This window comes from Pseudopipra pipra, chromosome 25, assembly GCF_036250125.1.
Source record: "Pseudopipra pipra isolate bDixPip1 chromosome 25, bDixPip1.hap1, whole genome shotgun sequence".
Lineage (NCBI taxonomy): Eukaryota > Metazoa > Chordata > Aves > Passeriformes > Pipridae > Pseudopipra > Pseudopipra pipra.
In genome coordinates, this window is record NC_087573.1 from 6,072,159 (window position 1) to 6,210,814 (window position 138,656).

General features: G+C 56.9%; 4 protein-coding genes across 13 annotated transcripts; all 4 read right to left on the reverse strand.

Moving 5' to 3' along the window:
• Positions 1-7,660: 7,660 nt before the first annotated feature.
• RBM15 (RNA binding motif protein 15) lies at positions 7,661-15,215 on the reverse strand. 3 transcript variants are annotated; one of them, XR_010425139.1, is made up of 2 exons: positions 12,233-15,215; positions 7,661-11,900 (listed from the first exon to the last, which is right to left on the reverse strand). XR_010425139.1 is itself a non-coding variant. In XM_064635698.1 (1 exon), exon 1 carries the CDS (start codon positions 15,117-15,119, stop codon positions 12,297-12,299), a length of 2,823 nt encoding a protein of 940 aa, XP_064491768.1. In that variant the 5' UTR covers positions 15,120-15,215; the 3' UTR covers positions 7,661-12,296. The 3 variants fall into 3 exon arrangements, 1 of the variants encoding a protein (XP_064491768.1); XR_010425140.1 differs by having other exon boundaries at positions 7,661-8,050; positions 11,686-15,215; XM_064635698.1 differs by having other exon boundaries at positions 7,661-15,215.
• A 24,909-nt stretch (positions 15,216-40,124) lies between these two features.
• Positions 40,125-62,763, reverse strand: KCNC4 (potassium voltage-gated channel subfamily C member 4). 5 transcript variants are annotated; one of them, XM_064635706.1, is made up of 5 exons: positions 62,437-62,759; positions 59,883-60,629; positions 54,207-55,143; positions 52,541-52,726; positions 40,125-40,456 (listed from the first exon to the last, which is right to left on the reverse strand). In XM_064635706.1, exons 1-5 carry the CDS (start codon positions 62,602-62,604, stop codon positions 40,395-40,397), a joined length of 2,100 nt encoding a protein of 699 aa, XP_064491776.1. In that variant the 5' UTR covers positions 62,605-62,759; the 3' UTR covers positions 40,125-40,394. The 5 variants fall into 5 exon arrangements, with proteins under 5 accessions (XP_064491776.1, XP_064491775.1, XP_064491774.1 ...); XM_064635705.1 differs by lacking the exon at positions 40,125-40,456 and adding an exon at positions 46,354-47,028 and having other exon boundaries at positions 62,437-62,761; XM_064635704.1 differs by lacking the exon at positions 40,125-40,456 and adding an exon at positions 47,532-47,892 and having other exon boundaries at positions 62,437-62,763.
• A 2,727-nt stretch (positions 62,764-65,490) lies between these two features.
• On the reverse strand, positions 65,491-86,472 carry SLC6A17 (solute carrier family 6 member 17). The gene is made up of 12 exons (XM_064635710.1): positions 86,018-86,472; positions 78,058-78,461; positions 75,476-75,633; positions 75,053-75,179; positions 74,225-74,406; positions 73,563-73,673; positions 72,264-72,505; positions 71,785-71,977; positions 71,262-71,454; positions 70,852-71,011; positions 70,177-70,339; positions 65,491-69,800 (listed from the first exon to the last, which is right to left on the reverse strand). The coding sequence occupies exons 2-12, from the start codon at positions 78,341-78,343 to the stop codon at positions 69,432-69,434; spliced, it is 2,184 nt and encodes a 727-aa protein (XP_064491780.1). The 5' UTR covers positions 78,344-78,461; positions 86,018-86,472; the 3' UTR covers positions 65,491-69,431.
• A 34,414-nt stretch (positions 86,473-120,886) lies between these two features.
• Positions 120,887-138,503, reverse strand: STRIP1 (striatin interacting protein 1). Of its 4 annotated transcripts, none has more exons than XM_064635702.1 (21): positions 138,364-138,503; positions 136,328-136,397; positions 136,006-136,080; positions 134,577-134,711; positions 131,764-131,884; positions 130,804-130,872; positions 130,121-130,227; positions 129,638-129,765; positions 128,500-128,682; positions 127,102-127,319; positions 126,802-126,867; positions 126,331-126,394; positions 125,744-125,815; positions 125,532-125,606; positions 125,308-125,405; positions 124,840-124,966; positions 124,645-124,745; positions 124,360-124,426; positions 123,642-123,746; positions 122,606-122,810; positions 120,887-121,642 (listed from the first exon to the last, which is right to left on the reverse strand). In XM_064635702.1, the coding sequence occupies exons 1-21, from the start codon at positions 138,412-138,414 to the stop codon at positions 121,395-121,397; spliced, it is 2,385 nt and encodes a 794-aa protein (XP_064491772.1). In that variant the 5' UTR covers positions 138,415-138,503; the 3' UTR covers positions 120,887-121,394. The 4 variants fall into 4 exon arrangements, with proteins under 4 accessions (XP_064491772.1, XP_064491769.1, XP_064491773.1 ...); XM_064635699.1 differs by lacking the exon at positions 138,364-138,503 and adding an exon at positions 138,195-138,355; XM_064635703.1 differs by lacking the exon at positions 138,364-138,503 and adding an exon at positions 136,575-136,680.
• Positions 138,504-138,656: the final 153 nt, after the last annotated feature.

Sequence of the window (138,656 nt, forward strand, 5' to 3'; positions counted from 1 at the left end):
TACCCTGAGTTAGCAAAAAGGACCTCCCAAGTGCTTGTTCCCTCAGGAAAGCTCAGGAGATCCCATTCCCACACATCCAACCTCCCAGATGGGCACCACCAGCCTTTCTTTGCCCCCAAATCCCCGTGCACAGGCACAGTGCCTTTCTCCAGCCACAATTACCTCTCATCTATCCAAAAACTGTGGAGGAAACCAGTGTCCATAATGAGGAAATAACAGTGCCCTGGGAGTCCTTCCATCTGGATGGGAGGTGGGAAAAGAGTCTTCAGACCTTTGTCTTTCAGCTGATCAAGCTCAGGGTAACCTCTGGTGGTCAAACACACTTCTCTGCTCACGCCTTTGGCTGGGAAGGGAAGCACAGAGCAGATGTTTTAGTTTTCTCTGCAGCTCTAAAAATCAAAGGCATTTATTTACTTGCAAAACAGAACCTGTGCATTAGAGAAACAAACAGTGGAGGGTGGGAAGACCTGCCCAGAGGGAGATTTCTCCATCCCTGTGAAATCATCTTGCAAATGACTTCCTAAAGCTGGTTTTGCATAGGTAAGAGCTGGGACAAATGCAAGGGCAGGGGTTGCTGGGGCACAAATGAAGTTAAAAGCTGTGATCTCTGAGGCTGAGTGGAAAAGTCCTTTTGCCTCCACTCCCTTCACAGAATCACAGGATCATTAAGGTTGGAAAAGACCTCCAAGGTCATCAAGTCCAACCTGTGACCAAACACCCCCTTCTCAACCACAGCAGAGCACTGAGGGCCCCATCCTTAAACACCTGCAGGGTGTTCCTCCAACACCTGCAGGGCTGTGATTCCACCACCAACCTGGGAAGCTCATTCCAATGCTTAACAACCCGCTCCAGGAAGAAATTATTCCTGAAAATCCTTCCCTTACTCAAGGGAAACTCTTCCCTTTCTCAAATGCAGAACACAGGGTAGAAAAAAAATGAGCAGCAATGGCTAAAAATGATCTTCAGCACAAATAAAATGCTGTTTAAATGTGGTGCCCTCCCAGCCATCCCTCCTGGTCCTGGGAAGGTGCTGGACCAGGAGCAGAGGGGGTTGGATTCCCTCCTGCTTCCAACCCACGTGGACCTCACAAGCAGCATCTCCACACTTCCTGTGGCAAAGAAATCACCAACAACCTCCTGGGTCTTTCCAAGGAAATAATTTAACTTGGAATAAATCAAAAACCCTGTAAAAGCACTCGAGTCTGGAGTCCCTCAGTGGAACATTTTCCTGCCCCAAACTCATCTTCTGCCCATGGGGTAACACACCATGGCTGGATCCTGATGGGAAATCCCATTTGGAAGCATTTTAACCAAGATCCATTGATTTAAAAATCTTCTCAAATTCACAGTGCAAAGAAACAAAACACTAAAGGTGCCTCCAAAAGCCCCTGTGACCTCCAGGGTCCCAGAGCTTGAGTAACCAAAGGGTTTTCTGAGGAGCCCAAGGAAACAGCCAGCCCCCAGTTTTCACTGTATTCCAACAAAAACCTGGCACAACACCTGAGCTCATTTGGAAAAAAAAAAAAAAAAACAACAAAACTTCATTTAGATAATAATTAGTTCTCTCAGTACCAACAGACAGGGGACTGGTCCCCTGAATCCTGATTAATTTTAACACCACAGGATTAAGAAAGCAAGGAAAAAACATGGAACTGGCTCCTCCAAGAAGACACTGCAGCACACACTGCTGCAGTCAAGGAGCAGTTAATCCTGGGTTTGTGCCATCCAAAGAGCTCCCAACCTCCCTGGAGGTTTGAGGAGGAGGAAATGCTTTTCCATTTTCAGTCAGTGATTCCCAGGTGTAATCCTGGAGGAGGAGCCTGGGCAACCTCTGGATCTGATCCCAGCCTGTGCCAGGACTGATTCATGGGAGGGGTACCTGCTGGCTCCTAAACTTTCTTCAAGTGCTTTTACACATGCCAGGATTAAAAGCTGCTAAGCCTCAGCTCGGGCCTATCCCAGCTCTGGAAGTCACTGCAATCAGGGATCACAAAAGGAAGCTGCATCCCTGACTCACACTTGAATTATTTTATATTAATATTTTATATTCATTAAAGTCATTGAACATCACTGAGGGTCCTGGTTATCAGCTGCAGGTGCCCCTTCCTCCTTCTGTATTCCTAGAAACCTGCTCTGGGTCAGGGAAAGTCAGGGAAGAGCTTTTGAAATGTGGATTTAGCCCTTCCTAAGTTCACAAAGTAAACGTCTCCATGGTCAGGCTCTGCCCTTGATAAAAAAATAAATCTCTAATAACCAAAGCTGTGACTTCCCCAGCACTCCTCAGATGCTGCCATCAGATAAACCCAGGCACTGGATCCAGAGGAAGTTGATCCTGATGTTTATTGTATAATAAGGAACAACCTTTATCGTGCAATAAAATCCCCTCCAAGGGCTGGGCTGGAATTATTGCAGCTGGTTTTGGCACATGTATGGGAATGGGTTTGCTTGGAAAACTGGCTGGGAATCACAGAGACACTCAGGGGGCTGGGACCAGGGTGAGGGGCAGGAATTTTTGGGTTTAACCCATGACCTGGGATCTCACATTGACCCTTTCTTGGCACCTCGAGCACTTCAAACACAAACCCACTGTGAGAAACACCAGGTTCCAGCACACTCAGGGGGACAAAAATCTATGTAATTCTGATTTTAAAGGAGAGCAAGAGGCTTTTTCACAGCTGTGTCCGGCCTGGGTTTGGGGTGGTGGCCACGACACACCCCAGAGATGCTCCAGCTCCCAACACTCCTGAGGTTTCTGCTTTTCCCTCAGGCCACATGACAAAAGCACAAAGCAATTTCAAATAGCTGGGTGAGGATCCACAGCAGGGCCTTCCAGCAACAGGAAACAGGCTGCTCCTCCTTTGCCAGAGACCATGTGTGGTTCCTGCTGTTTACTCGCCCTCAAACCCACTGACAACAGGAACATTTGGCTTTTTTGGGAGCTGGTTCCAGCCCTGCAGCCATGTTTACAGTGCAGAACATCATCAGGCTGAAATTCAGCAGAGTTTGGATTAAAAAGTTTCACTTCCAGGGAGATAAAAGCCTCCCCAGGAGGTGGGAGGTGTTTAGAAAATAACAATAAAAAGCTTTAAAGGTACCACAGTGGTTTCAATGAAGTCCATGGGAATTTAGCTGCAACTGTAATGAACAAAAATCAAATCAAGTGTTTGGAAAATCAGAAGTTTCAGCTTTAGCTGAGAGATCCTCATGGAAGAACTTCCCAGCCTGCGGTAACGACAAGGAGATGGGAGCTCTTGCTCACGGCCACGGGCAATTCCAGAAGTAATTCATGGGTCAAAGTCCCATTGCCAAAGCAGACTTTGCCTCCAAAGCCACCACCAAGCTTTGCAAAACTTTCCCCTACAGATATTCCTCACGTGGGCCCAATGGAGCAGGGATTGTACCCTGGAATGAAAGAGGCAAAGAGTGTCTTTACAGCACCCCAGTGATGAATAAAACATCAGTACATCAAATAAACTGAGCTCCAGCCTTTGGTCAGGCAGGGAAAGGGAGTCACAGCCCCCCTGGCTGAGACAAGGGTGGTCACAGGGATGGGATATCTGGGATTGGGCTCTCCCAGACTCCAACTGCTGCTGGGATGCAGCTCTGAGTGCCTGGAGGAAGAGCAAAGGCACTTAAGATATCTGAGAGCCAGGAATGAATCTGTGCCACAGGAGAAAGCTGAGATGGCAGATGGGAAAAAGTAGGTCTTAGAATCCTGGAATGGTTTGGGTGGGAAGGGACCTTAAAATTAATCCAATTCTACCCCCTGCCATGGGCAGGGACACCTTTCACTAGCCTAGGTTGCTCCAAGTCCTGTCCAGCCTGGTCTTGGACACTCCCAGGGATGGGGCAACCACAGTCTTCCATATCTCTAAGCTAAATTTCCCCTTTTTCAGCTTGAACTTATTCCTCCTTGTGCTGTCACTGCAGTTCCTGCTGGAGAGTCCTGTATTCTTGGACACAGCCTTGTGTTCATCCACCCAAGGAGCAGCACGAGAAACACCAACATCCCCTTTCTCACCACATCCCCCCCACAAGCCTCAGCTCAACAGGGGGTTCAAGACCTCACCCTGCCCCAAACCTCTGCCCAGCCCAGGTCAGAGCTGGAGCACCCCAGGCTGGCCTGGCAACAGCCAAAGGGGGCTGCAAACCCCACCATGGTCCAGAGAGCACCAGGGTCCTCTCCAGGGGCAACCAGAGCTTAACAGCCCCCCTGTGAGACCCCACTGGTTTCCCTTCACTCAAACCCTCCTGCACCCCACGTGTGTCCTCAGGCACCCCTCAAATGTCTAATTTTACAGGCTGGGAATGCAGAACGTGCACATGAAAGCAGATACAGGCTGCAGGATCACTGGGGAATGCCAGGGAAATCTGCCAGTTTGGGGCTGGGTTGAACTGTGAGCATTGCTAAAAGTCAGGCTGACCTATCACCGGATCTGGGGACAGGAAATACTGCAGAGAACTGAAAATCTCCAGATCCAATTGCAGAACTGGGTGTGAAGGTCAAGGCAGGGAGATAAGGAGATAAAACTGCCGTGACCCACAATTAATCTCCAGCTCATCCGCTGCTCTGAGCCGGCCACGGGCACACACATCCCATCCCCACCCAGGACAACACACAGGGCTTGGGAAGAGGAGCAGGGCTGGGAGGTGGCAACTCATTAACCTGCAGCAACAGCAGCACCTTTGCCAGCATCCACACCTCTGGGTTCCAACCACGGCTAATCAGCACATTCCCGGAGCAGGACTGACAAAGAGGAGACCTTTGGGCCACTGCCTTCATGTTCTCTGCTCCTACCAGAGACACCTCAACTCCACCAGCACACAGACAAATAGGAGGCTCTTCTTAAACCCATCACTCCGTGTGGAGCTGATCCAGTCCCTCAAAACTTACTCTGCCTTAGGAGTTCACTCCTCACCCGGCTCCCACGCCAGGTCTAATTACACTCAGCACACAGCTCTGAGCCAATAACTGCAGGAGAGCCCATGGGAATCACAAATCCATCACCTCAAGAACCTTTTTACTCCTCTCCCTGCTCTTTCTGCAGACCCCTTGGTTTCCACCAAAACCTTTCTTGTCCCAGCCCCCGTGACACGTGGCGGGAGTGAATCCTCCAGGAGCATTTGCCATCTTGCAGTAAAACCAGCAGGATAAGGCCAACATAAGCTTGTTATTGGCCAAGAGCAGAATCTGGGCCATCTGATGTTTGAGACTTATTAATTCAGCTGCAGCTGGTAAAAGCACAGTCCTAAAAAAAGTGTGAATTCCAATAACTGGCTCCTGACTAATCCGCTTGCGCTGCTTTCTGCTGCAGCGCAGTTAAATTAAATGGTGCTCGTTAGAAATCCACCTTCCCCAGAAGTCTCATTAGCCAAATTAATATGGTGCATATTAACCCTTCCAAGGGACTGATTTTAACACCAGCCTGGGCTCTGGAACATCCCTCTAACCCTCTCAAAGGGCAGACCCAGCACCCGAAAAACAAGTTGCTGGCACAGAAGTGTCCACAGCAGAATCATCCCACACCACATCCCACGACAACTCCGAGTCCCCGGAATAAATACATAATGTAAAGGAGACAGGGAACAATCTCCCAGTTAAATACACAGTGAAATCTGAGGCAGAGAGGCAGAAATCTTCTGGAACAGCCACCTACAAGTCAAAGCTTAACCAAAAAGTGGGAAGGTGCCCAAGACTTGACACGCACACCTGGATATTGGAGCAGGTGCCAAAAACGTCCCCTTTTTTGGGTTCCACTGACAGATCACTCATGTGATCATCTTCCCCCAGCCTCAGTAAAGAGGCTGAAACACAGCTGCCATTATTGCCACCAACCCCAAACCTTCTGTACAAGACTTCAAATGAGACTCAGAGGTTGGATCTCAACAGCACATGGAACACACTGCAAAAAATACAGATTTTAACTACAAACACCAACTTCTAGAAGAAACAGCATCTCCCGAGTCTCCCCTCCTCAATTCCTTCCCCTCATTACCAGACACAGCTACAGTTGCTCCCATTTACAACAAACAGCTTAATTTACATTATTACACCACCAGCATCCCACCAGCAGATCATTTGCCAAATCACTGGCTTGGCTTTTCCTTATCAACACACAGAGATCACAAACACTCTTCTGGGTTAAAGCAGCGTTAATTCAAGCAGTTCATGAATTCCAAATAACAGCTCCAGCTTGCCAAGCTGAGGACCCTTAGTCTGGTCTACATGGCCCTGTTTGTTACCGGGACACCCCAAACAAACACAGAAGCACATCCAAGAACCGGATCCATTGCTGCCATTCCCAACGCAGGTGGAGCAGCACGTCGATGGAATAAAACACGTTAGTAAGAGTTAGTCAACTGGAGAATCAAGATTAAAAAAAGAACAACAAACTTCTTTCACATTACAATTCAGTCCAACCTCTTCCACCCCCTTACCTGTTTCAGGGATTTACACAGCGCTTTGCCCCGGGAACAGGCACCTTGCAGAGCATCCGTAGGGTGGAAGGCACTGCATCCTAGCACAGATCCTGCACTATGACAGCACTAGGTTCGTTATCCACGGGAGTTAAAGTATGTCAAGGCAATCAGGGCAAAGTGCCACTCGAAGCGTCTTCATCGCACGTCACATTAACTGAACCCAAGCAACGCCACGAGAGGGTCTGAAGCCAACGATGCAACAGGGGCAGCTTCCTCTTGATGACGGTCCTCCAACACGCCCTGAAGTCTCCTGCAGCAAACGTGGAGTCGTGCTCCTGCTCGGGAACAGCTTCCACGGCCCAGGAGCCCCCGGCACAGGAGAACGTGGCACGGGATTTTCGGGATGCCTCCGATTTTTGCTGACCCCGGGAGGCGGCTGCAAGGGGACCCTGGGGCGTGAGCAGGGTACATGCACATCCGAGGCGTGCTGGCTTCAAAACCGGTCAAAATAAGGCACTGAGACACCAACTCAAAGGTTTAAATTACCGCCTCCAGCTCTCAGGAACTCTTCATCCATTCAGCACTAAACCCACAACTGCTGAAAAGCCCCTGGAGACAGAGGAGCGCCTCGTTTTATTAACAGCACTTAAACACTCTTAAGGACTCATTTCTCTTTTCTTTTGGCAATTTTGGTGCAAAGGTGGCTTTTTTTTTACGTGCAACATTCAAAGCAATCTCGAACCTTTTTTTTTTTTCTTCCAAATTAAAAAAAAAAAAAACAACAAAAAACCAAAACCAACAACCAAGAATCAAAACTAAAGGCAAAACGCGTTGGGTGAACAAAGCAAATCGAGAAACTTAAAAATTCAGGAACTCCGGCTCTTCCAACCAGCGAAGCCCCAAGACTTGGCCACAGTTGTGAGACGCAGGGTGGTGCTTCCCTGCTCCTTGTGTGCCAGCAGCAGGACCGGTTCCCTGTCCCGGTGAGGAGTGAGGCAGCGAGTGACCCCCTTTTTCACCACAGACCGGGGGGGTCACAGCAAGGCAGTGAACTAGAATTCCTCCGCTTTGGCACAACAGGTCGGTCAACGCGAAAAGGTGTCGGTTTCTCTCCCCTGTTCTTGCTCAAAGCCCCACAACTATCAGCTCAGACATGGGGCAGCAGCAGCAGGGACCCCTCCGCTGCCGACACCGGGGCCAAACGTTTGTCGTCAATTCAACTCCCAGGCAGAAAAACCACTTTTCCTCAAAAGAAACAATTTATTTAGAATGAAACAAAATCAGCTCAACTGTGAGCGCATGTTTGAGTGACAGCTACTTTCAAGCTGTGTGAGCCATAAAAAGGGTATTCCTTTACTTTTTTTCCAGCAATCTTGTGTACACAGCACAAAGCAAAGAGGTCATTTTTTTTTTTCCACTTAAAACACGGGCATTGGCATCACAATAGCAGATACACAACTTTTTTTTTTTTTTTTTAAAGCTGCCATTTTTAGTAAAATGCACAAATACTAAACAGATAAGCTTTCTTCCATCAGGAGGCCCATGGAAATTCCACATAAGCCACAGCTTCTCTTCCCAAAGGTCCATTTAGAGCTTGGTATCCCATGTCTTCTGCAGTCCACCAGATTTGCTTGCAGGAGGAAAGAAAACGTTATTTCAATACAAATGTTTACACCAGATTTGTTTTTTTTTTTCCCCCTCCCTACATTATACAGATGAACATAAACAGCTACGAGGCCTTTCTGAATATTCTACTTGGATTTCAAAAAGCACCAATTCCACCCGCGGGCACAAAACCTCGGAATGAAGTCGCCTTCCAGGGAGAGATGCAAAACAAGTAGTGCAGGGCTTCGTTTTGGACCAAGGTTAAACTAGGCTTACAGTACTGAGGATTACCCAACTTGCAGTAACAGCTGATGGGACACACTGAAACCATTAACCACGAGAAAAACCAACCCAATTACGGCTAATTGGGTTGACTTTCCTCCCAGGGTTATTTCCTGAAGGCAACTTATCACCAAAACCATGAAATGTAGTGTTGTTACACAGCTCTTCTGCCCTCGTTTGGCTGCGCCAACAGTAAAGGAAAGGTCAAATCAAAGACACACCCCATGGAACTGAAAATTGTTACTATTCAAGTCATATTTCTCAGCCATCGTTCGCACACAATCAGAACTGCAAGAAGTTGAATATTCAACGAACCATTCTCTGAACCAGCCGGGCTGTTTTAAGCCTGATGCAAAAATCACCTCGTCGTTCAGTCTATGAATCATTGGAATATCTGTCCTTCAATGCTACAAAGCGGGGGACAAAGGGGAAAGAACCCCAAAAGCTCTAGAGCCACACGGCATCACTTCTTCCCCTCCGGGCACACAGACTCCCCAGGAGTCCCTCAACACTGTTTCACTTAGAGCCAGGAATTACCATTTTCCAAGCCATTTTTCCCTGAGTCCTCAGAGTTTTTGAACCTGTCTTCACAATTTTGATTCACTCCTCCTCTCCCATTAACACTTGAGGCCTTTCACCTCAGTTGCCATCAACCAGAGGGTTCCCAAACCCGTGGAAGAAATTTCAGCTCATTCTCTGCTCTCCACAGGGGCCGAGAAAGTTGTCACCGAAATATTCCATCTTTAACATCCTCGTGGGAAAACAAAAGAGAGAAGGCAAGATTTGTCTGCCTGGCCCTTCTCTCTGCAATGCTGACAAGGATGTGCTGGTATTTCTGACCCTAAAACCTCTGGACTGAGAGTAACCTTGGTGTTCCCACCACAGCAGCTCAACAGGAGCAAACAAAGCAACTGGATGGAGGCCAAGGAAGTTGCGCAATGTTTCTAATTAAAAGAAGAAAAAAAAAACCCAACGAACTAAAATCTCCAACAAAACTATGAGTCATTTGAGGTTCTTTCCCTAAAGCGTAAAGCACAAGGGTGAAATGATTCAGGAAAAGGACATCCTTTTTCCAGGCTAATTCAACACACCAGTGAAATACAGGAACATCAGCTGCACACAATGCGGAGGAAAACCGAGCTCTCGCCAGAGCGACGGAATGCCAGACACAAGGAGAGAGCAACAACTGCTACATCTACTTTGTTCTGCACACAGTGGTATCACCCACGGGCTTCTGAATGCTCAGCCCTGGCCAAGACAACTTCAGTGGACAGTTACTCCAATGGGGAATCCCTCAGACCAAGGAGGAAAGCACAGCCCATGCGGGATGGCAGCACTGGAATCCACTGCTGGCAAAGTGCTGCCAGTCAGTGTTTTGCCATAAGAACCCTCAAAGGGTGTTAAAATCCTTGCTTGCAAAACAGAGCAGCCACCACAAATAAACCAGATTTAAAGGAGATACTCCATGAAATAAGGAGCCAGAAAACCTGGAGTCAAACACATCCTCACCTGCTCCTTTTCACCCTCCACCGTAGCACAGTTTGGCTCATAACAACCAGTGCTAGTTAGAACCATCAGGATTTTCCAAGAAAAGTGGAAGAGCACCCAGGATGCTCTTCCCACACTGAGTTTGCCTTGACCAGCCACGCTGACCCCAAGTTTTATGGGCTTTTAAGCAGGTGCCTGCTATGCCTCAGCGGAACAAACGCTGCTCTCAGCGACTTCCAGTGTCCAACACAAACACTAGTGCTTTTTTTTTCCTGGTTTGGGGCAGATTTGAATTCCCAGAGGTTCAAGTTTCTTTCCTAGAAAACTCTGCAAATGATTCGTGTCGGATGCAATGAGAAAACCCCCTCTGAACACAAGTAGCACTTGAACAGAGTTGATCCCCTGCTGACACACAACAGACACCTGCTCCAACCAAAACATTCTTTGCATTAAGTGGTAAACACTCTGGATCTTCCAAAACACAGTGATTTGCATTTAAGGTGTCATTCCCCAAAATTCTCGTTGTTAATAGGAAGCTGAACAGCTGAATTCTGCCATCTCTTACATTCACCCTGAAGGACAACCCAGAACTCCTGAGTTTTACCCCTCAAATTTAAGAGCATTAAATGAGGCTTTTATCTTCTCATTTAGAAAGAAAAGTAGCTGTAAAACCAGAATCTCCTGCCACATTGGAATTCTTAGTTCTTGGGACACGGTGTCCACTCGTTCCAGGCAGATAAAGGAATCAAAGTGGCTCAGTAACAAAAATTTCTATTTTTGTGGCAGAAACTCAAGCAAGTTCAGTTACACCCACACAATACATTCAAGACATTTCCTCCTTCATCTCCTGTTCACAACCTATTCCCCATTTTGAATGTGATCAAGTTGTAGCACAAATCAACCCATCCCTGTATCCATCACCCAAGGAATCTATTGGAGCAGCGTTGCTTTTCCGTGGCCCAAATCCCTGAAAACATGGCTAAGTGCAAGATTACATTCTGGGTTTAAGTGCAAGATCACAATTTTGGGGCTTGTAAAGGGATACAGTCAGATTTACACTTCAGTTTAGAAGTTGCTGCAACATCCTTTTGGTTGTTAAACAGAGCACTGGGGATTTAGATCCCCTCGGGGATTTAAATCCCTTCTTCCCTCCTAAATGCCTGGATTACCAAAGTGGCTGAGACAGCTGAAGAAAAGTGCCCAATTATTGGGGGAAAATAAGAGAAAATTAACTATGTTCTTTGAAAAGAAAAAATAAAAAAAAGTAGAACTGTTTCATCCTTGAATCACAGGAACAAGAGCTCAAACCTTGGCATCTCGGAGTATTTTTAATAATTCTCCAAGATGCTAAAACCATTTTCCTCCAGGTGCCTAGAAAATGATAAACCTCATGTAATGCCCACTGCACTGTACCTGAAGAGTCCCTAGCAGACAGCAGTTCCTTGCTATTAACAAAGAGGTAAAATGTTAATGAGAACTTTTATGTAATTAAATTATCCCAGAATTAAAAGCATCTCTGGAGAGAAGCACTTACTTACTCAGAGTTTGGAACCCACTGTACCTGCAATTCTTGGAAAACACAAAAAAGGCAGTAAAACCAAAAACCCACAACAGAACTCAAGTTCTCCTTAAAGCACCTCCTTGTTTCCTGCACACAGGAGTGAGCACAACATTCCTGGTTTGTAACAAAGTTCCCAGCTTGTCACCAAACCTCCTCACTGCTACAAACCCAAAACACGTGGGATACACCGGGAAATGGGGGGATACACCTGGGAAAAAGCCCAGTTTCAGTGCATGCACCTGGGGGTGGGGGAGGGCTGGATGAGAAAGGAATTCCTTTCCCAAAAGGAACTGTGTTCTGCTGTGTCACCGAGAGCAGGTGCTGCTCACCTGTAAAACATCAACCTCGATCCACTCGACCCAAAGGGGAAACCATTCCAGCTCCCAAGGGAAGGGATCCCCAAGGCCCACACGGAATTTCAAAGGCTCAAAAAAGGAGCTGACACCAGTCTGTCACTAAACGTGTGGTTTTCCATTTCCAACGAGTGCTTTAAACCTGGTCTGTTGGGTTTGGAGCTCTGTCGGAGGACAAGCTCTTGGACTTGCTTTAAAAAACATGAAATGAAAAAAGGACACGAATCAAAATCAAGAAGACGGGAGTTTTTTCTTTTTCCCCCTCCCTCCCCCTCCCCAGTTCTCGTTTTTCTTATTTTTTTTTTTATTTTTTATGTAAATCAAAGCAGGCCTAGCCTCCCTGCTGTCCCCACTGATAGGGAATTCTCAAAATATCCTATTCACACTACGCCTAAACCAACCTCTCTGGCTTCTACCTTTATAGAAAAACGTAGTAACAGAAAATCAGGCCGGGAAAGTCACCTACAAACAAAGGTCTAATTAAAATAACAACAGGGCTGGCTAAGGCTGTATCCCATAGCACCTGGCACACGCTGGAGGGGCTGGGTGGAGGAGTAGGCAGGGTTGGGAACAGAACACGAGGGCCCTTAGGACGCCCCCCGGACAATGATCATGACCAGATAGTCGTCCTCGGATTTGGCCAACGCCTTGGCCGTAGAGTCCAGGAACTGCTGGGAGAAGTCGCAGGGTGGGAAGGCGTGCAGCACCCCGCTGTTCTCCTTGTCTTTGTTCCCCCCCACGGGGAGGCTGATCACCCCTGCAGCCTGCTTTTGCTTTAGGTAGGACACCAGATTCCTGAGCGGCCTCTGCGTGGAGGTGGTGGCAGGCTCGGCGGCTCCGGCGGCCGCGCGGTTTTCCGCCGCGCCGGGCACGGCCAAGAGGATGGCGTAGCCATTGGGCCCCGCCACCTTGATGCGCCGGTTCACCTCGTCCAGCTTGGGCTGGTCCAGCCGGAGCCGCTGGGTGATCTTGAGCTGGGCCACCTTCCCCCCCGTGGCCCCCTCCACGAGGAGGCTGCTGGCGACACCGAGGTCCCCCTGGAGCAGGTGCATGTTGGACGGGAAGTTGCTGTTCTTCAGCAGGAGCATCCCCTGCCAGGCCAAGCACAGCTTGGGCGCCGCCCCGGCCTGCGCCGCCCCGTCCTGCTGCTGTTTTTGGGGAGGGGGTTTGAGGCGGGAGCCTCCCCCGCCTCCCTCGGCCGCCCGCTCATCCTTTTTGGCCGGGCTCTTGCCCTCCTGGGCGGCGGCACCGCCGCGGTGCTTCCGCTCGCGCTCCGCCGAGTTCTTGCGGTCGCGCTTCTCGTTCTGCCCCCGCTCCAGGCTGCCCCGGCGGGATTCCCGCACCGGGGACGGTCGCTCCAAGAGGAGCAGGCGGGACGAGCGCTCGGGGTCGCTGCTGTAGCGCTCCCGGCCCCCCAGGAGCTCGGGGCTGCGGTCCGGCGGGGAGCTGGTGGCCAGGCAGTGGCGCTTTCGGGAGGACGAGGAGCGCTCGCTGTCGGGGGAGCGGTCCAAGTGCCGGCCTCCGTCCTCCGCCAGCCTCCGCTTCCTGGGCTGGTCCCGACTGCTACTGCCCAGCTCCCTCTCCCCGCGGTCCCGCTCCAAGGACCACCCGTCCCGGCGGCGCTCCAGGCTCTCCAGTGGGTCGTAGGCAGCCGCCCGGTTACTCCTGTCCCGCACAGGGGGCGGCGGGGGCACCCACTCTGTCTCGGGGTAAAGGTCTCTGTCACGGTCTCTATAAAGCAACGGTGGCGTCCTGTCCCGGGCCCCCCGCAGAGGGTCGGGGGGAGCTCCCCGGTGAGCCCCAAAAGCAGCCGCCTCTGCCACGAGCTCGTAGTGAGCCGGGGGCGGCAGGGGCAGGGGCTGCAGGTAGGGCTGCTGGTACCGGTGCTCGGTGTCGGCAAAGTCCACGCGGAGCCGGCGGTCCGGGCCCCCCAGAGGGAAGCCCCTCATGTGTGTGCAGGCCGCCTGCGCCGCGTCCAGGCTTTCGTACTGGATGTAGGCCCAGGAATCCCCTTTGCGGTAGTCGATGGTGCGGATGGTACCGAAGCGGTCGAACTCCCGGGCCAGGGCGGCCAAGGGCACCCAGGGCCCCAGGCCGCCCACCCAGAGCCGGGTGGTGGGGGTGGCTTTGCCGTACCCGATCTTGATGGGGTTGCGCAGCAGCACCTTCCCCGACATGGCCAGCTTGGCCCGGTGCGCCATGTCCAGGTTCTCGAACTTCAGGAACCCGTAGGTGCTGGTCTGCCCGCGGCCCGGCCTCTTGATGTCCACCTCGGTGATGACCCCAAAACGGTCGAACGCCCGCCTCAGGTCCGACTCGCTCACGGTGATGTCCAGGTTGCCCAGGAACAAGGTGCGGTTGGCTCTCTGGTCATCCTCGGGGCTGATCTCCTCCTCGCCGGCCGCTCCGGCACCGCCTCCTCCTCCCGCTCCTCCTCCTCCGCGGAAGCCCCCGGCCGCCGCCACGCCGGCCACCCTCTCCAGCCCGTAGGCGGGCCGCACCCGCGCCTCGTAGAACCCGCCGTAGTCCCGCTCCCTCTCCAGCTCCCGCGGCAGCGGCGGCGGCGGCGGCGGCAGCCGGCCCAGGGCGAGCTGCTGCAGCCGGTAGTCCCGGTATCCCAGCGCTCCGCCGCTGCCCGCGGGTGACAGCGCCCGCTGCGCGGCCCCGGCCGGCGGGTGCCGCACGGCCGCCGCCACAGCCCCGACCGCCGCCGCCGCCCCGTACGGAGACTCCTTGTCCAGCAGCGCCGGGGAGCGGCTGCTGCGCCGGCGGCCGCTGCCGCCGCCGACATAGACGGCCTCGATCTTCAGCGGGCGGTCGTAGAGCACCAGGCGGCCGCGCGCGTGTTTGGCCGCCCGCGCGTCCTCGGGCCGGCGGAAGTTCACGAAGGCCACGCGCTCGTCGGTGCCGGAGCCGGAGCCGGGCGGGAGGCGGCTGATCTTCACGCTCACGTCGCCGAACCGCTTGAACTCGTGGAACAGCCCGTCCTCCACCGCCTCGTCGCTGAGCGCCGAGCCCAGCTCGCTGATCTTCAGCGTCTTGTACTCGCCTGGCTCCGAGGAGGAGGAGGCGGCGGCCGCCCGCGATTCTCCGCTGCCGCGGCTGCTGCTGCTCCGCGACGCCTCCGCGGCTTTCCCGCTGTAGCCGTGCCGGCCCCCTCCGCTCGCGGCCGCGCCGCTCTCGTACTCGCGGCTGCCGGCGCGGCCCTTGTCCGTGTGGGCGCCGCGCCGGCCGCTCCCGCTGTTGCTCTCGCCGGACGCCGCCGCTTTCCCGCCGTTGGAGCCGCCGCCGCCGCTGCCGGAGGAGCCGCTGGGCTTTTTGGAGCCGCGGGAGGAGGAGGAGGAGGATGCCGAGTCCTCGCCGCCCCGGGAGCGCTTGGCCTTGGCGGGCGAGCGCTCCTTGCCCTTCATGGCGGCGGCGGCCGCGCTCCCGCCGGGCCCTCCCGCCCGCCCCGCTCACGCACCCGCCGCCATCTTGGGAGCCGCGCCGGCAGCGCGCGCCGCCGCCACCCCACCCCCCGGCTCCCATTGGCTGCCCGGGGCGGTGCCCGCGCCCATTGGCCGCCTGCGCGGGGAGATACCGCCCACCGCCCGGCGCTCCGCGTTCCCATTGGCTTGTCATGCTGTCAGTCTGCCCGCCTGCCCCCAGGGAGGGGCGGGGAGAGCCGCAGCCAGCTCATTGATCAGTTAGAAAGGGCGCGGCGTTCTGATTGGGCGGCCCGGCTTGTCAATCGTGGCGGTTCAACCACGGGAGGATTTTCGCTGCTCGTCGGCCACTGGGAGGAACTTATGTCCGCCTTCTGATTGGCTGCCTTACCTGCCAGCTATTATGGCCCCGCCCCGCCCTCCTCCATTGGCCCCCTCGCTCAGACGCGGGTTCCCAGCGTCCCTCCGGAATTCTCGCGAGCCTCTCTTTCCCCGCCCCCTCTCCTCATTGGTCACTACTCGCCGTCACTGTGCCTCTCTGATTGGCTGAGCCTTACGCCGCTCAGGGAGAAGCGCGCGCTTCCGCGCGACTCCACCCTCAGGTCCCCATTGGACGAGAAAATCTCCTCAGCCATCTGATTGGGTGCAGGGGCGATCAGTCACGTTTGCGCCGGCTCTCATTGGTGGCGGCGGGGAGGGGGGTGGTTCCCCGGCGGGGCTCGCGGCGCGGCCGCCGCTGAGGGCTCAGAGCGCGCCGGGCGGCGGCGCGAGGCGGGGCGGGGCACTGTGGTGCCCGTGAGTCCCTTCAGACCTCACCAACAAACCCGCTGAGGTGGGAAGGGGGGAGCTCGGCTACATTCGGTGCTTTTTCCGCCCTCTCACTGTTTCCTTGTACACATCCGCCCCAGAGAATACAGGGAAGCGCTCCCGGCGCGGCTGTGGGAGCCCCGCAGGGCTCTGGGACTTCCCTGCCCTGCCCTGCTCTGCCCGCTGAGGGACCTTGAGGAGCTGCAGGGCCCTGTTCTGCCTCGAAGTCTCCGAACCACTGCCAATATTGCCTACTTAAAGCTTCAGAAAAACAGTGTTATTTCATCTTTCCTCAGAGAGCTGGAGCTCGGCTCAGTGGCCTGGGGAGGGGAAGAGCTTTGGGTTGGGCCTGAGGGGAAGATTCAGAGCCACTTCAGCCTCTGGGTCAGGGAAAACACATTCCCGTGGGGCAGGAATGGCTCTAATCCCTGTGTGTTCTGAGGATCCCAATCCCGCTCTAATCCCTGTGTTTTGTGAGGATCCCAATCCCGCTCTAATCCCTATATTTTGTGAGGTTCCCACTGCCATATGGTGCCCTGGGCTCTTCCTCCTCTTTCCCCCTCTCTGCTCTGCCTGTGGGAGTTGTAGAAGGGTTCAAAGGGTGACAGAGCTCTGGCAGGGCTGGATTTCCCCATCCCTGCTGGAAGTGCTGCCCCTGCATCCTACAATCCCAAAAACATTCCCCTAAACCCTAATTCCTCCTCAACCCCCCCCTAATTTCAACACCCAAACTCCAATCCCACCCCTCCACCCCTAATTTTACCCATCCAAACCCCAATTTCATCCCCCAAACCCTAATTTCACACACACCCCCGGCTCCCCCCTCCTGTCAGGGGGTTGCAGAGCCAGAAGGTCCCCCCCGAGCCTCCTTTTCTCCAGGCTAAGCCCCCCCAGCTCCCTCAGCTGCTCCTGATGCTCCAGACCCTTCCCAGCTCCCTCAGCCATTCCTGGTGCTCCAGACCCTTCCCCAGCTCCCTCAGCTGCTCCTGGTGCTCCAGACCCTTCCCCAGCTCCCTCAGCTGCTCCTGGTGCTCCAGACCCTTCCCAGCTCCCTCAGCTGCTCCTGGTGCTCCAGCCCCTTCCCCAGCTCCGTTCCCTTCCCAGGACACATTCCAGCCCCTCAATGTCTTTCTTGGCAGCAGGGGCCCCAAACTGACCCCAGGATTTGAGGTGTGACCCCCCCAGTGCCCAGCACAGGGAACAGACACTGCCCTGCTCCTGCTGGACACACCATGGCTGGGACAATCCAGGTGCCACTGGCCCCTTGCCCACCTGAGCACACCTGTGCTCACAGTCAGCCGCTGTCACCAGCACCCTTCAGGTCCTTTCCCAGCATTCCAGCCCCTCTCCCCCCACCTGGAGCATTCCATGGGGTTGTGGTGACGCAAGGGCCTTGTTGTCCCTCATGCTGTTGACCTTGGCCATGGATCCAGCCTGTCCAGATCCCTCTGCAGAGCTTCCTGTCCTCCAGCAGATCCACATCCCACCCAATATGAACTGCCCGAGGGTGCCCTCGATCCCCTCATCCAGATCATCAGTAAGGATGTTAAACAGGACCAGCCCTAAAACCAAGCCCTGAGGAACCCCAGCAGTGACTGTGTAGAACCACACAATTCCAAGCTGGTTGGAAGGGACCTTGAAGCTCATCCAACCCCAATGGCTGCCACGGGCAGGGACACCTCCCACTGTCCCAGGTTGCTCCAAGCCCCGTCCAGCCTGGACCTGGACACTTCCAGGGATGGGGCAGCCACAGCTTCTCTGGGAATTCCATCCCAGCCCCTCATTGCCCTAACAGGGAGGAATTCCTTCCCAATATCCCATCTAACTCTCCCTCTGGCAGTGGGAAGCCATTCCCTCTTGTCCTTTCCCTTCAGGCCCTCGGCCAAAGTTCTTCTCTCTGGAGCCCTTTAGGCACTGGAAGGGGCTCCAGGTTCTCCCTGGAGCCTTCTCTTCTCCAGGTGAAGATTCCCAGCTCTCCCAGCCTGGCTCCAGAGCAGAGGGGCTCAGGTCCCATCATCACCTTTGTGGCCTCCCCAGGACTTGCTCGAGCCACTTCCCAGGGAGACACAGCTGAAGGATAAAGCTCCCCCTGGAAAAGTTGTTACTCTGTCAAGATGGGACCATTTTCCAGCAGTACCTCACTTCAAGAGCTGCTGGAAAGGTTTCTGGAGGGCGGGTTGGAGTTGATGGAGGAATGAAACCTAGCACACAGAGGGTTTTAGAGAGCAAATGTCCCAGTTTACAATAAAAAGGCATCACTTCAGTCTGGATCAGATGCCCCCACATCCCATGCAGAGACCTCTCCCCTCTCTGCCAGCTCCTCTCCTTCATGTCCCAGTGTGTCTATAGGATCATGGAATGATTTGTGTTGGAAGGACCTTAAATCTCATCTCATTCCACCCCCTGCCATGGGCAGGTACACCTTCCACTATCCCAGGTTGCCCAGAGGAGCTGAGGAATTAATCCTCAAACAGGTGAGGGGAAACTGGGGGAAAACCTATTTTGCCATATTTCGGCTTCATCCTTGAGGTTCCACATGGTAAAACCTGGCACAGCTCCACTGGCTGGAGAAGAAATCCATCACCAAGGTCCTCTCTTCAGGTGCCTGGGCTTGGGAGAGAAAGACAGGGATTAAAATTCCTCAACTGATGAGTCACGGAGTGAAAGACACCTTGGAGGAGCACTGGGCCACATCACCCTCCTGACAGACATTTAATCTGATTTCAGGCCTCCTGGTCCTCTCCTTCCAAGGGGAGGCTCTTCTCCTCCGGGATTTTTCCACCTCTGCATCAGCTGCTGCTGATTTGGATCTCTGTGCATCTCTGGTGTGTTTTGGAGGAGGTTTGGCACTGGGAAAAGGCATCACAGTGTTGGGAAGGAGCTCTGGAAAGGATCAGGCTCTGTCAGGCCATGAAAAACCATCCGGCTCAGGCAGGAATGTCCCCCTGGGCCCAGGCTGGATAAGGAGCTGTGCTCTGCTCTGCCTGTGCTTAGATATAAGTGTATGAATAATTCAGGTGCCAGATGGCCCTGGAGCCCCTGGCCTAGATCTAAACATCTAATTACATCTGGTGTCCATGGGATTGGGCAGCCACGTCCCTCTGTGGAGCCAGGCTCATCCTGAGGATACCGGGGTGTTGCAGAACCACAGAAATTTGCTGTTTGCCTGCGAAACCCCACATTTTCTTGGAGTTTAACTGTGCATTTTACTTTGCAAACCTGGCTGGAGTGGATGGTGGAGGAGCAGGTCAGTCTGATGGAGGAGCAAAGGGCTCCTGGCAGGATACAGAGCTCCCGCTCTGATCCTGCTGATCCAGGCGGACTCGTGAGCACCTCGGCTGGGGAGGCATCTGCTTGTTTGCAGTTTTGCATTCAGAAGAGCTGCCTTTCTTCCAGGAGATGTGCTCAGATCCCAGCTGGCTGCTGGAGACGTGGAAATCCATTAGCTCCACTTAGGCGAGGCCACAAGGGCCCTCCCGGGAGCGGAGCTGCCGCGTCCTCCGACCCGGAGAGGAGGCGAAGCTTCCCCCCGGCGCGGCGGCTGCGATCCCCGGTGATCCCTGCAGGTCAGACCTCGCCCGGGCCAGCAGCAAATAAGCTGGAGAACATGCCCCCTGCGGGATGCCGGGGAGGTTTGGCAGCAAACAGCTCCCAGCACCTCGAGGAAAGCCGGGAGAGAGCGGATTTCTCCGTGCAGCCGGGAAAGCAGCGTCCAGCTGCACGGGATGGGACTCCAATATCCCCCCCCCTTCCCTGTGCCCCTGCTGGAACTAACCTCTCCTGAAACCAGGCTTATGTTATCCATGTGCAGCGCTGCTCAGCGTCGTCCCCGAGGGCACTGGGGACACTGGGGACAGCGTTGGGCCCTCGGACAGGGTGGTCACATCCTGGCGGAGCATCCTCCCCACCGGCGGCCCAGACACCCCGGGCTGCCCAGCCTCATGTCCCTGGGGACCCCGGGGCTCTGCCAGCGGGCAGGGAAGAGCAGGACAAGGAAGAGCAGCCCCTCTCCGTCCCGTTGCCGGCAGAGGGCAACGGCAGCCCGTGAATTACCGGGTCTGCTCCGGCCCCGCTGCCGCAGCCCAGCCCGAGCCCCTCTGACCCGGCTCCTCACCCCCCTCCGCTCCCACTTCTTCTCCGTTTCATCCCTTTCCCTCCGGTGCGTGGGGAGCGCTCGAGTTTAATAAGTAATGAAGGAATTTATGGAGCCATTAGTGTGGTAATTGTTTGCTTTCCACCTAATATTCAGAGATTAATGGAGAAGGAAGAAGAAACCCCCAAAGTACAGAAAGAATTAAGGCAGGATCAGGGATCCGGGATCACATTGCAGGGCCACATCCTTCCCAAAGCACTGTGTCCTGAGGAGAGCTGGTGCATGGACATGGATCTATAATTACAGAGATCTGGGCACCCAGGGACCCCCCAGCCCTTGGCTCCCCGGGACTCACTGGGGATGGTCCCACTCAGGACAGTGATGCCTGTACAGGGTGGAGCCACCTGATTTTGGGTGCCCACTTCTGGTTCCTCCTGGCAGGAGGCTCCTCCAGGGATGCAGCCCAAGGAATCCAAGTGGAGCTCTGGGAAGCTCTAGACATCCACGAGCTTCAGGTGGTTTGGCTCTGTTCTGTCTCCGGTCCATCTGCCCCCTGCAAGCTGCTGCCTTTGCCTTCCAAACTCTACCCAAATTCACAACCTGCTCCCTCAGAGACCCCTCCACCGGAATCTGGTCCATCCCCACTCCCTGCCTCGGTTCCTCTCCCTGCTGAGGAGGAGCAGAGGGACCCAGGAGGACTCAGCCCGTCTGTGCTCCTGCCATGATCCCGATCCCGATCCTGACAGGCGCCTTTAAACGCTGGAGCCATTTCCATGTCACCACAGGACGGTGACAGAGCCGGGAATGACGGACGAGCTGGGATTTGCTGGGCAGACACCAAACAGGTGGCAGCTCCAGAAGGGGGACATCACATAACCACAGGTCCCAGAAATGCCCCGAACACCCAAACTTCATCCCAGCCAGGGCTCTTGGCTGCCTTTGGCGAAGGATTCTCCTTGGATAGGGAGAGGGAGGGAATATGGGGGAGACGCCCCCAGCCCTGCTCTGGGCTGTAACGTCAGCACCGACTGTGACGTGTTTGCAGCACGGGTGGCACTTGCTGCGGGAGGGAGAGGCTGTGCCGGGGCTGCTCTGGGGAGCAGACGGTGACAGCGGCACCGGCTCCCGGCACCGGGACCCGCGCCCTTCCCGGCGTCCCAGCGGGAAGCAAAGCAAGGACACAGCCTGTGGCAAAAGACGTTTTTCCAGACGGTTGGGAGGGAGAAGCTGGACAGCAGCCTGTGGAGCGTCCAGTGCTTACACAGGGGGACAAAGGAGATGCCCCCAGGAGATTCTCCGTGTGCCACCGGGCTCCCTGGAATCTCCTGCCTCTCTTCCACACCTCCAAGGATTGTCCCCTGTAGTGTTCAGGGTGGTGTGTGTCTCGTCCCAGCTCTTCCCTGTGACAGACTCCAGCTATGGTGTCATGTAGAACAGCACATCCTCCCCTGTCCCTGTCCCTGTCCCTGTCCCTGTCCCTGTCCCTGTCCCTGTCCCTGTCCCTGCAGCCTCAGAGAACACATGGAATCTTCCTGACATCTTCCCTCCTCTCCAACAGCTTCCCAAGTGACAAAGGTGTTGTGCTGAAATGCATCACCCCATGGGGCTGCTGAGGAGCCCAGACAGAGCCTGGAATTCCTCAGCTCATCCTGACCACAGAACTCTGGGATTTCCCCACCCCATGCACAGGCAGCCCTGAAACAGTTTCTCTTCCCTTTCACCCCTGAACAATTTCCCAGCTCCTCCTGAGCAGCTCTAGTGCCTCAGTGTCCCCATGCTGTGGGTTTTCAGAGAGGGATTTTTCCACACATTCAGATGGATGATGCCCCCACCAAGCCCCAGCACATCCCACCTCGGGTGCTCCAGCACGGATTCATCATGTCTTTATGTCACCAGTGGGAGGGAAAAAATGGCAATTAAAATAAATCAGAGGCTGGCAGCTCCATCTGTCATCTGGAGGGGAACAGTTCCCGCCTGGATGGGGTGGGAACTTGGGCAGGAGACAATCAATAAAGCCCTCAGGTCTGTTAGGAGACACCCACCAACCTTCAGCCGGGGCCCCAAAGTCAAAATCTTGCCTGACTTTGCCTCAGAGCAACTGCTGGACCTGGGGAAGGAATGTGTGAGTTGAATTCCCTCAACATCTTGGGTTTCCAACCTCTGGGCAAGGCTGTGCTGCTCAAGGAGAGCCTTCTCCAAGTGTAATGGGATCCTCCAGGAGTCACGAATAATTCCTGGGGCTGGCTGGTGGTGCAGCTCCTGGGGCAGACCTGGGCAGTGAGGGCTGCTCTCCACCTGGGGTTTTCAGCCCAGGATGCTCCAAAGAACAAGGAAATCATCTCATTTCTAATGGACTGGGAGCTGGGAAACACTTTGGGATCTCAGTGCCAACACAGCAGCTGGTGCAAGGGGCAGAGTGTGAGTCCTGGTGCTTCACACCCACCAAGCTTCGTCCCCATGGTGGCTTCATACTCTTCCTCCCAGGGGACCATACCTGGCACTCATGTCTCCTCATGGACATGGTGTTATGGATTTAATTCCATGCCTTTCCATCCCTCTAGCTGGTCCATCAGCAGGTCACTTCCAGAAGGACTGGAAGTCCAATAACTCCTCGTCCAGTCCCAGCCTTCCTGAGGACAAGGACCCAAGACAGGCTGCCCTTATCCAAGCAGAGGCACCAGCACAGGCAACTCCCAAAGAAGGAAAACCATGAAGGATGGGGTGGTGGCACCACAAACATGCCTGAGGAAGATGGGTGGGAGCCCACAGGGTCTCCACAGGTTGGATTCCAGCCCTATTTCATCAGCAGGACATCTGGATTTGGCTGCTGGTAGATCCTCATGGGAAAGGACCTTATTTTAGAGACCCAGAATGCTCAAAACGTGGCTTTGTGCCGTGTGGGGGCAGTTCATGGGCACGAGAGGGTGGCTGAGAACAACCCTGGGGCCTCCTCCTGCCCTGGGATCTCCCTCATCTTCCTGCCACCTCCATGCCTCCTCCTTCCCCTCTGAGCTGGGACAGATCCCCCGGGTCTTTATCCAAACCCTCTCTGTACATTCGGTGCCTGGAGCTCCCTCAGCCATGGACTATGCATTCTTGTTAAACAGATATTTAAGGCAGTCGTGGGGATATTTTTAAATGACCCCTGAAGCTATTTCTGCTTAATTTCCCTCACTTTTCCTCCGTGTCTCTCCCTGATCTTCTCCTCCAAAGAGGACAAGAGCTCATTTTCATCTCTCCTGTCTGGGAGATGGGGTGCCTGGCTGGCTGAAGACAAAACACAGCCCAAAAAAGAGCACACAGGGCTGAGCAAGAATAGCAACAGGGCTGGCCCAGGGCAGAGCACAGCAAGGTCCAGGTTCAGGGTGCTGCCATCCCCAGCCAAGAGCATCCAGGGGGGAATATTCCCCTCTGGTGCCCTGCCTGGGCACCCAACAGACCTTTCAGACCCAGATCTTAAATCTGATGATCTATGTGGTCAGGAGGAGACCTGCTCATGGTCCTGATGCTTTGGGTGGGCCAGCCCTGCTCAAAGGCAGAGAGAAACAGCAGGTCCAGCCAGAGCCCCAAGCCCAATTTCTTTTCCCCCTTGGACTAAGGGGTTTCTCTGCTCTGCATCTCCCCTTCCTCACAGGACACCTGTGGAAAATCCCCCATTCCTGGAGCTCAACCCCTTCCATCTGTGGGGCCTGATATTTCCCAAGGCAGCCCTCAGGGGAAGGGCAGAGCGTGTGTGGACACACACGTGGGTTTAGTGCATGGAAACACTGCCAGGAGAGAAACACAAACCAGTGGAAAAGCCCAGCCTCTGCTGCTGAGGAGAAACCGGTGCGTTGGTTCAACCTTTTCACCTCCACACTGGTCTCCTTCCCCTTGGAAAGCTGTGGCAACACAGAAAGGGTGGCATTTTTTGGGGGTGCTGGCCCAGCATTGGGTGCTGCAGGGAGGGTCACGTGGAAGCTGGGTCGTTGCTAAGGCTGAGAAAATTGGGGATGTTCAGCCAGGAGAAGAGAAGGTTGTGTGGAGACCTCACAGCACCTCCCAGGATCTGATCTGAAGGGGCTACAGGGAAGCTGGAGAGGGACTGTTCATCAGGAACTGGAGTGACAGGACAAGGGGGAATGGATTCAAGCTGAAAGAGGGCAGGGTTAGATGGGATATTGGGAAGGAATTCTTCCCTGGGAGGGTGGGGAGGCCCTGGCACAGGCCCAGAGAAGCTGTGGCTGCCCCATCCCTGGAAGTGTCCAAGGCCAGGTTGGACAGGGCTGGGAGCAATCTGGGCTAGTGGAAGGTGTCCCTGCCCATGGCAGGGGGTGGGACTGGATGGATTTAAGGTCCCTTCCAACCCAAACTGTTCCATTACTCCATGACACTGCCACAGAGATCATCCAGCATGGCAGGAGCAGAAGGGGCCCGACCCCAGTGCCAGGGGCTGTCAGCCCACACTGAGGGCACCCAGGTGGGACCCCACAGAAGGATTTGAGTGTCTCTGAGCTGCCCAAAGAGAAGAAGGTTCCCCCCACCTTGACTGTAGGTGCTCACCCAGAGCAGGCTGGACATCCCTGGACACCACCTGGAAGGTCTTTCCAAGCCAAACAACACAGGGAATAGACAAAAATCAGGGAAAATCCCACCCTGAGCCAATCCAGGTCCTGGGGTGTCGTTCCAGCCCCTCCATCCTGGTGCACTCCACCCCTCCCTTCCTCAGAGCTGCAGCATGGCAGGGAGAGCTCTGATGGCTCCAGCAGAGCCGTCGGAAAAGGGCTCCCAAGGACACCAGACAGGGAAGGTCACACCATGCTCGGCTGGGTGAGATGGATTAGAGCTCCCAACCCTCCTCCAGGGCCAGTGGAGCAGGGCTCTGATCTTCCCAGGTGACCAGCTCCAGTTTCCCTGGGATACAGAAGGGGGGGTGACACCCACCTCCATGGGAGCCACGTTTTCCCCGGATCCAGGGCCGGGGGTGCAGCCCTGCAGTGTCCCCCCTCCCCTCTGGCCACTGTTCCCGCAGGGAGAGCGGCAGCAGCTGAGATAATTCACCATTTAATGTGAGCAGATGGCTTAATTTAAACAAAATCAGGGAGGAGAGGAGCCAGTCTGAGCGTCTCCAGGAGTTCAGGCTCTTCTCCTGTCTCTCCCCCTCTCTGCACTGCCCTTCTCCAGCAGCAGTTGAAGTCTGGATCCAGCCCCAGAGCTCCTCAGATCCTTTCATCCTTTCTGCTCCCCAAGGAGGATGGAGGAAAAAAAATATCCAGGTGCAGCAAAATTTCCTCCCCCAAAGCTCTTTGCAAATCGTTTTGGTCAGCAGAAGGTCTTGAGATCTTCACTTTGTGGGGAGGACTGGTGACAGGTATTGGCACCCTTGGAGGGGGTGGCACAGTCACCCTGTGCCCCAGGGACCACAGGGACAGAGGGGACAGCGATGGAGAGGGGCCAAGATGGGCAAAACCCTCGGGGGTTGGCTCAGGAAAGGATATAGACCAAAGGGACTGTGGCTCCTGTGCTAAATCCCTTCCTCCCTGTCCTGCTCCTTGGAGACCTCCCAGCGATCACAGGGCCCATTAATCCCTTCCTAAACTCCCCTCCAAGCTCTGCTCCCACACCCTGTGCCCAAGACTTCGTGACACTTCCAGCTCTTCCCAGGATCACAGGAGGGTTGGAAGGTTGGCTGGGGTTGGAAGGGCCCTCTGGAGATCCCCCAGCCCGAGCCCCTGCCAAGGCAGGGTCACCTGGAGCAGGTGGGTTTGAAATGTCTCCAGAGGGAGACTCCACACCCTCCCTGGGCAGCTGTTCCAGTGCCCAGCTCCAGCTCTTCCCCCATCTCAGGGCTCCTCCTGGCTCCTGCTTTCCACTCAAAACTGAATCCCACTCCAGTTTTGACCACACAGGTCCCATTTGATGCCCTTCGAGCCCCTCCTGCAGGGAGATCCTGCCCAGAGTGGAGCTGCCAGTGCTCCAGAGCAGTGTCCTCTCGGGCAGCAGGGCTGGAGGGGGCAGAGCTGAGCCCACCCCCTCGGCAGAGCCCGGTGTGAGCGCGGGGGATGCTCAGGCAAAGGTTTAATCAAGTGTTCAGCACTGCAAACTCCCACCTGGGAATTAAGCCAGCACAGCTCCCCGTGCCCACAAGGAGAGCCAGGCAGCCAGAAACCCCTGGGCTGGCAACCACCACCATCCACCTGCCTGAGGAAAACAACCCTGAGGTGGGGGAAACACCTCCAACCCCCCTAATTCCCAGAACAAACACACCAGGCCCTTCTCTGCCAAGAGATGTTGGTTTTCCTCTAATTACCCACGTAACAAATCCATCCTGGTTATGCAGAGCTTTCATAAGAGGTTGCGTGGCCGTAGGTGATTCCTTTAAAAAGCTCCCCACCCGTGGAGCTGCTCCCTCCCTCGGCAGTAATAAATGTAATAACGAGGCTCAGCCCCACGCAGCAGTTTAGGACCTGTCTAATGCAGGAAGTCAAAGTTACTGAGCACAATGGCCTCTCTCCTAGCCACAAAAATAACCATAATCCAAGCAACAAAGACAAAGCAGCCTTTTGGAAGCGGCAGAACAGCCTTGATTTGGGATATCAAAGCTCAGCTTGGGAGTTCAAAGATGTGCCTGAGGCTAAAAAGTGCATCGTGACAGGACTCGTGGCTGCTTTGCTCCTCTCCCACCCGTGTCCACGAGCCTCGTGCTTCACAGCCCTATGCCAGATGTGGATGGATGATTTCCATCCTCTCCCGGAAATTTTATCCCCCTGCAGACCAATTCCACCCCCCAGCCCAGCGGATTCCCCTCGTTCCCAGCCGGATCTGCCGAGGCTGGGGGGTCTCGGGAGCTGCTCGGTGCCAGATCAGGACAAAGCAGCTGCTCTGCAGTGGCTCAGGGTGGGGATCCGCAGGGCTGAGCCAGCCAGGGTGTGCTGAGGCGAATTCCAATCAGGCCAGGCAAGCCCCATCCACCTGCATCCTCCATCCGGGGGGAGGAACCTGGGAAATGCTTCTTCCCGATCTTTGGGAAGAGGTTGATCCTGTGGAAATGCTGCCAGGACTGGGATGAGGAGGTGGGACGGGGTGTGGGTGCTGGCTGGGGGGGAGGGCAGCTGCAGAGACGATAGTTTTGTCCTGCAGGCTGGAAATCTGGGGGGGAAAAGCAGCAAGGAGACGTGCCAGGAGCAAAGGCTGGGGCTCCCTGGGGCTGGAGCTCACACGGGAAGGGGCTCTTTGAGGTATTTCTTGGTTTTCCTCCCTCCTGGTGAGGTTTTGAGGATGGGCCAGACCATGACCCCGAGAGGCAGGACACCCTCCCTCAGCAGCACGGGCAGCTCCCTGCCCTCTGTGGGAGCTGGGAGTCCCCCCTGGCACCTCTTTTAGGATCACACAACAGCAATGAGGGCCCCAAGTGCTTTGGAGACACGGGAGCCATCCCGATTTCCACCCTGCCTTCAGCTCCCCCTGCTCCCCTCGCCCTCTGCCAGCCCGGGCGGTGCCGGCTCTGCAGCACAGACAACGGGATTAGGATCGATTTTCCAGGAGCAGCAGCCTCGTCACGGGCTCCTCACGGTCCCCCGGAGCGTCCACCCCCCTTCCCGGCCTCCCTGGCCACGTCTCCTCCCCCACAGATCCTTCTGCAGAGTGTCTTGACCCCGCATTGCCCCAAAAACTGTCCAGCAGAGGGGAGAAAATCGGGTCCTGCCCCAAATACCCCCGGCAGGTCTGAGAGCTGAATCCCAGCGTGCATCACCCCCCTCCCTGGCCTGGCTTTTTGGGTGCAGCTGTTGGGGAACAACAGCCAGACCCAACCCAGCTGCTTTCTTACCCAAGAGAGAAAGGAGAGCATCCCTGGGACCAAAATGGGCTGTTTTATCCCCAGATGCCTCGGTAACATCTGTGCAGCTCCAGAGGGAGAGGGGTGAACATCCAACAGGACAATTCCAGCACAGGCTGCACTTTGGGATGGGGAGATGTCACCAGCCCTGGAAGCTCCTGCATTTCCCAGAATCACAGGATATGCTGAGTGGGAAGGGACCCACAAGGATCATCCAGTCCAACTCCTGGCACTGCACAGGACACCCCAACAATCTCACCCTGTGCCTGAGGGCACAAACACTCCTTGTGCTCTCCATTTAAATTGCTTTCTGTGGAAGCCAAGTCTCCGTTGTGGTACCTGGGGCTGGTGTGGAGGGCAAGGAGCAGCACAGCCAAGGCCCTGGCATGGAATTCTGGAATCACAGAATGGTTTGGGTGGGAAGGGACATAAAGACCATCTTGTTCCACCCCCTGCCATGGGCAGAGACACCTCTCACTAGAACACGTTGCTCCAAACCTGGCCCTTGCCAGCAACTTCAAAGAGGTCCTGAGGGACAAAGGCCCTGGAACGTTTTTAATGATGGATGTTCCCCGCGGGCTGGACGCTGGATGTGAAGCCTTTAAAGTCAGGCTCCCTCTGATTAGACAATGGACATGAAGAGAAAGGTGCTGCTTCTCCTCCTTCTCCCTCACCCACCCTCCTCCATACCCATCCTGGTCCCAAAACGGACACATTTCCCCCATCACAGCCACGACCAAGACCAGAGAGGGGACCCTGCCCCTCTCCCAGCTCTCCCTGACGGCTTCCAAAGTGCTGCTCCACAGGGGTTGTTTCAGTTCAGCTCCAGCCTCTTAAAAGGCCATTTCTCCCCACAAATCCCAGCCCTGCCAAGCTCCTCAGCTCACTCTGGCTTTCAACACCCCACTCAGCACCAAGGACACTTTGAAAAGAGCTGCAGGCACGTGACGTCCTTCTCCGAGCAGGACGAGCACTCCAGAGACACAGAGAGCCCCCAGCTCCAGCTGACTCCCAATTATTCTGCCCAGAAACTGCTTTGGGGTGATTTTTGGAGTTGTTAAGATGCCATTAAAAGTGTCCTGGCTGGCAGGGAGCTGGGAGGATGCAGGGCTGGAAGGAACCCCAGCTCTCCCGTTATGGTAAGTTTTCCAAACCCACCAGTTACGTCCCTGAATAGTTTCCTTCCATGAACAGTGAGATAACATCAGCTGCTTTTTTTTTTTTACTGAACAGCAGAAAATAACAAAAGAGCTGCAAGTGGCAGCTGAAAATGCAAAGCAGGGGCTGGAGTGGAGGGTCCTGTTTGTAGGGAAAGAGGGAACAGTTCCAAGGGGCCAATGCCAGTGCTGACCCTGCGAGGAGCTGCTGCAGCCTGGCAGAGCTGCTCGGACACAACAGACCTTCCTTTTTCTGGCAGTCTGGAAGGAGATGGGATCTCTTCCAGCTGGAAGCAACCCTCCATCCCTGAAAATGTCCAAGGCCAGGTTGGACGGGGCTTGGAGCAACCTGGTGTAATGGAAGGTGTCCCTGCCCGTGGCAGGGGGTGGAATGACATGAGCTTTGAGGCGCCTTCCAACCCAGACCAGTCTGAAATTCCATGTTCCATACTGGAAGCTGCTCTTTGGGATTCTCCCCTCTTCCCCTGGCCAAGCCTCCTGCAACCTTCATGCTCAAGGGAGGACACGAGCCTCTGCTCCAAACTGCTTCCCACAGGTTTATAACATATCTCCCCCATCTCCTGGCCAAAAGCCTCCAAATCATCAAGTCCAACCTTTCAATGAAGCTGCACAAATCCTCCTTTCCCAGAGGAAAACCATGGGCTCCCACGGAAAATTTAGTCAGGGAACTGAGAGAAAGTCAGGAGTGCTGCAGGTTGGGTTGGGGCTTGGTTTTGTTGTCTGGGTTTTTTTTCCTGCAGGCTGTTCCACAAATACCCTTTTCTGGGAGCAGGGAGCAAAGCTGAGGACTTGCTCACCCTGGGAAAAATCCAAAGGCTGAGTGAGGATGGAGCAGCCTGGACAGTGATAAGAGGGAAGTCATTGGCACATGTTCGATGCAGCCTCAGACACACACAGAGGCCCTGGTTCTTAACTCCTAATTCCCTGGTGGCACTGAGGAGCTGGCAGGGTTAAGAGATGGCCCTTGGCATGTGGTCCCCAAAGCCAGGGACACCATATCCAGGTGACCAGGCCATGTCTTGCTTCCCAGCTGGATGTCTACCCCAAATCCAGCTCATGGTGCTGGTCCTCTCCCAGCCCATCCCAAACTTTGGCCAAAACCAAGATCCAAGAGCTGAACCACGACACAAAGTCCCTCTGGTAGCACCCCCTTGACTCCATGGGGAACGACACGATTTCCAAGACCACAAAAAACAAGGAGCTGGGATGAAAGATTACTTTTTTCCCCTCTTTTATTACCCAGAACAAGAAAACAGCCCATTTTCTGAGCACAGCCTGAATAGGAACAAGTCTGCCTAAATTCACCGTGAATGGAGATGAAAGCCCATCCCATCGGCTGCTTCCAATCCTGGAAAAGAAGCCGTTGGATAGGAGCAGTTTCAGGCATGCTGAGCACAGGCTGGGGCTGGGGGAACGGCCATTGATGCCACTGGAAGTGGTTCTTGATTTTAAAAAGCTGATGACAACAGTTTTTAGATCAAAAGAAGCCTTTTCATTGAAAGTCGCCTTTGCTTGGGCAAAACTGTGAATCAATCAGGCCAAGGAGGGCTGCAGCAAAATTCCCTGCTCTGCTCCACGTCCTCAGGTTGGATTTTGCTCGGAGGACGTGGTGTGTTAAACTCCCATTTCCCTTTCCATGGGAACACCTCGGAGAAACCCAAAAAGCTTCTCTGCAGATTTGAGATTTTTTTCCCCCAAGTGAAGGATGGCAGAGCACAGACTCTGCTTTGAAAATGGAGTGATTTGTTCAACTGTGGTTGCTCTTGACTGGTTTGAAAAGTCAAAATGATGAACTGCATCGTGGAGAACGTGGCCTTGAGGTGCTCGGTCGCACCAGGGCTTTGGTGGCTCGTGTCTGTCTGTGGCCTTCCCTCTCTCCATGAATCCCACCCACCCTCAGATCCTGCTCCAGAACAAAGATCTCACCAGGAGGTCTGGACATGGGGAGCCTTCTGCTCCCAGCAGCAGCTCATCCCCCCAGAGATGATCCACCCCAACCCTGCCCAGAAGCTGCACCATCTTACCTGTCCCTGTGGAGCCAACATTCCCAAGCAGGGAAGCAGAGATGGGGTGGACCAAGAACTGGCCTCTGCTTTGTCCTTGATCCCATCGTGCTTTTCAGCCTGTGTTGGGGCAGCTACAAGTAGTTCCATGTTGGGTTTTCTGTGGAAAGTCCCATCATAGTAAAGGGAAAGCAACTGGGAGGAGATGCCCTACCTCCAATTGGATCATGGTGGGTTCAAGGATGGGGCTTGTTTGGGAAGATCATGGCCCAGGTAGGACAGCACTGGTGGAGCCCTGTGAGCAGAGATCAGCTCCTGGGGTTCAACACACAACCCATGTCCACCTTCCCACCAAAACAATTCCTCCAAGGGTGCCACTGAACGAGTCCACAGGCCAATTGTCTTGAGCTCATTAGGAAAAACAATCATCTCACTGCTGCAGACCCAGCCCCGGGTCCCTCTTGCCAAACCCTCTCCCCGCTGGAGCACCACGTTTTCTCCTGCTTTGCCACCCAACACTGTCCCTGCACCAGCTGAGGAGGGCTCTGACCACGGTGCTGGGCACGAGCAGGAGAAGTTAGAGAAATGACCAGCAAGAATTAATAGTTTTCTCTTTTATTCCTCCAAATTTCCGAGATATTTGCAGCAGGAGGAGGGAAAAAGGGGAGATACCAAGCTAGAAAATAAAGGAGAAGCCCAATGTTTCAGTCTCTTCTCCATGGAAGAGTTTTGTGGTTGATGTCTCCATGTTGGCCAACGTGCAAACCAAGACAGGACAGTTCTGCATTGGGATCCTAAACAACCATCTTGATCCTTATGTCCTCTGGGAGCATTTCTGCTCCAGCACGTTGGACCAGAGACAACCTGCCCTGGCAAAGCCCTTCAGAGGGGCCTCAAGGCAGAAGAGGACAAAGACCCAACACAAGCAAGAGAATCTGCTGATTTCACCCATTTTATTCCTGGGGATGGGGGGGAGAATTCACTGTTCCAGGAGAGCAAACCCAAACCCATCTCCTCGGCATCACACCACTCCTTTTCTCTCCAGACAAGGCACCAAGAGCCCCCACCTTCCCCCACCCCCAACCTACCAAACCCACCACCCAAAAAGCACATCCAACTCCCCAAACCCACCAAAGGGGCACGGGATGGGTCAGGCAACAACAACCCCACACCCCCATCTCTGCTTCCACCCCGACATCCCAGGTGAGAAGAGACCAGGATTTGTCTGCACCGCCCTCCTGCTGGAGCCGTCCCTCACCCCTCCCTCCCTCCCTCCCTCCCTCCCTCTCTCTACCTGCTGCCTTTGCCTTTTTTTTTTTTTTTTTTGTATTATTATTTTTGCAAGGAAAACGGGTTGCCCTGGAGCTGGGTCTCCATGGAAACGTGGGTTTTTCAGACACTCAATGGAAAACGCTGGCACGGAGACGCTTGTGCAGGAATACTGATTCAGCCCCAGCGTCTGTAACACTGACTGCATTTTAATCCCTCTCCTCTCCCCGGCGAGCTAAAAATACCCTGTGTGCTGTCGCCTCCTGAACTCGAGTAAACAGCTTAAAGCAACACGGTGCTGCCAGAGCAGAAATTTCATGAATCAGCTGGAAAAAAACGGGGATGGGGGAGGTCCCGGGGGGGTCTCAGCTTTCGTGGAGCACCAGCTCCGTGGGGGAAAGCACGTCCCTGCTCCAGGGATGGCGAAGGAGCGATGGATAGGCACGACGTGGGGGCCTTGGGGCTTTGTTTCACCTCTCCAAGGTGCCCTTTTCCAGGTGTAAAAGCAGGAAAACGAGGCTTTTCCCGCTGCCCGGCCGGCTGGGAGGGACGCGCTGTTCGCTGTCACGCCAAGTGGCACCGACACGGGCGGGGGGAAGGAGCCAACTGTCCCCAGCGAGGGGTCGGGGACAATCTAGGGAGGGGGTCTGGCGAGCCACGGCCTGGCACGGTGCTCTCCCTGCTCCCTCCCTGCTCCTGGCCGAGGGACGATGTCGAGCTCCAGCGAACCGGCCCCGGGGGTGCGGGCAGTGCCAGCCCCTCGCTGTGCCCCTGTGCCAGCCCGGCCTCGCAGGGGCCCTAATAGGCAACTCCAACCCTGCTCTGCTCTCCCAATTAGCCGGGACTGTCCTCAGCTGACTCCTGGAGCTGCGTTTTGCCGAACACACAAACAACTCCTGGATTATTTCTTTTTTTTAAAGGTTTTCTCCCGGCAGCGCAGCATTCCCAGGGAGGGAACTACCGGATGGGGAAAACGAGGCACAATCCTGCTTTAGCAAGACCTGTCTGCGGGCTGGGGGTGAATCCAGGCGTCCCGGCTCCCCCCGGCTGGGAGCAGGGGTCGGGCATTGCCCTTCGCCCCTAAAGCATTTCATCCTGCCACACCCCGCCCAGGGAACGCCCCTACCCCTAATTAGTGCTGCCTCCTCATTAAAAGGCCAAAAGCCCACGGCAAGGACGTGAACCCACATCCAAGTGGTTTTGTGGAGGCTCCTGCAGAGCTGGATGGAGAGTTGAGATTGATTTTTCTCGGGAAACTCTGCATTCACACATTTGTTTTCGCCCCAGCTGTGGGAGAACGGCCACATTCCTGGGATGCTGCTTGAAACCTTTCTTTCTACCAGGATCTGGAGAAGCAGGAGAGATGCCATCCCCAGCTCGCAGTCAGAGGATTTAGGGATGATAAATAGGGTTTTGCAGTGGAAAATTCCCCCCTGTCTGGCCCGAAGTGGGAAAACCCAGTTTCCCAGTAAAACCTTTTCAGGGCTCAGCCATTCCCAGCTCTCCAGGACCCCTCCTAAGCCTCTCCCCTTCTCATCTGCCTTTCTCAACACATCTTACAATACGGCAGAGTAGGGGTGGGGGACAAAAAGAACAGTTTAGGTCATTTTTTGTGGGTTCAGTCCAGCAGCAGTGGGATTTAAGGCCATTGGCTCCGAGTAGCCAGAGCAGTAAAATAAATCCATGCAGGGCTCAGCCAAAAATGGGCTGCAAGGCTCGTTCGTTCCTTGGTGATAAAAAATCACCATTCTGGGCTTGAGTTATTTATGAGATTTCATCACGTTAAAAGAGTGGGAACTGGACACATTCAACGGCCCCTCCATGCCAGGACTAATTAACTGAGAGCCTGGAGCATCACAAGGGAGCTCAGGGGCTGTAAATCCCCCTGGGGGACACTCCAATCTCCACTTCCATGGGATGGGGGGATTCATCCATCCCAGCCCCGTGTTTGGCTCAGCACCCCTGGCAGAGGTTTCCAGGCAGAGCCATTTTGGGTGCTGGGAGCTCACTGGGCACTGAACCAACACTTGGGAGAAATCCCAAATCCCTCTCCCCAGCAGCAACTGGTTCCAGTTGCTTCGAAGTGGGGAGATGCACTGGTAGAAACAGGGATTGTGGGAATAGTGTGGGATGGGAAGCCCAACATGGCCTGGTCATCAACGTGCCCAATCCCCCCCCAAAATTCCAGGGATGGTGAGTTCCCACAGTCCCACTAGGAGCATCTTCCCAAACCCCCTCAAGTGCTGCCTCCACAGGCTGCCAGCACCCAGCTGGGCCAGCACAACGTTTGGGTAGGTCCTGCACTAACTCTGAGCAGAAGAACTTGGGGGGTTGGTGGGACAGGAAGCTCAACACGCCCCGGCCACGTGCACTGGGACCCCAAACCCCCCCTGCCCTGGGCTGATCCCACAGCAGGGGCAGCAGGGGAGGGGGATTCTGCCCCTCTGCCCCCTCGGGTGAGACCCCCCTGCAGAGCTGCCCCAGCCCTGGGAACAACAGCAGGAGGACGTGGAGCTGCTGGAGAGTCCAGAGGAGGCCCCGGAGATGCTCCAAGGGCTGGAGCCCCTCTGCTCTGGAGCCGGGCTGGGAGAGCTGGGGGGGTTCCCCTGGAGAAGAGAAGGCTCCAGGGACACCTTGGAGCCCCTGGCAGGGCCTAAAGGGGCTACAGAGAAGTTGGAGAGGGACTGGGGACAAGGGAGGGAGGGACAGGACACAGGGAATGGCTTCCCACTGCCAGAGGGCAGGGATGGATGGGATATTGGGAAGGAATTCTTCCCTGGGAAGGGTGGGGAGGCCCTGGCACAGGTTGCCCAGAGAAGCTGTGGCTGCCCCATCCCTGGAAGTGTCCAAGGCCAGGTTGGACGGGGCTTGGAGGAACCTGGGATAGTGGGAGGTGTCCCAGGAGAATCCAGCAGGGGTTCCAGCTGCTGCCAACGTGCATCCAGCACATGAGGCTGAGGCTCTGCAGGAGAAAAGAGCTTTGTAGGGTCTCCCCAATCCCAGACAGAGCAAGGCAGCCCCTTTCATCCCTTCTCTTCTCTTCACCATCTCCTCTCTGAGACCATGACCAGTGGCATCAACTGCACCAGCAACTTATTTGGCCACAGAAGCTTCTCTGGGGTAGGTTTAGAACCTCTCCAGTGCTCCCAGCTCCACCTCCTGCATCCCACCAGCTCCACAGGCAGTGGCAAGCACAGCTGTCCCCAGGTAAGAGCTGGGGTTAGGGCAGGGACTCAACCTTCTCATCTTTCCCGAGGTGTTCAGTGGGAAGCAGGAGTTTCCCCCTTCCAAACCCCCCTCCAAGCAGTGCCACCATCCTGGAGATGAGTGTGGTGTGAGGCCAAGTCAGGCTTGGAAGTCAGGGAATGTGCTTGAGGCATCTTGACCTGCACCCAACAGGGTGTGAGGAGGTCCCTGTGCTTTGGCATCTCCTGAAGCTCTGGAAACCCATCGTTGCCCAGAGTTGGCTCATCCTGCTCCCAGCAGGATGCTCAGCTCCTGCTGCCCTTCTCCCACGCTCATCCCACAGCCCTTGGTGCCCTCACCCACCACCTGCAAACCCCTCCTTTTACCCTCCCACCCACCAAATCCGGTTGTCTGAAAGGAGTGACTCCCCCTCTCCACTTAGGAAAGGGGAAACTGAGGCACAAACCAGCTGTGGAGAAACCACCATCCCTTCCCCACCCCCTGCCCCTGCAGTGACACCCCAAAGGGTGCCCAGCTGATGGGAAGCCCCTCTCTCAGCCCAGATCCAGCCCCATGCCAGTTATCCCTGGCATGGAAGCAGCTCCCTGGGAGCCACTGCCCATCCATGTGCTCTTCCCTCCCAGGAGCCACTTTCCCAGATTAAAAACCCTGCTCTCATCCCTCGGTCTTGTTTTTATTGACAGCCCTGTCTCTTGTTGATTAAAATTCCTCTGAGTGCACCTGGTGGCCAATCCCATTCCCGAGCCAGGGATTCCGTCACCGTCCCCCCCGGGGCTTTCTGCCCGTGCTCCCTCCCTGCCACATGTCCCCTGGTCTCCCTCCATGTGTCTCTTTGGCTGCAGAAAACAAAGGAAAAGAAGAAAAATGCTGTGGCATGATGGGGGAAAAAGGGTGATTTTTCTTTGGGAAAAGAAAGGGAGCAGTGTCAGGGTGTGCCAGGCTCTGTCCTCATCCCTTGTCTCGCTTCTCCTGCTTGGCTGAGTCTGTACCTGGAGGGAGGGAGAGCCAAAGGAACACGGGCCAGGAGGGAGTCGCGCCAAAAGCGCCGGAATCCAAGTCTTGCAGCTCCAAACAAGCAGTGGCACCAAGGAAATCCCTGCCAGCCTTGGGGCTGCCGGAGCTGGGCCGGGATCACCCACTGGAGAGGATCATCTGCTCCGTGGGGATGTGGGGAATACCGGGAGCATCCCCCTGCCTGCTGGGGGTGGATGCCTGCACCCAAAAACGTCCTTGTGGGGACAGTCGAAGCGTGGATAAACCCTTTCTGCTTCCTTTGGGGTTTCTGCTCCCTCCAGGAGCTGTTGCTCTTCCACACCTGATCCTGGTGCTCCCCCAAGAGGGTTTTGCCCCCCGCTGGAGTCTGGCCTCTCCCATCTCCATCCCTGCACCCGCCACAACCTCCCCATGTCTCCATGGTCTGCTGGGAAGTCAAGATGCCCATGGCCTTGCCCAGCACCCCATGCCCAGCCCAGCCCAGCTGATGGAGCATCCAGAGCAAGAGCTCAGGAAGGCCTGCACCAGATGGGGATTTGGGATGGGAGTTTGGGACAGGGGTTTGGGATGGGGATTTTGGATGGGGCTTCATCCTCTCCTGCGTTCCAACACCCCCATGGGGTCCTGGGGTGAAGGACCTTTCCTGGCTGATGGGTCACATCCACCTTCATGCAGCTTCAGGAAGGTTTGGCCACTCATCACACCCACCCCCACAGCGGATTTAGGCTGGGACCACAATTCCCAACCTGTAGCCCCAGGGTCAGGTGTAGATGGACTTTCCCCTCTCCCAAAGTGGAAAGAGGAAGGAGAGGGGGCCCCCAGGAGAGCTGGGGAATCCCTGAGGACAGTTTCAGTCCCTGAGCCTCCAGTTTGTTCCTCCTGACTCCCGTTTTGCCCAGGGATCAGTGGGAACAGGCTGCATTTGGCCAGTGCAGTACAGAATGGGGATGGGAAGAGGCTTTGTCCAGGACGGAGCAGGGACCTGGTCCTGCTGCTGAGGGACGTTCAGGGAACATCTCCAGCCAGCTTTGCCCCAACCCCCCCAACATGAGCACCCTGTCCCCTCGAGGTCCCCCTGGAGCAGGTCCTGAGCTCTGCCGGGATGCTCCGAGTGCTCGTGGCCCCAAACGGAACCCGGGGGATGCAGGTGCTCAGCACCACTGACTGAGGCTCCTCCAGCACCCGAGCACTCAGCACAGATCCTGGGATGGATCCATGACCACAGCCACGGCAGGAAGGGCCCAGCACATCTGGCAGCACCTCTGGGCTCTCACCGGGGCTCTGCAGCCTCTCCCAGAGCCTCTCCCTGGAGTCGCTCATTGGCCCCTGGCCACGGTCTGCTCACATTTGGGAATGTTTGCTCTCCAGTTTCGTGGCAGCTTTTCAGCTCTGTGCCTGGTTTGACCCATCCCAGCCTGTCCCTGTGCCTCCTTGGGGAGGGCTGTCAACAAGTGGAGCCCCAAAGTCTCCAGGTAGGGGGGCAGCTGAGCCCCCCCAGCTCATGGCAGCAGTGATTTGGAGCACTGGCAGTCCCAGGTCTCCCTGGGTCTCTGAGGGCTCACGATGTGCCTGGGGGGTGCAGCCCCAGCAGGAATGTTAGCTGTGGGCTCATGGATGAGCTCGGGGCTGCCCGGGGAGGAACAGCCCCTGCACCTCAACCCAGTGTTCACTCCAAAGCCTAAGGATGGCACTGCTGGGCCACAGTGCTGCTTGTTTCATCTTGGATACTGAGAACAGGCAAAACCAATGGATGTGGCAGCTCTGCAGGGCCTTTCCTCCAGCAAAGGGACTCCACGGGGATGTTGAAGCCATTCTGCTGTGGGCTTTCCATGGGCTCTGCTCCAAGATGTGTGAGAGAGCAAAGAGCTCAGCCACAACAGGGAGTCGTGGAATCCCAGACTGGTTTGGGTTGGAAGGGACCTGAAAGCTCATCCAGTCCCACCCCCTGCCATGGGCAGGGACACCTTCCACTAGCCCAGGTTGCTCCAAGCCCCGTCCAACATGGCCTTGGACACTTCCAGGGATGGGGCAGCCACAGCTTCTCTGGGCAACCTGTGCCAGGGCCTCCCCACCCTCCCAGGGAAGAATTCCTTCCCAATATCTAACCTGAATTTTCCCTCTTTCCATTGGAATCCATTCCCCCTTGTCCTGTCTCTCCAGTTCCTGATGAACAGTCCCTCTCAAACTTCCCTGTAGGCCCCTTCAGGTCCTGGAAGGTGCTGTGAGGTCTCCACACAACTTCTCTTCTCCAGGCTGAACACCCCCAGCTCTCCCAGCCTGTCTCCATTCCCTTATCAACCTCACAGCCTTCTCTGGACTCGCTCCCACACTTCCAAGTCCTTCTTAAGTTGGGAGCACCAAACCTGGATGAGTATTCCAGGTGGGACCTCAGGAGGGCAGAGTAGAGGAGCAGAATCCCCTCCCTCGAGGGGATCCACTGCTGAAATCCCCATTCCCTGTGCTGGGACAGCTGGGACAGGGCTCTGTGGGGGTTCAGGGGGGCAGCAAGGAAACAGGAGTCAGGAGGGTCCAGGAGCTGCCTCAGCTCATCCACGTGTTTATTGGAACTCTGGTACAGGGTGGTGGGACAGGCATGCGGACAGGACAGATGGAGACAGGAGTATTGCCTTGGTCACAGAATATGGAGCAGCGTTGGACAGAGCCTGACCCCGCCAGGCCAGCCGGGTTCCTGGGCCACCCATCGCCCCCCAGCCCCATCCCTGCGCCCCAACCCACCCGCTCGCCCCCCATCCCGGTCAGGGATCTGCATCCCGGGCTCAGCATCCCTGGGCCTGTCCGTGGCCCCCGGAGTGGGGCCTTTGGCACCCCAGAGAAGGGTCCCCAGCGCCCGTGGGACGATGGAGGGGGTCAGAGCACGGGTGGAGCCGCGGGCGGAGATGCCCCGGGGAGCAGCTGGAGGGGCTCCAGAGGGACAAGGTGCATCCCAAAGCATGGGCGAGGGCAGGGGGCAGCCCAGGGGTGCTGTGTGGGGATGGGAAGAGTGGCTGTGGCAGGGCTGGCAGCAGGAAGGGGAGTGGGGACACCCCCAAACCTCCCTCCTGGCCCCACTGCCCTGTGGCACCTCTGAGGGGACCCTGCTGCCAACCCCCACCAGGAACGGAGCTGGAGCCCTGGGGAAGGAAGGCTCCTTGGGAGAGCATCCTTTGGCCTTGGGAAGAGCATGTCCACTGGGAAAAGTATCCCTCAGCCTTGGGAGAGCATCCCTGGGGGAATGCACGTCCCAGGTTTGCGGGGAGCATCCCTGGGATTTGGGGAGAGCATCCCTTGGCCTTGGGGACAGCATGTCCCTTGGGAAGAGCTTCCCTCAGCTTTGGGGAGACCATCTCCCTTGGGAAGAGCATCCCTTGGCCTCAGGGAAAGCATCCCTTGGCCTTGGGAATAGAACCCCTTGGAGAAAGCATCTCTTGGCCTCAGGGAGAGCATCCCTCATCCTTGGGGAGAGCATCCCTCAGGATACACATCCCTCCTCCTTGGGGAGAGCATCCCTCAGGATACACATCCCTCCACCTTGGGGAGAGCATCCCTCAGGATACACATCCCTCCTCCTTGGGGAGAGCATCCCTCAGGATACACATCCCTCCTCCTTGGGGAGAGCATCCCTCAGGATACACATCCCTCCACCTTGGGGAGAGCATCCCTCAGGATACACATCCCTCCTCCTTGGGGAGAGCATCCCTCAGGATACACATCCCTCCACCTAAGAGAAGGCATCCCTTGGGGAGAGCATCCCTCGGGGAGGGCATCCCTTGGGAAGAGCATCCCTTGGGAAGAGCATCCCTGGGGGAAGGTGTCCCTTGGGAAGAGCATCCCTTGGGAAGAGCATCCCTGGGGGAAGGCGTCCCTCACCGGGGCACTCCCTGGATCCAGCGGGGCTCAGGAGAAGGTGACCACCTCGCCCTGGGCGTAACTGGAAGCGAGGGCGTCCTGGCAGGAGTCTGCAATCAAAGACACAAATATTAAACACATTAAACATCGTGTTCCAGCGGCTGTTTGGGGAGAAATAGGGGAGTGGGAGGGAGGCTGAGCTTCCAGGGCACCCCGACTTTGTAGGATGGAGAGAACAGACTAACCACAAAGCAAAATGGCCTTTTCCAGAGGGATAAAAATGCTGCTGTTCCATCAGTAAACCAGGAAAAAATGGTTTAACAAAAGCCTCAGAATGGAGCCAGAGATGGAGACCTGGGAAACAATTCTCCAAGAGAAACCAGACGTGGAGTCACGGGGATTTCGAGGGTAAAAATGAAGAACACAGTAAAAATGTCATTCCCACTGCAGCCTTTTCCTCCCAGAAAGCTGCTCCTGCCCAAAACTTCCCAAGCCAACCCCAAGCCAGATGTCCCAAAGCCAAGCCTGGTGCATTAATCCCGCAGTGTTTTTTCTTCTCTCTCTCTCTCTCCCTCTCATTTGTTATCATTGAATTAATTACCATTGATTGGAGCTCTGAGTCACCCACCGCCTCTCCCCATGTGCCAGGGCCTGCTTCCCAGGCGAGGGGCTGTCAGGCAGGCAGACAGTGCCTAATCCACATGATAAGCCATGGAATTCTGCTTTATGGGTTCAACCCGCCCTCCTTCCCTGCAGACCCAACACAGCTCCAAACCCACCCTGTTTTCACTGAAATAAAGGTCTCATTCTCCATCAGGTGTCACTGCACAGCTTGGGTGAGCAATGCCCAGACACAGAGGCTTTTCAAACCCCACATCCCATTGGAATGAAAGCCCCTAAATCCCACAGCTGGCAGGAAAACTTCCCACCTCCCAGGCTGCCCTGGGGACCGGCCTGGGGACCCAGCATCACCCCCGGCAGCAACCGGGGACCAGCTGCTGAAAATTACCCCAGCTCTTGGTTCCATCAGTCCTGTGAGCAGCTAAAAGCTCTTGGCAGGACTCGTGGCCTGCTGGAAACATTCCCCATCAGGTCGATTGATTTACCAGGGGCACAAGTCGGCTTTTAACTCCCATCTCCTCCTCCCCGTTCAAAGCCATTTTCTGTGCGAGCTCGAGACCTGCTGCCCGCGGCCTCCAGGGACCTGCCTTGGAAGCAGCTTCCCAGCCTTGGAAAAAAAAGTTAGCACAACTAAAAATAACTAACAACAGCCCAGGTTTTTATTATTTTTTGTCCCCCAGACAAAACCACCACGAGAAAACCACCCTCCTGTCTCAGCTCATCGGCACCGGCTCCGTTTGTTCGGCGGCGAGTCCCAGCCCCTCCCGCCCTCACAGCCCCTTCCTCGAGGCTTTCTTTGGGTGGGGATCTGCCACCCAGCATCAGTAGGGTGCTACTCTGACTTGGCACATCCCAGCTCCAAGGATCACCCGGGTTTGCTGTGGTGCTGCCAGGGCCATCCCCCCAAAATTCCAGGGATGGTGAGTTCCCACAGTCCCACTAGGAGCATCTTCCCAAACCCCCTCAAGTGCTGCCTCCACAGGCTGCCAGCACCCAGCTGGGCCAGCACAACGTTTGGGTAGGTCCTGCACTAACTCTGAGGAGAAGAACTTGGGGGGTTGGTGGGACAGGAAGCTCAACACGCCCCAGACACGTGCACTGGGACCCCAAACCCCCCCTGCCCTGGGCTGATCCCACAGCAGGGGCAGCAGGGCAGGGGGGATTCTGCCCCTCTGCCCCCTCGGGTGAGACCCCCCTGCAGAGCTGCCCCAGCCCTGGGAACAACAGCAGGAGGACGTGGAGCTGCTGGAGAGAGTCCAGAGGAGACCCCGGAGATGCTCTGAGGGCTGGAGCCCCTCTGCTCTGGAGCCAGGCTGGGAGAGCTGGGGGGGTTCCCCTGGAGAAGAGAAGGCTCCAGGGACACCTTGGAGCCCCTGGCAGGGCCTAAAGGGGCTACAGAGAAGTTGGAGAGGGACTGGGGACAAGGGAGGGAGGGACAGGACACAGGGAATGGCTTCCCACTGCCAGAGGGCAGGGATGGATGGGATATTGGGAAGGAATTCTTCCCTGGGAGGGTGGGGAGGTGCTGGAATGGAATTCCTAGAGAAGCTGTGGCTGCCCCATCCCTGGAAGTGTCCAAGGCCAGGTTGGATGGGGCTTGGAGCAACCTGGGCTAGTGGAAGGTGTCCCTGCCCATGGCAGGGAGTGGAACAGGATGAGCTTCCAAGTCCCTTCCAGCCCAAACCATTCCCTGACTCTGTGATTATTTTTTCCACAGCACCAGGACTCATTCCCTGCCCCAGCCCATCCCACACAGGAGGAAGAGCCTGACCCCCTCCCCAGCAATTTACAAAATACTTTCTGCTCCTCCATTTACCTTTTCTGTGGGAAAAGCGTAAGGATCAAGTGCCCGGGTGGAGGTGAGGAAGTAACAGACTGGGAGCTGGGAGGCTCCTATTTATAAGCTCAACTGCATCTTATTTTGCATCTGCCTCTGCTCTCCCCGTTCCTCGTCAGCACGGGCAAACCATGGGGTTGCTATTTATTTTCTATTTTTCCTTTATTGCCATCAAATGAGCGCTGAGGATTTTTCCTGGCAGTGCTGGGGAAGCCAGGAACAGGCTCCTTCTGGGTAGAGCAATTACTCTCTTGACATCTTCACCTCCCTCCCGGCAGCCTGACAGGCCTTTCTATTTTCTCAGCTCTTTCAGGCATCTCCCAAGAAACGGAGCAGTTGTTGCAACAATAAAAATTAATACTTTGCACGCAACCCCGGGATCCTGGAGCAGCCTCCCCGCAGCACTGGGCTCCCAGCCTTCCAGCAGGAAAAGAGAAGGGAAAGCTGATGCTGGAAGGGGGAACTGCCCCCAGATCCCCTCCCTGGATCCAAAGGCTGCTCTGGTTCTGCTCCTTGTAGTGCTTTCAGCACCAGGGGTGGGTGGTTACAGGGGTTGGTCCTTGTCCCAACGTGCTGATCCATGTCCCAGAGTGGATGGACACGTGGACAGAGGGATGGGAGAGCTCCAACATGGGGACAGTAACAGAGACGTTGTGCACCCTCTCTAGAGTGTCCAAGGCCGGCTTGGACAGGGCTTGGAGCAACCTGGGATAGTGGAAGGTGTCCCTGCCCATGGCAGGGGGTGGGACTGGGTGGGATTTAAGGTCCCTTCCCACCCAAACATTCCACAGTTCCATGATTTCTGGTCCCATTGCTGCTGCTGAGCATCCCCTGTGTCTGCAGCCTCAACGGGGAGAGGGACACGGGGCACTAAAGCTCCAGGCACCCCCCTGTCCAGAGGCCAGGGACACACATATAACACAGTGTTATCCATCTATTCCTCCTCAATCACAGCATCCTGCTGGGAACAAGACCCAGCAGAGTCCCCTCATGCCATGGGAACCCCTCCTGTCCACACTGGGATGCCCCGACAGTCCCTGCACACCCCTTGAGGTTATTTTTTTTTTTAAATGCCATGTTAGGACTTGGGCAGAGGCAGCCATGGATCTAATCCTGTGGATTTATTCAGTTCCTCAGGAATAAATCCAACAACCTTCCTTTCTCTGGGCTGGAACGTGAGCTCCTTCCAGGTCCCTAAACACAGATAAGCTCTGGGAGGATATTCAGGGGAAGTATCGGATATTCCTGCTCTATTCTTATCCTGTTCTCCAGGCAGCCAATTTTGGCCACTGTTTGAGATAAAACCCTGGGCTCAGGAGATATTTACAGCTCTGCTCTGATCCACTACAGCTCCTCTTACCCAGGGGATTAAGCCCTGCTGAACTCACCCCCAAAACCAACCCAGACCCCTCTTAAAAACACCAACGAGCTGCTTTCTCCCTCCTGCATCCCCCAAATCAGAGGGAGGTGGGGAGGAAGAGGGAGAAGATGCGAAGGGTTTCTCAGCAGTTCGGTGCCTCCCACTGAAATCCCTCCGTCTCCCTTTTGGGGTTTGGTTGTTTTAGAGGAGCTTTTTGCACATTAGTCATCCCCTCTCCCGAGTTGCATAACGGCACAGCTAAAAATTGCATCCTGTGGCAGCTCCTGCCCAGCCCTCCTTGCTCCGGTGGGGATCAGATTTTGGGGGGTCCACCAAAGGTTTTCCACACCAGACAACCAGCTCTGCTGTGGGGAGAGGGTGGGATCTCCTGGGATCTGCTCTGGGATTGATTCTCTGCTTAAAACCCCAAATTTTGAGCATCCTGGTCTGATTCAAGGGACAGGGTTTCATGGCTGGCTTGTCCCCAAAGTCAGTGTGTGACCTTGATAAATCGTTTGTGGTCCAGAGACCACTGAAATCACAGAGGGTGACCTTCCCTCTCTCAGGGGATGGGGATATTCCAGCTCCTCCTGCTTCGAGAGGGGAGGATGAGCCAGAGAAATGCCACTGGACTCAGCCAGCTCATGGATCTTTGGGTGATTCATGGATCTGCCCAGTTACTCCGACCATTTCCTATGGGAATGCACTTCAATCACAGAAATCCTGGGAATGCAGCTGCACCACTGACACACAGGTGCTGCCAACAAGGGGTGAGTCCCCAGCACAGCACAGGGGTCAGAAACCACCCCAGGACATCCTGGGCAGAGGATGGATGCAGCTCATCCCAATTTCTCCCCAGATCCCCAGAAATTCCAGCCCCAGCACTGGGTCTCTGCAGGGCCCAGCTCCTGCCATCCAACCCCAGGATCCAGCTCGTGGCACCCGGGTTTTCCACCTCTTTTCTGCTTCCCTTCAGCCCTCACAGGGCTGGGACACGGTGAGGGAGGAAGAACAGTAAAATAAAAGTGAAGGGTTTCTTGTTGGCCCCGTGTAGGACTCGGAGGGGGGTTGTTTGGAGGTGGAACTGGCTCCTCCTGGCAGCTCCTTCTCTACACTGCGGGAAGCTGGGGCACAGGGGGCCTGGGATGGAGTAGGAGGGTCCTGGCTGTGGGAAAGGCCAAAATCCATCCCAGTTCCTTCAGGGTGTGGGGACCATGGAATTACAGAGTCATTAAGGTTGGAAAAGACCTCCAAGATCATCCAGTCCAACCTTTGCCCATCCCTGCCCCCCAAGGATCCTCACTCTGCATCATTCCCTGAGCTCCAGCTCCAGTTTGGCCACGATGGAGGGGAAGGGTCTGATCCCCAAAAACCTTCTGGGGCTCTTTTCTTTTTGAACACGCCCCAAACTAAGCTCTGCTGCCCAGAAAAGTCTCCAGGCGGCAGCCCTGCCTTGCTCAGGGTGAGCAGAGAGACTGAGAGAGCAGCAGGGGGGGATTCCAGACCAGGGCTGCACCCCCAGAGCAGCCCCTGCAGCCCCCCCAGACCCAGATGGCTCCGGGGAGGCTGAGCTGGGGTAACAGAGCAAGACATGAGCCACAAATCAGGGGCTGAAGGGTCGGTTTGAGTTCCAGAAACACCTGAGATCATCCAAAATCACCCCAAAAACTAATATACACGAGCAAAAGCAGCGTAACAGGGGTTTGGCACTCCAGCCTCCTCCTCCCAGGGATGGGGGGATCTGGTTCAAACCCAGAGCCTGTTCCCATGGGAATGCTCTGCCCCACCCCTTGTGTCCATCTCCAGAAAGGATTCATCCCCCCTGTGTCCATCTCCAGAGAGGATTCATCCCCCCTGTGTCCATCTCCAGAAAGGATTCATCCCCCCTGTGTCCATCTCCAGAGAGGATTCATCCCCCCTTTCCATTTAGGCATCGTTTTGTCTCAGATCCCTCCTGTCCCCACTGTTCAACACCAGCAGCAGCTTTCCCAGGGACCCTTGTTCCTCTTCCCACCACCTCCCAGCTCTTCCTGGGAACATCCCTACCTATGATCCCAGCCTCTCCCAGGGCCCTTCAGCCTCCACAGGACCTCAGGGCTGCTTTCCAAGGCCCGTCCCTGAGGCTGGATGGAGAATCAGACACAATCTGGGAAAGAACAAGTGTGATTTAGGCAGAAAAAGGCACAAAATGAGAGGGGAACCACTGCTGGGCAGGGAATAGAGGTTTATTCATCTGTTGCCTCCGGAAACTTGACGCTGGTTTTTAAATTAAAAAAAAAAAAAAAAAAAGAAAAAGAAAAACAACAAAACAGAACCTAAAATTATATGAACTCAGCCATTTCCAGCACAATGAGATATGATTTTATAAGTCAACATGTCCTTCTTGTGTTTCCACCACCCTTTAGCCCAAGTGCAACCGGCCCACGGGAGGGAGGGCTCGACCCCAGAGGGAATCACAGGGGTCGGCCTGCGGTTTATTTGGGATTCATAATGCTTTGAGGGGGGAAATTACCCCAACCCCGCTCCAGGGGTGCGTCCTGAACACGAGACAAGGTCAGTGGAGACGTTACAGCTCCTGCAGAGCAGGGCAGGGGGGCTGCAGAGGATCAGAACCAGCTGCTCGGGGTGGAGATGTCCCGGCTGGAATTCACCTGGAAACTGGAGCCGCGGAGCTGTTGGGAAGGGGGGACGGAGCGACACGACACAGAGCGGGGTCCGGGAGGTGTTTTAGAGGATGGAGGGGACGGGAGAGCAGGGGCTCTGCAGAGCACAGGGAGAGCTGCAGCGGGACGGGAGCGGGGCCAAGCCCCCCGGGGATCCTGCCACGCCAGCTATGCTGCTCAGGCTCCGGGATTTTCCATAGCCTTGGTGGAGAAAACACACAGGTTAGAGCCGAGCAGCCCCATTCCCAAGGCTGGGAAAGCCGGGAGCACCAGGGGGAGCGTCACCAGCCCCACACCCCAATCAACCCCCGAAAAAATCCAGGAAGAGCTTTCTGAGGGCAACCAAAGATCCTCCAGACCTTCCCCCTCCCTTCGTGGAGCAGCACTGGCCAAATCCAGGACTTGGGAGTCGTCAGTCCTGGGAGACCAAATTGCTCCTGGGGGGTGTTGGATTTTGCTTCCCAAATTTTTCTGAATGAGGAATGAAACTGGGGGTTTTGTGGGCTAAAGCAGACAGGGAAAAGCAGCAGAACTCAAACAAATATGGGATTTTGAAGGAGTTATTCCCACAGCTCTGGGTTTTAAACCCCAAGCTGCTGCACACACCTTTCTGTGTGGAAAGGAGCAGGTGGATGTGCTCATTATTTTCCATAAGAAATTGCAGATATTTATATTTCTTCAAGCACAGGAACCCTTCACACTCCTCCCAAAGAGCCAGGAATTGCTCCAGCTTTTATTGGAAAAGCAAACAGGCAGAAGAAATGCTCTCACAGGTCAAAAGCCACTTTTCTTGCTGGAAAGGCACTAAGTATTTGCACTGAAAATTGGATGTTTAGGTCCAACCTGCAGCACTGTTGGAGATGAGTCTGTCCCTGGATCTGCTGCCAAAATATGGAAAATTAATGATGCTCCTGGCCATGATGAGCCCAATGTCCCTGTGCCTGCATCTTCCTGGGTGAGCAAACCCAGCCAGGCCTGAGCCTTTCCCGAGCACCAGCAGGATCCAGGGAAAGCAGGAGCGTGGAAGTGACGGGGTGTGTACAGGGGCAGCACAGGGAGCAGCTCCTGACAGCAGAAAAACAGGGTGATGGGTGGCCCCCGGGGCAGTGCCAAGCTTGGAACCCTCCCTGTGTCCCACCCCGGGGTGTTCGGGGGCATTTCGGGTGCTGCTGGTCTGGCCAGGCTGGTCTGGGCTGGGATCAGGAGTCAGCACTCAGCCCCCAGGAGGAGGCCGAGACAAAGTGTCACCTGGAAAAAACTCCAGAGCACTTTAAACCTGATTTTTTATCCCCTTTTAATAGTTTTTTCCCTAATCATTTCTCATCTCCAGCACTCAGCAGGGAGGATGAGGATCCTTCAACCCCTTCCCACCACTCAGCCCCCTGAGAAGCTCCTCATTTTTCAGGTAAAGGTGGGTCCAGGGCACAGAGGGACAAACCTGTTGCTGACTCTAGCAAAGCTTTCCCAGTCTCTGCAGTGGAAGCAGGACCAGAATCAGCCCCTGAGAAGAGGAGCAATTTCCTGATTTACTTTCTGGCTTGGATCCACCCAGTGAGAGGGGAGGGAATGAGCACAGCCCTGAGCTGGGGGGAGCTGGGGATGTTCCTCACCTACAGCAGCTGATGCAAAGACCCTCCTGCGCCCCCCAGTACCCCCAAAAAACTGCATTAGGCTCATCCTTCCTCAGCCCTTGCTCTTTTCCTGGGAGAGCTGTGGTTCTCTGGGGAGCTCACATGTTTCCCTGCCACCCTGATCCCTGTGTGTGGGAAACAATCCTGCTGAGATCCAACAGTCCCTGAAAGCTTAGGATAACCCTGGATCCAGCACCCAAACAGCACCAGTTTGGCAGGAGGAGTTCCGGGGTCGAGGCTTGCTTGGAGCCTCCATGGTGATCCAAGTTTATAGGGAGGATCTTTGCCCTCTTGCTCCGTTCTCTGAATAAAAAAGGCTGGAAAAGGGTACAGGAATAGGGCCAAAATCACACTGCTTGCTCTGATTAAGTCTCCAACACCACAGTTTGGGGCAGCACTTCATAAAGATGTTGGATTCCCCCAGGGATCCTCTGCAGCTCCGAGGGCAAACCTTCCCTGAGCCCAACGCTCCATTCTCTCCATCAGTTTATTCCCAAGCCACACTCACAGGAGCACCTGGGAAGGAGCTCAGGGCTCCATCCCTCAAGTCCATCGTGGTTTTCCACCAAGCTCAGGGACAGGAGGAGCCACAAAGCCCCAGGGGGTTGTGTTCTGCTGATTGCCAGGGCTGCAGTTCATTAACAGAGCCAGGATCCAGTAACTCCAGTGCTACCTCAGGTCACTGGCATTGCTTTAGCAACAGGTTTGCTGCCTATAAAGAGAGTGAGGGGACATTGTGTGACCCCAGGGGGCTTCCCTCTGGAAATAATGAGTTCCCAGTGCAGGGGCACGGAGGGGAGAGCACATGGGACAGGGTAAAGCAGGGAGGCAGCAGTGCCTGGGAATGCCTGGGCTTGTTCCTAACACAGCCCTGGGCTGCTCCTCGCTCCCCCCAGCCAGGCACTGCCAGTGGAAGCTCACAGAATCATAGAGTCATAGAATCATAGAATCACAGAATCAGCTGGGTTGGAAGGGACCTCTGAGATCATCAAGTCCAACCCTTGATCCAACCCCGCCGTGGTTCCCAGCCCATGGCACTGATGCCACATCCAGTCTCACCTTCAACACCTCCAGGGATGGAGAATCCACCCCTTCCCTGGGCAGCCCATTCCAATGGCTGAGCACCCTCTCTGGAAAGAAATTCTTCCTAATATCCAACCTAAACCTCCCCTGGCACAGCTGCAGACCCAGCCCTCTTGTCTTGCTGATGGTTGCCTGGGAAAAGAGACCAACCCCCCCCGGCTCCCCCCTCCTGTCAGGGAGTTGCAGAGAGTGAGGAGGTCTCCCCTGAGCCTCCTCTTCTCCAGGCTGAGCCCCCCCAGCTCCCTCAGCCTCTCCTCACAGCACTTGTGCTCCAGTCCCTTCCCCAGCCTCGTTGCTCTCCTCTGGACCTGCTCCAGCCCCTCCATGTCCTTCCTGAGCTGAGGGGCCCAGAACTGGAGCATCCCCAGCTCCATCCCAGGTCATGGCCCTGCACTGACAGCAAGAGACAGAGGAAAAAATCTGCAAACACTCTGGGTTTGGCCACAGAGCCAAACATTGCTGCTGGGCCACGTCAGTGTGCTGATAAAGGGGGTGGAGTTATTTAAAAGACACGTGGATGTGGCACTTGGGGACATGGGCAGTGCTGGAGGAACGATGGGATTCAATCTCAGAGCTCTTTTCCAACCTAAATGATCCCGTGATTCCATCACAACCCACCTCACTGGCACTGGGGGTGCTGGACTCTTCCTGCCTCCCTATCCCTCCATCCAAGCAGAGGACAAGGCTCACATTCCAAAGCAGACTCATGCCAACGTGTCTGGGCCCAGCAGGACACATTTTTGGGAACTGCTGAAGGGAGATCAGGGGTCTGAAACCATCCCTGGCATCAAGGGAGCAAAGGGACACCACTGGAAGGATCCACAGGGGCAAGAAACACATTCCACATGGGAATCCACAGCAACCCAGCTCTGTGCTCCCCAGGCCCAGGTCCAAGGGGTGGTGGGCAGGGGTAACTCTTCTCTTTGAGCTGCCCCAACAAGACCAACCACTGGAATTGGACTTGATCCATGATAAATACCAAGATCTGCAGCTTATTCCTGAACCAGCTCCATCTCCTGCTTTCCACAGCTTGCACAGACACCAGTACCTGTCCCAGGATCTGACAGATGGCCAGCAGCGAGTCGGGCTCAGAACCAAGCTCATCTCAATTTGCAGAGCTGCCAAGAACCCAGGACCAGAACAAACAGCCTCAGCAGGAGATAAATCAGGAGCAAGGGAAGAGGAGCCTCTGCGGCTCCCAAGGGCTCCTGGCTGGAGGCTGCTCTGCCCCCTGGTCACCTCTGGTCACCCCTGAGCTCTGGAGCATTTCCCCCTGACCTCCTGGGCCAGCATCCCACCCATCCTACCAGCAGGACCCAGGCATTGAGGTTCCCTCTTCCCAAAAGGTCTCAAGCATCTCTGAAGCCCCTCTGTATCCACCTGTCTCCAGGTGCAACACCATTGCAGCAACGTGGGGGGAAGTGAACCACGGACACCTCTGTTTTAAACTGTAAAAAGCACTCTGATATTTGCAGGGAAGGCACCAGAACACCCCAAACACAATCACCAAAGTGCCCTTTCCAGTAGATGCTGCTGCCACCACGCAAGGAGAGAAACCTCCTGGTCTCCTGCAGAAATGGGATTTGGGAGCAGTGAAAGCAGCTCTGGATCCTCAGCTCTTAGAGCTCCCCCAGGCTCCAGTGGGACCAGGTTCAAATGCTTCAGCTGAAGAGATGCCCAACTTCAGCATTTCCTGAGGATGACGATCAGCACTGGCTTTCATCCCTCTCCTTCATCCCTTCCAGTTCAGCCTCCCCCTCCCAGTCTGGAGCAGGACTGGAGCCCCCTCTCATCCTCACATTAACAGGCATTAAGAAAAGAAACCAACTTCACAGGAAAAGGAACTTCCAGGGAAAAAGCATGAAACATTTCAAGCAAATATTTGACAGTATTTGCCCAAAGATGAGCAAAGCTTTTAATTTTCTCTCTTTTCTACGGTTGAGCCGGAATGCCAAAGGGAATCCTTGATTTCCCAGGAGGAAACAACCAATTTGCTTTTACTGCTGTGATAAGTGTGATTGCCCCCAAACACCTCCCTGCATCCCAAGCCCATCCAGTCTCTACCATCCCAACCACTTCCACAAGCACCAGATCCCTGAGGGCCTCCAAAGCACCAACAGGTCTTGGTGAGCAGCTCATCCCTCCTCCTGCCCCATCCCAGCTCCAGGCACCATTCCCTGGGAGCAACAGGCAGCAGCCTGAACACATAAAAACACCTGCAGAGCTAAAAATCTGAGCCCTGCCCTAAGAATTATCCCAGCAATCGAGGGTGCAGCTGGATTTTGTGGATTTACCCTCACAGGGGCTGAGTTGGTGGGAGAGGGGCAGAGAAGGCTGGGACCAGGCTGAAGGGGACTTTGTTTTCTCATGACAGGAAGAGTTTTGTGTTTTCCTGACTCATCTCCCCCTCAGTTTCCCATGGAAAACCTCAACACTTAAGCACAGCTCCGTTTCCAAACCCAGAGGAGCCTTTCTGGCAGCCCAGAGCTTCTGGCAAGGCAGCACTCGACACATCACAGCTCCCCACGCTCGAACCCACCGAGAGCCGCCGGGGGGGGAGAGGAAAGGAAAACATGGGGATTTTTTTTCCCTACTTTTGGTCACCTTCAGCCACAACGTCACCACGTGCCCAGGAGATGTCCCTTTCACACCACCCTGAGATGGACAATTGAAGCCCAGGGAGAAGAGCTGGAGGGGCAGAAGTTGGAGCACTGAGGAGCAAAGGGACAGACCTGTCCCCATGCAGGGCAGGGCCGCCAGCAACGGGGTCACAGACCCCAAACAGGGGCAGTCAGGGGGAGGAGAAAACAAAAAGTGTGGGGCCAGCACAGAGAGATGTGGTGGACGGAGATGAAGCGGATGGAGAGGTGGGAGGACATGGATCTGGGGAGCAGAGAAGAGCCAGGGGGCGGATGGAGATGAACCCCTGCCTTGGGTCAACAACAAACCTCCCCCTCTCTCCTCCACCTCCCCCTGCCAGCTCACACCCCCAGCTGTACCTTTCTGGATGCCTCCATCAGCCGCACAGGAGAAGTCCCCCGTGGCCAGCAGGAAGCACGTGGAGGATTTCTTGTTCCTGTCCCGGGTGCTGGAGCGGCGCACGGGCCGTTTGCCCTCGTCCGCCGGCGACAGCGGCTGCTCCTCGTCCGACAGCACCACGTTGGCCTCCCCGTTCTGCTTGGAGTCTGCAGGGAGGTGGCAGAGACCCATCAGCAGCTGACAAAGCCACAGAACGAGGTGCTCGTGGTGGCCAGAAGGGTTTGGTCAGACCATTCAAGGAAGCAGATGGAACCAGGTTGCAGACAGTCCAGGCAGAACCCACCAACTCAGGGACAATCCCAGCCTGGACACTAATTTGGAGTAATTAACTCCAGGGGAGCAGAACTATCCCAGCCTTAATTCCGAGCAGCAAAGAGCAGCTCCTCCCCTGCTGAGGGTTATAAACCCTACTTGAAGCCAAAGCTAAGGAGGAAACCCCCCAGGTCTTTGAGATTCACCCACTTGATTAGTGGGGATTAGCTCTCCAAAAATTCTTGGAGGAGCCGGCTGCTCGGGACAGTGGGAGGTGCTAATTAGTGTCACTGACTCCCTGGTTCCTCAGCCGAGAGGAGACTCTGCCACGGGAGGGCCTGGCCCGAGCTCCTGGGGGTGCAGGGGGAAGGGACAGGGCTGACCTGCTCCTGCAGAGCTCCTGCTCCCTCTGCCAGGGCTCCTGGGGCAGACAGGACGTGCAGGCACATGGAAAAGGGAGATTTATAAGGAAAAAGCTGTTTGGGGCATTCAGAGCTCCCCGTGTCCCCGCAGATGGAGGACACTGTTAAACATGTTCCAGATGTGCAGCTGTCCAGGGCTGACCTCAGTGAGATCATGTTGGTGCAGGACACAACCCCTCCAGGGTCCCTGCTCTTCCAGCTGTTCCAGAGGTGCCACTGGCAGCAAACCAAGAGGAGAAGGGCAGAGCAGCTGCCACGGCCAGTGGTGACACTGGGACAGGGCCCTCAGAGACCCCCAGGCTGAGCCCAGGGGGTGGTGCCCGCAAACAGCTGCCCACAACTGGAGCCATGCCCTATCCTGACCCAAAGGAAGGACTGGCCAACCCCCAAACTTCAGCATGAGAGCGAATAATAAATGTCCAGGGGCTGGTTTTGCTCAGGATTTGGAACAGCCATGCAGGGTTTGTGTCCACCAGAAAATGAATGGGGAGGTAGGGTCAAGCCCCAGGGAACATCCAGGGATTTATCCATTTTGATGGAGGTTTCCATGATTTATGGTGGGAGGCATGACCAGGCTTAGATGGGAGTTGGGCAAGTGGCCTTACCTTTGTCAGCGTGAGGGAGAGGTGGGCAATGGAGGAACACCTGGAATCCCACCGTGGTGAGTGGATCTATGCCATTAGGAGAGCATGGTATGTCTTTTGGAAGAGCAGGATATGGCCTTCCCCCCTTTCCTGGAGGGGGGATTTGATCTGCAGCATCCTGGTCCACCAATAGGGCCCCCAACACCCTCACACTCGAAGGTCCCAGCCCCTTCTACGCCGAGTTCTCACCCACCCCAGAGATGGAGGCCACACCCTGTGCTATCCCCAGGGTCACAGGGGACCAAAAATATTGCCTTGGGTGCTCCCGGAGGTCTCCCCCTCCCTGCTCCCCCCCTTTGGGGTCTCACCTGACCGTTTCCGCTCAGTCGCCCCCTCCTCTACTGCCAACGGGCAGGTGTCGCTCTGGGTGCTGTTCCGGGGGGAGTTTTCCTCGGATTTGCCGTAGGTGGGGGAGTCCAGAGGGGCTGGACGGGGTATATGCTTTTTCTTCTTCTTTGGCAGCTTCTGCTTGGCCATGGCCAAGGAATAGTACATCCCAAAGTTATTGACGATGACAGGCACGGGCATGGCGATGGTGAGCACCCCGGCCAGGGCGCACAGAGCCCCCACCACCATCCCCGACCAGGTCTTGGGGTACATGTCACCGTAGCCCAGGGTCGTCATGGTGACCACGGCCCACCAGAACCCGATGGGGATGTTCTTAAAGTGGGTGTGGTCGCTCCCGGTGGGGTCGGACGTCTTGGCCCCGATGCGCTCGGCGTAGTAGATCATGGTGGCGAAAATCAACACCCCCAAGGCCAGGAAGATGATGAGGAGCAGGAACTCGTTGGTGCTGGCGCGGAGGGTGTGGCCCAGCACCCGGAGACCCACAAAGTGCCGCGTCAGCTTGAAGATCCGGAGGATCCGGACGAAGCGAACCACCCGCAGGAAGCCCAGCACATCCCGGGCGGCTTTGGAGGACAGGCCACTGAGACCCACCTCCAGGTAGAAGGGCAGGATGGCCACAAAGTCAATGATGTTGAGCAGGTTTTTGACAAAGAGAAGCTTGTCTGGGCAGCAGATGATGCGAACCAGGAACTCGAGGGTGAACCACAGGACGCAGACGCCCTCGATGTAGGTGAGGATGGGCTCCGTCTCCACCTTGTGCGTCAGCAGCACCGTCGTGGTGTTGCCCACCACCAGGGTCTCCGTCACGTTGACGTCGATGTTGAAGGCCTCGTGTGTCTCCAGGCAGAAGGTCGTGATGGAGACCAGGATGAAGAAGAGCGAGGCAAAAGCGACGACCTGGGGAAGCAGGAATCACACAGGCCATGAGTGATGTGGGGCGACCTCTCTGTGGGAGCCCAAACCCAGCTTTCAGCAAAGGAAAACAAGGGCTGACAAGAACCTCATGATCTGAAGAAGCTGGACCCTTCTCACAAGACCTGTTAAAGTTCTACCTTATGGATTAAACCTGGCTCCAGCAGAAATCAGAAAGGACTCTTGAGATGATTGTATCAAACCATGTCTAAACCCCTTTAATCCCTTTCCCTATGTAATCTTGGTTGAGGGAAATATTTAACCCATTGGGCAACGGCAGTAAAAACTTGTGTAATTCCCTAATTAACATAGGTTGTCCCCTTCATTAACATGTCCAAACGCAGATGCCTTTAGAACAGTGTTCTCGTGTTCAATAAACTATTCCAGTTCCCCCATACTGGGATCGTGTCTAGCTTTTATTTTTCAGACTGCCACTCCTCTCCTCTTTGGGGGAGGCTCAAAACACCCCAGGAGCTGCCACCCACTGTGCCAAGACCAAGGGTGGAGAGCAGGGAAGGGTTCCTGGACCTGTCCTATGAGCTGGCAGCAAACCTCAGTGTCTGGGGCCAGAACCTTTCTCCAAGTGCTTCGATCTGTCCATGGCAAGGTGAGCTGGGCTCCAGCTGTGGCTGGAGATGTGCCAGAAATGACAGTTATGGGGATGAAGTGAGACCTGGAACAGCCTGGGATCAGAGTGAGACTCCACTGGGAACAGACACAAAATTAAAGAATTTAATTCTTAAATTTTAAGAGGACAAAGTCAAAGAACTCTCCCCCACGTGCATCCCAAACCACGCCAGATGAGAGGTTCTCATCATTCATGACTCTGAGGTTTGGGGTCTGGATGTGTCAGAGATGTCCTTTCACTCCATTCCTGCTCCCTGAGGGGCCGTGGTGGACGATGTGCCCACAAAAGGTCCCAGGACTGAGAGGGCAGGACAAGGAGAGGAGCAGGCAGAGCTCAGCCTCCCGCTGAGGCCTGGGCCTGGTGACACCCAGATATTCCCATTTGTCCCCTCTGGCAGAGCAGTGAGACCTTTGTCCCCTCCATGCCACCTCATCCTCGTGGATATCAGCGAGGGGGGTGGAAATCAGAGGCTGTGTCAGAAAGAACCACCTTGTGGTGCCCCATCAATCCTGCTCAGCCCCCTCCCAGCAGGATGAGCTCATGATGAGTCCTTTACCCAGAGCATCTGTTTCCAAGAGCCCCTGGAAAAAAAAAAAAGCTTCTGAGCAGAAAAGCTCTTGCTTTTGTTCCACCTTCCTCCAGCACAAAACCACAGTGGGTTTGGCTCCCTGGGAGCAGATCCTGCTGCAGCCCCTTTGCTGCCCCTGCACTGAGCAGGATGAGACCATTTGTTGGGAAGAGCTGCTCCATGAGGCTGCTCCAGGAGACAGCCCCGGCCCTCGGCTGGAGTGAATCAGCAGCACAGAGAGCCTGAGTCACACTGGAGAAAAACCCAACCCTGGAGTGGAAGCCCAGAGCCTGCCAGGAGCATCCCTGAGGGGTGTCCCCAAGGGCAAACCCGTGGGGGGACGGCCCAGGGAGTGTCAGCCCATCAAGGGTTTGGTGGGAAGGTTAAACCAGGCATTAATTGCTGGAGAAAGCTCTGGAAGGTGAGTCTCCCACCCCAGACACCAGCTCAGGGATGGGATGAGATGCTCCTCACCCCTTAATCAGACCCTTCTGGACCACACGTGGCTCTGAAGGCCGATGAGCCACATGCAGTTTGGGAAGCAAATCCAACAAAAAGTGAGCTCTGAAGGCCAGTTTAGCCAGACAAGTGTCCCTACCCAGCAGTGGCACAGCCAAAATAATCCTCTTTCAGCCGATGGCTGACTCATGTTCCTGAGTTTCCCTGTTTGGGAAATCTCGGGAAAACCTCAAGAGTAAAAACTTGGACTCAAAGCAAAGCAGGAAGAAATATAAAAGACCAAGGAAGGGGGTGATACCCTGTGAACACTCGGGTAATGAAGCAGCTCTGCTGTGTGAGAGTGAGGTGAGACCTGATTTAGCTCCAGGAGCAAAAACAACCTCTAAAAATAGGAGAGTCGGGTTCACAGCCAGTGCAAACCATCGTGTCCCCCCCAAACCAACAGTGCTGCTCCAGTTTTGTGTCTGACCCAAGATGTCTCAGGCTCTGCTCAGAACTCAAGTTCTTTTCCAAAATGTCTTTAAAATGAAATCAAATCTATGTATTCACCCAGTACCACCAGTACACACCAGAACTCTCACAAACGAGTCCTGCAGAACCTGTTGACGATCTGTGTGATCTCAGCCTCACTCAACAGCTTGAGATGGGTGTTCCCAAGGAATCCAGGGATTCTTTGAGGCCTGCAGGGGCTCACCAACCTGGCAGTGCCCATGGAAGCGAGGCCAGGGCTCCCCAAACGGGGGAAAATAATGAGAAGCTCCAAGTAGGAGGAATTTGGAAGTAGAGGTGAAATCCCAGCCAGGGCAGCTTCTTGTGGGGAGGAAAAGTGTTAAACTCCAGCTGGGACAACAGCTGCACCAGGGACCAAATTCCCTGGGGGTGGACTGGACTGAGGAGCCAGGGATCCCATGGACATCAATGGGACATGGAAAAGGGGCTAAAAACTCGGGAGGGATTTCTAATCGTGCAGTCGGCAGCTCAGGAGGAGTGCTGGAGGGAGGGAAAGATGGAAATAGCAGGGAGCCACTGAGTCAGGGCCCGAGGGGCTGCTCCATGGGGAGGAGAAATTCAGCTCCTGAGGCTCTTAGTCACAGCTGAGGGTTTACATGGACACCCTGGGACTGCTGCTTCCCAAGGTTTGGCAAAATGCACCAAGACTGGCTGCTCTGGAGCATTCCCTGCAACCAGCAGCACCCCTTTGGCTCTGGAAAGGAAGGCGGAGGCCCCAAAATGGGGCAGAATTGGAGAAATCCTGACCACCCCAAACCTCACCAGCCCAAAACGGGGCAGTGTTAAAGAAATCCCGACCACCCCCAACCTCACCAGCCCAAAACATCAGGGCAGCACCATGAATGTTGCACCCACAGGGATGCTCATGGACCCCAGAACATCCCAGTGCTGGATGGTTACTCCAAACGGGGAGCACTGGGCAGGTTGCACTCACTGGGGTTGGTTTCACTGCTCTGTGCCTCAGATTCCCCTTCTCCCAAGCCACACAGGTATTTTTTCCCAGTGGTGACCTGGGAAGGTGACCATTCCCCTGGCATTGCTGAGCCTTTAGCACAGAGCACTGAGAAGGAAGCAGGGAGCTCCCAGTACAAACCAGTCCCACTCCAGCCCCAGCCAGGGCTCCATCACAACCATCTCTGCTCCCTCCAACACATTCCTCCTGCTGAAGCCTTTCCAGGAGCAGCTCAGCACACAGGAAAACAGGAAACACGGGAAAAGCAAATCCAAATAACACCATGGTAGGGAGGTGGGGGGTAAGGAGTTGAATTATTGTGCTTGGGTTTATTTTTAATTTTGTTGAATATTTTATTTGGAGCTTTGCACCACTCAGCATCTCCCTGAGGTGATGAGCCCGCAGAGATGGGCAGAGGAGCGGGTTCCCCCCTTTAGGAGGAGTTCAGCTCTCCCTGCCCGAGCATCCTCTGCGGGTGTGTGTTGCAAAAACACCTCCCTGCCAAACCGACCCCTGCCCTGTGCTGCTGGTGGGTGTGAAGTGCCTGCAGGATTTCTTGCCATGGATGGGGGTTTTTTACACCTCTAAGTGCATCCAGAATTCCTTTTGATCCCAAATGCCCGTCCGTGTGTGGGGGGCAGGTTTATGAGCTGGGTGTGACGGGGGATGGGACTGGGTGGGTACAGGGGGGGTGTCTGGGGATTGGGGGACAGCATTTTGGGGATGATCTGAGAGCAGCTGGGAGAGGAGACACATGCACAGAGAGCCTGGAGATGCGCCTGGTTTTGGGGAAAACATCTTGGGCATGTCGGTGCCCGTGGGTAGGGACTGTCTGCGTGCCCAGGGAGGCCCGGGGGGGCTGTGGGTGCAGGGTCCTGTTCACGTGTGTGAGCACATGGTACTGGGGACATGGGGACGGGGGGGGGGGCTGGGGAGGGGTGTTTTGTGTGTTAACAGCTGAGAGCCTGTGCTCTCACGTGCTGATGGGCACCACGTCCTGATGGGCACCGTGTCCTCATGGGCACCGTGGGCGGCATCGACACAGTGACAGTGGGGGACGGGGGGCCACGGGGTGTCCTTTGGGGCTGCTGCTGCTGCAGAGGAGGAGCACGAGCTCCTTGGGGACAGTCATGAGGATCCCATTTGCTTCAGGACCAGCCCTGACCCCTGTCCACACCTCGGCCACTGACTGTGGGTTTTGGCGTGGCCATAACCCAGCGAGAGGAACCCAAGCACTCTGCCCGTCCTAGAGCGTCCTCGGCCTCTGCCAAGACTCAGCCTTTCCAAGAGCAACCCCTCATCTCCGTGTGCCCCAGAGGTGCCCAGGCAGCACCTGAGGGTGCAAAGGAAGCGGGGATTGGGTTTGCCTCCAGTTTCAGCCCAGCACCCCCAGGTGTGATGCATTGGGAGGAGACTGGGAGATGATGGAAGAGGTGTCCTGTAGGATGGGGGACAGCCAATGTGCCCGGCGGGAGGAGGGGGATGGCAATGAGGGCACCCACATAAACCACAGGAAAAGTCCATCTCACCACAGGGACAGAGAGTTGAAGACACAACCCCAGCAGGGCCCCATCCCATGTCCCCACCGGCGCGTTCCGGGATCTTACCCTGGCTGCCTTGGACGAGTAGGGATCCTCAAAGAGCGCCCACATCTTGGGCTGCCAGTTCCGACAGCAGCCACCCCCTCCAGCAGCCCCCGCCGCCCCGGGGGGCCTGTCATCCATGCCCAGGCGCTGCAAGGCCATCTCCCTACCCCCTTCCTCTTCGGGCTCCTCTCCACCGGCCCCTCCGCCGGGCTCGGGGCTCTCGAAGATGTCCAGGGCCTCCTCGGCGTCGCGGTGCTGCCGGTAGGTCATCCAGCAGCAGGGCTCCACGTCGGTCTCGTCGATGCCCCAGTAGGTGAGCTCCTCCTCGAAGAGGGGCCCGCAGATGTCCGCAGGGCAGTGCAGCTTCCCCGTGCGGTAGTAGTTGAGCACGTAGGAGAAGATCCCGGGGTGGCGGTCGAAAAAGAACTCGTTGCTCTTCCCGTCAAAGTCAAAGTTGCTCTGGGCGTCGGGGTCGGCGAGCCAGGCCAGGCGGGTGCCCGGCAAAGTCCGCAGGGTGCTCTTGTAGGTCTCATGCCGGGTGCCCCCCACGTTGATGGTGATCTTGTCCGACTCTTCCCCTTTGCCCATCTCTTCCTTCAGGCATGTTTTGGAGGGTGGTTTGTTCCCAGACTTGCGTCCACGGTAGGAGGAGACACACACCGAGCTGATCATAGATTTCGGTGGATGGGAGATGCACGGAACGCGCACCCTTCCTCCGGGCGAGGAGCTGGGGGTCGGCGGAGGCGGGAGAGGGGGGCACAGATGGGACTGGGGAGGGGAAAAGGGGGGGCTCAGGCTTGGCTCTGGCCTCGGGGGGAGCGAGCTGGAGCCGAGCCGGACACCGCTGGCTGCCGGGGGACAGCAGGGGAGGCTGCAACCTCCACCCCCTCCCAAACCACCCCCCCGAATAAAACCGCCCTAAACCGGGAGCCGGTGCAGCCCTACCGGGCAGCAACAAGTGCGGGATGGAGGGGGCCCGGGGCGGGCGGGGGGGGCTGCGGGCCCAGCCGGGAGGATGCTGGGGAAGGGATGGGGGGATGCTGGGCCCCGCCGGGCGCCGTGTCCCCCCCGGCCCGGTACCTGCAGCTCCAGGCGCGGGGGGGGCTCCGCCACCCGCCCCTCCCGCTCCGGCGGCTCCCTCCGCCCCCCCCGGGCCGGGCTCGGGGAGGGGGCGGCGGCCGGGGGGCAAGTCCCCGGTCCCCGGCGGGGAGAGGAGGGGATGGATGCGCCCCCTCCGCCTCCCCTCCCGCTCCCCCTCCCCGGGGGGGCTCCGCTCACGCGTGGCCGGGCCAGGGGGGCCTGTTGCTCCCCGGCGGTGCCTCCCGGGGCTCGGCGCGGGGGAGGCGGCGGGAGCGGCTGCGGGGCTCGGCGGGGCTTTTATAGGGCTGGGAGCGAGCGGCGGGGTTACGGGAGCCGGCGCCGCCCCGCCGGGGGGCCGGAGACCCCCCGCCCCAGCGCCCAGCCCCGCAGCCCCCCCCCCGGCGCCCCCGCCGCTGCCCTCCCTCCCATCCCCGCATCCCTCCCTCCCCTCCATCCTCCCATCCCTCCATCCATCCCTCCATCCCCTCCACCCACCCCCGGCCCAGCCCCCCGCCTCCCCGCAGGTCCCCCGCACCCCCGGGCACCGCTCACCTCCCCGCGGGGCCCGACGTGCCGCTGAGGGTCTCGGGGGGTCGGTGTCAGCGAGGAGTGAACCTCGGACACCCCAGCTCCGCTTCGCGCCGGAGGGGAAATGCAGCCCAGAGCTGCCTGCGGATCTGGAGCCAGCGCTTGGCAGAGGCTCCCGCAGATCCCATCCCTCCCTGGCTCGCAATCCCTCGCTCAGCGAGAGGTCAGGAGAGACCGACCCCAGGGCCGGTGGGGAGCTGTGGGGCCGCAGATAGACCTGGCCCCCCTTCCCTCCCACTGCCCTCCCCGAGCATCTCCCCGCCCTGTTTCGGCTCCTGCGTGAGCGATGGTCCCTTTTCCTCCGCGGCCGCCGGGGCTGGGACCCGGGGTAACGACCACCCCGGGGCTCTCCCCCCTAAACCCCCTTCCTTGGGGGGGTCCTACATCCCCGGGGGGCTGGTGGCGCTCACTCCCGGCTCCTGAGGCTGGGGAGTAGCTGCGGTGCCCCAGAGGCCAAGGCTGTCACCCTGGGGAAGACCCGAGGGACTCATCCTGCCAGTGCTGTTTACTCCTGCACTGGCACTGCTGGTGCTGGGGGGGGGAGTGTGCAAGTGGGGGTTTGGGGGTTGGGGGTCATGGAGGGGATCCAAGCCCAGCACAGGCCTGTTATTGGGGTGGGGGCTGATCCAGAGGGATCAGCGCTTGGATAAGGGGGTCCTTGGTGCAGGGCGGGGGTGAGGGCTGTGCTTAGTGAGCGGGGGATGCTGCCCCAGCATCTCTCTCTGCACCTCCCAGCGCTGTGTGGTGCGTCCCCCCAGGTCCCCTGGTCACCCCCTGCCCGGTTTTGTCCCCTCACATGTGCCCCCCGTATGCACGGGGTGTTGGGGGTGGTTTGGGGCAAACGCTCCACCCAAAAAAAAAAACAAAACCAAACCCACGGGGCACGAGAGCCACGCTCAGATCTTACCACCAAGAAAGCCCTGCTCCAACTGTGCCTGCAACTCCAGAGCTTCCAGGGCCGGATCCCGAGCGGGTGGAGGCTGGCAGAGCTCCACACCCGAAGCACCCGGAGCTGCACCGGCGGGAGCGCCTGGAGCCCGAGGGAAAACCGTGCTGGAAAAATCGAGCCTTGCATCACCGGCCAGGCATCGCAGCTCAGCTCCTCGGTGGCGGCGAGGCGAGTTTGGCCAGGAGGAAGGAATGCTGCGACCTGCGGCTAATTTTTTTTCCGGAGACTTTTCATCCCGCCGGGGAGAGCTCCGTGCACCCAAGCGCGGCCGTTCCCGGGGTGGGAGGAGGTGGCCAGGCAGACAAATGCGTTGTATCTGGGGAAGGAAGAGATCTTTTAGCCCAGCAACACCCGCCCAAAGCTGTCTGCTCTCCAAATATGCCTTTGGATTTTTAATGTCCATGGGAGAAAAAAAAAAAAAAAAAAGAAAAGAAAAAAAAAAGAAAAGAGAGAGAGAGAAAGAGAGAAAATGGCAAGAGCTGGATGAATAAGGGCCTTTTTGGAGCAAGAGGGAGTCACTTCTGCAGGGACCTCCTGCAAGGCTCAGGGCATCTCAGATAACATCCAGGAGAAGGATGGAATGAAGAGCAGGACCTGGAAGACCTCAAGGAGGATCAGCTCCAACCTGGAAAGCCTTGGGTGTGTCCTGAGGACGTGCTGAGGGGTCTCTGGTCCACCCCACTGGTCTCACCCCCTGACCCAGCCCAACACTCTGAGCCTTGCCCGTGGTCCACTGGGCAAGTCCCCAAAGGTGGGAGAGCCCAGCCCCACGGGCCATGGGATGCCCAGAGAGCTGAGTGGCCTCCTGGAGAGGTTGGGGACACGCTGGGATCCTGCCATGGCTCCATCCATGAAGGGATGGAGGAGGAAGGTAGATCAGGGGCCTCAGTTTAGGGAGAGACAATCCTGCTTTGGTCTAGAAACAGCCAAACCAACCTCTCCAGGTCCTTCCAGCCCAGGCTTCTGTTACTAAAAGATATGTTGACCTCAGGAACCCCTGGGTGCTCCAAACAAGGTCTCTGCCCTCTTCCCATCATGTTTTTAGCGGGATAGATCCGTCTCCAGTGGAGGCATCTTTGGGTGGTGGCACCCCCAGCACCCTCTCCCCAGGGTGTGGGCCCCAAGAAGCCTCTCTGGGCACTCTCTTGGAGGAGGGTCTTCCCAAAAAAGCTGTAACGTGCCCTGGGTAAGGTCCATCTTCACCATCTGCCTCTGCCAGGTGAATTTTTCAGCTAAAATCACCCATTTTAGCTGTGCAGGTTGAACAGACAGAGTTTGTAGCCCCATCCCTCTGCGGCCTCTCCCTGGAAGGGGAGCTCGTTCATCCCCTGATTCCCAGGCAGGGGAAGCTTCCCAAATTCCCGGCGCGGTGCCCGTGCTCTGTCTGACAGTGCCACCTTGTGTCCTGCGCTCCGGCTGGAGCCGAGGCAGGGAAAACACGGCAGCGTGGCTGGCTCTGGGGAGAATCTGGCTCCATCCACAGCGTCGCTGATGCAATTTTGCTCCATAAAAGCAATTTGGGAGTGGGAGGAGGCTGGGCTGGAGCAGAGACGGTGGTGGAGATCGTCTGCCTTTGGAATGAATGGGAGAGGTGCGGGAGCTGTTGCTGTGTCTCGGTTTCCCTGTCTTTGAACACCAGGATAACTGTCCTTTCTCTTCCCGAGGTGCTCAGGGAATCACAGCAAGATGTTGCTGTAGCAGCTCCACCGTGTGTCCGTGCCCTGGTCCAGAGCTGGTTTGAGATGGGACACCCAAAGCCCACCCCCTGCTCCGACAGCACCAACCTTCACCTCTCACCAGGCTCTGAAATCTCCCTCCCTCATTGCCACAGGAAATTCAGTTAATTTTTTTTCCCCAAAGTAGGTATTTGGCTTAAATTCTACATTTGGACCCATTTCTGTGTTGTTTTTCTACCCCCCGAGTTTATTTCCTTCAGCTGTTTTCAGGGAGCTCTGGGGTTTTCCGGCCGCTCCAGACGCTCTGGGAGCACAGGAAGGGCTGAGTCCAGCCAGCTCAGCACAGCAGTGACCCCTCCCGTGGGTCCCCGTGGGCTCCGGGGGGGCTGCCCTGTGTTCCTGCATCCCCCCCGTGCCCCCTCGCTGAGGAGGAGGGGGCGCTGGGATCTCCATCCCTGCTCCCCCCGAGCGGGGCTGTGCAGGGTCGGAACTGTCCCACCTGTCCCATTGTCCTGGTCATCACTCCAGAGCTGAGTCCTGGGCACCCTCTGGGCACAGACACCCCCTGTACCACCTCCTGTCCCTTCCCTGAGCAGTGCTGCTCCTCCAGCTGGGCCAGACACTTGCCCCACTCCTGCACCAACATCTCCAGATGGTGCAAAGGTGCCCAAAAACCCTGCCCTGCCCCTCCCCAGCTGCCAGTGCAGGGGGACAACTTCAGTTCGTGGCCATGGCAGTGCCCCCATGGCATCCCCAGTGCCCAGGGACACATCCCCAATTCTTCCCCCCTTCCTCACGTTCCCTTGGGCTGGATCAGCCCTGGAGAAGCCAAACGAGCTGCCAGAGATGGGAAGGAAGGGAAGGGGTAGCCCCTCTCCCCACCAAACCTGCTGCCAAGCTAATTCCCAGCAGTTGAAGGCATCTGGGATGACTGGAAATCCTTCTCCAGGGAGAGTCTCCAGACTCCCAGGACCCCCGGGGCTCAGGATGAGCCCCCAGCACTGTTGGCTGGGTGTTCTGCAGAGGAGCAGACACTGTGTCTCACCAGTCCATGTGCCCCAGAAAGCCAGTGTGTACTGGTTGAACTGGTCTGGGATGGAAAACAACCTCCCCGGTGCTCCTGAAGCACCTGCCTGCTCTGAACGAGCCCCTTGCAGGGGCTGATGCTGGAAGGAGTGAGGGGACACAGAAGGACAATAGTGGGGACAGGACAGGACAGGAAAGGACAGACCCCGATGCCCTTGGATGCCAATGATGGCTTTATCTCTCTGCCACCCCGAACCTCAGAGAGACCCCAAAGCCCACCCCAAGAAAGGAACAGAGGTAGAGAAGAGGCTTGGTAAGAAGAGACTTTTAATCAGACTCTGATACAGCTCTTACAGGGTTTCTCTCGATGGCCGAGGAGCCTGATGGGAACTACGGGGATACGGGGATGTGTCACGATGGGATCTGTGCTTTTACCTGTACAGGAGGGTTTCGCCAGCATTGTGCTTTCCCCAGGGGAAGCAGCTCCATCCTGGGGGCTCCCGTGGCCGTGCATTGTCCCTCCCCGCCACCAAGGCCACTGTCCTGGCCACCAAGGCCACCCAGCTCTGCTCCCACCCCTGCCAGCGAGACCCGGGCTCAGGGAGGGATCGGGGACAGGAGAAGGCAGTGGGAGCTGCTCCTGGAGGTGCTGGGGGTCCATGGGGCCTGCCAGGATCTGGGTGAGGGCTGGGAGGTGAGGCAGGGGCTGTTTTGGAGGGACTGAGGGGAAGGAGCCATGGGACACTTGGGGACCTGGCTCCAGCCATCCCCTCTGACTCGCACCGGGATCAAGGTCCAGCCCCTGGAGCAGAGCCCGGTGCTGGGGGATGGAGCATCCCAACTCCAGCCCTACAGGCTGGACCAGTATCACAAGGCGGGGCCCCCCTGTAACCTCCTTTCTGCCTTCTCCAGACCCACTGAACCCCACCCCAGCTCTGTCCGCAGGGTTTGGACCCCTCCCAATCCCCCCAGCACCTCCTTGTCCCCCAGCCAGGGGCAGCACGCTGCTCCCGGCAGCAGGAGCTGGGCTGGGAACCGGCAGGGAGCTGATGTGGGGGGACAGGGACATCGGCAGCGTCCCACTGCCTGAAGGAAAACTGAAAAGTGCCTGTGCTCACAACTAGCAGCTATTCCCTGTGCCTCTGTGCAGAGAGAGAGGGAAAAAACGGGATCTCTGGGGCTAAAAGCCACCGGGGGTCGGCCCCACCCACAGCCTGGGACCCCGAGGAGGAGTGTGGAGGGAGAACCTGCCCCGGCGAGCGGGAGAAACCCCCGAGGCAGGCTCGGAAAGTGAGAGAGAACAGCCAGAAGTGAATCCTAAACCCAGGCGCACCCACGGACACGCGCACACCCCGCACGGACGCACACGCGACAACACGGACCACTTAAAACACACACACACACACTCCCCCCAACACCCCTGTCTAACACCGAATGCCACGACAAAATACAGTATTTCCACAGATAAAAGTAAAGGCGTCGTCCCTCTTCCTCCTCCTCTTTCTCCTCCTCCTCCTCCTCTTCCTCTCTGCAGAGTCCGCCCAGGGTCGCTGGAGCCTCCCTGGGCTGGGGGCGGGGGGAAAGGGACGCCCACCCACCACGGACAAGAAATAAAAAGGTAAAAATATGTCCCTCTCTAGAATGAGAATTGATCTGTACAGCACTGGGAATGAAAATAGGTCACGGGCCACTTTGGAATACAGTTTGTCATTTAACAGCATTTACAGTGACATTTACAGAATAAATATACAATAGAAATAGAGAATCTCTAGGTTATTATCCCATCTCCTCTCTCTGTATATATTTTATATATATATATGTATATATATATAATATAGCTTTTTTTGTTGCCTTCCTGTTGACTTTGCCTCTCGTCGATGCTGCACCAAGAGGGGAGGGAAGCGAAGCCTCCCTGGCTGGTTTGGGAATGGGGCTGGGAGACACGGAGGGGGGGGCTGGATCCTTCCCCACACCCTGGGGCTGGATGGGGTGGAGCATTTTGGCCGTGGGAGGTGTCCTGCTCCACCAACTCCATGGGAGCTGCGGGGGAACGCGGCCCCCGGGCTCGGGAAGGGGACACTGGGACACAATTTGTCTCCTCCTGTTTTGCTGGTCAGGTGGAGATGGATCCAAACAGGGATGGGAAGGAACATGTTGACTAATGATGAGGAAAACCCACCAGGTTTGGGCTTCTCCCCCTCAGGGGTGATGCAGTGGGGACGTTTCAGTGTCCCTCTGCAGGGACAGGACCTTGGAGAGATGGGGAAGGGGAAATGCTGGAGGAGCACTGCTGATCCTGACCACATGGATTTGGTGCCTCTCGGAGCCATCACTGAGCTGCCTCAGTTCAGTCCTTGCCTCCATTTTCCCCTGGAAAAATGGCTGATGAAGGGCTTGAGCTAATTGTCCAGGAAGAGTCCCCAGGTCACCAGCTAAGCCCATGAAGAAGGACAACAAATAAAGGATCAGGCCCCACAGGAGATGTTACTGTGGGGAACCCCCTGGCCCCAGGAATGCTGAGAGGTCAGGGATGTGGTGAATGGACCAGGTACCTTCTGCCTTCACTCACCTCCCAAACAAAACCAAGGTGAAAGAAGAGCCATTGACAGGAAAGCAGAAGAGGGAAGGGAGAGAGGGACTCATGGACCAGCCCCCCCAAACCTGACCTTCAGACTGGCCTGAAACACCTTCGTGCATGACCCGAGCCCAGCAGGACCAAGGATGAGGTGCTCCCCCAGCTTTTGGAGGCCACAGCAAAGTGCTGAGAGGGAGAGGGAGCCCAGGCAGGTTGCTGCTTCCCTGTCCCCACTGGGAAAGGGGGAATGTGCCAGGGTGTACTGGGACCCTTGGCAGAAGTGCTTGGCTACCTGTGGCATTTAGGGAAATGAGCCCCAGTCCCAGTGGGAGAGACTCAGAGCTGGGAGATCCCCCCCTTTCCCAAACAACCTGGGGAGAAACAACATGCAGTCACATCAATCTGATCCTCCAAAAAACATGGATGGCCCCCTGGGCTCTGGCAGGGGCTCACCAACCTCATCAAGAGCCAAGGAGATCTGGGATCTCCCACTCCTGGGACTCCCAGCAGCTGCTGCTCCACGGATGCCTGTGGTCCCCAAAAACTGGTCACCCCCATCCAGAAGCTGGTGAGCTCCTGTGGGGGTGCAACAGGGCCCCCAAAGGGGGGTCAAAGGGAACAGGAGGAGAAATGAGGAGGCAAGTCCAGAGAGAGTCACTGCCCAGCTCCCCTTGGCTGGAGGGGCATGGGAGGTAAATCAGGGGGTGGTTTCCTGAGAGCTAAACCAGGACTGTGACAGGACTGGATGTCCCACAGCTCCTCTGGGTGTCCCTCTGGGCCGTCTGAAGAGAGGAGCAAGGGGAGACGATCACCATGCCAGGGATTTTGGTTCAGCAGAACATCCCACACGTGAGGAGTAACTCCAGGAGAGACTCCTCTCCCCCAGCCAGACCCCACACCGCTCACACACCCAAACCACTGTCCCTTCAAAAGCCTTTCTGCCACTCAACACAAAACTTGCCACTTCATCCCACAGCCATGACAACTCCGTGCCTCCAAACAACCCCCAGCCACTGTTCCCATGCTGGTGGCAACAAAGATTCCAAGGATCCACCATCCACAGTCCCAGCCACCCCCGTGCTGCTCCCTGCCAACTCTGGTCAGGATTTTGGGGGTCATTTGGGTGTGTCCACAGCTATAAAAACCTACAGGAGATACAACAACAACAACGATGGTGACAACAACAGCACCTTTTTGTGCTCTGAACATCAAGGGTTAAATTGTGCTCGTTGGAATAAGGCCATGACTCCTCCCGGATGAGGGACAAAGACAGGAGGGAAGAGCGCTGGGCGACAGGAGGGAGCGGGGTTGGCTTCCCAACCTGCCTCCGGGTCCTTGTTCCAACCATCAGCTGCTTAGAAAAGAGATTCCTTGCTTCAGATTTGAGGACGACTCTCGGAAAGGTGTCGGAGCGTCTCTTGCTCCTCCTCCCTTCCCCGGGGGCGGTCCCGGGGGGGTCCTGCCTTTCAGCCGAGGGTTGTCGGAGGAGTCCTGCCCCTCCCTCAATCCCTCCTTCCCGGTGTCACCTTACAGACGGCTGCTTTGGGTTATGATTTTATAAGAGGGGGTTTCTTCTTCGTCTTCCTTATTAATGAATTTTTCCCGTTGCCTGGACGGCCAGGATCCACTCCCCAGTGCCCTCCTCTCCCGGCGGGGGTGGCGGGCAGGGGGGGCCATCACAGTTCGGACTCGGGGGTGCTGGCCAGGAGGTACCCGCTCCCGTACCGTCCGTTGGGAGCGCTGCTCATCTCCAGGGGGGAGTTGCTGCCGGGCCCCAGGTAGGAGCGGTGGGTGGGCATGGGGGACGGGGTCTCGCTGGGCACTTTGCTCAGGATGAAACGGGTCTCGTCGTTGTCTTCCAAGTTGGAGATGTCCTTCATCATCCGGCCCTTCTTGTAGGTGACGGAGAGGGCGTTGGAGCCGTCGGACACGAGGTGGAACTGCCGGAGGATGAAGACCAGGGGCAGAGGGAGGGAGGCCAGGATGATCAGGGAGATGAGGATGGCCATGGCCCAGGCTGGGTAGAACAGGAACTTCTCAGCAGCCTGGAAGGAACAGATGTTAATGTCACGGGGCTGTCACAGCAAAGGTGATGCCCACCAGGTACCACAGCTCTGAAGTGTGAGACAATCCCTGCTGCCTCCTGCAAGACTCCATCCTCAGGGACACCTGGAGCTGGCAGAAAGTGGGTTCAGATCGAGGGGAAGGACATGGTACTGCCCACAGAGGTCAACCACAATCCACACTGAAACTTCACTCCATGGTCAGAACTGGGTGGAGACGTCCGGGCCGGGTGGACAAACGCAGAGGGTGAGCGGGATGTCACCCAGGAGAGGGGAGCAGGGGTGGGAGGAACGGGATAGCTGCAGCTCTCCCCTGCTCAGCCAGGACCCCTGGGATGGGGAGGGGGGCTGTGCTCACCTCCTCCCTGATCCAGGCGCTGTACCCCGGGGGGCTGACTCCCAGCTGGATGATGCTGGCGGTCATGAGCACGGCCATGCAGATGGGGGACACGTACTTCCAGGTGTAGTAGTAGAACTGGTAGGGCCGGAATCCCAGCATTTCCGTCAGCTCCTGCATGAACCTGCCAGGGAAGAGATGGAATCCTGCTGTTCTCCCCACCTCCAGGGGACAAACTCCCTCCCAGGAGCCCCTGTTGTAAACTGTGCTCAAGGCAGAGCCTGAGGTAGAACCCAGCTGGTCCTGGGGAGCATCTCAATATTCCTCAAGCCTGTAGGACTTGTGGGAAACTCCTGAGGAAAAGGCCTTTTGAGCATTATCCAGAGCCTCCTTTGCTCTGACCAACTTAGGAACAACAAGAAGCACCGGGGGGAACAAGGTGTCTTTCCAGAAGGACATGGAAACCTCAGAACAAAGGCTGATCTCGGGGGACAGGGCACCACAACCAACAGGAGGTGCCCACAAAAAGAACCTGCTCCTGGGGCTGGGTTACACCAGGGCAGGGCAGGAGGATCAAGGTGAACTGAGCTTTTCTCTTGGAGAAAAAGCCATATAGAAAAGAGCTGGAAGGGTTTGTTTTTTTTTTTAGCCAGGAGTCACAGCACAGTTATTCCTTTTGCTGTACGAGTTCCTTACTTTTTGGTGCCATAAATCCAGGCCACGGCGATGTTCTCCAGGATCACCACGACAGTGAGAGGCAGCGTGGCTGAGTAATCATCAAACATGGTGACAAAGTAGTTCCCAGAGCGCTGCACGAAGATCAGCCCCACCAGGAAGGCGAAGATGCAGCAACCGACTGGGGGGAGCAAATAGGGGTGGTCAGCAGAGCCCCCCGAGCAGAACCAAGACCACCACAAGGTGCATTCCCTGCATTGGAGTGGTCAGCAAACCCCCCTGAGGGACACCAAGGCCTCCCCAAGGCCCATTCCCTGCATTAGCAAGGCCCAGTTCACACCCACTGTGTCCACACTCTCCTGGAACGTCTCCTCAGGGCAGCGGGGACCCCCCACCCCTTGCCCAGGAGGGTGCAGGAGAAAGGCCCTCACCTGTGAACACCTCCTTGCGCACCTTGAAGGTGTCGATGATGGGGGTGGTGATGCCCGACATGGTGCCGATCATGCTGCCCAGGCCCAGGTTGATCAGCATCAGGAAGAACATGACGGACCAGAAGGGCGACGCCGGGAAGTGGGTCATGGCTTCAGTGAAGGCGATGAAGGCCAGGCCAGTCCCTTGCACCGACTGTTGAGGGGGACACAGGACCCACAGATGAGAAGAAACACGTCAGGGACACAGACTTCACTTCAAGGCCCTGAACGGCTCAGGTCTCCCTCTCTGAACCAGTCCTCAAGGAAGGAAAACCCCAGTCTGCTGCTGGTGATGACCCTGCAAGACTCGCCATGGACAGACCTTACCCCGACCCCAGGAGGGACCACGAGGGGAAAACCACAAGGACGTGGATTCCCAGCCATGGAGGGTCTCTAAAAGAGGTTTTTCCAGATCCATGTGCCCAGGATTGACACAGGGAGGGGCAATGGGTGTGGGTGAGCTCCTGAGAGTGCCACCGGGTACCTTGTTGAGCTCGTCCTCCAGCAGGCAGGCGTCCAAGCCCAGCTCCTTGAAGTGCCCCTCTTTCACCGTCATGATCACCCTGTACATCTCGTTGTAGTCCTTGGCAGTGAGGTGGGAGAAGTTCACGTGGGGTGGGATGAGGTCGTGGCTCAGCACATTGGTGTTCAGGTAGCCCAGGATCTTCTCAGCATTCCTAAGGGACAACAGAACCTCTCAGGTGGTGTGAGATGTGTTGGATTTACCTGCAGTTTGCGGACTAGGAGCCCATCTTAGAGCTGGATTTTAGGCTGGAAGAGCTGAATGCCCAACTCCCTCAGGGAGACATCTCTAGAAATACAAGTCTTGGCCATCAGGAACTTGCGTCCACCAAAACCCAGGATCACCCAACCCCAGAGCACTTCCTCTGTTGCCTCCAGAACCACCGCAACCAGCAGCAGCAGAGACCTGCCCACCCCAAACAAATCAAGCCCAGCTCTTACTCCACCACGCATTTCTCGTTCATGATGTTGGCCTTGAAGCCCAGCACAGCAAACACCACCAGGGTGGCCAGCACGGACGTGAAGAAGTTGATGAAGGACACGAGTGTGGCGTCGAAGTGGCAGTTGTTGTCCTGCTTGTTGTAGCTGGAGAAGGCGATGACGCCCCCGAAGCCCAGGCCCAGGGCAAAGAAAACCTGCGTGGCCGCCTCCCGCCACACCTGGGGGTCCAGCATCTTGTCCAGCTTGGGAGGAAGACAGGAGAAGAAGTTCAGTGGTCTGGTGACCCCACTGCTCACCCCAGTGGAGCCAGAGCTCCAGTAAAAGGCTGCTGTGCCTCCAGACTGGGCTGGTTTGGGAGCATTTTGATGGGAGGTGGAATGAGATGATCTTTAAGGTCTCTTCCAACCCAAACCATTCTGGGACTTCCGTGATCTACCACGGTCAGGTCATCACCCAGCACTCACGAGTCCTTCTCTTTCCCACAGAGGCGTGGGGAGGTCAGGCAGAGGTTTGAGCTGACCCTGCCTCTGGCTGCTCCACTTGCCTCAGGGCCTGACCTGGGTGCTCCATCTCCCAGTGCAAAGCCCTGCAGCTTCCCAGCGGAGACCCAGCTGCCCTGGGGAGGGGTGTCCATGTCCCCCCACCCCAGGGAGCCACAATCCACCCAGTGATGTGTCTCCATCCCTCCCTGGCCACCTCCCCCTTCCAGAGCACATGGAGCACTGGAAATCCAACATCCTGGCGGGGGGGGGGGTTGTTTTTAACTCCCAGTCCCCCCCAACCACATCCCCCCTCTCCCAGGAGCCAGAGCTGCAGCCTGGAGGCCTCCCAGCGTCATTCGTCAAGAGCCCATAATTAATATCTTCCAACAGCCTCGTCGGCTGAGCTGATTCATCTACATGTCTGCTTAATTAATTAATTAGCTGCTTAATTAATAGGCACATACCACCAGCAGAGGTTTTGCTGCCAGACAGAGTCGTTCCATGAAGTCTTTATATTTGTATTTGGCCTCAGGCTCCCCCCCACTCCCCACCCTGGTGTCTGGGCAGCTGAGGGGGGACAGGGTGATGCTGAGGGGTGAGTTTGTGAGGCTCTTGGCTGTCCTGGCCACACCCTAAACTTTGGGTGCTGATGACCTATCAGGATCCCCGAGGTAGTTTGGGGCTGGCACTCTCGTTTTTAGGGCGGGGAGGAAAATAAGGGAAATATAGGAAACTAATAAGAGGAATAAGAAAACTAAGGGAGAACGGGGTGTGACCAGCCAGGAGGAGAACCTGTTTAGGGTTTGGGGGCTCTCACCTTGGGTGTGAACATGTGCATGATCCCATCCACTGCCCCACGCAGGAGAAGTCCCCGCACCAAGAAGCAAACCAGCACCAGGTACGGGAAGAGGGAGCTGAAGTACATCACCTGGAGAGAGAGGGATCCGACACGGGCACAGCCTCCTTTCCCACCCAGCCACCTCCCTGTCCAACCCACGGGCAGCCAACTGGGGAGAGAGGGGGGGGTTCCCACCCAGGGGGCTTTCCCACCCAGGGGGGTTTCCCACCCCAGGGTGAGGTTTGTTCCTCAGGCAGCCATGGAACCCCTTGGAGCAGGATGTTCCCAGTGCTGGAGCTCAGGTGGATTTGCTGCCCTGGCTGATCCCTGGCTGCAGGTTGGACTAAACATCTTCCTTACACTCTCTTTTGATCTTATTCTGGACCCCCTCAGAGATGGCCCCGACTGTGGAGTGGGTGTGAGCATCCCAAGGGTCACAGCACCCCTCAGCTCCTCCAGACCAGGAGGAAGGGTCTCCATCCTCCCCTGGCCACCTCCCACTTCCAGAGCACCTGAAGCACTTGAAACCAGACATCAAAGGAGACGTTTGACATCCCAGTCAAAGGAGAGCGACCCTGAGGTGGGAGGCTCCTGCCCTGAGCACAGAGCCCAGCCAGGCTCGGGGGGCCACCAGTACCCACCTTCCCAGAGGACTGGATGCCTTTGATCATGGCCAAGCCAACCAGGCTCCAGGCCACCAACAGACACAGAGTCATCTTCCAGTTGAGCCCCCCGCTCTCCGAGATGGAGTTGGAGATGTCCAGGGTCTCCCGGTACCAGAAGTAGGTGGTGGCCGAGCTCCTCTCACATTCTGTCTCCACAACTGCAACAGAGCAGGGACAGGAGAGCGTGAGGGGGCTGGGGGACAGTCACCCACTGCCTCTACTGTGAAAAACCCACTGGAGCAGGCCAGGGAAGGGAGGTACCTCTGGAAGCTAAGAGGCAGGAATTAATGGGGGGTTTTTTTCAGCAGGAAAAATAAGAGACAGAACATAAAACCATTACCAGGTGAAAATTAGATATTAAATACAGGGAGAGACATTTTTATTTGCTATAAATCCCCTCAGAGTGTCCCAAGGAGGTGCTCAGATGATATTAAACACCATTAGCTCCATCAGTGTCTCGGTCGGGCACCAATGGAACAGCCAGGTCTTGGATCAGATCCCGGCCTCGAGTACTGAGGAAGCCTGAAAATCCACACTGTGGATTCCCAAACTGGCACCAAATCCCACTAGTGGGGTCAGAGAGTGTGGAAGACCCTCATCCAACCTCATTCATCAAGAGCCCATAATTAATATCTTCCAGCAGCCTCGTGGGCAAGGGAGAGCTCTCCATGTGCTCAGGGCAAGCAGAGAGGACTCAGGAGACACCTCAACCTCTGTTGGGGGTCTCCAGTACCCCCCAGCCCCCTTCCCTGGGGGCTGCTCCCTCCCAGCTGAGCCCCCCCTGGCCCCAGGGCTGTTCCTTACTGGCCACCGAGCCGTTCTTCACCAGGGGACACTCGCTCCAGGGCAGGGGGTACTGGAAGGACTTGAAGAAGTAGAAGATGCTCCAGCCAATGATGACGTTGTAATAGAGACCAACAAAAAAACACACCTGGTGGGAGGAGAGAGAGAGGACACGGCCTCAAATCACAGGGCAGTGACACTGTGCCCCAAATCACAGGGCAGTGTCACTGTGCCTCAAATCACAGGGCAGTGTCACTGTCCCCACCTTCCTGCTGGGCAGAGTGGGGTGCAGGGATCAGGGGATGGGCCCATCCCCAAACCAGCCCGTGAGTGGAGCTGGAAATACACCCCTTGACCTCTCAAACCTCCCCATGGGGCCCTTGGGGTTTGGTTCCACCCCACCCAAGCCGAGGTGGGTCTGGGGGCTCCCCAGGGCGCACTCACGAGGCAGCTGGCGTAGCCAATGCCCCCCAGGCGGGGACAGATGTAATTCCAGACTCCGATGCTGCCCCTGCGGATCCGCTGCCCCACGGCCAGCTCCAGGAAGAACAGGGGGAGCCCGATGATGATGAGCAGGACCAGGTATGGGACCAAGTAAGCACCTGGAGGGGGTGAGAAAGGTCGTCATGGACCCCTCTCTCTGTTCCCAAGGGCATGGAACAGGGATGGACAGGCAGGGACAGGCTCTGCCTGGTCCATCAGCTCCTTTGCAAAGGGCCTCAAGTTGCACCAGGGAAGGTTTAGATTGGATATCAGGGACAATTTCTCCATGGAAAGGGTGGTCAGGCCCTGGCACAGCTGCCCAGGGCAGAAGTGGAGTCACCATCCCTAGAGGGGTTTAAAAGGTGTGTGGCTGTGACACTTGGGGACACGGGTTAGGAGTGAGGATGGCAGTGCTGGGTTTGGCTTGGTGGTCTTAGAGGGCTTTTCCAACCCAGATGATTCCATGATCTGGGAATGAAGATTAGAGCCTGGCCAGCAGAGAAGCTTGTGGAGAGGAGCAAACATACGTGTGGAAGGAAAGGGTGCAACACCCCCTGCCATTGTGGGGACATGTGGGATTGACCCCAAAGCACACAAAGACCCCCTATGTCCATAGACACCCCGTGTGCAAGGACACCCCTCCAGGAGCCAATCCATGGGGCCACATTCCAGCCATCTCGGGCACAGAGGGAGGCAGGACCCTCCTGTTCCCTGGGTCCTGCCTGTGCTCATCTGTCCAACACATCCCAAACAGCAGCGCCCACCACCCCACTGCCAGCTGGGGCAGAGCAAAATCCTCTGGCAGGGGAGGCCCAGCTGAGAGGAAGAAGTCAGTTAATCTCTGTCTGATTGCCGAGGCTGGAGAGGAACCGGGGGCTCCCGAGGCCAAGTGACCGTAAAGGATGCGATGACTCAACGCTGCAGCTGATGAACGACTCCAGCCTCCTGCCAGGAGCCGGGATGGGCTCGGGAGCACGTGGCTGCCTCCGGCAGGGCAGCCGGCAGCGAAAATTCCCGGCTGGATTGACACCTCGGTGACAGCCACCACCCCCCCACGGCCCCGGCCGGGACCTGGAGCAGCTGAGGCTGCTCTGAGCAGGGGCTCGGCAAATCCAGAGGTTGGGATCGTGTGTTAGAAATGCAGGGGGAGCAAAACTGAGGTGCAGCAGCTCCGGGTGACTGGGAGGGGGAAAGGAGAGGCAGGGAGCAGAGCTGGAGCTGGTGGAATTCGGGAAGGACCAGGAGCGTCCCATCTCTGCGACGCCCTCCCGGGCATCCCGGCCTGAGACAGACGGACACGTTCACGTGGAAATGTGTCCAGTGTTGGAGATTTTCTTGCTGAGATGTCTGGGAAGCTGGGCACCAGCTCAAGCCTGTACATCACCATGCTCAGCAGCACCAGGGCCGGCCCGTGCCAGCTCCTGGCACACCGAGTGCTGGGAATTTGGCTCCAGCCCATCCTGCTCCCGGCACAGCCGTCATCCCCCGCAGGCACCTGCTCGGGGAGCAGGAGAGGAGCAGCAGCCACCACCACATTCCTGCTCAGCACGGCCGGGAATGCTCTGCCCATCCCTCCCGACCTCCTGCATCCTGCTGGCTGGCACCACGCCACAGCCCAGGGGGATCCCAGCCAAGGGGGGAAGAAAAGGCAGAAAATCAGCGTCTGCCCCAAGGGACAGAGAGATGAGGCCACCTGGGCTAAAGAAAGGGAAAGGGAAAGGGAAAGGGAAAGGGAAAGGGAAAGGGAAAGGGAAAGGGAAAGGGAAAGGGAAAGGGAAAGGGAAAGGGAAAGGGAAAGGGAAAGGGAAAGGGAAAGGAGTGCTGACTGAACATTTGGCAGGATGACTCATCCTAATGACGACTGGAGATGTTTTAGTTATTGAGGGCGCTGCAGCTTTTCCAGCTGTGGGGCTGGGGGCACAAGGGATGCAATGCTGGGAACACGGAATGCTCGGGGGGAGATGGGAGCACTGGGCTGGTCCTGGCCCCAGCAGCACTGCTGGGAAGGGGCCGGGTTTGGGTTAATGATGAGGGACCCACCCAGTCAGTGTCATGAAGGGTGGGGGGTCTCAGCACAGCCGGACGAGGCCTGGCCCTCTGGGCTGCTCCTGGGAGCCCAAGGAGGAGGCACGGGGTGGGATGAGAGAACAGACTGGTGGAAGGAGGATTTGGGAAAGGACTGGAGTCTGGACAATGTGGCTTCAGGACCCGGGGAAATGAGGGATTCTCTCTTCCCATTTTCCCCCTAGTTTACAAAATTGCCCCAGCAGGAATCAGGAGCTGCAGCAAGAAATCCTGGGTCCTGCCCTGGGATTCACCTCGACTTTGGAGTGGGCAGGTGGACAACCTTTAGGAAGAGGCTGTCCAGGAGATTCCAACAACTCAGCACAACTCCTGGCTGCCCCTTTCCACCTTCAGGGCCCACTTTAGAGCCCAAATAACCTCTGTCCTGCCCCAGCACCCACACCCCGATGTGCGGCGGGGCAGAATTGGGCCATATCCCCCTCTCCAAGGGCTGATCCCACCCCTGCCCCGGGTCTCACCTCCTCCGTTCTTCTGGCAGAGGTAGGGGAAGCGCCAGACGTTGCCCAGCCCCACGGAGTAGCCGATCTGGGCCAGGATGTACTGCAGTTTGCTGTTCCAGGCCGGCCTCTCCGCATCCAGGTCCTCCTCCCCCTCCTTCTGCTTGTCCCAGGCCTCCCCTCCCGTCACGTTGAGGACGCTGCGTTTGTAGTCCACGGGCTCCTGGTGGGCCAGCAGGTCGGCCACCGACTCGGTGACATGTTCGCTGCTGTGCTCCCGCTGCGTCACCTTGCTGTTCTTGGGCATCGGGGCGGCTCCGGGGGCCCCGGGGTGGGATGGGCGAGGGAAGGAGATGAACGTCCCGCGGGGAACGGCACCGGTGTGAGCTACAGCTCAGGCCTCACCTCCTCGTCATCAGCAGGACCTGGGGGGGAAGGGGTCAGTGGAGGGGGTTGGGTTTGTTTTATCCTCTGATGGGACCGGCAGCACTGGGGGAGAAGGGTTTCCATCATCCCATCCTTGGGGACCTTCAGCTGAACCAGGAGCGTCCCCTTCTCCATGAAGGATGGACCAGGAGCAACCCCCAGTGGAGCATTGTAGAGTCCCAGGATGGTTTGGGTTGGAAGGGACCTTAAATCTCATCCAGTCCCACCCCCTGCCATGGGCAGGGACACCTTCCACTAGCCCAGGTTGCTCCAAGCCCCATCCAAGCTGGCCTTGGACACTTCCAGGGATGGGACAGCCACTCTCTCATTCATGGAGAAGGGCCTCCTGTGACCCCCAGCAGGGAATTTCCCTGGGCTCCAGAGGACAGGGACAAGTGATGGAGCTGCTCACATCACTGTGACACCTCTTGCCCCTCCAACACCCCCAGGCAGCAGCTGAACCCCACAAAATCTGACACCAACTCCAGCTCTGCCCAAGGCCCTGCCCTCCTGTCCTGCTCCCTCCCCTCCTGGCCGTTGGCAGAGCCCTGGATAAGCTCCACGACAACTTGGAAGCTTTCAGGGGACAGTGACAAACACCCAGGATATCTCTCCATCCCGGGACATTATCAGGAGTGACATAAAATCCTTGGAGCCTGATGTTAAATCTCCCCAGGCAGCTTTACAGCAGAGAACAGCAGCCAAGGCCAAGCCATCAGTCCCAGCCCCTCCTGCTTCCCAGCTTCCAGCCTGGGCCAGGAGGAATGATCCTGCATGGAGGCATCTCCACAACCTGGCTCAGCCCTGCAGGTCTCTCTCCCACCTCGAATATCTCAGGAACCCTGAGGGAATGTGCTCTGCTGCTCTGGGGGTCCCCAGCCTGGGAAAGCACCACGTCCCTCCTCTCCATACTGGGAGAACTGGGGTGGGACTGGCAGCTCCCAACCCAGCTGGGACTGTGGTGCTTCACCAAGTGGGGAGAAGATACAAACACCCCACAACAAACCCCTCATCTTGCAAAAATGACTCTCCTGAAGAGCCAGGCTTCCTTCTTTTCCATCCTCTCCACCCCTGTTTCCCAGGGGACACACGGCTGGTCGCTGGGTCCTGGCAGAGCTCTGGGGCCACACCCAGGGAATGATCCCACCCTGGCCCAGCTGCAGCACCTTCCCCCCAGCCTGGGGGCTTCCTCAGTCAGCTCCAAGCTCGTCCAAGCCCCCGGTGGCCTCTCACAGGTGACATTGCCCAAACACCCCCTGGGCCTTGGGAAAACCGACCCTCGTCCGTCCCGGGATGGAGGATGGACAATGCAGGGTGGGCCTCCCGCTGTCCCGTCTGCCTCCATGATTTTTCAGAGCCTTTCCCAGCTCTTCTTGCCTTTGGAGAAACATTTTTGATCCAATCTAGCCCCCAATCCCAACCCTTTTCACAGCAGAGCCCCTTCCCCCCCAGGGCACTGACGTCCCCAGATGGGGCAGAGCAGCAGCAGCAGGAAACCTCCCCCTCCCTCTCCTTCACCTCGGTGCTTTTTCACCCCTGAAGAAAGTTCCCCCTTTGCCAGGCCTTGTTCCTTTTACAAAAAAAAAAAAATCTATTTTCGGCTGTCGGCTGCATCTGTTGCCAGGCAACCGTCTGGGCTCCGCATCTTTCCCGGATCCGGCTCCTCCGGAGAAGCCGTTTGAATTATCCATTTAAATGATCCGTTTAAATTGTCCTTTCAGGGCCGGGCCGGCGCTGTTTGATTTCCTAACGAAGGCTCATTCACAGAGCCCGCTCGCGGCTCGATCGTGGCAATCACGGGCACGTGGCTGCCCGGGGCTGGAGCATCTCCCGGGGCGGGGAGGGAGAGGAAGGGTCAGGAAACCGCCGGGATTTCCGTCGGGTTTGGATCGGGCTGCGTGTGGGTTTGCACAGACCTGGGTGAATCCCCCACGGGCTGTTTGCTGCTCCTCGTCTGCTCAGCAGCTGCTTCAGCTCCTCGGGAGCATCGGGAGGGCTCAGCCTGGGGATGAAGGATCCCTTTGTTCCAGGGACAGAGCCAAGGTGGCCATCGAGGAGCTGGCTGAGCCCCTGGAGCAGTGTCCCATGGTCAGGGCATCCCCAAAGGCTCTCCTGGGACAGCTCAGCTCCTTGGAGGTGCCCAGCTCCAGGGAAGGGGGTGCTGGGCCAGGACAGACCCCACAACATCCCACCCTGGGTCTCAACCTCAGTTTAGGTCCCCCCAGAGTTATTCTGAGGGGTTGAGAGGCAGCAGGTCCTGGGAGAGCAAGGTCCTTCCAGCACCTCCAAAACCCAAGGGCTCTCAGAGGACACTCCAGACAGCAGCATTCCCAAAGGATCTGGGGCGTCAGAGGGGTTCAGCTGGGCCAAGGGTTCTCCAGACACTGAGATGAGGGTGAAGAAGCAGGGGACGAGTCTTCCTCCCCACGGGAGAGGCACCCAAATTGAACTAGAGGGGGAAAGGCACCCAAATTGAATATGCTGAATAATATGCCAACCTGAGCAGGCTGGGGGAGGAAGGGGAAAGAACCCAAATTAAAAACTGTAGCAAGAAAGGAATCAGAGTGGTCTGCATATGGCATGTATATGCCCATCCCAAGCATAAATGCAGGCTGGGTAGGGAATGGATGGAGAGCAGCCCTATGAAGAAAAACTTGGAGGTGTTGGTGCACGAGAAGTCTGACATGAGCCAGCAATGCGTGCTGGGAACCCAGAAAACCAACTCCATTCCGGGCTGTATCAAAAGCAGTGTGGCCAGCAAGTCAAGGGAGGTGATTCTTGCCCTCTATTCTGCTCTAGTGAGACTCCACCTGGACTGCTGTATCCAGCTCTGGGGCCTATCTATGGCAGAGATCCAAGCCCTGCTCCTGGAATGGCTCTGGCAGTGTCCCCATGGCTTTCTTGGGAACATCTCCCAGTGGCTCAGCCCCAGCCTGGGGATGAAGGTGTTGCCAAGGAGAGAGGATCCTTCCCAGCAGTGATGCCCTGACCTCACCCAGCCTTTGGCATCCCCATTCCTGCTGGAACCGTGGGATGATCCCAGCCAGAACCAGCCTGGAACCGCCAACCCCCCGGCACAGGGACACTGTCCAGGGAAAGCAGGGCCAGCAGGGCTCCTCCTGTTCCTTTCCCCAGCATGTCCTATCAGCTCCAAGGTCCCCACCCCTCAAATTGAAAAGCACAGCCCAAATCCATCTGAGAGAGGTATTTCCACGCATTTCTTTGATTGAAAAGGGAATTTAATCAAAAATTCATCCGCCAAAAATAACAACCACCCTGTGAGAAAGACGAGGCAGATCAGCTGACAACCAGGAGCTTTCCAGGCTGGAGAGAGAGAGAAAACCCTTGTCACTGACAGATGGAGATTCAGCTTGTTTACTTAGTCCTCATGACCTTAATTTTCTTAAATGTGCCTTTTTTCTCTCTCTGGAGACGACAGATGAGGGTCTTCCAGAGCAGGAACCTCACTTGTGCTGCCAGGCCAGGGTTGCCTTTGCACCCACAGCTCTGCCCAGGTAAAACCAGAGCTGCTGCCACCCAGCTGGAGAGGGAACATGGATTTTCCCACAGCAGGAGCGGGGGAAGGACCAGTTTGTGTGCTCGGGTTGGTCCTGGTGTCTCTGAGTGCAGCCAACACATCCCATGGGAGCTACAAGGGGAGACACTGGGGCTCTCCCTGGGGACAACTCCCCTCCTCATGCTCCATATCCCACTTTCCTGGGCCCAGGGGATTCCTTCATGTCCAACCCCTTGCAAAGCAACCATTCCCTAAGCCCTGATCCCAGAGCTGAGCCTGGGGCTCCCCATCCCTGTCCCCTGTCCAGGTGACATTTCCCCATCCCTGTCCCCTGTCCAGGTGACATTTCCCCATCCCTGTCCAGGTGACACCTCCCCCCCAGCCCCGTCCAGGTGGGTCCACAAGGACTGTATCCCTTGGGATTGAGCCATCACTGCAGCAGATCCATGGTTTGCCATGGAACAGGCTGGATTCACCCCACACAGGGCTGAAGAAGCTCCTGCTTTGCTACACCCAGAGGGTTTGATCCATGCCCAGAGGCTCCCACTGATCCCAAAAACATGGACTAGGGCAAAGCTGCTGTTTGGGATGAGTGCAGACCCCCAGGAGCTGAGGACACCACGGCCCTGCAGCAGCACCCCAGGGTGTGGGGGAGGATGTTGGGATGTGTCCTGCTGAGCCCAGCCACGGTTCCTCAGGGCTGGGGAGCCACGAAGAGGCTGGAACTGGCTCAGCAAAGCTTCCAGCTGGGCCTGGGAGGGCAGAGACAGGCAGGGGGGAGAGGGGGATTCACAGCTGCCAGCACAGTCTGGGTCCAAAGGATGGGACAGGGGGAGATTTCTCCTCCCCTGGGCCCAAATTCTACATTTACACCTGTTTGGGTCTATAAAGGGAAACTGAGGCAGGTAAAAACCACGAGGTGGGATTGGGTGAGTTCAAAATGAATATTTAAAGCCTTGGGGACTCTCTGCTGTCCCTCCCTGTCCCAGCATCAACCCCCCTTCAGCTGCTGCAGAGCTTCCACTCAAATCCCCCTGAAGGAGAGGGGAAGATGCTCCTGAGGAAGCTCCTGGTGAAGGATCCAGCTCACCAGGCCCAGGAAGGTCCTGCTCACCCCATCAAGGTCACAGAGCGGGGAAGGGAGAGGTGGCAGAGGCACGGAGGAATTTCAGGAGGTGGAAATCCTCCCTCAGGATCGGGCTGGGAGATCCGAGCATCGATTTGCAGCTCCCCACACCCAGAGCCAGGGAAATCCTGCCCCCAAGGCCGGGCTGTTCTGTGCAGAGGGGGAGACTGGAGCAGGGAGGAGAAGGAACAGATCCAAGGTCACCCAGGAAGCAGCGAGGCCGGGAAAGAGAGGAGAGGGAAGGAACAATCATGAACAATCATCTCTCCCGTTTTCCCCCGGTCCCACCCAGCCGAGGGGAAGGAGCCCGGGGTGCACATCCCACGAGCCCAAATCATGGGAAAAACACCTTCCAGGCCCTACCTGCTGCTTCCCATGGTCAGGAGAGCCTCTGCAGTGGGAGAGGGATCGCCCTGGCAGAGCCAGTCCTTTGGGAGACGTTCTGCCTTTGGGAAGCATCCCACAAGAAACCAAGGGCAGGACCCTCCGAGCAGCATCCAAGCCCCAAGAGGAGATTTTTGCTCAAGGCAGAAGCATTGCAGCTCTGATCCCTCCCAGCCCTGCCCCAAGGACCTGTCTGGAACCCCTGACCCACAAAATTCCCTTCCACCATGGAGGGGGAAGCAGGAAAGGCTTCTCCAAGACACCTCCATCTTAAACCTATTTCCTGCTGGGCTTTGCTCCTCCCTGCTCGGCCTCCAGCTCCACAGGGAAGGGTTTTGCCATCCGGGCTCATTAAGGCTGCTCCCATTCTCCCCTTTTTATAATGAGCCCTGCTAATTAGCGCCTGGCTAATTAGAGGGCACGGGGGGTGACTCAGTGCCACCGGGTGTGTTTGCTCCTCACCCCCACACCTGGGGAGGCACGAACTTTGGGTGGGGTGGGTGTGAGGAGCTGGGAGAGCACAGGAGAAGCTTTCCTGGGAGCCAGACTCCTGTCCTGGAGCAGCTCTGTGACCCGGAGGTGGCCTTTGCCCTCCGAAGGTGTTTGAGGGGCAGACAAAGCCCCCGTCCCGCTTTAGCATCGTGACACAGGAGCTGGGCTGAGTCAGAGCTGCCCCCGCTTCTGCCGCACACCCACCCCTGGCTCCTGCCGGAAAAGCACCCAGATGTTATAAATAACCCCCGTTCCTCTAAGGGAAGCAGAGCTGGGGCTGCTCCAGCCCTTGCTCCACCCCGGAGGTGGGTGCCCTTCCCGCCCTAAGGGCACCTTTCCCGTGCCATGTGAGTTCCCTTCCCGCTCGGGCTGTGGGTGCCCTTCCCATTCCAGAACTGGGGGTCTTTCCCCCTTGGTGGGTGCCTGTCCCACCCGGGGGTTTCACACATTGCAGCGACTCGTTTCTCCGACAGGTGCCAAGAAACCTCCAGAAAAGACCATTTTGCCGATTGGGTGGTGAGATGGACCCTGGAGGAGGACGAGCCTCAGCACCTGGGTTTGTCACGAAGCACTGAGCCCGTTGATTCATCGGCTCTGGGCTCCTTTCCTGTCCCGTTTGGTGTCATGAGAACACACATCAGCTGCAATAACGTGACACCAGAGCAAACCAACACCACATGGTCCCTCCAGGGCCCGCTTTGATTCACCAGATGATCTTTTCCCACTTCAATCTCAGCGATGCCTCGTAACTCACCCCCCTCCAGCCAAGGGTTGGTGACTGAACCCCAAACCAGCCAAGATTTATCCCAAAAAGCCCCGAAGGGGCAGCACACGGGTCCCGCCGCCAGCGCTGCTTTTCCCTGTTGTAACTCCTGGAGCTGCTGCCACGTTTGTAAACAAACAATTCCAAATGCAGCCCAGGATGGGGTGAGAGCAGAGCCTCTCCTCCCAAGGGGGTGGTTTTGCCTGGATTTGCAGGTCAGCATCTGGTTTAGGGTCAGTTTGATCCTCGTGACTCCAGATTCCCTGCTCTCTGAAAGCTTGAAGCAGCAGTGGAGGGTTTAAACCAAACCCTTTAATTCCTATTGATTTTAGAGGAGCCACCTCCAGTTTATCCCAGTGGACAGCTCAGACCCACATTTTGTTCCTCTTGGAGCAGCTGAGCTGCAGTCAAACCCCAGCCAGGTTCCTTGACCTAGTCCTGACACCTCTGGAGAAATATCCAGCAGAAACTCTCCGCCCTGCCGAGAATAGCTCTGGGTTTTTTCCTACCCAGACCAGAAATAGTTGCATCAGCTCCTGATGGACTCAAACCTCAGGTGCCTCAGACACAAGGCATGATCCAGGAAGCAGGATTTCACCTTCTGGGTCCTCTACAAAGAGCTGGGAGCAGATATCCCCACGAGTCTGAGCCCCCGTCCCCGGAACGATGGAAATTTGGACCCAGCCAAGCCTGAAACAGCCACCTTTGGGTGCATCCCCACACCCAGTATTGGGGATTTCACAAAACCAGGAGCCCAAGCCCCATTTTTCTGCCTCAAACCCAACCAGCCACGCTCAGGGAGCAGCATAAAAACAAATAAAAGAAGGGGCAATTACCCCACAACACACACACACACACTCCAGGGGCCAGGACCGAAATAATTCATCACAGCCAAACGCTTTCTCCTCTCCCAATGTTATTGTCAAGGTCAACCTGGAGGCTGCATTTCCAGCAATCCTCAAAAGGGATGAGCCCCCCACCAACAAGAGCCGGGCAGGCACCCAGTGCCACCCCCCCAGCGACCCCCAGCCCCCCGGGGAGGCTTAAGCCATTTGCTGTCTCTCAGTGTCCCCCCGGCCCTGGATGCCACCACCCTGAGGGCCACGCCTGATGCCTCCAGGCTTAGGTGAAGCCTCCATTAACCCCCCGACCCGTCCCTGAGCATCTTCCCCTCAAAAAGCCCTGGTGGGGAGGGGGCACCCAGAGCCGGGAGCCCCCGGGGAGGGGGGAGATCCTCGGGAGCGGAGCCCCGGAGCGGGGGGAGCATCCTTACCTTGGCGCTGCGGGGAGGATGAAACCGGCCCGATCCCGGGAAAAACCGGCCCGATCCCGAAGGAAACGGCGCAAATTCCCGGTGGAAATCACCCAGGTTCCCCCCGCTCCTGTGCGGGGTGGGGGGGCGAGACCGGGCGGTGGCGGGGCCGGTCCGAGGCTCCCGGTGCTGCGGGAAACCGGGCAAACCGGAGCGGCAGCGAGCGGGAAAAGGGGAGCAGCGAGCGGGAAGGGCTCGGCACGGCGCGGCGGTGAAGCTCCGAGGCGGCGGTGGCTCCGCTCCGCGTCCCCTCCTCGCCCCGCCACCGCCCGGGGGATGCGCGCTGGGCTCGCCCGGCCCCGCTGCCCTTCGCCGGCAGGGAGGGAACGCCGCTCTCGGCTCCCGGGAAATAAATAAATAAAGGGAAAGCAACTGGGGGGGGGGAAGGAAAAATTAAAAAAAAATACTCAATGGGAAGGGACACGCAGCCCTGACGCAGGCTTGAGTCACAGGGCTGCGCGTCAAAGCTGGGGTGCCGGGCCACCCCCCCGCCCCGAGGGAGGCTCTGGCGTTAGAAAAAAACGGTGTCGAGTCCCGACACGAGGGGTGGGCTCGGCTTGGCTGCGGGAGAAAGTAAAACCCACTGAAATGCCCCAAAAGAGCGGCCCCAGGGCTGCCCCGGGGAAGGAGAGTGTTTGGGGGAGTTGGTCACCACTTTCCTCTGTTACTGGGGAATGGTTTGGTTTGGAAGGGGCCTCAGAGATCCAGTTCCACTCCCTGCCCTGCCACGGGCAGGCACACCTTCCAACCTGGCCTTGGACCCTCCCAGGGATGGGGCAGCCACAGCTGCTCTGGGCAACCTGTGCCAGGGCCTGCCCACCCTCCCAGGGAAGAATTCCTTCCCAATATCCCACCTAAATTCCCCCTTTTTCACTGTGAAGCCATTTGTCCTTGCTCTGTCACTCCAGTTCCTAATGAATAGTCCTCTGGTTTCCTGGTAGGCCCCTTCAGATCCTGGAAGGTGCTGTGAGGTCTCCACCTTTAACATACCTTTAACCCACCCTTAATGTACCTTTAACCCACCCTTAGTGTCCCTTCAACCCACCTTTAATGCAGATGATAAAATTCCTCAGGTAAAAGGACCCCACTTTCCATCCCAAGCGGACACAGCAGGATAAAACACCACGTTTTATCCAGGGCAAGGCAGGGATACTCTGCACAAACAGCTCTTCGGGTCCAACAAATCCCAAATCCAGCCTCCTAAGCCTGATTTCTCCCAGTCCCCGAGGCAGTTTTGATGTTTGACAGGGGAGCAGAGCCCGGGACACCTGGAGGGCTCAGCCCTACCCTCAGAAAACCCCTCACCGGGTTCATCAGGAAAACCACAGTTGGTTCACTGCAGGGAAAACAGGGGAAGGGAGTAACAATCTGAAAGTAAGAACTAAAGCATTTTTGATAATGTAGGTAATTAATTGTCCTTTTGATTTTGATTCAAACTGCTGTGAAAGGTGTTTCACTTGAATTACAGAGGTACTTCAGTAACCCACGCAGAAACGGGTGTAAGTTTATTACAGGAGTTCATTGCTGGTTCAGTACCTCATGGAAATTATTGAAGTCTCGTGGTCCTAAAAACCCAAATTCAGCTCACCCAACCCCCAGCAGTGGAGCCTGGACATCACTGGTGGTGCTGGGGACACTGGTACCAATATCCAGTGGAAAACCCTGACAGGAGGAAACACCACATTTAGAAGAGACGAATGCCAGAGGATTCAAAGCTCCAGCACCATTCCAGCTCCTGGATGGCAGTGTTTATACACATTCCTGGCCTTTGGAGCCGTTTCCCTTTCCAGCCTATTAGGCACGGAATGATCAATTCTCGCAGGTATTTGGGAGCTCGGCCAGCGCCGGCAGCGGCGGCAGGAGCGCTCCCTCCTGCCCCGGGGGAGGAATGAGGCCACACTCCATTACCCCTGCGCCTTTCCCGGCCCGGGAAGGGAGAAGCCAGCTCGGCACAGCACTGGAAAGGGAATAAACCCGTCACACTCGTGATTTATAAATCAGAAATCCCCCCTGCAGAATCCCCGGTGTGTGCTCAGCCTGTGGCCGTGTCCCTGCACATCCCGGCGGGTGATGGACCTCAGGAGTTCAGGAGTGATGCAAACCAGCCTGGAAGAGGTGGGAGGTGGATCAAAGCCTGCCAAAGGCTGCTCTAGGTTGTGGTCACTCCTTGTGACCTCTCCTCGGTGGTTTCTGGGGTTTAAATGTGGTGTCCTGTCACGGTGCTTCCCAGGGATCATCCTTTTTGGTTGATGAGGAAGCACACAAGGAAGGGAAGGATGATGCCCGGGCTGGGAAAGGGAGACTTGGACAGGACAGACATCCAGGACATCGGTGGGGACACACAGAGGACAGGGGGGAGGCCCTGGCACAGGTTGCCCAGAGAAGCTGTGGCTGTCCCATCCCTGGAAGGGTCCAAGGCCAGGTTGGATGGGGCTTGGAGCAACCTGGAAGATGTCCCTGCCCATGGCAGGGGGTGGAAGGAGACGATCCTTAAGGTCCCTTTCAAACCAAACCACTCTGTGATTCCATAATTCTCTAATTTCCAGAGCTGGGGAGTTTTGTTACATCCAGGCACTGTCTCCATGGGAGATGGGCACGAACTGGGAGGGCTGGGAAGAGGAGCTGCAGAGCCCTGGGCTGGAAGCACCAGCAGCAGGAACCTCCCTGCACACCCAGATTAACCAAAAGAAGATCCAACGACCTGATTAAGGGGATCTTAAGCAAAGAGAAATCAAGGAACCTCATTAAGAGGGGTTGAACCAGCCTTTGAGCTGCTCTGCTCCTGCACATCCCAGCAGGGAGGAGCCTGTTGGAGATGGGGAGCTCCTGGGTCATGGGTGACTCAGTGACACCTTGAGGTGTCAGAAACCCTCCCCTGTGGATTTAAAGATCTCCCTTTGACTGGCCACAAAGTCCCAAAGTCATCCTGGTTGGTGAACTGAGGCAGGAGTTGGTTCCTTGCTCGGTAAACTGAGGCAAAGATTCCCAGCTGTATCAGAGCTAAAAACAGAGGCTGGGCTAAAAGCCAGGCTGGCTCTGGGCTCTGCCAGGGACATTTCCAGGCCCAAAATCCCAGGCTGTGGCCCATGGCAACGCTGAGCAGAAGATGGCAGAAGATGGGCAGACGCAAGATGGTTGTGGCTGCGTTTGGCTGAGGCTGATTCAGAGACTGAGGCTTAAAAAAACTAAATAAAAATAAAAATCCCCCAAACCCTCTGCCCGGTACTTTTCCAAGCCCAGCCTGAGCAGCAGGAACAGCCTGGATTAAAGCAGAGCATGAGTAATGTCTCTCCTGGAAGAGCAGTGCCCCGGAGAGCTGGTGAAGGGCTCGTTCCACGGGCCAAGGCAGACGCATTTCCATAAACGCTGGAGCAGCAGCCTATAAATAACCTCCTGAATTTACCGCTGCTCTCATGTGACCCCGATCCCCGCATTTCCCGCTGCCATCTGTCACCATGGAAATGGCATCGCGGGGCCACCAGCCGTTCATTCACAGCGCCGGGCCAGGGGAGGGGGCTCGGCACGGGGGGAGGCTTGTTAGGAGGGTGGAAGCTGCGATTTCGGGAGGGGAAAAATCCAGCGGGGAGGCCGAGAGAGAGCGGGAGAGGATGGCACGGTCCCTCCCAGGAGGGATGCGGCAGAGCCTGCGTTTCCCTGCAGGAAGGGAGGGACAGACAGACAAGCCGGGATGGACAGAGAGCAGGGATGAATGGATCCTTCAGGGAGCAGGGATGAATGCATCCCTCCCCTGGGCAGCTGGGAGCATCGGCAGGGAGCTGCCAGCACGGGGAGGTGCATTTGCCACCCCATCTCCCCCCAGCTCCCCCGTGCCTTTGGGAGGAGACTCCTGCCTTAATAATTCACCTCTGCTGGTGAAAACAGCTCCTGAACCCGACTTTCCCCCCTAAACCAGGGGGAACGGGGTGGGAATTACCAGGACAGTGAGTGTGGAGCTGCTGGAACGCTCTGAGGATGACTTTCCACCTAAGCTGTCAAGCCGACCTACATCCAAGTGATAATGATTGCAGGGGATAAAACCCTCCGGTTTCTGAGGCCGTGTCTGCCCGCAAAGCCAGGGCCTGTCACGGCACATTCCAGGCAGGAGCCGCTCAACCAGAGGGAAAGGAGCAGACCCTGGGAAAGGAGAGCCCGGCCTGACTCAGAGCACAGGAATTTCTGGCTCTTACGGAGCATTTTGCACCCAAGAATCCCACCTCGCTGTGCCAGGATGTTCCCCCATCCCCTGAGGGAAAGGGATGTGCCCGAGGCTACAGGATTCCAACCGGGATATTCCCCTTGCATTTGCCTTTCCCATCCCAGGGATGCCTCGTCAGCACGAGGGGGCACAGGGACACCCAGGGACACCCAGGGACACCCAGGGACACACAGGGACACACAGGGACACCTTGAGCCTGAGACCATCGAGTCCACACTGCTGGCACTTCCAAGCGCTCCCAAACCTCCTGGGTCACCCAAAAGTGGGATGACAGCCCTGCAGGGTATCACATATTTCAAAAAGGGGTTGCTGTCAGACAGCCCCAGCTGGAAACATCAGGAATCATGGAAAAAATTACCTTTAAAACCATTTATTAGTGACCTTAATGATTCTGGCCCCGATGTCCCTCCCTGCACTCACCTGTTGGCTGTTGGTCTCCAGGGCTGGAAGGAGAAGGGACCATCTATTTTTGGCCTGGAGATCATGTTTAAAAGACAAAAGGGTGGTTGGGAGCAGGCAACAAGCCGTGTCTGAGCACAAGAAGAAAACCACACTGCTTCCCTCAGCCCCGGGGGGACAGGCATGCAGGGAATAAAGGGGACTGCACAATAGAGGGGAAAATAATAAACCCCAGCCCAGGCAGAGGAATGAGAACCATGTCCCACGGCCTCTGGGAAGGGCTCTGAGCAGCGGGACATGTTTTAAAGAGCTGCTGCTCCTGAGTTCTGGTCTTAATTTGCTTCCCATGCCAGCGGGTTGGACACGGCTGAGGCCACGTTGTGCAACAGGGAGTTCAGGAGCACCAGGGCTGGGTGGTGCTGCACTGGCTCGGCCTGTCACAGCATTTCCAGGTGGTTTTGGTGCCCTGGCTGCAGTTTTGGAAGGGATTTGAGTGATCTCAGAGCACTTTTTTAAGGCTTTGCCTACAGATTGGATGACATTGCTCCCCACACCATCCTGCCCCTCGCTGCCTGCACGCCCTGGCTGAGCCACCTCTTTCTCCCTGGAGGGTTTGCAGTGGGATAGACCCCAAAATCCCTCCCTCACAGCCAGATCCAGCTATCTCCACTCAGCACAGAGGTCTGAGGTGGGATCTGGAATGGCCTCAGCACCCTGGGGAGCCGCGGGATCCTCGGACATTCTGTCCTTGGAAAGGAAAACAAAGCCCCTCCAAAGGGCTGCTCAGCTGCAGATCTCCCTGCCCAGCCACTGCTGCTCGTTCCTGGAGCAATAAAGAGAGATCTCAGCCTGACTTTGGGCCGCTTTCTCTGAGTGTGACACGTGTCCCCTCCCTGAGCCCCAGAGGGAGAGCACAGCCCAGCAGGGAGGGAATTTGCTCTGGTTCTGGCTGATAATTCCCAAACCCCCACGTGGTTTGTTCCTCTGATGCTCACTCTGACTGTGCAACCTGCCTGGTGGACTCAGCAGGGCTCAAAGCACCAAAACCAGAGGATTTTCACCCCAATCCACGTATCCTGGGGAGAAAAAGCATGTCCTGGGCTCTTGAGCCAACCCCGCCGAGCTGCTCATCATCCTCCTCCCTCCCCGAGGAGACAACCCCCAGCAACTTGGCACCCGGGCTCATTTTCTCCCCAGCTGATGAGAAGCAGCCAAATGTCACCCAGCTGGTCCCCACCAGTAGCTGCTTTCAAGAGAAGTCTCCCAAATCCCTGCCCGGGGCCGTGCAGCCGCAGCCCCGACTGCTGGGAGCAGATGGCAACCAGGCGGCCACCTGTGGTCCCCAGCCCTTCCCACTGTCCCCAGCCCTTCCCACTGTCCCCAGCCCTTCCCACTGTCCCCAGCCCTTCCCTGCTGTCCCCAGCCCTTCCCGCTGTCCCCAGCCCTTCCCTGCTGTCCCCAGCCTGCCAGAGCAGCTCCCTGGTCATGGCAAGGGCCGGGGAGCAGCTCCAGCTGGTGGGATGCTTCCCACCACATCCCCGAGGCTCCCGCGGGACTCGTCCTTGGAGCTCCTCTTTCAGCTGCCATGTGATTCTGCCCTGGGTATATTTTAAGCACTGCCTTTGACGTCACCCCTTCTTCCCCAGGACGCTGCTTTCCACAGGTTTCCAGGCACAACGGTTCCCAAATCTCCCTCTCAGCTTTGCCCCAGGGGCACTGAGCTCCCCTGGCCTGGATTTCCCCCGGTCCCTGTGGCATCTCCTCCCCACAGCCTGGTCAGCCCTGGGCAGCCGAGCAGAGCTGAGGGGGGGGAGGTGATGTGTTAATGACCCACTTGGATCGAGTGAGGAAAAGGGGGGAAGAACCTCAGGCTGTGAGATTCCTGCCTCGCCTGACAACTGGACTTGGGGCAGGGCTGGTCCCTCAGCCCCACAGGGCAGGTTTGGGAAGCGAGGCATGGAGAGATGGATCCACCCAGGGTGGTGTGTTCACCCTGCTCCCTCCTTCCTTTTGGAGCTGGGAGGAAATGGAAATTCCTTCCTGTGTCCCAACTAACCACCTTGAAAACATCATCAAACTGAGTGAGACTCTGTCCCATCCCCTCCACCCCAGCTGCTCTCCTGTATCAAACCAGGTGCTGCATCCTGCCCTCAACCAGGATCAAGCCTCCAAATCCCTCACCTCCCAGGCTGGAGCCCCTCCAGGAGCAGGATCTGGCCACCTGGGGTGAAGGACACGGGCAGGGACGGAGCTGCGTGGACACTGTGCTGGTTCCAGAGGCTGGGCAGGGCTTGGCAGCGCTGCAGCACAGCACACACTGAGCTGGGAGCTGGCACAGCTCATCCCAGAAACATTCACTGCGTTCCCAGAGACCTTCACCTGCAACTCCAGAAACACCCACCGTGTTCCCAGAGCCCCTCCCTGAGCTCATCCACTGTGTGGGCTGAGCCACAACTCCTGGAGAGGGCAAAGATCCCACCTGGGTTTTCCTTCCTCCTGGGAATTTTCCCCTGCAGCTCCACCTCAGCACTTCCCACTGGATCTCAGTGCCAACATCACACACACGAGTGCTCTGTGTCCTCCCTCAGGTGTCCCGAAGCAGGAGGTGCTGTGGGAACACCCACATGGCTCAAACCCACCCCTCAGTGTCCTGTGAGCACCCCTGGCCCAAGAGAAACCCGAAACATCTGCCTGAGGGACTCAGACCCCAGGCACAGCTGGATTTTTCTCTTTGGATCCCCTGGCCAGGTGTTTCCACGGGTTCTCCTGCGTCTCACCTGCCACGGGACGTCTCCACCCACGGTCCAGCCCTCAGCAGAGCTGTACAGGTGGAGGGGTGAAACACTGGAGGGCTCAAGGCTGGGAGAGGTCACTGGGAGGACTAAAGCAGCTGATAAAAAAAAATCCCATCCCAGGAATTCAGCTGGAAACGATCACCCACGTGAAGACAGGCGGGTTGGGATGAGCTGAGCTGCCCTGCTCTGCGCTCCCCTCTCTCCCTCGGGCCCCCCAACCCTCCAAGCCCCCCAGCAAGGGGGTTTCACTGCGTTTTGATGACAGAGCAAGCCCTGAGGAATGTGAAGCACAGCTGGAGAGAAGAGCCTGGATGCCATCCCTCCTCCCCCTCCCCGCTGTGCTCAGCTTCCCATCGGGAAGAGCCGGGCTCCCCACTGGAGCTGGCACCAACAAAGGCACCAACAATCCCTTTATTAGCCCCTGGGCTGATTCTTCTCTCCCATCCAACAGCACAGACCCAGCCCAGCTGCAAAGGGGCCGAGAGGAGGAATCAGGGATTGAGCATTCCTGCCTGGGCAGCATCTCCTGGGATGAGCTTGTGTGTCCCACACTGCCCTGTCCCACTCACACCAGGGATGAGGGATCATGCCTTGAGCATCCCTGAGGCAGCTTTGCAAGATGTCAGGAGAGGAGGATTTTTCAGGCAAGGCAAGATGTGCTGCAGCTCTGCAAGGAGCTGGGAAAGGGGGATTTTCATCCCCGAGACTTCTTCCCTGGGCAGGGGTGACAGCAGGAGGTGGCTGTGCTGAGGGGAGGTGTGATGGGAGGTGATCCCACCCAGAGGGGGGCTGGCTGTGCATTGGGGTCTGTCTTTGTGCCTGCTCCATCCTCCCGTGTTTCTGGATTCTCCCCCTTTCCTCAGTTCCAAGACCCTTCTATTCTGGTTGCAAAATGGGGGTTCCCCTCTTGTGCCCCATCCCTTCCACTGCAGCTCCAGCACTGTCTGGAGCCAAGAGAAGCCAGATCCAGTGCTGGGATCAAGCCACACTTGATGGGATCAGGGCAGGATTTACTCAAACCTCAGCAAACAGGACTTTCCTCCCTGTCCAACAGTGCTCAGAGCTTCGGGATCCACCTGGGACACCCCCACACACCCCAAAACCGGCCCTTCAGTGACCTCCTGGAGCATCTTCCAGTGGAAACGCCCACCCAGCTCAGCCTTTACGTGGGAAACCATCCAAACAGCAACCGCCTGTCGCTCCCTATCCCGTCCCGTCCCTCCCAGTATCCCCACGGCTGTCGGCACCGGGGGCCGCTGCCAGGACAGCAGCACGTTCCATTGTCCGGGCCGGGATTATCCGCTGCCACCCGGGAGGAGCCCCGGGCGCCCAACAAAACTGGCAGCACCAAAGAGACCCCGGAGGAGGCGAAGAGACAAAACAACCCGAGAAACCAACCCCTCCGAAGGAACAATGCGGCTCTCTGAGCCCGGGATAAAGCCGGGATCGTCCCCGCTCCGGGGCTTGGTCTGGGCTCAGTGACGCTGAGAACGGGACCGCCGAGGAATGCGGCCGCGCGGGGGTCCCCGCGGAGGGGGGCAGGCGGGGGGTGTTCGTGTTCGGGAGACGGGATTGCAAAGCCCGTGGCCTTTTCAGAGAGTTTGGGCTCCGTTTTGGCTGCCCCACCTGGTAATTTAACCCCCCCGGGGCTGAGCACGACCCACGAGTTGGGGAGGGGGCTGTGGATGGAGGGGGGAGTTTGGGGTGGGAAAGGGGGCTGTGAGTCACGGGGGGAGTTTGGGAGTGTAGAGGGAGCCTGGATAAAATAGAAACTATTCAACCAGGCTGATTTTATGGACATTTTAACCTTCGTTTGTCTCACCTACAATTTACAGCTCCGTCAAAAAAAGATGCTCGGAGCTGGAGCCAAGGACACAAAACACGTGGCTCCATCCCTGCAGCTGGAATGGGAAGGTCGGATGGAAGCAGCAGCTCCCAGCCCCCTTCGTGCCTCAGTTTCCCTCCGTACGGAGGCGTTTCCTCCCCTCAACACCTGAGGCTTTGGGTTTGCACCGTGCACCTCAATTCGGGGAGAAAATGGAGATGGGGGCGCAGGGGAAGGGTTGGGAAGCCCTCGAGGTGGGGGATAAGTCAGCGAAAAACAGGAATAAGTGGAGCCGGGAGGGAGGATGAGGAAAGGGAAGAGCGAGGAGGCGGCGGCGGAGACAGACGGCAGCGACCATCTGCCGCCGGCGCTTTTAATTGCTCGGGCTCGTTTCGGCTCCGCTGCCTCGGCTCTGCTGCAAGAGCTGCCAGAGACGGGAACCGGTGTCCGGCACCAGCCCCCAGCAATGAAAACCACCCGGCAGTCACCAACCCAACCACCCGTCTTGCTCTTGGAAGCATTATGGCCGGATTACTAATCACCTCTTCCATCCCCCCCACAAAAACTCCTCCTATAACAACTGCTGGTCACAAAACCCACAGCCATCATCATCACAGCATCAGGCGTTATTCTGGCATTAGAATTATCAAAACTCACACACACCTTCACCAAACCTGAACAAAATGTGGCCATAAACTTCTCCAGCACTCTGGGATACTTTAACCCCCTCATACACCGCCTGAGCACCGCCAGACTCTTCAGCAATGGCCAAAACATTGCATCCCACTCAATCGACTTATCCTGATATAAAAAAACAGGCCCGGAAGGATTAGCAACCCTTCAACTCCCGGGCCGCCGGGAGCACTCAGGAATGGGGCAGGAAGGACGAGCCCCGACCCCGCCTGAGCAGCCCGGGGGGTTGGGGAGAGCCGGGTTTTGCCAGGCCGAGCTGGGGGAGCGGCCCCTGCCAAGGACGGGACCGGCACCAAAGAGCCCCCCGGGCCGGGGAGCTCCGGCTCCGGCAGAGCCTCGCGGGAGCAGGCGACGGAAAAGCTGCTTGGAGGAGCCACAGATGCTTCACACAACCAGACAGATTCCCAATCCCCCACAGATTTTTAAAGATGCCTCAGTTCGAGTGCTTGACGTGCACCTGGGGCTGCTGAGCTCTGCTCCGGGCTATAATTATCCCCCTTCTCCGCCAGCAGCTTCTTCTGCTGGAGCAGCTCCTTCTTCTGCACCCCCAACACCTTCCCTCTCCTCCCCATCTCTGCCCTCCTACCTGTGATCCCCCTAAACTCCCCACCCCCCAAAATCACCAATGACAATGGGCAGAAGTGGGAATAAAAATCAAAATAATAAAATAAAATAAAAATCTGGGCTCGGCCTGCCTTCCTCAGCGTGGGATCTCTGTCACTGGAGGATCAGCACCATTCCCTGCCACCCAAATCTGGGTGAGTCTGGGGGTCCTCACCGTCACAAGGGCTGCAGCCCACGAGGTGTTTGTGGCAGCCCTACCATAACACGAACAACAACAAGCCACCGTGTTCCCCACATTGCTTCTATCCCACATTTGGGATGGTCACAGGGGAGGGAAACCCCAGCAGTTAATTATTCTTTCATCACTGATGCAAAAAGGCACCAGCTGCCCTTTGGCTCCCCAAGGCCCTCCCCCCCCCCCACTTGCTCTGCCCACCAACATCGTGGATCCCATTAATCAGAGCCTGTTAATTGTTTGTGCACAGCAGGGACAGTCCCGGGAGGACAGTGCAGGGATAATGCTCCGTGTCTCCATGCACACCCAGAAAAACCAGCGGGAGCTGTGGATCCCAAATCCTGGCACCATGAGGCTTTACAGGGCAGTCCTGGGGGGGATTCCAGTGCTCCATACTGGGAGCACTGGGAACGCTGAGCTCTCTGTGCTGTCCCATCCCAGGGATCACCTTGTATCCTTGGGAACTGCTGGGCTTGGGATTCAGGGGGGGAAAGGCAGCTCCTATTCCTGTGTCAGGGGTGTGAGGGGACAGGAGGGATCAGGGGGTCTGGTTGGGAAGCCGAGGGCTTGGGACAAGCCCTGGAGCTGTGCATCCCTCCCCAGAGTGTTTGGGAGCAGGATTAGTGCCACCAGCGTGTCAAATGTGCCTTTCCTGGGGCTTAAATTCCTTCCTTGGGGAAGTTTGATGTTGAAATCCAAGACTACAGCGTCCAAGTGCTGGGTGTCAGGTGTGATGAGCTGGTCAGGCCTCTGCTCGGTCTCTGAGCAATCTCTTGTCAATCCCAGTGGGTGAAATTATCCCAATAAAGCCAAAAGATTGGGACAGACCTGGGGGCATTGGTGGAGGTGAGAGGCCAAGGGCGGTGGAGGGGATCTGGGAGGTGAATCAGTGCCCTGGGTTTGGGGGGGTCCAGCAGGTCAAACAAAAACCCAAACAAAAGGGACAGGCAGAACTGGGAAAATCCATCCAAAGGGATCACTCACCAGGAAAATCCATCCCAAGGGATCACTCCCCAGGCAGCTCAATGCAGTCAGCTGAGAGCACCGACAGGAAAGCTGGATCCCTCACCTTGGAGCAAATACTACTCTGAGCCCTCCCCTCCCTGCCCCCTCCATCCCCCTGGGGCTTCACCCTCCTTTTTCCAGCATCCCAGGAGGGTTTATCCATCTGGATAAACCTTTTATCCATGTAGGGAGCAGGGTCGGGATGGGGACGAGCCCAGCGCTGGGAACATCCATCCGCAGACACGCGAGCCCGCGGGAGAGGTTTCTGACTCTGGCACAGGGAATTCTGCCAGCGAGGAGGCAGCGGGCACACGTGGGGCTGGAAATGGAGACTGATGTTCCCGGGGGAGCCACCGCTGCTGGGATAAACCCCACGGACCGGGAGTTCGAGCGCTGAAAAGGGGGAAAGGGCGATGGGAAAGGAGTGCCTTGAGCAGGGACCCTTATCCCGATGTACCGCAGGGCCAGGGAGGGATCCCGGGAGCAGCTGAGCTGGGAGAGGAAGCCAGCCCCTCTTCCCACCTCGTTTCCCCAGGTAATTGCCTCCCCCAATTACACAATTAGCATGAGCAAAGGCAATTACAGATCGGAGGCGGATCCTCCTCCCGCGATTTCAGTGGCAAACTGAGGAACGAGGTTAAGGAAGGAAATCACCTCCAAAAATCAGGGGACGGGGCAACGCGCGTTACCGGCTCTGTGGAAGGATGAATTAAGAATCCGGGAGCTGCCAAGCAAATCCGAGATTGCGGTGGGATAATGACATTAAGGCACACGGATCCTCTGTCCTGCTCCTTCCTTTTCCTCCACCACAGGGCTGGGGTTTGTGGCCTTTTCCTGCTTTCTAATCGCCCAGAGGGAGACATTAACGGGCAGCTGGAAGGAGAAATTGCAGGGCTGGGCAGTTTAGTGTTAATTACGTTAAAGGCATTAACTAATTTCACTGCGGTGATGAGGGAGGAGGAGGAGGAGGATGCTCTGGGATGTTCTGGCATGTCCGAGGTGCCGGAGGGAATTGGGTACCTGCAGCCAAAGCTGCACAGGCACCTCGACCCTGTCAGGTCCCGTAGAAAAGGGGAGTTTCTAAGGTGGAGATGTCGAGGTGGTGTTTGCACACTCAGGGCTGGAGAAGCCACATCCCATCCAGCGATGCCAACCTGACCCAGGCAGGTGCCTGCAATGGGTTTTGTGGGAAGGACATCAGGGAAACGCTCTGTCCTTGGAGGAAAGGAATTGATCGCGACAGAGAAACCCATTTTCCCGCGAGAAGACGGTTCTGCTCCCGCCTCCAGCCCCGGGAGGAGCAGGGAGGATCCAGAGGGGCCCACCCGGGGCCAGTGCCACGGCCCGTCCCTATCCCGGGTCCCGTTGTCACTAGATGGCAGTGTGGCTGTAGAGCATCTCCGTGAGCCTCGGGAGACCCCCCAAGCCTCTGCCCCCCCCTCTGTCCCCCCCCGCCACCCCCTCCACGCAGAGCCCGCAGTCAGTGCCGCAGTCGTTTCACCCCGGGGCTGGTCCAGAGGGATCCCAGATGGGATCCCGGCGCTCCCGCGCTCCGAGGCATCGCCGTTGCCCTGGAGACAGCCCGTTTTCTGGCTGAGACTTTATTTGGGTGGAAAAAATTAAGGTCTTGGCTGCTCAGCCAGGATTTCTCCCGCAGTGGGCTCGTCCTGGGCTCACGTGCCTGTCTGGGCTCTGTCGGCAGGAACAGAGGGTGATACAGATCCCAAATTCCCCACTCAGCCCCGGGGCTGCAAATAACCCCCCAGCCCTTGCACAGACCCTTTGGAATGGGGACAGGGCCAAGCACATCTGACAAGGGAAGGCAAGACAAACCTACTCCGGGCTCCCATCCTTCGGGGTGAAATCTGGCTCTTTAACCCCGGCACAGTCCCAGGGGAACAACCAGCCTCGAGGAATCAAACTGCCCAAGGGGACTGGCAGCAGAGCCGAGGGCTCCAGCACTCCCACACAAGGAATTCCTCGAGAAAATCAGTTTAGTTCAATCGCTGCAGTGCTTGGCACAGGGATGAACCAATCTAGAAATTAAATTAGTGTGATTTCTGGGCATGGATCAGCTCTGGATTCACAGACCTCCAAGCACTGTCTACAGCAGAGTGGATTTTGGGAGGTGTCTGATTTTCCTGCCTCAGCAGCTTCCCTCTGCCCTCCAGGACCAGCAGTGCCAGAGCTGAATAAATTCCAGCAGAAACTGGAGATGGTTTCATTCCGTTGTGGTCAGGTCTGGGATGTGCAGCCCCCCAGGCTGAAACACCTGGTCAGAGTGCACAGGGATACCTGAAAATCGAGGGGAAGATTCACCCCAAACCCAAGAGCAGCTGGGGGGAGAAAGCCCTCAGGGCCAGCAGAGCAGAGGGACGTCACAGCACGGGCAGGGGACACCCAGGGGACGAAAGATGGGAATAAATAAAGTGGAATGACTCAGCTCCTCGGGTCCACGACCTGCAGGGCTGGGGTGTTATGAGACACCCCCTCCCAGGCCAGTAAAACCAGTACCCCACCAGCCCCTTAATCAGACAAACCCACAGCCCCCTGGATGTGCTCCCAGACCAGCTTGGAAGAGAGATTTTACTCCCTAATTTTGGGCATGGCCAGGCCAGGCCCCAAACGAGGGGGTGAGAGGATGGGAACATCCCTGACTCGGGTGGGATCCACGAGTCCCTGGGATCCAGCAACCGGAACAAAGCCTGAAAAAACAGGTGGGCACCAAAACGTGATGAGGACCCAGTTGTTTTTGGGGTGTTCCAGTGGTGCAGGTGGAAGCTTTTAACCCACAGAATCCAGCTCAGGTCAGGGGGATGCAGCCCAGGGGGATCCCAGTGAGCAGCACTCAGGCCACACTCATCCTCCAAAGGGATTTTTTGGCAGTGGGAAGGAGGGAACGAAGCAAGATCTGCTCATTCTCAGCCACATTTCCCCAGTCCCCCAGGAGCTGTGTTCCCTGACAGCAGGGGGTCAGATTTCCAGGGCTGAGGAACAGCCTCTTATCACCAGGGCTGGAGGAAATTGGGGCTGATGGGAGGCCCTGGGAGCCCGGATGGGGTTGGGAGGTTGATGCCTTTGGATCAGCAGCTGCCAGGACAGCACAGAGCTCAGGTCCCTTTGGGGTCACCAACCCTGCTTGGGTAGAACATATTAGGGTGTGTCCCAGGGCGGAATTTTGGGGGTTATCCCTGGGGATTGCTTGGCTGGGGAGGGCACAGCACTCACCTCCTGCCTGCTGGAATCACCACGCAGGTCCTGGGGTGGAGGAGTGGAAGAGGATGGATGGTGGGGAGAACTCGAGCCTGTGCTGGGCTCTGTCACCCTCCTCCTCCTCTTCTGCCAGCTGCTGTGACAGGAGAGAGGAGGAAAGGTGTTTGTAGGGAGCCTCCAAGAAAAGAACCCTCAAAGTCCTGACACCACAGCCTGTTATCCCTCAGCCTGCGCCCTGAACCCAGAACCAAACAGGAGGAGCAGCTCCTTCCCAGGAGTCACCAATCCCAGGGACTGCAGCAGCTCAGGATGGGGCTGAGCCCCTCCATCAGGATCTTCCCAACACATCCAGCTGCTCCCTATTTATTGCAACACAGAGGCTCTGCCTCCAGGTGCCCTCTCACATTCCTGCAGGGCTGGCAGAATCCTTGGAATAAAACCTCCTCCCAAAGCTCCTTGTGTCCCACTGAGCTGCCCCATGGGAAGGGAGCTTTGCAGCACACGGGGTCCCATCGAGGTGGGGGTGTCCCAGCAAGAAGCAAAAGGGGGTGGGATGATGGATCCTGCACCTGATTCCAGAGGAATTTTCTTTCCTGCAGGAAATGCTCTTTGTTTCCACCCAGGGAGGGCATTTCTGCTGCCCTTTCAGCCTCTCTCGGGGTGGATACAAACCTCACTCCTCCCTTGGATAAACCCAGGAGTGGCTGTGTGAATGGGTAAGAGTAGAGGGGGATGAATGCAGGGAATTGGCTGGGCTGGGAGCCGGCCCTGCTGGAATCCAAGGCCTGGAGGACCATCCAGCCCCCCCAGGGTCAGCGAGTCCCACGCCGGGTCTGAGCTAAGGGAGGTAATTAAATTACTGCCAGCTGGAGGGACACAGGGCAGCCTCTGTGCCTTCCTTTGCCAAAAACCTTCTCAGGGACCGTGGAATCCAGGGGGGTGCTGAAATCCTGCCCTGAGCATCCCCTCCTGGTGCCCTGCCCTCCCCGCAGTGCCGGGGCACGGAGAGCAAAGAAAAGCTGCTGCACCCACCTCGTCCCTCCCTGCTGCACATCCACCCTCCCAGTCCCCAGGCCTGGCTCCAGTTGAGTTGAGAGGATGGGATAACCCTTTCCCAGCCCCTCGGGACAGGAGGCGCAGAGAGGGTCATTCTGCCTCCTCCGGATTTGGGATAACAGCCGTGACTCCTCGTGCAGCAGAGGAAGGGGGGTTAATTCCAGGGAAAGCCTCTCTGAGCTCGTGCCCTGGGTGAGGTTATTTGATTTATTCCCCCCAGGACCTGAAGGGAAGGAGCTGCCACGGGAATGTTGTGCCTGGGACCTATTAAACCCCATCCCACGGGTCACACGTGTCCCTGGGGGGGGGCAGGGGGCATTTCCTCTCATCCGAGCAACATCCTCCCAAAAAGGGGGCTGGGAGAAAACCCCCAGAGCAGGGGAGGGTGGAGGGACAGGCAGAGAGGCTGCTGGGAGGGGAGTTGCTGGTGCAGGTCAGATCCTGCTCAAGGGGCAGTTCCATCCCAGTGGGTGTGTGGGATCTGCATCACCCAAATTAAGAGCTTCACACCCAAATGTGCTTGAGCTGCTAAAATTGAGCATCTCTGAAGCTGTGCCCCAGTGAAAACACCTCGTACAGAGCCTCCCACAGCACAGGGTCCCCCCAGGCCCCAAACCCAGAGGTCCATGCCCCCCCAAGTGCCCATTCCAAGGGGGTCCATCCCCAGCTCCCTCCTCCACTTGGGTTCCTGTTCCAGCTCCTCCCTCCAGCCTTTGGGCTCTGCTGGGATGGGGAACCACCTCTGAAGATGCTCAGAAGAAGCAGCATCAAAAAACACAATCCCAAATCAACTTTCCCCCCAGAACAGCCCATTTCCCATGAGGAATGTGGTATCCAGCCCCCAGCATCATTTTTCCCCAGAACCAACACCTTCAAACACTCACTTTCCCCCAAATTACCTGAATTTGTTGACTTTCCCAGAGGCTTCACACCCTGGGATCTCAGTTCTCTGGGCCATCCCTCCAGGGGCGGCTGCGGACTCCGCAATCCCAGCTCCAGGAGCTTTTCACCTTTGTCTCCACGCAGGAAGGGCTGATCCTGGTTCTTTCCTTCTCTCCCACTGGTCTGGGCACCGAGGTTTAATGGGAAAATGCTGTGGGCTGTTTGGGCAGCGAGAGGAAGGCACCTCTTTCTCCAATTTGGCAGAGGTCGCCTCCACTTATTGCTCTGGGTTTTCCCCCCCGCTGCTCCCGAGGCTTTGAACTGGCTCAGATCCCCTTAATGGGGCTGAGCAACAGCAGGGAAAACACAGGGTTGGTGAGGGAGGCAATATGGGGAACCTGCTGGTGTTTAGGGCCCGATCCTGCGGGATTCAGGCTCTCCATCACCTGCCACAGCTCCGCGGAGCTGTTGTTGATAAACACCCCAGGCATGGGAAAGCTCCAGTGGAAACCAAAAGAGGAGGCATTTGGGGAATGTATCACTGTTCTCCTCCACCGTGGGGGCTCACAGGCAGCCCTCCAGTGACAGGAATGTGATCCCAGGATCCTTAATCCACTTACAAGGATCCAAACATCCACTGGGAAGCAGGACCTCAACCCGATCCCCTCGGAGCGGAGCACGTTCCCCTCCCAGAGCTGCCACATCTCCTGCTGTTGTGTTTTTACCAATTAACTCGCTCAAAGAAATTAATGAGCTCCAGCAGCTCCAGCCATCACCTTCCCAGTGCAGCCACGAGCCAGAGTGTGAGCCTGGAGCAGGGAATGTCCCTGTGGGCACGGCTGCTTGGACACCTCACCAGGGACTGCTCTGCTCTGGGGTGGGAAGGAGAGCACAGATGGAGCTTTGCTTCCATAGGCATGCCGTGTATCCATGGAAATTATGGAATTACAGAATGCTTTGGGCTGGAAGGGGCATTAAAGATCATCTGGTTCCATGCCTTGGACAGGGGGTCTGTCCCTCCCCAGTCCTGCAGCTGGCAGAGGTAAAGTCTCATCACAATCAGGGTCTCTCACTCTCAGAGAAGAGCAAAGGAGGTGCTCAGTTTTCCCAAAATCTTTGCACTCCAACAGTGGGTCCCCTGGGGTGAGAGGAGCAGCCAAATGGGAGCGAGAGATGAGAAGGAGAAAGGCCGGGAGCAGAAGACCAGCAGTGCAGATGGTCAGTGCCCAGCACCTCTGCCACACCTCCCGTGTGCTGGCCCCCTCCTCACCAGCATTAAACCCACCTGGTGCCCCTCAGGGGACCTTTCTTTGGGCCCCAGAGAGGTTTTTTTGGGGGTGGAATTCCTTCAAAGTTCAATGGCACAGGTTTTGTTTCCTATCAAGGGGCCTTTTAGCCACGGAACTGCCTGAGGCTCCTGGCAGGGAGATTTGCAGTTGAAAGGTCAAAGCTGTTTCTGGTTCCCCTTATCAGCCTTGGCCCAGCTCAAGGAAACCTCCGGAGGTCACAGGAGGGGCCTGAGCAGGGGGCAAGAGGTGGGGAGGAACCCAGCAGCCAGGAATTCTGACCCTGTCCCTGCAGCAGGGCTGCTCTGCCCTCACCCCATCACTGTGGGGACAGTGGGACACAATGGTTTGGGGGACACCACTGTCCAGCCTGGATTTGGCCACTGCAGCCATGGGGTTGTCCCCACTGGTGGCCTCTCAGCTCCCAGGAACTGTCCCACGTCCCTGCCAGCACCAGTGGCTTTGGTTCCTTTTGGCTCATCCACTGCCATGGATGAAGATTCCTGTTGGATTTGGGGACCCCTCCGGGGCTCTGCAGAAGGGACAAAACCCCTCAGGGAAAGCCAAAAGCAGAGTTTGCTTTGCAGGACCGAGGTCTCCTGGGCCCAAGCAGCCCCTGAGGGCCAGGGTCCCCCCAGCCACGTGTGTCCCACGGGATGGCCTCGCCCTTCAACCCAAACCACTCGGAGCAGAAGCGTCTCCCAACCATATCCACGCTGAAATGCTTCTGGGATCAGCTCCTGCCTTATTCTCAGCCTTCATCCCCCTCTTTGCACCATCCATCCCCCATCCATCCATCCAGAATGCCCGTCCAACCACTGCTCTGAGCTGTTGGACACTCCAGTCTCCCCTTCCCCTGCTCCTTCCCGGGATTCCCTGCTCCTCACACCCCCCGGCTGATCCCACCCATCCATGCTGGGAGCAGGGGCAGCTGGAACCAGTCAGTGGGAAGGAAGAATCCCTGACAATCCCTCTGGTTTCCACACAGCTCCCCCAGCTCTCAGAGCTGCCACCTCTCATTCATCCTGACAGGTCCAAACATCCCCAAATCCCTTGAAATCCTGACAGGGACAATCCTGTTATGGGAAAACAAGAGCTCCCGCTCCTCCTTTCCTTGGGAAAGCAAATCTCCCTGCAAGGCTGGGAGGGGTGGGGAGCACATGGTGAGGGGGAGAAACAGCCCCTGGAATGCACGAAGGGGGTTTCTTGGGGCCGACCTCCCTTCTCCTGCCTCCCTTCACCAAACATTCCCAATCCACCCACAAACGAGCCACGGAAGGGCTGGTGGGGGGGGGGGGATTTGCAACCTGTGCCAGGGCCACGTGCCTCAGTTTCCCCGTGGGAAAGGGAAGTGCTGGGGGTGTCCCCTTGATGGGACCACGAGGGTAAGGGCACATCCAGCACCCACCACCCCACTGGAGCATCTGGAGCATCCGTGGCCGCTCCGCTCCACATCCATCAGGAGCAAGAGCAGTGAGAAAACCCAGGGACGGCTCCTTTTCCCGCCACCAGCCACCAAAAAAATGCCGATTACTTTCAGGTGTCGGCCAGTTAATAAAATCAATCTCCCCTTAAGGGAAAAGGAGGTGTGCGGGGGGGAATTCTTTTTTTTTTCCAAAGACTAAACACAAACCAGAAGGCAGCAGACCCCGGCGCGTTGGCTCCGCTGTCCTTTCAGGACACACTGGAGACACTTGGCTTCACTTTTTTTCCCCTCGTGTTTCTCCCCAAGGAAAAAGTAAGATCTTCCCTAATTTTTAGGGGCTGCAAGGAATTTCTCCCAGAAATCCCAAGGCGATACCGTCCCCCGGGGAGTGGCTCCCACCGCTGCTTGTTACGGACTCTCCGGAGAAAACTTTTTCTTTCCCCGCAATAAATTTTCCATTTACATTTTAAGGGAAGAAAATGTTTTCCGGTGCTTTTGCTGCCTCGCTGTCGGGAATGATTACTCCCAGATTTATTGGGATTTGCAAAGGAGGCGGCGGTACCTGGGATCTCCGAAACTCGCCGGGATAATGATGCGGGGAGTCCTTGTCAGCCTCAGATCTGATTTATGGAGCACGATTTCGCCCTTCCCGGTGCGTATGATTTACTGGGATCTGGAAGTGGCTCATTAGGGGATGGGATGAATAAACCCATCAATCCCCCGGGGAGGGGAAGGGCTTTGTCCAGCTCCGCTCGCAAATCTGCGAGGGAATTCCTCGGTGGCAGCGGGACTGGGATCGGGGCCTCCCCGCGGGGATTCGGGATCGCCGGGCTCGGCTCCCGGGCCGGCTGAGCCCCGCTCGGGATCCGGGAGGGCCGGGGGTGGAACGAGCCCCCGGAGCGGGGGGAGCACGCGGGGATGTCCCCAGGCACGGGCAGGGTCCTCCTGCCCCTTGGGAACCGGGATCAGAGCCGCTCCACCATCCCAGCGACCGGGGAAAAGCGGAGCCGCGGATTCGCTCCCGCAAAGCTGATTCCTGGAAAGGCTCGGATTTATTCCCGGGCTCACAGAGTGTTTCGGCCCTTCCTGCACGGCCCGGAGCGAACCCCCCCCGCCCCTCCCGAACCAGCACCTCCCGTTCGCTTCTCTCCCCCCATTCCCACCATTTTCCAGATAAAAACCGAACCCTGCCCGGGGTCACCCCATGGAAACCTGGATCCAACAGGACGCTCAGCCCCGCACCAATGAAGGCAATAATTAATTCCCCCCGAGGGAATAAATTTCCACACATCCCCCCGGGAATTAATTCCCCCCAGCCGGGCTGTTGTACATCCCACGGGAAGCATAAATCCGCAATAAAATCCAAATTAATCCGATTTACACCCATTTTTCCAGCTGCTGTGTTAACCCAGGGCCGGATCCCGCTCCTGCTTATGTTGATCTTAATTCCGAAGTGATTCCATTTTTTTAATGTCAATATTTGAGATTTACAAACCCTTCAGTGCTACTCTAAAATTAAAAAACTCGAATCGATTCGAATCCTACCACTTCCCAGCAAAGCAAATACTGGAATAAATTCCTTTTAATCATAGATGGGATAAATTCCATTTAATCCCTCCATTTCTGCCTGATTTTTCCAAGTGCTATCACGTATTTTAGGAGTCAAAAGACCCGTTTTGCTCCCAGTTACACGACTTTTATGGGATTAATGGCATAAAAACACATCCAGCCCAGCACGTCCCTCAAATCCCAACTCGCTGCCACTTCCAGGCTTAATTTCCACCCTTTTTTTTTTCTATATAATACATGTTTTTGGAGCAGCTGGAAGGAGAACAAGCCTGAATTTGGCATCCCGAAGCACTGCCCAAAGCAGCCCGAAATTCCCCCGCACGGCTCAAGCACAAATCTTTATTTTTTTAAAGCAAAAAAATCCATCCCGGCATTCCAGGACGGCGATGGGAGAAGGGATCCATGGAGGAATCGCGGCGTAAAACTCAGTTTATGAGCCCAAATTACCCGCTGAGTGCGAGGACGGAGCCGGATCCTCCTTTAAAGCAGCCCGGGGGAATTAAACCGATTTATTCGCGCAGCTCCTCAAAAGGCCACTACGTTTATTTGCGAAAACTTGGAATTTTTATCCAGCGGCCACCAAAAAAAAAAAAAAAAAAAAAGTAGTTTTCGCGTTGCTTTGAGTCGAGCCAAAATAATGTTTATTTTTATCGGAATTTCCTCCTTGAAATGCGAAGGCAAGTCCTTGAAATTCAAAGGAAAACTCCTCGGAAGGCAGCGGGAAACAAAAGCGCCGCGGCTCGGGGTTCCCGCCGGGACAAATCCCGGCCCCGCCGCGACAAATCCCGGCCTTTGAGCCCCCGGTCGTTCTTCCCATCATTGATTTGCGGCCCCCGTTTGACACCGAGCCGGGATGAAAACGGGAACGTCGAGGTTTCCACAGCGCGAAAAGCAACCACAAAAAAAAAAAAAAAATTGCTAAAAATGGAATCTGTAAGGAATTTTCGCCGTTTCCCGGGAAAAATCCCCCCGTTCGCAGCGCTGGGGGGTCCGTCCTCGGCGCCTCTGGACGTGGAAACTCCACCAATATAATATATTTGTACTAATGGGGGGATTTGTGCGATGATTTGCATGTGATTCCCACATGTTCCTGCCATCCAGGCACAAAATTCCAGGGTTTTGGTGTCCCCCGTGCTGAAAACACGAAGTATTGTGGGAATAGAGTGTTTGTGGGCAAAATTATAATGTGCATTTGCGTGGGGTTAAATTGTCAATGTGGTTATAAATAGATGTATTTATATAAATACGAACTAATATTTCAATATAAAATAATAATTAAGAGTATATTTATATATGAAAATGTGCGTGTATGGAATTATGGGATTATGGAGCCGTGGAATGGTTTGGGTTGGAAGGGACCCTAAAGCTCTTCCCATTTCGACTTTCCACCATCCCAGGTTGCTCCAACCTGGCCTTGAATGTTTCCAGGGATAAACAGATGTTAGAAAACAATATAATATAACATAAAAATAGAATGTAATTAATATTATCTAATTAACATGGTGCAATCCAGTATGTAGAATATACCATATACAATATAGTACATTTAATAATACGTAATCTGTGTAGAGAGATATATATATAAAATATATACCGCATTATATAAAAAGAGAGATATAAAAATACATAAAATATTAATATATTGTATTAATGTATTCAATCATAAAATATTAATATTTAAATTTTATCTAAATGACAGCTTTAAATCTGCACACGTAGATTTGTGTGTGTAAGACACGGGTGTGTCCGGGGGCATCGTGAAACCACCCGGGGGGATGTTTGTGTTTGTACTTTTGCTTTTGTGGGATTTGGAATTGGGGTCATTCCATGAAATACCAAATCCAGCCCCAGCTCCGTGATCCCCATGGGTTTCCAGCTCCATTTCCCACTCCCTGACACAACCCAGGGTTGTGACCAACCGAAAAAAAAATATAAATTATATATAAAAATGTATCATTTTATAGAAAGCGTGTATTTTATAGAAATGTATATTTTATATAAATTTTATACAAATGTCTACATTTGTATATAAAAGTATATTTTATCTAAATATAACAAACTTATAAATACATATTTTATATAAATATATATTTTATACAAATAAATCCGTATAAAAATGACTTAATTATTTCCCCTCATTACCAAAATATTTATTATTTCAAGTCATTTTTCCTGCCATCGAGAAGCACATTCCTGAGCAAAATCAAGCTGCAGCTTGGGATGAAGCTCTGTGATGAGTTGGACCTCGGGAACCGGAGGATTTTCTGGGATATTTGGGATGTGCAGACGGACAAAGGCTGAGGACGAGCCGGGAAGAACCTCCCGGGCATCCCCCGAGCGTTCCTCCTTTCGGGGGCACGGAACGGCCTTTGTGTGCTGTCCCGGCTCCTTTGGTCTTTCACCAGGCTGAGAAGAACCAGGAATTTTTTCCCCTGGGACTGAGAGGAGCAGCAGAGCTGGAGAACATCCCAAAGCCCTCGGCCGGGATTCCCAACCCCGGGAATGCCGCGGCAGGGAGGGACCCTCGGAGCCCAAGTGCCACCAGGACAGTTGTCCCCTGACTGTCCCTGGCCCCTGCAGCTCACGGGGGGCTCAGCTGCCTCCCTGTTCTCCAGAGGAACCCACAGCTTTTCCTCCACAGACTTCCAGGGACTTTGGGATTTCTTCCCAAAACTGCTAAAAATCATTTTAATAATAATAATAACAATAATAATAAACCCCACCCTCCTGGAGGAAAAGCCCCGGGGGTGGAATTGGACCTGGATGACGATGCTGGTCCTCATCTACATTTCCCAACCCTCGGGCTGGGAGGGAAATCGTGTCCCTGGGGAAGGAGAAGCCCATTCCCTGGGTCAGGCACTGCTCCAGTCCCTCTCCAGCATTCCCGAGGCTCCGGGTATGGAGGGAAATCTCGGCTGTGCAGGGATGTTCCTACAAACCACAGAGCTCTCTCAACCCTCCCGGCCTCCTGCAGAGCTGCGGGGCACCCCGGGACCCCAGGGGAGGAGATGCAGCTCCCTGGGATCCTTGGAGACGGTCGGGAAAACCAATGGGATGCAAAGAGAGTAAAAAAATTCCTCCTCTCCACGAGCAAGAGAGAAACCGAAAGCAGGAAGCGTTTTCCCTCCGAGGATCCCGCTGGAGTCCTCCTGCTGCACTTGGTGGCTCTGGTGACGCCACTTTAATTGCATTTGGTGGTAAATCCAATTAAAATCGGGCCACAAAAGGTCATTTCAATCCAAGAGCCACCCCAGCAGCTCTTCCCTCATGGAGATGTCGGAGTCGGACACTGGGATGTGAAAAGTTTCTCTGGAAGCTTTTGAGCCCAGGAATGGGTGGGATCACCCTCTGCCCACAGATAAGCTGGTCCAGGGCAAAGGAACATTCCCTGCCCTGCTCAGTCCCATCCTGACCCCACCTTCCAGCCTTGTCCCAAAGCACCCAACATATCCATCCCCAAATCCAGGAGGATGAGACCCCCTGGCCTCACCCAGAGCAGAGGGTTGGTGGCAGGTTCAGAGGGAGATCCCTGGAATCCTGGTGCTCCTCCCGCCCAGGGAAGGGACCAAATTCCTCAGCAGCTCCAGGAACCGACACCAGCTCCCCAAAACCTCAGGAACCCTGTGCTGACTTCAGCTCCAAACACCCCAACCCCCACCTGCCTGAGACCTCTCCACCTGCCCAGGAGGGTCCCAGTGATCCCTCCCCCCTGGAAAACCGGCCCTTCCCAAAGCCTGTCCCGCTCCACAGCACTGCCAGGCGTGGAGGGACTCACCCTGCTCCAAAATCCCCTTAAATGCCGGGCAAAAACCAGGAGTTAAAACTAACCAGCCTTTCCAGGAGTTATGTTTATTGATATTTAATGATCTTTGCTGGGCCAGAGGCCTCCCAGTCCCAATTTAACTGCAGTTTACAGCACACAGGGAGCTGTGGGCGGTGGAAAACAGGAAAACTCCCAGCAGCTCCAGTTAGGGAATTTCCACAGTCAGGGAATGCCATGGGATGCCCCGGGTGGGCACTCAGAGGGTGGGTGAGGAGGGGGCACTGCCCTCTCAGACCCCCCTGTGCAGAACCAGCCCCTCAAAGGACTCCAAAAGAATAATTTTGGGCAACCAGCCAAGATTTTTCTTTCCCTGAGCAGAGGCTGGAAAATCCAGCTGTGATTTACACCCCAAATCCACCACTCCTGGGATTCCACCGATTTTTCCAACACTCCAACATCACATGACCCTCGGCCCCTGACATTACATTTCTATCGTGAACTCTTTGAAATGAGATTGTCTCCTAATTCCAGGTGTTCCCGGTGCCAGGATAAAAGCCCTGCCCCGGCAGCGCCAATAAAAGTGATAATGTTATTTACGGTCGGCTTTGTCCCGCTGTTCCGCTGTTATCATCACACATCGGGGATCTGCTGGCTCCTCCTCCACCTCTTTTTGCTGCTCCCACCCGGTTCCTCCCCTGCCCTGCAGCCCCCAAACCTGCAGGGTCATTTTTCCTGGAGCTGGAGCGAGGAACGATGCCCAGGGATGAGCTAAACTTGTTGTGCCCAGGGAAAAACAGCAAATGGAGGGTGAAACTTCTCCCCTCAGCCAAGATTTCTGCTCAGTTCTCCAGGCCCTTCGTTTAATGCCCTCTCCGAGGCTTTGAATGCCAAATCTGCCCCTTATTTTGTGCACAGCCCCCCCAAAACTGTGTCCCCTCACCCCAAACGAGCCAAACATCCAGTCCTGGGGAGCAGAGGAGCAAAATGGGGCAGGAAAGGGGGAAAAGGAGTCCTGGTGAGCTCTGACCTGCTCTGTCCCAGCACAGTGCCCACTGCCAAAGGCAAAGTCAGGATCCTGGGATGAGGGGACCCAAATCCTGGGACACGGGAACAACGACAGGGACCTCCTTGGTGCTTGGAGCAACCAACCCCCAGCCCAGCAGAGCCCAGCTCCTGCTCCAAGGGCACTGGGGGATCCTGGATCCCATGTCCCAGGGTCACCATCATCCCTGGATCCTGTATTCCAGGGTCACCATCATCCCTGGATCCCATGTCCCAGGTCACCATCATCCCTGGATCCCACATCCCAGGGTCACCATCATCCCTGGATCCCACGTCCCAGGGTCACCATCATCCCTGGATCCCACATCCCAGGGTCACCATCATCCCTAGATCCCATGTCCCAGGTCACCATCATCCCTGGATCCCATGTCCCAGGTCACCATCATCCCTGGATCCCATGTCCCAGGGTCACCATCATCCCTGGATCCCATGTCCCAGGGTCACCACCATCCCTGGATCCCACATCCCAGGGTCACCATCATCCCTGGATCCCACGTCCCAGGGTCACCACCATCCCTGAATTCCGTATTCCAGATCTGGATTCCATGTCCCGGATTTACAATCACCCCTGAACCAACTCGTCCCAGTCCTCAGCCCCGGTTCTGGGGAGGGAAAGGATGTAAATGGGTTCAGTAGGCCTTGGGAAGGGGAAAATAATCCAGAGGATGTTGGAAAAATGGAAGTTTCTGCCCGTGCTGGGATTTCTTGCAGCTCTCAGCAGCCAGGGATGGAGCTTTAAAGCAAGGAAGGGCCCTGGGCGTTTCCTGTAGCTTGGAGACACTGGGAGCACTGGGAAGGGGGAGCAGAGCTCCTCCTGCGGCCCCTGCGCTGGGGATGGAGGGTCTGACCCACCCGGGAAAGAGACCCCGGGGTGGGGGTGGGTTTGGGATTAGAGGGTTAACGCCGCGGTTGGGACGCACGTGACTGGCTGTGGGGTGGGGGGTGGGCTGTGGGGTGGGGGGTGGGTGGGGGTGTCCGGGCCGGGGGGGCTGCTGGGCGATCCCTCCCTCCCCATCACCCCCCACGTCCCCCTCCTCCCGGTCCCTCGCACAAAATCCGCTCCCGCCGCCCGTCCCCGTCCCCTCCAACCTGCGCCATGGAGGCTCCGGGCTGCCCGGCCTTCCCCCCGCCTCGCCGGCCCGGGGGTCCTCCGGGGGTCCCGCGGCCTCCCACCGCCTTCGCCCTGGGCCCCCCCCGGCGGCCGCCGCCGCTCAACCCCCGCCCCGCCCGCTGCCCGCCGGCCCGGGCACAGCCCCGCTACCCGGGGGTCTCCAGCGCGGGCCCCCCCGCCGTGGCCGTCCATGGGAAGCCCCCGTACCCGCCCGGGGCCGCAGGTACCGGGGGAGCGGCGGGTGGGGGGGGGGCGCGGCCGCCGAGCCCCTCCCGGCCCTTCTGCTTCTCTTCGCCCCTCTCTGCCCCCGCCCGCGGGCTCTGCCGGGACCCCCGCCCTGACCGCCCGCCCCGAGGGTCCCATCGCCGAACGCTCCCCCGCGGCTTCAGCGGCGCGGCCGCTGTCGCGATATGGCCCCGTCGGGGACCGCCAGAGCATCCCCCGACGGAGCCGGAGCCGGCAAAGGCCGGGCCCGTGCTGCCGAGTGTCGGCGGCCGGGACTGTGTCGCGACAGAGAGCGGGGGGGTCCGGGATGGTTCCTGTTCTCCAGAAACGAGGGGGGAAGAAGCGGCGGGACAGACTCGGCCCCGCTGCTGCGACGGCAGGAGCGGCCCGGGCGGGGAGCGGCGGGGACAGAGCCCGTTCCCGGGGTCGGTGCCCGTTCCCGGGGACAGAGAACGGCCCCGTTCCCCGGAGGAGGCTGGAAAGTCGCGCCCGGCCGCCCCTTCCCGTCCGCGGGACCCACCGGGCAGGACCGGCGGCAGCAACCGGGGGGGCTCCGGGATCGGGGGGGGGGTCGGACCGCGGGGCTGGCAGCGCACGGGAGTCCCCCGGGCCCGGGACTCCAACGCTCCCGGTTCCCCGTTGTTCGAGTGCGGGGCTCCAGAGCACCCGGTTCCCCGGGACTCCGGGGCTCCAGCAATCCCAGTTCCCCGGTGCCCGAGTATCTCGGGGCTCCCCGGTACCCGGCTCTGGAGCTCCAGAGCTCCCGGTTCCCCTCGGCTCGGGGGTCCTGGAGCTCCGCTCCCCTCTCCAGGTTCGGGCAGGACCGGGCTCATCCCCGAGGCTCTCCCCGCACTGTCCCGGCCGGGTCCGTCGGGGGCTCCTCCGGGACCCCCCGCTCCTTTTATCATCCTTTTCGCTTTAATATAAGAAGCAAAAGGCAGCGGCGCGGGGAAAATGGGAACCAGGTGGGACCCAGCACAGCCCCCCCGCCGCGGGGAACAGGTAGAAAACGCCCCGGGAACACCGGGCTGGGGATACCGGGAATAGCGGGACGATCCCCCGCTGCCGCAGCACTTACCTGCTGCCGCTCCCGGAGCCCTTTCCGTGCCCCCATCCCTTCGCTAATGATCCCTTTGAGCTCTCCTTTCCCCTCCCGGTATCCCAGGAACTGTGCAGCTGTTCCCCAGCTGCCCCTTCCCCAGCGCTGCCGAATCTTTCCGGGGGTGTCAGATGAGGAAGGAGATGGGGGGGGGAATATCTCTGTCTTCTCTTTTCCCCATCTTTTGTCCCCCTGTGTTTATTTAGCTGCGTGCCTGGATCCCGCTCCTTCCTGCCTTTTCCTTCTTTCTGGGTATTTATTTATTTGTCCCTGATGCCAAAACCCGCTCGGAAATGCTCCATGTTGCCTTCGGAAAGGGGGAAAAAATAACCCAAACTCGATGTTTTGTGCAGCGGGATTTAATTTTGGTCCTATTTTCCCTAATTTTGGTGATACTGGAGGGGGTTTGCCTTTGCTCTGCTCTTTGGTGGGACTTGTTTTTTATCATTAAAACCCTCCGGCTGAGCCCTTTGGAGGCCAAAACGGGGAGGAAACGGGAATTTGGCCTCATCCCTTCGCCGTTGTCCATGACCAGGCACAGGGACAGGTCGGTACCGAGAGGGACGGGGAGCGGTCGCCCCACCAAACCCCCCCCCCAGATTCCATTTACCCATTAATTCAAAGCAGCTGGACCCGGGCTCGGCTGCGCCGTAACCCCCAAATTGCCTTAATTAGGAAACAACCAAAAATCAAAACCGAAAGGCCGGAAAAGGCCGCGGCGGGGGCTGGTTTTGGGGGTGCGAGGGCTGGTTTTGGGGTGCAGAGCCCCCGTGGGGTCCGCAGGGATGGGGACCCCGTTCCCCCACTCCTTCGGGATATTGGTTAAAGGGCTGGGAAGGAGGATCCATTCCAAAGGCGGCATTTTCCTGATCCTGCCCCTCCGAGGGGGCCAGCGATCCACCCCCTCAGGAATCTCAAATCCCTGGAGCCGGGGACTGGGGTGGGATCAGGGCAAACCCGGCATTTTTAGGTTGTCTCCTTCCCTGTGTCTCCTCGGCTGCTGGGGGATCCCAAACCATTCCCCCCGTGCCCTGATTCCCCCTCAGCTCTCCCTTTCCCGGCTCAGCTCCTCGGGATCCCCACAGCCCCCGGAGCCGCCGAGTTCTGTGTGTCCCCACGTGGGGACAAACAAACCCCCTGGGGGGACAAGGGTGACCCCCGAACCTTGATCCCTTTCCATCAACCAGCCCAGAGGTGCAGCAGCACCCCCAAATTTCCTGCCCTCATCCCCGGGGGAGGGGAGTTCTTCTCCAGCAAAAAGGCGAGGGGGTAATTTTTACCCCTTTCCGAGAGTTTTCCCGGGAGTTGCAGCTCCAGGGAAGTGCCGACCCGGGGGCACAGCCGCTCCCCCTGACCCGAGCTCGAGGGTGGGGGGCTGGATCCCCCCAGAGCTGGGGGTCCTTCGGCTCTGCCCTGGGCGGAAAGGGAGCAGGAGGAGAGGGATGAGGAGGAACCAGGAGAGGAACAGGGCGAGTTCAGCCCTGTCTGCGAGACAACCCCGTGCCCACCTCCTCTGCCCCCTGCCCACCCCAACATCCCGGCGGGTCCCTGAGCCCCCGTTGCTCCGTGCAGGCTTCCCACACCCTCGGGGGGCTTTTCCTGCCCTCCTCTCCCACCTCGAGCAGGATTTTGCCCTCCCCAGTGATGGATTTGCCCTGCTGCGTGTCCGTACCGAGCCCCTTTCTCTGGGAGCTGTATCCCAGTCCCTCGGGATAAGGGATGGGATGGGGCTGTGGCACGGAGAGCACTTGGCTTCCTTGTCCCCACTGACACCCCCTCCCCCTGTGCCTCCCCCCAGGTGAGAAGGGCTGCAAAGGTGGGTTCCAGATGCTTCCCGGGGCCTGTCGGGCCCCCCCCAAAGCCCCGGGGGACTTGGGGTGCCCGCTGGCAGCACCTCTGGGTGCCCTGCGGGACCACGGGGCCCCTGAGCTCCCCGAGCCCCTGGGCAAGAGCAAGAAGCGGAGGAACAGGACGACCTTCAGCACGTTCCAGCTGGAGGAGCTGGAGAAGGTTTTCCAGAAGACACATTATCCCGATGTCTACGCCCGGGAGCAGCTGGCGCTGCGGACAGACCTGACAGAGGCCCGGGTGCAGGTACGGGAGCGGAGCCCTGGCTCCAGAGGGCTGGGAATGGACAACCCGGGTGCTGCCAGGCAGAGCTGGAAGGTGTTTTTCCCTCCTCCATGCTCAGGTAGAAGCTGTTTTTCCCAGGATTATGCTAAATCCCAGACGGGAAATCCTGCTCCGTGTGCCCATCACCCACCGCTGGGATGTGGGCGCTGGTCGCCTCTAAACTCTGTCCCTTCTCCCCTCTCTCCGGCACCCCAGGGGTGGGAAGAGCCAAAATCTGGGAGGTCGCTGCCAACCTGCCCCCGGACCATCCCCCCTGCCCGAATCCACTATTCCCAGCCCCCTCCCCAGCTCAGCTCCTCCAGCCCAGGAGGGATCCTGGGAGCTCGGCACGGATGGGGCTGGGGGTGGCACATCCTGGGATATGGGGCAGGATGAGCCCGACCCTTACCCCGGGCTCCGCTGGCATCGCACTGGCCGGGAGCTGCTTCCAGAAGTGTCTCCGCGGGGGGTTTGTGGCTCCAGGTGGGAAGAGGAGTCTGGAGGAGGCACCCAGAAGGGAGGGAGTGAAGGCAGGGAGCTCCCACCGGGAGCTGGGAACTGCCCTTCCCGGGGGCAGGAGGGGGGACAAGGCGCGGGATGTGCCCCCGGAGCCCGAACCCACCCCGCGCCCACCGGGGCCTGGATTTGGGGTGGATTTGGATGAAATCACCTGTAACCACGTGAGCCCCGAGCCAAGGATCCCGATCTCCTCCTTCCTCCTCCCCGGGAGACGCCGCTGGAGCCGCTCCTGCCCCAGTGAGCACCAGAGACCCCCCCCAGTGAGCTCCAGCCCCCGCCCCAGCACGGAGGGACATCGGGACCCCAAAACCACCTCGTTCCGCAGCAAAATCTGGGATAAACAAGGCTCCGAAGCACCAGGGAGGGAAAAGGACCACTCACCGAGCGGGACTGATGGTTTCCCATGCGGGATAAGAGCGATTCCCGCTGTTTGTGGAGGAAAAGGCCGCTGGGCTCGAGCACCGAGCACGGGGAGGGTCCCTGCGCTCCGCTCCGGTTCCCCGGGACGAGGCGGCTCCGTGTCCAGGCGTTTTCCCGGCGGGAAGGAGCGTGGATCGCGGCAGACGGGCTGCGGGGAGCAGGGGGAGGGTCCCCACCCCTCAGCCCCCTCCTCCGTCCCCAGGTCTGGTTCCAGAACCGTCGGGCCAAGTGGCGGAAACGGGAACGTTACGGGAAAATCCAGGAGGTGAGAGAAGTCCCGGCCCCGCGTCCCCCATTCCCAGGGGAGGGGGCTCGTCCCACTGAACCGGGGGTGTCCCACATCGCCCGTTCCTGCCCTTCCCCCTCCCCATCCCCCACGGGCCCTGCGGTTCCCTCCACCCTCGGAAAAAGGGTGGCCCTAGATGGAAAAGAGGGAAAAGGACATTTTTCCACACGCAGGAAGATGCTGCTGTTTCCCACTCCATCTCCCGTGGGATTGTGCCCTGTGGGGCACGTTTTGGGGTGTGGTGTCCCCCCCTTAAGAGCCTCTCCCACCCACCAGTGCTTCCTGCCCCCCCTTTTCTACAGAACTGCCCTTCCCCCCCCCCCCCCCAATATTGAAAAGCGTAAAAATAATTGAAAATTCAGCTTCACCCACACCCCTGAGGCCAAACTGTCCCGGGGGGGACATTTCAACCAGGTCCGACCCCCCCCCCCCGGGCCCTAAAGCAGAGAAAAGGCGAGGGGGGCTGGGGGGGATCTGAGGGGGATCCAATGGGAGGTGAGTGGGATCCCAGGGGGGTGGGGGGATCCCAGGGGGATCCAAGGAGGATCCAAGGGAGGTTGAGAGGGATCTGAGGGAGGGATGAAGGGGTGGGAATGAGGAGGGGGAATTGAGGAGGATCTGAAGGGGGATGGGGGGGCAAGGAGGGATGAGGGGGATCTGATGGGGGTCTGAAATGGGACTGAGGGAGGCCCGGGGTGGGGTAAGAGGGATCCAAGGGCAGATTAGGGGGATCCAAAGAGGGTTGAGAGGGATCCGAGGGGGGGTGAGAGGGAGTGAGTGGGGTGTGAAGGAGAGCTCAGGGGGATACAAGGCGGGATGAGGGGGATCTGAGGGGATGTCATTCCCCCCCCCCTCCCCCCCATTTCACTTTGGGCTTGTTTCTGGTTCTTTCAGCTGCAGAACAACCTGTGGCCGAGCCCTGCGAGCCCCCCGGGGCTCCTGCCCGCCGAGCCCCTCCCGTCCCCCTGCCTGGCCCCGTATCCCCCCCCCGCCCACAGCAACACCTTCGTGGCCCTTCCCGCCTCCCCGGGCGCCCCCCCCGCCATCAACGGCCTCTATTCCCTGCACGGGCTGCCCCCCCCGGCCCTGCCCCCCCGCCCCTTCGAGCCCCCCCCCCAGCACGACTACAAGGCGCCCGCGCTGATGCCGCTGAGGATGAAGAGCAAAGAGGGGGCCGGGAACCTGCTGGGCTGGGCCACCTGATCCCCCGGGGGGAGGGACACGGGCCCCCCCCGCCCCCCAGCGCCGGGATTTGGGAGCAGGGTGGTGGGATCACCTTCCCCCCCGCCCTGCACACCCCGATCTCCGGGAGTTTTCCTGAATCCAGCGCGATGCTGCAGCACCGGGGGAGCTAAAGGGGGGCTGTGGGGAGGGAGGAGGATCATCCCCGCCCCCGGGCTGGCACTGGCAGCTCAGGCCCCCAAAAGTGGCTCCCTGAGCCCCCCCAAGCACCTTCAGTGAAGGGGGTTTGATGGAGATTCCCGCGGGTTTGCGGCCCCCTCCCCTCCCATCAAATCTGTGTCCCAGGCTGGGGGGGGCCCAGCCCTGGGTAGGGGGACTGTGACGGGGGGGGGGGGGGGGCAGGATACCCCCCCTGGCAGGGGACACAGGGTGTTTGGGGGGTTCCTCTCCCCTCCCCAGCTGCAGTTTGGCTGCTCACCCTCCTCCCAGTGCAACCAGCAATGGCAGAAATTGGGCTCTTCCACTCCCAGTCCCATACTGGGAAGGGCCCCTGGACTGGGACAGTTACTGGGGGCAGAGCTGTGTTCAAGGAGCCCCCAAAGCCCCCCTCCAACCACCACAGCCCTTTCTGCTCTCCTTTTGGGGGGCAGCCCTGGCACAGCCCCGGTTCCTGGAGCAGGGGGAGCCCCCTGGGATGGGCAGTAAATCCATGGGGAGGGGGCTGAGAGGGTAAAGATTCCCAAATTGAAGCCTGTTTCCCTGGGGAGGGGGTCACCTGTTACCCCTTGGATGGAAGAGGTGGGGAGGTGCTTTAATCCCCCCAGATGGGACCCCCCAAGTGCTCCAAGAGGGGTGTTGGGGGCACAACTGGTCATTTGGGGGATGTTCCCCATTTTGGGGGGGCTCTTAGTGGGGGTACCTGTATGGCCAGTCCTGGGGGGGTGGAGGGGGGCCACCTCATTGCATCCAACTTCTTTCATCTTCTATGGGGGTCTTGGGGGGAGTCACCCCAAGTGCCAAAAATGCCCCCAAAACTGGGATGCCACCCTGCCCCATCCTGACTGGGGGGGGCACCCAGGGCACCTGGGCCCTCTCTTGGGGAGGCACCAAACCTGCTGCTCCAGCCCAATCTGGGCCAAACCCCAAGGTTTTCAGCCCAAACCTGGCACCCCTGGCACAGCCTGGTGCCCCCCGTGGGTGACCCCCCTCCCCCTGGGCCATCTCCCCCCCTCCTGGCAGGGGGGATCCGGGTCTTCATTTCTGAGCAATAAAACACATTTGTACAAAGTTATTTCTGGCTCTGGCACTGCTGTAGAGTCTGGCGGGGGTGAGGGGGGAGATTCCCACCTGGATCGTGGGTCGGCTCTGGGAATGGGGTTTGCTGTCTCCATCAGGGATGGATTCACTCCTGGAGCTCCACAGGCTCAGCCCTGAGCTGTCCCACAGGGATGGGGTGGGAATTGGGGCTGTCCCAGCTTCCCTCCCTCAAACCAGGGTGAATCCCTCAGGATTCCATCCCTGGGAGATGCCCCTGTGCCAGGGAAACTGAGGCCCAGCAAGGTGCAAGGCTGAGCTCTGGCAAGGCCATGCTTTGGGGAGGCTGGGTTTGGTGTCTGGGAGCAGAGACAATCCCAGTGGGAACACCAGGATGGTGCCAGAAATCCCAGGACAGAGCTGGGGAGGGCTCAGGGAATGGGACAGGGGGGACCTGCCACCCTCGAGGCCACCAACCCCCCAAACCAACAGAGGGGGGGCGAGGGGAACATTAAACCTGCTGGGGACAGGTCAGGACCCCCGTGGGACGTGAGGGGTGACGGGGACAAGGGCAGATGAGGACCCCCCTCCCAGCTCAGGGGGGAACACAGACAGAGCCTGGGCACACTCAGGGCAGAGATATCACCAAATATATATAATTTATATACAGTTCACCCCCCTGTCCCCCAGAGCCCCCCAGGAGGGGCTGGGCAGGGCCAGCCTCTCGCCCCACATGCGGGACCCCCTCCCACACTGCCCCCCCCGTTTGGGCTGCAGAGGGCACCGGGAGGGAGGTGGCCCTGAAAGCAACCTCAGGGGTGGGCACAGCCCCAGGGGGGTCAATCTGCCCGGGGGGGTACATCCCTGCCCAGGGATGGGCAGATCCCGGGGGGGCACTGCCTTTGGGGTGGGGGGATCTACCCCAGGGTGGGCACAGACCCCCTCACCCAACGGGAACCCCCCGGGGCACCAGAGCCCCCCACCCTCAGCTGCGGGACGAGCCTGGAGCGGGGCAGAGGGGCAGGATGGCACCTCGGCAAGGACCCCCCAGCCCCACCCTCTTCCCAACCCCCCCAGGTCTCCAGACACACCCCCAGGCCCCCCAGCCCCGCTCCCTGCCCCGCCCCGTGTCCATGTCCCGTCACTGCAGCAGCTCCTCCCAGGAGATGGGCCTGGAGAAGACCTCCCTCTCCAGCCACAGGTCGTAGTTGACCTGGAAGTCCTCGGGCAGGTCCACGCGCTGCCCCAGCACGCTCTGCAGGCAGTTGTCCACGGGCACGAACTCGGGGTTGCCGTGGGCGCGGTCGTAGCGCCGCGCGTTGAAGCGCTCGATGCTGGCACGGAGGGCACACTCCTCCGCCTGGAAGTCCCAGGGACGGGCATCCAGGTCTGGCAGGAGAGAGAAAAGAGCTCAGGGAGGAGCCCAAAGCCCCCGGGAAAGGAAAGGGGGCTGTGGGTCCCCACCAGGGCAGACAGGGCAGCTCCACCACATCAACAACACGAGACGCTGTTGGTTTGGACCCCTCGGGCCAAAAACAGTCCCAAAAAATGGGATGTCACCTCAGCCCAGCTCCTAAACCCTGACGGGGGGGCACTGAACCTGCTGTTCCAGCCTGATTTAGGGCAAAACCCAAGCTGTTCAGCCAAAGGGAGCCCCAAGATCTGGCACAGCCCTGAGCCCTGCAAAGCCTCCACCTGGAATCCCTCCTGCATCCCGGACCTCTGGATTGGGTCTGGCTCAGCTGGATTGGGTTTGGCTCAGCTGGAATGGGCCTGACTGAGCTGGGAAGGGCTAGGAAGGGCTGGGAAAGAGCTGGGAAGGGCTGGGAAGAACTGGGAAAGGCTGGGAAGAGCAGCTTTGTGGGCACCCAGTCAAGGTCAACTGGTCAAGGTCAACTGGTGAAGGTCGCCCCACCCCATGTGCATGAGCCCCGGAGCAGCCCCCGCAGTGGGAACGCCACGGGAATGCCATGGGAATGCTGTGGGAATGCCGTGGGAATGCTGCAGGAATGCCGTGGGAATGCTGTGGGAATGCCGCGGAAATGCCATGGGAATGCCACAGGAATGCCGTGGGAATGCTGTGGGAATGCCGTGGGAACGCTGCGGGAATGCTGTGGGAATGCCGTGGGAATGCCGTGGGAATGCCGTGGGAATGCCGTGGGAATGCCGCGGGAATGCTGCAGGAATGCTGCGGGAATGCCGTGGGAATGCTGCGGGAATGCCGTGGGAATGCTGCGGGAATGCCGCAGGGATGCCGTGGGAATGCCGTGGGAATGCCACAGTGATGCCGTGGGAATGCCATAGGAGCGCCACGGGAATGCCGCGGGAACGCCGCAGGCGGGCGGGAGGTACCGTTGCCGTAGGCCCAGTCGTCGTTGAGGCGGTGCCGAACCTTCTGGTAGATGGCCGACATGGTCTTCATGTTGCTCTTCCTCCACTGGCGCCCCAGGTACTTGGTCTGCACCTTGAGCAGCTTGAGCACGTAGAGCTGCAGCATGGCCTGCTTCACCTTCAGGGCACGCTTCAGGATCGGGGCCGACTTGAACACCACCAGCATCTGCGGGGGACACGGGGGGACAGGGATGGGGGACAGGGATGGGGGACAGGGATGGGGTGGGACAGGGACAGGGATGGGGGGACAGGGACGGGGGGACAGGGACAGGGGGACAGGGGTGGGGTGGGACAGGGACGGGGGGACAGGGATGGGGGGACAGGGACGGGGGGACAGGGGTGGAGTGGGGTGGGGTGGTGTGGGATGGGGTGGGACAGGGACGGGGGGACAGGGTGGGGTGGGGTGGGACAGGGATGGGGTGGGACAGGGATGGGGGGACAGGGATGGGTGGGACAGGGGGGATAGGGGTGGGGTGGGATGGGGTGGGATGGGGGGACAGGGATGGGGTGGGACAGGGATGGGGTGGGATGGGGTGGGACAGGGATAGGGTGGGGTGGGATGGGTGGGACACGGATGGATGGGACAGGGATGGGGTGGGACAGGGGTGGTGTGGGATGGAGTGGGACAGGGATAGGGTGGGGTGGGTGAGACAGGGAGGGGTGGGGTAGGATGGGTGGGGTAGGATGGGTGGGACAGGGTGGGGTGGGGTAGGGTGGGATGGGGTGGGTGGGACAGGGGTGTAGTGGGACAGGGATGGGGTAGGATGGGTGGGACAGGGACGGGGTGGGGTGGGATGGGACAGGGATAGGGTGGAACAGGGATGGGGTAGGATGGGATGGCATGGGATAGGATGGGGTCCTGTGTCAACTCCCTCCCCCCTCACTCGCTTCTCCCTCCCCACCGAGGGCTGGGTTGCCACAGGGTGTTCCCACAGCCCAGGCCCTCAGTGAGATCCCAGTCCAGCCAGGCTGAGCTCCAGAACATTCCCAGCCTCACCATGGTGCGGGAATGCTTCCACTTGGTCAGTTTGTTCAGGATGCGCAGCAGGTTGATGCAGGAGAAGAGGTTCCTCCAGCAGAACTGGTTGTTGTCTCCGGCCTCCTGCGGGGAGGACGGGCAGGGTCAGGCAAGGGAAGGGAGCAGGGATAGGGAGAGGCTGGGCTGGGCTTGTCCAAAGAGTATGCAGGCATGGAATCACCCAGTCAAGGAATTGGTAAGGTTGGAAAAGCCCTCCCAGATACCAAGTCCAACCATCCCTCAGCACTGCCAAGGCCACCACTGACCATGTCCCCAAGTGCCACATCCACAGATTTTTGGACACCTCCGGGAATGGGGACTCCACCTGGGCAGCCCCTTCCAAGGCCTGATCACCCTTGTTCCCTGGGAGCAGAGCCTGACCCCCCCCAGCTCCCCCCTCCTGTCAGGGAGTTGCAGAGCCAGAAGGTCCCCCCTGAGCCTCCTTTTCTCCAGGATGAGCCCCCCCAGCTCCCTGAGTTCTCCTGCTGCTCCAGACCTTTCCCCAGCTCTGTTCCATTCCCTGGACATGCTCCAGCCCCTCAATATCCTTCTTGTCCTGAGGGGCCCAGAAGTGACCCCAGCAGAGATGTGCTGTACTCCCCAGAAGCCCCAGGAGCATGGAGAGGGTGCCAGGGCTGGGTGGGGGAGCCCCCCTTTCCCCCGGGGAGCACCCCAGGACTGGCACAGCCGGACTCACCAGGCTCTCGGCCGTCAGCTCCGGCAGCTCGTGCACCACACAGTAGGGATAGTCCAGCACAGAGATGCTGCAGGAAGGACAGGGGGGTTGTGCTGATCCCCCACTGATCCCTCCCACACCCCCCTGGCCTGGGGGGCAATGCAGACCCCACCTCCCACCCACTGGAGACTGTCCATGGTGGGCACTTCCCACCGTGCCTGTGCCCAGGGAGGGGCTCCAGAGGGGAGAGGAAGCAAGGCCCCCTCCCCACAGCCCACAGGGATGCAGGGGAGCAGCTCCCCCCACCTGTTCTTGGCAGTGATGTAGGACATGATGTTCTGGTTGAAGAACTTAAGGATGAGCGGGATGCAGTTGGCAAAGACCAGGTGCTGGGCCATGTACTCGAACTGGGGAGGGGAAAAGCAGGTGAATGGGGACCAGGGGGGTCCTGCCCGTGCCCAAATCCCTCCCGGGGGGTGGGAGGACCCCAGACCACCTCACCTGGTAGATGTGGTTGAGCTTGAAGTGCTTGAGCAGGAGCAGCAGCACGGCAGAGATGGCCTTGACGATGATCTCCTTGTGCCGGTTGACGTCCACGCCCAGCTTCATGCTCTGCAGCACCGTGGTCCTGGGGGCACAGGGGGGCACTGCAGGAACTGCTTCTCGGGAGGGGGGGAGGGGCTGGGAGGGAATTCCCTGAGAAGCTGTGGCTGCCCTGTCCCTGGAAGTGTCCAAGGCCAGGCTGGATGGGGCTTGGAGCAGCCTGGGATAGTGGAAGGTGGCCCTGCCTGTGGGGTGGAATGGGCTTTAAGGTCCCTTCCCACCCAAACCATTCCATGATTCCATGCTCCTGCAGCAGGGCAGGGTCACATCACCCAGGGAGTCCCAACCCAAACCCTTCCTGGTTCCTCCTGTCCCCCTCTCCCTTCCCTTCCCACCCCATCCCAGCCTCTGCTCCGGGGCACTCACGGCATCTCCTCCGGCAGCACGTCTGCCAGGATGTTGATGGAGTCTGTCTTGGCTTTGGAGGTGGGGGCTGCAGCCAGGAGGATCTTCAGGAGAGCAATCTGGGGAGCAGGGAGAGATGGAGAGGGGATGGGGGCAGGGGGCAGGAATAGGGATATAAACCTGGGAGGCATCACTGGAAAGGGACGGGGCACTGATCCCAGAGGATCCCAGTACTCCCAGCTCACCATGTACTGGGGCAGGCTGGGCAGCAGGCCCTGGTACAGGATCTCAGCAGGGACTTGCTCCACTTCCTCTTCCCCCTGGGGCCAGAAGAGACCAGAAAACCTCCACCAGTGCCCTGGCCCTGGGATATGATCCCAAGGGCTGGAGACCCTCAGCCCAGAGAAACCCCTCCCCAGCAGAGCAAACATCCCATCCCATCCCATCCCACACTCACTCCAGACAGTGGGGAGCGCAGGAATTCATCCTCCATGTGCACCTGGACCTCGGCAATGGACGTGTACTTGTGCTGCAGGGGGACAGGGGGGTCAGCACAGCCCCCCCAGCTCCCATCATCCCATAATACCCCTCCTGGATCCCTGTCCCAAGGGTGGCCCATGTTCATGGGCAGGGTGGGAGCTGCTGGACTCAGCTATGGACAATCCCAGGAGCAAAGGAAGACAAGAAGGGATAAAGCCCCTAAGAAAGGGATAAAACCCCTCAGAAAGGGATAAAGCTCCCCAAGGAAGGGATGAAGTCTCCTAAGGAAGGGATGAAGCCCCTAAGGAAGGGATGAAGCCCCTATGGAAGTGAAGAAGCCCCCTAAGTAAGGGATGAAGCCCCGCTGGATGGGAAGAAGAAAGAGATGCAGCCCCCCAAGGAAGGGGCTTGGACAGCCTGGGAGAGCAGGGATGGGATGAGAACTTCAGGCTGCTCCCACCACAGGGCTGAGGAAGGGGGAGGTGCCTCAGGAAAACCCTCTCCTGAGCTGTGCTGGGAGCAGGGGCTGGGGAAGGGACTGCAGGAATTCCTGGATGGACTCACCAGCTTCAGGGTGCGGATGCTCTCGTGGATGGGCCGGGGCAGACCCACCACCGTGTTGGTGTCACTGCGGGAGGGACAGAGCCAGGCTGGGAGCAGAGCTGGGCACCCGGGGCAGGGGAAGGGACCCCCGGGGGGGGGACCCCCAGGGGTGGGGAAGGGACTCCCAGGGGTGGGACAGGAACCCCCAGGGGTGGGACAGGGACCTCTGAGGGGTGGGGAAGGGACCCTTCAGGAGTGGGGCAGGGACCCCCCAGGAGTGGGGAAGGGACCCCCAGGGGTGGAACAGGGACCCCCAGGGGTGAAGAAGGGACCCCCAGGGGTGGGGAAGGGACCATGAGCCAGCGACCCCAGGACTTTTCTGCTGCTACACGGAGGCAAGAGCAGCCCCAGAACTGACTCTCCCCCAGCCCCCCAAACTGGCCTCTTCCCAAGCCCCTCAAACTGACCCCCCCCGGCTGGCCCTGGCCCCACCTGCCCAAGGTGTATCCGATGAATTTGCTCCTGCTGGACTCCAAGAACATCTCAATGTCCTTCTCCCTGCAGCCAAGGGGGAAGGGAAGAGTCACATCTTCCCATCCCTCTTGGAATGTCACAGCTCCAGCCCCAGGGAAAAGCCTGACAAAGGGATGATACCCAGCCCACCCCCCAAAAAACAGCTACCCGAGTGACCACCCTGCCCCCAACCCCTTCCTCCATCCCTGCTGAGATTCCCAACATCCAGCCCCTTTTCCCGCCCCCATTCCAGCCCTGCCTGGCTCCCCCCGGACTCACCGGACCTTGGGGGCCCAGGGCAGCCCCTTGGGGCAGGTGATGCGCTCGCTGGGGGGGTGCTGGGTGGGGGGGGGCATCACTTCATCCCTCTCCAGGGGGAAGGTCTCCCCCTCCAGGCTGTTGTCATCGTCGTTCTCCTCCTCCTCCTCCCGGGAGTCGTCGGCTTTGTAGGGATCGCGCTCGTTGAAGGCGTCCAGGTTGTCCTGCTTGATGAGGGCCTGGGGGGGGCAGAGCATCCAGGGAATGGGCCTGCTCCAAGGGCAGTGCCCAGCCCCTGGAAGAGACCTCGGTCATGTCACCATCCCCTCGATGACGTCACCATGCCCTCACTGATGTCACCATGCCCCCAATGATGTCAGCATGCCCTCGGTGATGTCACCATGCCCTCACTGATGTCACTGTGCCCTCACTGATGTCACCATCCCCTCGATGATGTCACCATCCCCTCGATGATGTCACCATGCCCTCAGTGATGTCACCATCCCCTCGATGATGTCACCATCCCCTCGGTGATGTCACCATCCCCTCGGTGATGTCACCATGCCCTCACTGATGTCACCATCCCCTCAATGTCATTGTGCCCTCACTGATGTCACCATCCCCTCGATGATGTCACCGTGCCCTCAGTGATGTCACCATCCCCTCGATGATGTCACCATCCCCTCGATGATGTCACAATCCCCCCAATGTCATTGTGCCCTCACTGATGTCACTATCCCCTCGATGATGTCACCGTGCCCTCAGTGATGTCACCATCCCCTCGATGATGTCACCATCCCCTCGATGATGTCACCGTGCCCTCGGTGATGTCACCGTGCCCTCAATGATGTCACCATGCCCTCGGTGATGTCACCATGCCCTCAGTGATGTCACCATGCCCTCGGTGATGTCACCGTGCCCTCAATGATGTCACCGTGCCCTCGGTGATGTCACCATGCCCTCAGTGATGTCACCATGCCCTCGGTGATGTCACCATGCCCTCGATGATGTCACCATCCCCTTGATGATGTCACCATGCCTCCCTGATGTCACCATGTCCTGACTGATGTTACTGTACCCCCACTGCTGTCACTGTCCCCTTGTTGATGTAACCACGCTCTCATTGATGTCACTGTCCCCTCATTGCTGTCACCATGCCCTCCCTGCTGTCACCATGCCCTCCCTGCTGTCACCACGCCCATGCTGCTGTCCCTGCCCCTGTTGCTGTCACCCCCCCATGCTGTCCCTGCCCCCACTGCTGTCCCTGTCTCCCGTTGCTGTCACCCCCCGCTGTCCCTGCCCCTGTTGCTGTCACCCCCCGCTGTCCCTGTCCCCTGTTGCTGTCACCCCCCGCTGTCCCTGTCCCCTGTTGCTGTCCCTGCCCCCGTTGCTGTCACCCCCCGCTGTCCCCGTCCCCACCTTGTGCTCCCTGCGGCCGCGTTTCTGCTGCTGCTCGATGAGGTCGGAGGCGGATGCCGGGGGCGACGCCGCCCTCATGTTCCGGATCACCTGGATACTGTCCTCCGGGAGCGGGGGCAGCCCCAGGATCTCCCTCTTCTCCGCCTTCATGCTCTGCAGCTCCTCAAAGCCCCCCAGGGTGCACTGCAAGGGACCCCCGGAGCTGAGCGTGGGGGCTCCCAGGGCAGCTCCCCCTGCCCTTCCCAAAACTGCTCTCCACAATCACAGTCATGGAATCCTGGAGGCTGGAAAAGCCCTCCAAGGTCACCAAGTCCAACCTGTGACCATAACCCCCTTGTCCCCCAGCCCAGAGCACTGAGGGCCACGGCCAGCCCTTCCTTGGACACCTCTAGGGGTGGGGACTCCACCACCTTCCTGGGCAGCCCCTTCCTGGGCAGCCCCTTCCAAGGCCTCACCACCCTTTCCAGGAAGAAATTCCTCCTGATGTCCAACCTGACCCTCCCCTGGCACAGCCTGAGGCCGTTCCCTCTCCTCCTGTCCCTTGTTCCCTGGGAGCAGAGCCCGACCCCCCCCGGCTCCCCCCTCCTGTCAGGGGGTTGCAGAGCCAGAAGGTCCCCCCTGAGCCTCCTTTGCTCCAGGATGAGCCCCCCCAGCTCCCTCAGCTGCTCCTGCTGCTCCAGCCCCTTCCCCAGCTCCCTCAGTTCTCCTCCTGCTCCAGACCCTTCCCCAGTTCTGTTCCCTTCCCTGGACACGCTCCAGCCCCTCCATGTCCTTCTTGTCCTGGGAGGTCTAAATCCTTCTCCAGGGTATAAAACAGGAGCTGCCTGTGCCTGTGCCCCCCTTGTCCTTGTGACAGGCAGGAGGGACAGGAGGGTGTCCAGGAATCCACAACTGGAGTGTCCAGAGCTTTCCCTTCCTGGATCCCATCAGGGATCTCACTTTGGGTCCATCCTTGATACCCAGCTCCAGATACCAACATCCAACACTTCTCTGTGGGGGAAAGCCTGGGATTGGGTTTGATAAGGTGTAAAGTGAACACCAGAAGGGGATGGAGCAATTACAGCCAGATCCAAGGGCAGAATTCCCTCCTGTGCCAAGCATCAAAGCACACATCCCATATCCCATGGCCTCTCCTCACCAGCACAGTCTTCCAGAGCAGGAGCAGCACCTTCTTCATGGGGAAATGTGGAGCATGGCCGCTGCAGAACTTGGTCACCATCCCAAAGAGCATCACAGAGAAGGGCTCGTTGTTGTACAGGGGGGCTCCTGCAACCACACAGCGGGATTATCCAGGAATTCCTCATCCCTGTTCTCACCCCCACCAGCTCAGAGACCCCCATCCCACCCCAGACAGCTCCCTCTCCTCTCCAAGGCCTCAGACCCTCCATCATTTCTCACCTCTGTGTTCAGAGGAAACAACGGCCCCAGTGCCCCATGTTTTTCCTGGGAAGAGAGCACCCAGCAGCAGGAAAGGCTGGATGGCTCCTCCTGCTCACCCTTCCAAGTTGAGCAGAAACCAACCCAGTGCTGCCAGTCCCTGTTAACCAAGGCCTGGAGGCAAATCCCACCCCGCTGTCCCTCCCCAGGCCTGGCAGCTCCCCCCCAAGCTCCGGATCCTCACCCAGCTCCGCTCGGAACGTTTGCCTCATGCTCTTCCACTCGGGCTTGTCCCCCTCGGCCTCCTGGCGCACGGTCTCCACGATCAGGTACATGATGTTCAGCAGCACCCTGGAAAAAACGGCTTGGGATGAGCTGGGATGAGCTTGGGAAGCACTGCTGGCACCCAGCATGCCGGGATGGAGATGCAGGAGGTGGGCTGGAGTTGCCTTGGTAATGTTTGTGCTCCTGCAGGTACATTTCTGGTCTCTAAACCAGGGAAAACAGCCCTGGATTGGCAGGATGAGGTGAATTGTGAATATTTTCAGGGAGTTTTGGGCTCTAAACCAGGAAAAATAGCCCTGGATTTGCAGGAGGATGAGGTGGATGGTGGATGTTTGCAAGGATTTTGCTCCTCCTGGAATATGCTGGAACTGAACTGATTTTTTCCAGCGTTTTCAGCCCACACCAGATCCAGATTCCATGCCAGTGCTCAGGGAAAAGGTCTCTCCAAGTCCAAGCTGGAAAAAATCTCCTTTCCCAAATTTTCCTGCTCTTACATCCCCGACCTGCCCCGTTCCTGCTGTGCTGAGCACGAGGGACACCATGGATGCTCACGGAGCTCTGGCCCCCCAGGGCCTGTCCCAGCCCCCCAAAACTCCTGGAAAAGCCTGGCCCCCCTCCAGCCCCACAGTTCCCATTCCATACCGCAGGTCCGTGCTGTCAGCCAGGGAAATGGCCGGTTTCCTCACGGCACTGGAACACGCCGCGCTGTTGCTGCGGAGGGAGAACAGCCAGTGGGAATTTGGGGCAGTTTGGGGGAATCTGGGACAATCCAGACTCTGCCACAGGCATCTGCCACAGACTCTGAGTCTGCCACAGACTCTGCCAGACTCATCCCAGAGGCAACTCTGGGAGAGACACCACTGCCAGGAATTCCCTGCTCACAGGAGGAGGGACTTCGGGACTTAACCAATTATTATTATTATTATAGAAACACAACATAAATTATATTTATGTAATATATATTACTGTTACATTAAAAATATTATATAAATATAATATAAAAATATTATATATAAATATATATTTATATATAAAAATATGCATATACTTTATATATATAAAATATATATATTTTATATATATTTTATATATAAAATACATATAAATATATTTATATAAAAATAAATTATTATATTATATATAATGTTATATAGTATTTTATTATACAAATATATTATATTTGTATATAATATATATTATATATAAGTATTCTATATAATTATATATATTCTATATAATTATATATAATATATTATATATATTATATAATTATATATATATTATATATATTATATAAAAATATATAATATATATATATTTTATATATACAATATATATAAAATATATATAATGTATATAGTATATATATTTTATATATAAATATATAATATATAATATATATTATATATTTATATTATATAAATATAATATAAATTTTTATATAATAATATAAATCCAATAAAAATACTGGATTTATCGGGTCTAATCCTCCATTCCACACCCCCCCAGAGCGCTGGGAATTGCCCTGGTGGATGCAGGACCCAGCTGAGGGCCCCAGGTTGCTCCTGAGCCATTCCCAGGGTGCTTTCCCGCGGCACTCACTCGATCTCCATGTTGAGCAGCTCCACCAGGGCGTTGAAGGTGCCCACCTCCAGCAGCAGGAAGATGTTGTACCTCATCCAGGCCTGCACCTCGGCCTCGGAGCTGCACTCCCCGAAGGTCCCTGCGAGGAGAACCCGCTGAGCCAGAGCTGGGGGGGGAGGGAAGGTGGGAGCACAGCATGGAACTGCCCCACGGGAACAGTGGAGGGAAGGTGGAAGCACGGGATGGAACTGCCCCCACGGGAACAGGTGGGAGCACAGCATGGAACTGCCCCACGGGAACAGGTGGGAAGCACAGCATGGAACTGCCCCAAGGGAACAGGTGGGAAGCACAGCATGGAACTGCCCCAAGGGAACAGGGGGAGGGAAGGTGGGAAGCACCTTTGGATGGAACTGCCCCAAGGGAACAGGTGGAGGAAAGGTGGGAAGCACGGGATGGAGGAAAGGTGGGAAACACAGGATGGAGGGAAGGTGGGAAGCACAGCATGGAACTGCCCCCACGGGAACAGGGGGAGGGAAGGTGGGAAGCACGGGATGGAGGGAAGGTGGGAAGCACAGCATGGAACTGCCCCCACGGGAGCAGATGGAGGGAAGGTGGGAAGCACAGGATGGAGGAAAGGTGGGAAGCACAGCATGGAACTGCCCCCACGGGAACAGGGGGAGGGAAGGTGGGAAGCACAGGATGGAGGAAAGGTGGGAAGCACAGCATGGAACTGCCCCCACGGGAGCACAGCCCACAGGGACACGGGGCAGGTCTGGCACAAACTGCTCCACGGGCTGGGCCCGTGAGGATCAGCTCGTCCCGGATATCCCGGGGGATGAAACCCACAGGGAATGGAAATTACTTAAAATATGGGATATTAGAATGATTATTAATTGTTACACTAAATTAATATTGTACGTTAATTGTACTACATACTGATATGTTATATAATATATAAGATGTAATATATAAGATGGAATATATAATATTATACATTACAACACATACTATATTACATAAAACATATATAAATACATTAATTTTACAAATTATATATCATATATCATATATTTTATAATAAGTTACATACTATATATAGATTATATAAATATATGTTGTCAGAATATGTATAATATATTATATTTATCCATATATAATGTATATAACATATGATACATACAACATATAATTGTATATTTGTGCAATAATTATATAATACATATTTGTACATAACTAGTATGGCATATATATTACTACATATAGTAATAACATATATTATATGTAATATATAGGAACACATAATATATACTACATATAACATAAAATACACATAATTAATGTAATTTATATATATATACACCTATATATTCTATAATTTTTATATATACATATTACATAACACATATAGTAATAACATATAATATATATCATATGCTATATATATAACATACACTATTTAATTTATTAAATAATACATGATATAATCTATATTACATATATTTTGTATATTATATTATTATATGTAATATATGTCATATGAATATATAGCTTATATAAATTACATATATGTATATGCATATACACTATATATATTAAAACTATATAGTATATAATAGTATAAGTAGTATATATATTATATATTATATAATTTATTATATAATTTATTATATAATTTATTATATAATTAGATTATACAAGTTATATATAGTAATAACATCTATTATATATTATATCTAATATACAACATATATAATTTATTAAATAACATATAATATAATCTATTATATATAATATATAATATATATTATATTATATATTTTATATATAATTGTACAATATATTATATATATTATATATTATATTATATATGATATAGTATATATTATATATTATATAATATATTATATATATTATATATATTATATACTATATATAATTATATAACTATATAATATATATTATATATACAATAAATATATATATTATATAATAAAATATATCTAATATATTATAATATATATTAGATATATGGTATATATAAAAATTATATATAATTATACAATATAATCTATATTATATATATGTTATATATTATATGTAACATATTATATGAATATATAGCTTATATGAATTACATATGTGTATAAATTATATATATTATATATTTCATTATATAATTGTATAACATTATATAATTTATATATAGTAACAATATCTATTATATACTATATATAATATACAACATAATTTATTACATAACACATAATATAATCTATATTACCTCTCTATATTATATGTAATATATCATATGTTATATAAAATATTACATCTGTATATTATATGTAATATATCATATGTTATATAAAATATTACATCTGTATATTATATGTAATATATCATATGTTATATAAAATATTACATCTGTATATTACATGTAATATATTATATGTTATATAAAATATCACATCTCTATATTACATGTAATATACTATATGTTAATAAAATATTACATCTCTATATTATATGTAATATATTATATGTTATATAAAATATTACATCTTTATATTATATGTAATATATTATATGTTATATAAAATATTACATCTCTATATTGCATGTAATATATGTTATATAAAATATTACATCTGTATACTATATATGATCTATTATATGTTATATAAACACGTGGCTCACATAAACAAATGACTCCTATATTTTATCTATCTAATACATTTTACCCGAACTCCAGGACCAACCCCACAGATCTGTGTTCCACACCCACCTCTAACCCCTCCCCAGAACCCCCCTCTCCGTGCCCCAGCCCGTGTCACCTTGTGCCACGTAGAGGATGGCCCGAGCCACGCGCAGGCGCCGCTCCCGCGCCGTCACCTCCAGCCCGTCCAGCAGCCGCATGGCGTGGGTGCGGTGCTGCGCCCGCTCCAGCTCCGGCCAGCGCCGCTCCGGCACTGCGGGACACGGGAACGGGCTCAGGGACACGGCCCGGGGCTCCGGCACCGCGGGAAACCGCGGCAGACCCAGAACCACGGCCGGCATCTGAGCAGGGAACAGGATCCAGCACCGCGGGAAACCGCGACAGCCCCAGAACCACGGCCGGCATCTGAGCAGGGAATGGGATCCAGCACCACGGGAAACCACAGCATCCCCAGAACCACGGCCGGCATCCCGGGAATGGGATCCAGCACCGCGGGAAACCACGACAGCCCCAGAACCACGGCCGGCATCTGAGCAGGGAATGGGATCCAGCACCACGGGAAACCGCGGCAGACCCAGAACCACGGCCGGCATCCCGGGAATGGGATCCAGCTCCGTGGGAGAGCACAGCAGTGGGATGAGAGGATGGGACACACCCACGGACATGCCCAAGGATCCAGCACCGTGGGAAAGCACAACAGTGGGATGAGGAAATGGCATACATTCATGGACACGCCCAAGGGATCTCGCACTGTGGGAAAGCACAACAGTGGGATGAGAGGATGAGGGACACCCACGGACATGCCCAAGGGATCCAGCACCATGGGAAAGCACAGCAGTGGGATGAGGGGATGGCATACACTCATGGACACCCATGGACACACCCAAGGGATCCAGCACCATGGCAAACCACAGCAGTGGGATGAGGGAATGGGACACACCCACGGACACACCCAAGGGATCCAGCACCATGGCAAAGCACAACAGTGGGATGAGGGAATGGGACACACCCATGGGATCCAGCACCATGGGAAAACCGCAACAGCTGGATGAGGGAATGGGACATGCTCCAGGGATCCAGCACCACAGGAACACGGTGCTGCTGGGAGCAATGGGCACCCAGGGATGTGATGGACAGAGGGATTCTTCCACCTCCCAGATGAGTCATGGACTCAGGGAATATCCACAGGGATCATCAGTCCAACTGCCCGGGATGCCCCAACAATCCCACCCTGTCCCTGAGAGCGTTGTCCAAACCCTCCTGGAGCTCTGGCAGCCTTGGGGCTGTGCCCACTGCCCTGGGGAGCCTGGGCAGTGCCCAACCAGCCTCTGGGGGAAGAACCTTTGCCTGAGATCCAACCTGAGCCTGCCCTGACACAGCTCCAGCCCTTCCCTGGGTGCTGTCCCTGCTCACCCAGAGCAGAATCGGAGCTGCCCATCCCAGGAAGCTGCAGATCCCAATGAGCTCTGCCCTCAGGCTCCTCTTCTCCAGGAAGAGAGATCCCTGTCCCTCCCCAGGGGGTGACAGATCCATGGAAAAGCTCTTACTGTGGATCCTGAAGTCCTCCTCGAAGCACTTTCGGTTGAGCAGGAATTCTGGCCCCTCTGTGTAGCTGTAAAGCTCTGCCAAGAGAGGGGAAGCTCCAAAAACCTGCAGAGCTGCAACTTGGGAACTGCACTTTTAGCCCAAAAACTCAAAATTCCCCAAAAGACCCCACCCAGCATAAGGCTGACAACATTCACTAAATGGATCCCTTCCCTTTTAACATCCATCAGGCTTTTAAGGATAATGATGGAGCTGAGAGAGCTCCTTTAATTGTCCCAGCAGAGGAAGTCACTGGTTAATTGATGCCTCCCAAGAATTCCTCACCTGACAGCTCTGCTGCCCATTTATCCGTGTCTGCATATTCAAACTCCAGGTCTGGAGACTCCGAATAGCCCTGAAAAAAACCCGGAAAAATCAGTTCAATTCCAGCACATCCCAGGAAAACCCCAAATCCCTGCAAACAGCCACAATTCACCTCGTCCTCCTGCAGAGCCAGGGCTGTTTTTCCTGGTTTAGGGACCAGGAATGTCCCTGCGGCAGCACCAACGTTACCGAGGCAACTCCAACCCACCTCCTGCGGCTCCATCCAGGATGTGCCGCAGGGACTGCCCGGCTGGAGCCACTGCAGCACCCCCAGAACACCCTCCAACACCCCCAAAACGCTGGGGGAGCCCCCACAGCACAGCAAACACGGCAGGAGATGGGGAGGAAATTCTGTGGGATTAGGGGGCTCTCAGAGCTCCCACATTTCACATAGAATTGGAAAAATTTGGGCTATCCCCGCCCTCCCCCCCATCCCCCCCCCGTGCCATCGCGGGGAGGAGGTGTCAGCAGGATTGGTGAGGATGGAACTGTTCCAAACACTTCGGAGAGGCGGGAAAACCACCCAGGAGAAGCTTTAGACACAAAATACCAGCTCCCTTTAGGGAGGGACCCACGGAATTTCAGGGAATCCACCCCTGAGTGGGGCAGAAGTCTCCTGAATTTCGGGGCACCCAGACCCACAGCAAAACCCTCCCAAATTTCGGGGCTCCTGAGGGAGGGGGCAGATCCACAGCAAAACCTCCTGAATTTTGGGGCATCCACCCCTGAGGGGGAAACAGATCCACAGCAGGATTTTGGGGCACCCACTCTGAGCGAGGGGCAGACCCAGAGCAGATCCCTCCCAAATCTGGGGGGCACCCAGCCCCACCCCAGCCCCCTCCCAAACCCTGGGACCCTGAGAGAGGGGCTGGCTCTGCACTGGGAGCTCCCCCCAGTCCATTCCAGGGCTGCCATCCCCCATCCATGGCAGCAGGTGGCTCTGGGGCCATCACAGGAATGAAACACTCGCGAAAAGCCCCCTCGGCTCCACACCCTCCCCCTGCCCCCCCGGCTCAGGGGGGACACCCCGGGACCCCGCCGTGCCCTTGGGGGGTCGGGTCATCTTCCCGGATCCACCCCTGCTCCGAGCATGGAAACGGGACCCCACAGCCCTCCGGGCCGGGAGCACCGGGAGAGCCCCGGGACGGGCCGCGAGAGCCCCGACTGGGGTCCTGGGGCCGAGCCAGCCCCGGGCTCCACCCCGGTCACACCGGCCCGGGGCTGGGGGAGGGAGGGATGGACGGGAACCGGCACCGAGCGAGCCCCGGCACCGAGCCCGGACTCCGGCTCCGCTGCCACCGCGGCTCGGGGGGAACCGGGACCGCCCCTGGGAATCGGTACCGGAGCTGGTTTCGGGACAACGGCCGGGCCGGGGCTGACCCGGAGGAAGGCGGGGCTGGAAACACCGCCCGGGCACGGGCACCGGCACCCACAGACAGCCGGCACCGCCAGGCACCGGACACACCGACAGCCGGCACCGCCAGGCACCGGGCACCCCGGGCACGGACACACCGGCACCGCGGGCACGGACACACCGGTACCCCGGGCACGGACACACCGGGTACCCCGGGCACGGACACACCGGTACCCCGGGCACGGACACACCGGGTACCCCGGGCACGGACACACCGGGTACCCCGGGCACGGACACACCGGTACCCCGGGCACGGACACACCGGGTACCCCGGGCACGGACACACCGGGTACCCCGGGCACGGACACACCGGCACCGCGGGCACCGACACCCCCTCAGCCACCGGCACGGCCGGGCAGGCCCCGCCGAGCCCCGGCGCGGCCCGCCCCGCCCGGGCAGTGCCTCCCCGCTGACCTCGGAGTCCTTCCTGGGCGGCCGGGCCATGTCCCGGCCCCTGGCGGGCGCGGCCGCCCCGCCGCGGCCCCTGTTGTTGTTGTTGCCCGGTGCCGCTGCCGGGCCCGGCCCGGGGCCGCCGCCCGCCTCCATGGCGGCCGCTCCGCCGCCAGCTCTCGCGAGGACTCACCCCCTCCTCTCGCGGGAGCGGCAGCGACAGCCGGGGCAGCGCCGCCGCCATGTTGGGAGTGGCGCCGCGGGGCGCTCGGTGCGTCCGGTGGGTGCGATGGGGCTCCGCCGCCGCTCTCGCCGCCCCGCCGAGGCCGCCGCGTCACAGCCTGGCCCTGCCCGCCCCTATTGGCCGCGGGCGGCGCGGCGACCGGGGCAAACGGGGCTCCGCCCCCGCGCCACCATACTGAGTGTGGCGCGGCACTGGGCGCCGCCATGTTGGGAGCGGCACTTCCGCCCCACGTGCCCCCGGCC

Excerpts from the sequence above, each read along its gene's own strand:
- RBM15 (XM_064635698.1), bottom strand. The coding sequence starts at position 15,119 with ATGAAGGGCAAGGAGCGCTCGCCCGCCAAGGCCAAGCGCTCCCGGGGC.
- KCNC4 (XM_064635704.1), bottom strand. The coding sequence starts at position 62,604 with ATGCAAGGCTCGATTTTTCCAGCACGGTTTTCCCTCGGGCTCCAGGCG. Across the intron at positions 55,144-59,882 it reads ACTCGTCCAAGGCAGCCAGG|GTCGTCGCTTTTGCCTCGCT; the intron begins GTAAGATCCCGG and ends CTGCTTCCCCAG. Across the intron at positions 52,727-54,206 it reads GACTGAGCGGAAACGGTCAG|ACTCCAAGCAGAACGGGGAG; the intron begins GTGAGACCCCAA and ends ACCTCCCTGCAG.
- SLC6A17 (XM_064635710.1), bottom strand. The coding sequence starts at position 78,343 with ATGCCCAAGAACAGCAAGGTGACGCAGCGGGAGCACAGCAGCGAACAT. Across the intron at positions 75,180-75,475 it reads TTGGCTACGCCAGCTGCCTC|GTGTGTTTTTTTGTTGGTCT; the intron begins GTGAGTGCGCCC and ends TCCTCCCACCAG. Across the intron at positions 71,978-72,263 it reads AACGAGAAATGCGTGGTGGA|GAATGCTGAGAAGATCCTGG; the intron begins GTAAGAGCTGGG and ends GTTGTCCCTTAG.
- STRIP1 (XM_064635699.1), bottom strand. The coding sequence starts at position 138,326 with ATGGAGGCGGGCGGCGGCCCCGGGCCGGGCCCGGCAGCGGCACCGGGC. Across the intron at positions 130,873-131,763 it reads CTGCTCAACATGGAGATCGA|CAACAGCGCGGCGTGTTCCA; the intron begins GTGAGTGCCGCG and ends CTCCCTCCGCAG. Across the intron at positions 129,766-130,120 it reads AACGTTCCGAGCGGAGCTGG|GAGCCCCCCTGTACAACAAC; the intron begins GTGAGGATCCGG and ends GTGTGGTTGCAG.